The sequence below is a fragment of the Bos grunniens genome, chromosome 16, assembly GCF_055505025.1.
Source record: "Bos grunniens cultivar Pamir isolate PY7600 chromosome 16, Bosgru_T2T1.0, whole genome shotgun sequence".
Classification (NCBI taxonomy): Eukaryota; Metazoa; Chordata; class Mammalia; order Artiodactyla; family Bovidae; genus Bos; species Bos grunniens.
Window position 1 is genome coordinate 42,431,737 of NC_141180.1, and position 144,179 is coordinate 42,575,915.

General features: G+C 39.2%; 1 protein-coding gene across 1 annotated transcript; it reads right to left on the minus strand.

Moving 5' to 3' along the window:
• Positions 1-34,564: 34,564 nt before the first annotated feature.
• Positions 34,565-114,492, minus strand: MROH9 (maestro heat like repeat family member 9). Its single transcript, XM_086344754.1, has 19 exons — positions 114,455-114,492; positions 108,462-108,597; positions 107,827-107,913; positions 105,315-105,419; positions 98,892-99,027; positions 95,388-95,512; positions 92,051-92,200; positions 75,039-75,193; positions 71,238-71,403; positions 69,976-70,118; positions 68,586-68,723; positions 66,764-66,884; positions 62,918-63,055; positions 59,704-59,880; positions 56,692-56,844; positions 56,473-56,589; positions 55,788-55,890; positions 37,201-37,263; positions 34,565-35,078 (listed from the first exon to the last, which is right to left on the minus strand). The coding sequence occupies exons 1-19, from the start codon at positions 114,475-114,477 to the stop codon at positions 34,744-34,746; spliced, it is 2,571 nt and encodes an 856-aa protein (XP_086200880.1). The 5' UTR covers positions 114,478-114,492; the 3' UTR covers positions 34,565-34,743.
• Positions 114,493-144,179: the final 29,687 nt, after the last annotated feature.

Below are 144,179 nucleotides of genomic sequence, written 5' to 3' on the forward strand. Positions count from 1 at the left end.
ATGGAATTGTTTCCTTAATTTCTCTTTCTGTTTTCTTATTGTTAGTGTATAGGAATGTAAGGGATTTCTGTGTGTTAATTTTACATCTTGCAACTTTACTATATTCACTGATTAGCTCTAGTAATTTTCTGGTAGAGTCTTTAGGGTTTTCTATGTAGAAGATCATGTAATCTGCAAACAGTGAGAGTTTTACTTCTTCTTTTCCAATCTGGATTCCTTTTATTTCTTTTTCTACTCTGATTGCTGTGGCTAAAACTTCCAAAACTATGTTGAATAGTAGTGGTGAGAGTGGGCATCCTTATCTTGTTCCTGACTTTAGGGGAAATGCTTTCAATTTTTCACCATTGAGGATAATGTTTGCTGTGGTTTATCATATGTGGCTTTTACTATGTTGAGGTATGTTCCTACTCTGCCTGCTTTCTGGAGGGTTTTTATCATAAATGGATGTTGAATTTTGTCAAAGGTTTTCTCTGCATCTATTGAGGTAATCATATGGTTTTTTCTTTCAGTTTGTTAGTACAGTGTATCACATTATATGATTTGCGAATATTGAAGAATCCTGCGTCCCTGGGATAAAGTCATTTGGTCATGATGTATGATCTTTTTAATACGTTGTTGGATTCTGTTTGCTAGAATTTTGTTAAGGATTTTTGCATCTATGTTCATCAGTGATATTGGCCTGCAGTTTCCTTTTTTTGCGGCATCTTTGTGTGATTTTGGTATTAGGGTGATGGTGGCCTCATAGAATGAGTTTGGAAGTTTACCTTCCTCTGCAGTTTTCTGGAAGAGTTTGAGTAGGATAGGTGTTAGCTCTTCTCTACATTTTTGGTAGACTTCAGCTGTGAAGCCATCTGGTCCTGGGCTTTTGTTTGTTAGAAGATTTCAGATTACAGTTTTGATGTCTGTGTTTGTGATGGGTCTGTTAAGATTTTCTATTTCTTTCTGGTTCAGTTTTGGAAAGTTATACTTTTCTAAGAGTTTGTCCATTTCTTCCAAGTTGTCCAGTTTATTGGCATATATTTGATGATAGTAGTCTCTTACGATCCTTTGTATTTTTGTGTTGTCTGTTGTAATTTCTCCATTTTCGTTTCTAACTTTTTGATTTGATTCTTCTCCCTTCCCCCCGCCTTTTTTTTTTTTTTTTTTGATGAGTCTGGCTAATGGTTTGTCTATTTTATTTTATTTTATTTATCTTCTCAAAGAACCAGCTTTTAGCTTTGTTGATTTTGGCTATGGTCTCCTTTGTTTCTTTTGCATTTATTTCTGCTCTAATTCTTATGATTCCTTTCCTTCTACTAACCCTGGGGTGCTTCATTTCTTCTTTTTCTGGTTGCTTTAGGTGTAGAGTTAGGTTATTTATTTGATTTCTCTCCTGTTTCTTGAGGTAGGCTTGTATTGCTAGAACCTTCACCTTAGCACTGCTTTTATTGAATCCCATAGGTTTGGGGTTGTTGTGTTTTCATTTTCATTCATTTCTATGTATATTTTGATTTCTTTTTTGATTTCTTCTGTGATTTGTTGGTTATTCAGAAGTGTGCTGTTTAGCCTCCATATGTTTGTATTTTTAATAGTTTTTTTTTTTTTCCTGTAGATGATATGTAATCTTACTGCATTGTGATCAGAAAAGATGCTTGAGATGATTTGAATTTTTTTGAATTTGAAATCTACCAAGGCTAGATTTATGGTCCAGGATGTGATATATCCTGGAGAAGGGTCCATGGGCACTTGAGAAAAAGGTGAAATTCATTGTTTTAGGGTGAAATGTCCTATAGATATCAATTAGGTCTAACTGGTCCATTGTATCATTTAAAGTTTGTGTTTCCTTGCTAGTTTTCTGTTTAATTGATCTATCCATAGGTGTGAGTGGGGTATTAAAGTCTCCCACTATTATTGTGTTACTGTTAATCTCCTCTTTCATGCTTGTTAGCATTTGCCTTACATATTGTGGTGCTCCCATGTTGGGTGCATATATATTTATAATTGTTATATCTTATTCTTGGATTGATCCTTTGATCATTATGTAGTGTCCTTCTTTGTCTCTTTTCACAGCCTTTATTTTGAACTGTATTTTATCTGATATGAGTATTGCTACTCCTGCTTTCTTTTGGTCTCCATTTGTGTGAAATATCTTTTTCCAGCCCTTCACTTTCAGTCTGTATGTGTCCCTAGGTTTGAGGTGGGTCTCTTGTAGACTGCATATATAAGGGTCTTGTTTCTGTATCCATTCAGCCAGTCTTTGTCTTTTGATTGGCATTCAACCCATTTACATTTAAGGTAATTATTGATAAGTATGATCCCATTGCCATTTACCTTGTTGTTTTGGGTTCGAGTTTATAAACCTTTCTGTGTTTCCTGTCTAGAGGAGATTCTTTAGCATTTGTTGAAGAGATGGTTTGGTGGTGTTGAATTCTCTGAACTTTTGCTTTTCTGTAAAGCTTTTGATTTCTCCTTCATATTTGAATGAGATCCTTTCTGGGTACAGTAATCTGGGTTGTAGGTTTTCTCTTTCATCACTTTAAGTATGTCCTGCCATTCCCTTCTGGCTTGAAGAGTTTCTATCGAAAGGTCAGCTGTTATCCTTATGGGGATCCCCTTGTGAGTTTGTTGTTTTTCTCTTGCTGTGCTTAATATTTGTTCTTTGTGTTTGATCTTTGTTTATTTGATTAGTATGTGTCTTGGGGTGTTTTGCCTCGGGTTTTTCCTGTTTGGGACTCTCTGGGTTTCTTGGACTTGAGTGGCTATTTCCTTCCGATTTAGGGAAGTTTTCAACTGTTATCTCCTCAAGTATTCTCTCATGGCCTTTCTTTTTGCCTTCTTCTTCTGGGACTCCTATGATTCAAATGTTGGGGCGTTTAACATTGTCCCAGAGGTCTCTGAGGTTGTCCTCATTTCTTTCAATTTTTTTTTTCTTTTTTCCTCTCTGCTTCATTTATTTCTACCATTCTATCTTCCACCTCACTTATCCTATCTTCTGCCTCAGTTATTCTATTGTTGGTCCCTCCAGAGTGCTTTTGATCTCAGTTATTGCATTATTCATTATTGATTGACTCTTTTTTTATTTCTTCTAGGTCCTTGTTAAACTTTTCTTGTATCTTTTCAATCCTTGTCTCCAGACTATTTATCTGTAACTCCATTTTGTTTTCAAGATTTTGGATCATTTTTACTATCATTATTCTGAATTTTTTTCAGGTAGACTCCCTGTCTCCTCCTCTTTTGTTTGGTTTGGTGGGCATTTATCATGTTCCTTTACCTGCTGAATATTTCTCTGCCTTTTCATCTTGTTTAGGTTGCTGTGTTTGGGGCAGCCTTTCTGTTTGCTGGGAGTTTATGGTTCCTCTTTATTGTGGAGGTTCCTCCCTGTGGGTGCGGTTGGATGAGTAGCCTGTCAAAGTTTCCAGAACGTTAGGGAAGCTTGTGTTGGTGTTCTGGTGGGTGGAGCTGTATCTCTTCTCTCTGGAGTGCAACGAAGTGTCCAGTAATGAGTTTTGAGGTGTCTGTGGGTTTGGTGTGACTTTTGGCCGCCTGTATTTTTGTGCTTAGGGTTATGTTCCTGTGTTGTTGGAGAATTAGCTTGGTATGTCTTGCTCTGCAAATTGTGGCTCTTGGGTGGAGCTTGGTTTCAGTGTAGGTATGGAGGCTTTTGGATGAGCTCTTGTCGATTAATGTTCTCTGAAGTCAGGAGTTTTCCAGTGTTCTCAAGTTTTGGGTTTAAGCCTCCTGCCTCTGGCTTTCAGTCTTATTCTTACAGTAGCCTCAAGACTTCTCCATCCATACAGCACTGATGATAAAATATCTAGGTTAATGGTGAAAAGATTCTCCACAGTGGGGGACACTCAGAGAGGTTCACGGAGTTCCATGGAGAAGAGAAGAGGGAGGAGGGAGATAGAGGTGACCAGGAGGAGAAGAGGGGGAATCAAAACGGGCAAGAGCAATCTAGCCAGTAATCAATTCCCTATTTGGTCTCCACAGCCCAGAACACCCAAAGAAATTCACAGAGTTAAGTAGAGAAGAGAATGGGGAGGGAGGAGATAGAGGTGACCTGGGGGAGAAAAAGGAGGGTCAAAAGAGGAACGAGCAATCAAGCCAGTAATCACACTCTTAAGTAAAAATGGGTACTGAAAATTGGATTCTTAAAGGTACAGAATTGATAACAAATACCAAAAAGCAAAGATTAAAAATCTAGAGTAGAGGTTAGACTGTCAGAAATACAATATTAAAAAAACAAAATAGCTAAAGTTATTAATATATATATATATATTAATAACTTTAGCTGTTTTCATATATATACATATTGGAGAAGGCGATGGCACCCCACTCCAGTACTCTTGCCTGGAAAATCCCATGGACGGAGGAGCCTGGTAGGCTGCAGTCCATGGGGTTGTGAAGAGTCGGACACGACTGAGCGACTTCACTTTGACTTTTCACTTTCATGCATCAGAGAAGGAAATGGCAACCCACTCCAGTGTTCTTGCCTGGAGAATCCCAGGGATGGGAGACCCTGGTGGGCTGCCGTCTATGGGGTCGCATAGAGTTGGACATGACTGAAGCGACTTAGCAGCAACATATATGAAATTTGCTTTAAAAATAGGGTCTTTTTTTTTTTTTTTGCAAGGTAATAGTAGGTTTTACAGAGAAGGCAATGGCACCCCACTCCAGTATTCTTGCCTGGAAAATCCCATGGATGGAGGAGCCTGGTAGGCTACAGTCCATGGGGTCGTGAAGAGTCGGGCATGACTGAGTGACTTCACTTTCACTTTTCACTTTCATGCATTGGAGAAGGAAATGGCAACCCACTCCAGTATTCTTGCCTGGAGAATCCCAGGGACGGGAGAGCCTGGTGGGCTGCCATCTATGGGGTTGCACAGAGTTGGACACTACTGAAGCGACTTAGCAGCAGCAGCAGAAGCAGTAGGTTTTAAAAATGAAAATTAAAGGAGTAATAAAGAACTTAAATTTAAAAAAATTAAAAAATGATAATAGTAAAATATATCTAAGAATTTCTCTGGAGATGTAGAGGGCAGTGTGGGGTCAATTCAGTTTCAGATAATTCCTTGTTCCAGCTTATACTTCTTCTCAAGGGCTATAGGTCCCTTCCAATGTAGCCAGTGCTAACGACAGGGTTTTAATCTGTTGCACCTGTCACTTCCATAGTGGTTCCCTCTTCTTTGTTTCTTTTGGTTTCCTCTGTTTCCAAGTCTCTTTAGTATCTAACTTCCGCCCCGACACAACGGGGTGAAGGTGGTAATTTATTTAGGCTCACTTGTTCAGTTGTGCTGCAGGGAGGGAGGAAAACTGCAAACAAATATCACTGGCATGTGTGGGGAGTGCTCGCAGTGTTTGGGCCACAATGGGCCCAAACTCATGGGGTGTGTGCTTTTCCGGTCTACACTGCTCAGGCTCCAGGTTGCTCTGTAGGGGAACTGTCTAAGGCCGGCCCTGGGTTGCACGCACTTTCCAGATCTAAGCCACTCAGGTTCAGGTTCTCAGGTACTCCACAAAGGCACAGACTCAGTTGGGCCTGCGTTATGTGCCCTTCCCAGGTCCGAGCAGCTCAGGAGACCAGGTGCTTGGCGAGTGCACACTCCCCAGGTGGGGCGGTGTGTCTTATCACCTCCCTGGTCCCAGCCACTAGGTTTCCTGGGTGCGCAGCAGGAGTGCCGACTCAGGTGTGCCCTGTATCTCCTCTGGGGAGCTGATTTCTGACTGCAAACCTCATGGCGGATGTCAACCATCCAGGATCCCAGGAAGACTTGGTTAGCAACTGGGAGCCTGCTCACCCCTTGCCTTCTGGTTCTGGCTGTCGCCTGCCTGCCTCTTTGCCTCTGGCGGGGGATGGGCTGGTCCACAGCCGGCTAGCTCTCCTCTGGTATTTGCTCAGTCCTTAGTTCTGTGAGCGGGCCCAGCAGTGCCTTAGGTTAGAGCTTTTCATGGGAGAGTTCTCTCTCTCTGGCTATCCCACAATTTGGGTTGCTATCTCACGTTAGCTCCCTCAGATTGTCCTCAGGACATTCAGGCCTAGTCCTTACCCTAAGCAATGAAGCTCGCGCCTCCCTGTTCAGCACCCTCTTGCTGATGGCAGACGTGGGCGTCTGGGCTACTTCTTCACTGGGAGTTGCTGTTAGGCCTGTAATCTGTAGGTTTTATTTATTTATTCTTTCCTCCTGGTTATGTTGCCCTCTGAGATTCCAAAACTCCCTACAGACCTGCCGGTGAGATGGTTTCCTGGTGTTTGGAAACTTCTCCTCTTTTACAACTCCCTCCCCAGGATGAGTCTCCATCCGTAACTCTTTTGTATCTCTTTTTATCTTTTATATTTTGTTCTACCTCCTTTCAAAGACAATGGGCTGCCTTTCTGGGTGCTTGGTGTCCTCCACCAGCGTTCAGAAGTTGTTTTGTGGTATTTGCTCAGAATTCAAATGATCTGTCAATGAATTTTGGGGGAGAAAGTGGTCTCCCCATCCTATTCCTCCGTCATCTTCTGGGTAAAGATTCTAATGAAAAACCTGATGGTTTCACAAGGGTTAACAAAAGGACTGAATGAACTGGTGAATATGCTTATAACTTTTATGGTTTCTATCTGAAAAATTACTGATTTGAATCTGTGTTTTCCAGGTGTAAGAAAAAAACAAAACAAAACAAAACACCTTCCCGTCAAACTAATTATAACAGTAAATTGGTAAAATTATATTTTATAAATAAATTGAAATATTTATCTTTTCTCTCTATCTGAACCCTTCAGAGATGGAAAGCTCTTCGTTTCCAGTAACTTTATCAGATAAGGTAGGAAGGATATCTCAATAACAGGTACAGAAATATCAAGGAGTTTTGGAGACCCTGAAAAGGCAGGAATTTTCTTAGATCTTTTAGGCAAAACCTGTGATAAGCCTTTGGGATGACTTTCCTAGCCCTGAAAGGTTTTATTTTAAAAGTTCAGTCTGAGACTCTATAAAAGTCTCAGCAAAGCAAAAAGGTCTTTGATCAATTATGGTTCTATAAGTCATGAGGCCAAGTTTATTGAGACCAGACCTATATTACAAACAGGTCTTAATTTGGTTATATTAGGTAAAAATGATGGTGATTTTAGGAAGAAAGAGATGTTTCAATGAATGTTAAATCCCAGTTTGTTAAGGGAGGTCTGTATCTACTAAGACTCATTTCCTGGATAGTTCTTTGCTGTTGGGGTATATTAATGTAAAATTTAATTGAATTATTAAAGGACACTCTAGGGTAGTTTCTGAAGCTTATCTCAGTAATCTTTCTTTGGATGAAGATCAAATGCCTCACACATGACCTTCAATCAAGATTGGAAGAAAACAAAATTTAAGGAACTGTCTCCAACCTGGATGGAAGGACCTTTCTATCAGGTACTCTTAACTAGCTCATGCCCAGTGAAATTGAAGGAAAATTGACTCAGGTTAACTCCCACTTCCAAAGGCCCCTAAGCTGGACTGGTCCATAGAAAGGCCTGCTGACCTCAAACTCACCTTAAAACAATGTTCAAACAGAGGAAACTACTCTACACTAGGATGAGAAGAAGATAATATCAGAAGTAGATGGCTTGCCCAAGATGCTGATCTGACTTTTATGATCATTTATGATGTTTTCTTGATTCCTTGGACCTATGCCTATTAGTCACATGTTTTCTATCATGGACATGGTTCTATGCTAGTTTAAAACTCAATCCAATTGTTGGGTTGTAGCCAATTACCTGTGCCTAGTATTTCTGGGTTACCTGTTCTCTGGGTGGATTTCTGTTCTCTAGGGCTCTCATTGGATTCCTCCTAGGAAATTTATTTTAGATGAGTGTTCAGTCCTGTTCTATCTATTCATGATATTACTAGATGGGATCCTCTCACCTGGCCAATTAATAATACCTGCTCTGATGCTGGTCATAGATGTAAGTTTTCTCTTCAGTCAGTTCAGTTCAGTTCAGTCACTCAGTCATGTCCAACTCTTTGCAACCCCATGAATCGCAGCACGCCAGGCCTCCCTGTCCATCACCAACTCCCAGAGTTCACTCAGACTCACATCCATTGAGTCGGTAATGCCATCCAGCCATCTCATCCTCTGTCGTTCCCTTCTCCTCCTTCCCCCAATCCCTCCCAGCATCAGAGTCTTTTCCAAGGAGTCAACTCTTCGCATGAGGTGGCCAAAGTACTGGAGTTTCAACTTTAGCATCATTCCTTCCAAAGAAATCCCAGGGCTGATCTCCTAGTTGTGTCCAACTCTTTGTGACCCACCAGGCTCCTCTGTCCATGGAATTTTCCAGGTAAGAATACTGTAGTGGGTTGCCATTTCCTACTCCAAGGGACCTTCCTGATCCAGGGATGGAACCTGCATCTCTTGTGTCTCCTGCATTGGCAGGCAGATTCTTTTACCACTGTGGCACCTGGGAAGCCCACTCGACAGATGGCACTTGACAAATATTAACTCAGTGACAAATGAAAGGTTTGCAGGGAGTGTGCCTAGGCTTGGTTTGGCAGAGAAGCTGGGTGTGCTTTTGATGCATCAGGCTTACTACTCCAAATGTCTAAGGCTGGCTCAGTTTGAGGTTAACTCTTTTTTTTTTGTTTGTTTTGTTTTGTTTTCAAGTAATTCTATTTCATAGTTTGATATTTTCCATATTTAATAAAAAATAATCTGTCCAATATTTCTTTAGCATTCATGTTAGCCCATTTCTTTTCATTAGAGTCTTTTTTTTATGTCTATGTTATTTTATTTTATTTTTTTAAATTTTATTTTATTTTTAAACTTTACAATATTGTATTAGTTTTGCCAAATATCGAAATGAATCTGCCACAGGAAAAGTAATAAACCTAAAGTTTAATTTAAAAAAATGCTTAAATAGGAATATATCCTAGATGTAAAAGATTTTTGATAATCAGGATCTTTGTATGACTAGTGAAGTCACTCAGTCGTGTCTGACTCTTTGTGACCCCATGGACTGTAGCCTAACAGGCTCCTCTGTCCATGGGATTTTCCAGGCAAGAGTACTGGAGTGGGTTGCCATTTCCTTAAGTTGGTAAGGCTTCGATACGGTCAATTACATCCTCCAACCCCATTGAAGGCACACTCACACACACACACACACACACACACACACACACTGCTAAGTGGCCATACCAGTAGAATACAGATCTTTGACCCACTGGTATCATACCAATGGTATATTGATTAGGGTTACCTCTAATTTGTTAACATGTATGATCTTAAATTCATGGGAATCCCAGGCTACACCTTCATATCCATCCCTGTAGATGTGAAGGCCATAAGTTAGTGCCACAAATCCACTGAGTTCCATATCAATTATTCTCTCTAAGGGTAATGATAGGCATAGTTAATAAAACACCCAGCCTTGTCTCACAATTACCAGCTTGATCATAGAGCAGCCTTTAAATCTAAATGACCGTAGCCTGGACTTAACCATGTAGATCCTCCCCATAATTGTGGGAGTTTTCCTTTTAATAAATGAGAAGTTAAATTTTTATTGAGACTTAGCTCATCACTCTGAATGAATTTAAGTGACCCTATGTACATCATGAGAAACGCTGGGCTGGAAGAAGCACAAGCTGGAATCAAGATTGCCGGGAGAAATATCAATAACCTCAGATATGCAGATGACACCACCCTTATGGCATAAAGTGAAGAGGAACTAAAAAGCCTCTTGATGAAAGTGAAAGAGGAGAGTGAAATGGTTGGCTTAAAGTTCAACATTCAGGAAACTAAGATCATGGCATCTGGTCCCATCACTTCATGGGAAATAGATGGGGAAACAGTGTCAGAATTTATTTTGGGGGGGCTCCAAAATCACTGCAGATGGTGATTGCAGCCATGAAGTTAAAAGACGCTTACTCCTTGGAAGAAAAGTTATGACCAACCTAGATAGCATATTGAAAAGCAGAGACATTACTTTGCCAACAAAGGTCCGTCTAGTCAAGGCTATGGTTTTTCCAGTGGTCATGTATGGATGTGAGAGTTGGACTGTGAAGAAAGCTGAACACCGAAGAATTGATGCTTTTGAACTGTGGTGTTGGAGAAGACTCTTGAGAGTCCCTTGGACTCCAAGGAGATCCAACCAGTCCATTCTGAAGGAGATCAGCCCTGGGTGTTCCTTGGAAGGAATGATGCTAAAGCTAAAACTCCAGTACTTTGGCCACCGCATGCGAAGAGTTGACTCATTGGAAAAGACTCTGATGCTGGGAGGAATTGGGGGCAGGAGGAGAAGGGGACGACAGAGGATGAGATGGCTGGATGGCATCACCAACTCGATGGATGTGAGTCTGGGTGAACTCTGGGAGTTGGTGATGGACAGGGAGGCCTGGCGTGCTGCGATTCATGGGGTTGCAAAGAGTTGGACATGACTGAGTGACTGAACTGAGGCACGCCAGGCCTCCCTGTCCATCACCAACTCCCGGAGTTCACTCAGACTCACGTCCATCGAGTCAGTGATGCCATCCAGTCATCTCATCCTCTGTCGTCCCCTCTTCTCCTGCCCCCAATCCCTCCCAGCATCAGTGTCTTTTCCAATGAGTCAACTCTTCGCATGAGGTGGCCAAAGTACTGGAGTTTTAGCTTTAGCATCATTCCTTCCAAAGAAATCCCAGGGCTGATCTCCTTCAGAATGGACTGGTTGGATCTCCTTGCAGTCCAAGGGACTCTCAAGAGTCTTCTCCAACACCACAGTTCAAAAGTATCAATTCTTCGGTGTTCAGCTTTCTTCACAGTCCAACTCTCACATCCATACATGACCACTGGAAAAACCATAGCCTTGACTAGACGGACCTTTGTTGGCAAAGTAATGTCTTTGCTTTTGAATATGCTATCTAGGTGGGTCATAACTTTCCTTCCAAGGGGTAAGCGTCTTTTAATTTCATGGTTGCAGTCACCATCTGCGGTGATTTTGGAGCCCCCAAAAATAAAGTCTGATACTGTTTCCACTGTTTCCCCATCTATTTCCCATGAAGTGATGGGACTGGATGCCATGATCTTCGTTTTCTGAATGTTAATTCTTTTTAAAATATATTTTTATGTGGACCATTTTTTTTTTGATGTGGATCATTTTTTAGTCTTAATTGAATTTGCTACAATATTGCTTCTGTTTTGTACTTGAAGATTTTTTTTTTTTTTGACCATGAGGCATGTGGGATCTTACTCCTCATCAAACTCTCACTCCCTGTATTGGAAGACAAAGTCTTAACCACTGGACCACCAGGGAAGTCTCTCACAATTTAGTTCTTCTGTTTCTTGTGTTCTATTCCACCATGCCTTGCTGAGGGCACTAAGTCATAGGTGCTATTGAAGGAGGGAATAGATCATAAGGTTCAAGGGATACTGAGAACAATAGTATTTAATATATCAAAATGTGGATTATCCTATTTTAAGCTACTATCATCGTTCATATTTATGTGAATTCACTGATTTAAGGAGGGCTTGTAAAGTTGTGACTAAGCAACTTAGGCTCTAGAGCCAAATGGCTTGGGTTCAAATCTCAGTTAACTGTGACTTTGGGTATTTTTAGTGTCTCGATTTTCTTGTTTGTGTCATGGAGATGATCGTGGTACCTTCCTCACAGCATTGTTTCATGTGTTGAATGAGATAACAAAGGTACAGTGGTCAGAACTGTGCACACAGTAGATGCAGCATGTTAGTCACTCTGTCGTGTCCGACTCTTTGCAACCCCATGGACTATAGCCCACCAGGCTTCTCTGTCCATGGAATTCTTCATGTAAGTATAAGTGGAGACATGTTTTCTTATGATATTAGAAACTGAGATTTAATTGGCAAATTGAGGGATAGGTTTACAATATGCTTTGTATCTTTTATAACAAAAATGACCATGAGATAGTAAATGTGAAAGTGTCTTTTTATCTCAAATCATAAAATAAAAACTCTGAAACCTGGTATGTATGAGTATAGACCTATTAAGTATGATCTGATTTATCTGCCCTACAAATACTATCTTCCCTTGACTTTTCCTTCCCTATAAATTCAGTTTGATATAGCAACTGAGTTATATGGGTAGAGAGTTCTGTGGCTCCAATGCAAGCACAGTATTCAAAAAAACTTCAAAATGCCTCACTTTGCTTAACAGTCCTCAGACCCTACAGAGAACCCAAAACCAGCTTCTAAATCTACCTCCTGGTGAATGGGTCAGAATGGACTCTCAGAGTTTGGAGCAAAGTGATTTTTTTTCTTAGGATTTTCAGTTCACATTACTACTGAGTGTATACTGTGTGTCCAGCATTAAGGGCTGGGGATGTGAACTAAGAGGAATCCTCACACTGATGAAACTTATGCTGTAGTAGAACTTGGGAAAATACACAGTAAACAAAATAAATGAATAAAAATATAGACCATGTTGGCTGATGGGGAGTATTGCAAGAAAAAGTTATGTAGGGAAGGGGGAGAAATGTGAGTGAGAGTGAACTGTTGTATGTGGCTTCTTTTGCTCTGCACCTGCCTAGGATGTAAAACCAGAAAAGGACATCTCAATACTTGATGCACCACAGCAGGGCTCATTTGCTTTTTCCCAATGAAAGAAGATCATGGCTAAGAGAGCTACTCTTCTTGGAGTTGTTCTGATGAGTAATTTGAGTCTACCTGCTTGAGAGAAACAGTGACAAGGGAAAGACTGTGGACATTCTGGGATGGAGGTGTCGCCTACATGGGTTGGTAACTTCCTCTTATTGTTAAAGTTGTTTATCTTAGGAGTTGCTGACAACTTGGCAGTCATACCACTGGGAGGGAGAATGGGGTGGCCAGCACTCCCCTTGCAGTACCAATTCAACAAACATACCATGCTCTATTCTAGGCTCTGTGCTGTCCCTGAGAACTCTCTACCCATATAACTCAGTTGCTATATCAAACTGAATTTATAGGGAAGGAAGTCAAATGAAGATAGTATTTGTAGGGAAGATAAATCAGAGTGTACTTCTGAATAGGTTTATACTCATACATACCAGGTTTCAGAGATTTTATTTTAGGATTTGAAATTAAAAAGTCACTTTCACATTTACTATCTCTTGGCCATTTTTGTTATAAAAGATTCAAAGCATATTGTGAACTGATCCCTCAATTACCAGTTAAGTCTCAGTTTCTTATATCATAAAGTTGGTTTTAAATTATTTACCTTTACACTGTATGCTTTGCTCTCTCTGCAATCCAGTGACCTTCCCTTCCTTACCACTTTAGCCCTTACTCCCATAGCAACATTCTGGATCTTGCCATCACCAGGAATTACCCAAGGAAACCTAGGGTAATTTGGGAAGTACCTACACTAAACACTTGTAGAGTACTGTATAATATCACATATTATATTTGGTATAAACATGGGCTTCCCAGGCTCAGTGGTAAAGAATTGGCCTGCTAATGCTGGACATGCAGGAGGCAAGAGTTCAATCCCTGGGTTGGGAAGATCTTCTTCCTAGAGTAGGAAATGGTGACCCACTCCAGTATTCTTGCCTGGAAAATTCCATGGAAAGAGAAGCTTTGCAGGCTACAGTCCTTGGGGTTGCAGAGTCAGACAAGACTGAGCACACATACCTATAAACACAAGCAATCCTCCTTTGGGATCTCAACTTCTTATCTTTCCAGAACCCTGACACCTTCTGTATTAGCTTGTTAGGGCTGCCATAACAAAGTACCCCAGAACGAGTGGTGTAAGCAACAGAAACTGACTTTGTCATACTTCTAGAAGCTACAAGTCCCAGATGAAGGTATTGGTGGGTTCAGTTCAGTTCAGTCGCTCAGTCATGTCCGACTCTTTGCGACCCCATGAATCACAGCACTCCAGGCCTCCCTGTCCATCACCAACTCCCAGAGTTCACTCAGACTCACGTCCATCTAGTCAGTGATGCCATCCAGCCATCTCATCCTCTGTCATCCCCTTCTCCTCTTGCCCCCAATTCCTCCCAGCATCAGAGTCTTTTCCAATGAGTCAACTCTTCGCATGCGGTGGCCAAAGTATTGGAGTTTCAGCTTTAGCATCATTCCTTCCAAAGAAATCCCAGGGCTGATCTCCTTCAGAATGGACTGGTTGGATCTCCTTGCAGTCCAAGGGACTCTCAAGAGTCTTCTCCAACACCACAGTTCAAAAGCATCAATTCTTCGGCGCTCAGCCTTCTTCATAGTCCAACTCTGGTGGGTTAGATTTCTTCTAAAACTTCTCTCCAGTGGATTAGTCAGGGTTCTCCAGAATAAAACCAATAAGATATATGTATACTTGTGTGTGCATGGTAAGTCACTTCAGTCATGTATGACTCCTTGTGACGCTATGGACTGTAGCCCACCAGGCTCCTCTGTCCATGGGATTTCCAGGCAAGAATACTGGAGTGGGTTGCCATGCCCTCCTCTACAGAATCTTCCTGACCCAGGAATCCAACGGGTGTCTCTTATGTCTCCTCCATTGGCAGGTGGGTTCTTTAACACTAGCGCTACCTGGGAAGCATGTAGATCTGTACAACAGGAGATTTACTGTAGAAATTGATTCACATGAACATAAAGGCTTCAAAAAACTCCACTGTCTGCTGACTGCAAGCTGGAAAATCAGGACAACGTGGAATAATTCAGTTTGAGTCCGAAGGCCTGAGAACCAAGAGCTCCAGCATTGGAGGGCAGGAGGACCTGGATACCCTAGCTCAAAAAAATAGACTGAATTCACCTTTCCTTCACCTTTTTGTTCTATTCAGGCCCTAAATTTATTGAATGATGCCCACAGGCATTGGTGAAGACAAATCTATTTTACTCACTCTACTCATCCAATACTAATCTCTTCTCCAAATACTTTCACAGACACCCAGAAATCATGCTTTACCAGCTCTCTGGGCATTACTTACCCCAGACAAGCTACCACCTAAAATTAATCATCACAGCTGCTTTTCCTCTGTGTCTTCACATAAGTCTTTCTTCTGTGTGTTTGTGTGTCCTATCTCCTCTTCTTATAAGGAGACCAATCATATTGGACTAGGGTCTAGACTAATGACCTCATTAAACTCTAATTACTTTTTAAAATAACTGGTTTCCATATAAAATAACATTCTACAGTAATGGCAATTAAGACTTCAACAAAGGAACCTGGAAGGACACAATTCAGCCCATAACCTTCATTCCTACTACACCTGGTCTAACTGTTGAGCCCATCCTCTTACATCTTCATTTTCTTCCTTGCATGGCCTATGAACTCTTGTCTTTTACTCCAGCCACCCTCCTAACAAAAGCCATAATTCCACCATCTCTCTTCCATTGAATCCATGTAAGAAATACACACTGAAGGTCAACTTATCTGTTATACATTCCTTCCCTGATCTTAGATTAACATTGCTCCTGGAGAAAAATCACACAAGCACATCCCAAATGTTGCTCCTGTGCATGAACAAGTTATGTTCTGTTAGAAATGCATGCCTCTCCACCCCAACTAGAACCCGGGGCTCCAGGCAAGCCTCACAGCTATTTACTACATTTTATGCTCTCCTACAGTCTATTCTTCTAAAACTTACTCACTCACTAGTTTGTTTTTTTTTTAAATAAAATAAAAATAAACAAACAATAGAAAAAATATTAAAAATACAAACATGTGGAGGCTAAACAGCACACTTCTGAATAACCAACAATCACAGAAGAAATCAAAAAAGAAATCAAAACATGTATAGAAATGAATGAAAATGAAAACACAACAACCCCAAACCTATGGGATTCAATAAAAGCAGTGCTAAGGTGAAGGTTCTAGCAATACAAGCCTACCTCAAGAAACAGGAGAGAAATCAAATAAATAACCTAACTCAACACCTAAAGCAACTAGAAAAAGAAGAAATGAAGCACCCCAGGGTTAGTAGAAGGAAAGGAATCATAAGAATTAGAGCAGAAATAAATGCAAAAGAAGCAAAGGAGACCATAGCCAAAATCAACAAAGCTAAAAGCTGGTTCTTTGAGAAGATAAATAAAATAGACAAACCATTAGCCAGACTCATCAAAAAAAAAAAAAAAAAAAAGGCGGGGGACAGGGAGAAGAATCAAATCAAAAAGTTAGAAACGAAAATGGAGAAATTACAACAGACAACACAAAAATACAAAGGATCGTAAGAGACTACTATCAGCAACTGTATGCCAATAAAATGGACGACTTGGAAGAAATGGACAAATTCTTAGAAAAGTATAACTTTCCAAAACTGAACCAGGAAGAAATAGAAAATCTTAACAGACCCATCACAAACACAGACATCAAAACTGTAATCTGAAATCTTCTAACAAACAAAAGCCCAGGACCAGCTGGCTTCACAGCTGAATTCTACCAGAAATTTAGATAAGAGCTAACACCTATCCTACTCAAACTCTTCCAGAAAATTGCAGAGGAAGGTAAACTTCCAAACTCATTCTATGAGGCCACCATCACCCTAATACCAAAATCAGACAAAGATGCCACAAAAAAAGAAAACTGCAGGCCAATATCACTGATGAACATAGATGCAAAAATCCTTAACAAAATTCTAGCAAACAGAATCCAACAACGTATTAAAAAGATCATGCATCATGACCAAGTGACTTTATCCCAGGAATGCAGGATTCTTCAATATTCGCAAATCAATCAATGTGATACACCACATTAACAAATTGAAAGAAAAAAACTATATGATTATCTCAATAGATGCAGAGAAAGCCTTTGACAAAATTCAACATCCGTTAATGATAAAAACCCTCCAGAAAGCAGGCAGAGTAGGAACATACCTCAACATAGTAAAAGCCATATATGATAAACCACAGCAAACATTATCCTCAATGGTGAAAAATTGAAAGCATTTCCCCTAAAGTCAGGAACAAGATAAGGATGCCCACTCTAACCACTACTACTCAACATAATTTTGGAAGTTTTAGTCACAGCAATCAGAGTAGAAAAAGAAATAAAAGGAATCCAGATTGGAAAAGAAGTAAAACTCTCACTTGCAGATGACATGATCCTCTACATAGAAAACCCGAAAGACTCTACCAGAAAATTACTAGAGCTAATCAGTGAATATAGTAAAGTTGCAGCATATAAAATTAACACACAGAAATCCCTTGCATTCCTATACACTAACAGTGAGAAAACAGAAAGAGAAATTAAGGAAACAATTCCATTCACCATTGCAACGAAAAGAATAAAATACTTAGGTATAAATCTACCTAAAGAAACAAAAGACCTATATAAAGAAAACTATAAAACACTGATAAAAGAAATCAAAGAGGACACAAATAGATGGAGAAATATTCCATGTTCATGGATCAGAAGAATCAATATAGTGAAAATGAGTATACTACCCAAAGCAATCTATAGATTCAATGCAATCCCTATCAAGCTACCGATGGTATTTTTCAGAGAACTAGAACAAATAATTTCACAATTTGTATGGAAATACAAAAAAGCTCGAATAGCCAAAGCAATCTTGAGAAAGAGGAATGGAACTGGAGGAATCAACCTGCCTGACTTCAGGCTCTACTATAAAGCCACAGTCATCAAGACAGTATGGTACTGGCACAAAGACAGAAACATAGATCAATGGTACAAAGTAGAAAGCCCAGAGATAAATCCACGCACCTACAGACACCTTATCTTTGACAAAGGAGGCAAGAATATACAATGGAGAAAAGACAATCTCTTTAACAAGTGGTTCTGAGAAAACTGGTCAACCACTTGTAAAAGAATGAAACTAGAACACTTTCTAACACCATACACAAAAATAAACTCAAAATGGATCAAAGATCTAAATATAAGACCAGAAACTATAAAACTCCTAGAGGAAAACATAGGCAAAACACTCTCTGTCATAAATCATAGCAGGATCCTCTATGACCCACTTCCCAGAGTAATGGAAATAAAAGCAAAAATTAACAGATCAGACCTAATTAAACTTAAAAGCTTTTGCAAAAGCAAGGTGAAAAGACAGCCTTCAGAATGGGAGAACGTAATAGCAAATGAAGCGAGTGACAAAGAATTAATCTCAAAAATACACAAACAACTCCTGCAGCTCAATTCAAGAAAAATAAGCGACCCCCTCCCCCCCAAAAAATGGGCCAAAGAACTAAACAGCCATTTCTCCAAAGAAGACATACAGATGGCTAAGAAACTCATGAAAAGATGCTCAACATCACTCATTATCAGAGAAATGCAAATCAAAACCACAATGAGGTACCATCTCACGCCAGTCAGAATGGCTGCTATTAAAAGGACTACAAACAATAAATGCTAGAGAGTGTGCAGAGAAAAAGGAATCCTCTTATACTGTTGGTGGGAATGCAAACTAGTATAGCCACTATGGAGAACAGTGTGGAGATTTTTTTAAAAACTGGAAATAGAACTGCCATACGACCCAGCAATCCCACTACTGGGCATACACACTGAGGAAACCAGAATTGAAAGAGACACGTGTACCCCAATGTTCATCACAGCACTGTTTATAATAGCCAGGACATGGAAGCAACCTAGATGTCCATCGGCAGACGAATGGAATAGAAAGCTGTGGTCAGTTCAGTTCAGTCTCTCAGTCGTGTCCGACTCTTTGTGAACCCATGAATTGCAGCATGCCAGGCCTCCCTGTCCATCACCAACTCCCAGAGTTCACTCAGACTCACGTCCATCGAGTCAGTGATGCCATCCAGTCATCTCATCCTCTGTCATCCCCTTCTCCTCCTGCCCCCAATCCCTCCCAGCATCAGAGTCTTTTCCAATGAGTCAACTCTTTGCATGAGGTGGCCAAAGTATTAGAGTTTCAGCTTTAGCATCAGTCCTTCCAAAGAAATCCCAGGACTGATCTCCTTTAGGATGAACTGGTTGGATCTCCTTGCAGTCCAGGGACTCTCAAGAGTCTTCTCCAACACCACAGTTCAAAAGAATCAATTCTTCAGTGTTCAGCTTTCTTCACAGTCCAACTCTCACATTCATACATGACCACTGGAAAAAACATAGCCTTGGCTAGACAGACCTTTGTTGGCAAAGTAATGTCTCTGCTTTTCAATATGCTATCTAGGTTGGTCATAACTTTCCTTCCAAGGAGTAAGTGTCTTTTTAAAAAAGCTGTTGTACATATACGCAGTGTAATATTACTCAGCTATTAAAAAGAATACATGTGAATCATTTCTAACGAGGTGGATGAAACTGGAGCCTATCATACAGAGCGAAGTAAGTTAGGAAGAAAAACACCAATACAGTATATTAACGCATATATATGGAATTTAGAAAGATGGTAACGATGACCCTATATGTGAGACAGCAAAAGAGACACAGATGTAAAACACAGACTTTTGGATTTTGTGGGAGAAGGCGAGGGTGGGATGTTTTGCGAGAATAGCATTGAAACATCCATATTATCATAAGTGAAATAGATCGCCAGTCCAGGTTCGATGTATGAGACAGGGTGCTCAGGGCTGGTGCACTGGGATGACCCTAAGGGATGGGATGGGGAGGGAGGGAACACATGTACACCCATTGCTGATTCATGTGAATGTATGGCAAAAACCACCACAATCTTGTAAAGTAATTAGCCTCCAATTAAAATAAATTAAAAAAAAAAAAAAGAATCTTTACCCAGTTCAGAAACTGATATTTATCCAAAAGTCCTTTTTATACATCTTGAAGTGGAAGCATTTTTGCAAAACTTGGTTAGTGCTATGACAATATTTTGAGATAGTAGCTAGAATTATGCCTGATAACATTTTACCCAAGCATATCAAAATTTTAGGAACTCCATACAGTTTCTAGGATATCTATATTAGTAACATTTACCATGCAATATAACCTGAGACTTGTTACTCACTTGACAATACATCCCATGTAATTCTGTATACAAAATGAACCTAATTAGTGTAATATCTCTCTTTGGGGTGTTCCAGGGGCCCTCTGAGGCATCCCAAAGTTAGCTAGAAATCTTCATTAGGATGATTTAGGAAGCTTTGTCAACAAACATCAAAAAGTTTTAGAACACTCAGTCAGATAGGATTATAGGCCATTGTGAAACAATGCTATTCACTTAGCCACAGTAACAATAAGGGATTTCAGAACAGATCATTTAATAGATAAAGAAACAAATCTATTATCAAAGGCAGTTCAGTATCTGAATAAAAGGTGTCCTCTTAACAGAAAGAAAAGCTAAATTCAAGTGTTGCACCAGCTTATTTAAAAGATAAACTTAATTAACTTTATTTTAAACTTAGTCCTAACCAGATAGAAAGCTCTTTCCTCATGGTTCACTTTTCACAAACCTTATCGCTTTCTGTATTCATTATTGTTTTCTTCCATCCTAAAAAGCCACCTGTAAGTCAGGCTTACCTCCTTTTCCCTTCATAAAATGCAATTTCATTCCTCATACCTTTTTTTTTTTTTTAAACCAAAAACACACTTCCTACTTCCCTTAAGGAACCAAGAACTGACTTTTATATTAGCATTTTATAGATTGGTGAGCATAAATATCAGTGATAATTTCTAAAATCTTGGTTTTTTTAGAACATTTTAGGATGGCACCAAATATCATTTATTTTTAATCCCAAATCTCTTTAGTTTCTCTGTAAGAGGTAATCAGTGTTTGGTAGTAAATGCTTCAAATTCTAATTTTATTTGGATATGACTTATCTATTCAATAGACTTCCAACACTTAGTTTGGCACAACTCTTAGAAGTTCAAGGGCAGTGGCCAAGAGGAGCTACCCCACATCCAAGGTCAGGGGCAGTGGCCAAGAGGAGCTACCCCACATCCAAGGAAAGGAGCAGCAGCTGCACTTTGCTGGAGCAGCCGTCAAGAGATACCCAGGTCCAAGATAAGAGAAACCCAAGTAAGATGGTAGGCGCCGAGAGAGGGCATCAGAGGGCAGATAGACTGAAGCCACAATCACAGACAACTAGCCGATCTAATCACACAGACCACAGCCCTTGTCTAACTCAGTGAAATTAAGCCATGCCATGTGGGGCCATCCAAGATGGACGGGTCATGGAGGAGAGGTCTGACAGAATGTGGTCCACTGGAGAAGGGGACGAAAAACCACTTCAGTGTTCTTGCTTTGAGAACCCCATGAACAGTATGAAAGGGCAAAAAGATAGGACACTGAAAGATGAACTCCCTGAGTCGATAGGTGCCCAATAGGCTACTGGAGATCAGTGGAGAAATAACTCCAGAAGGAATGAAGGGATGGAGCCAAAGCAAAATCAACACCTAGTTGTTGATGGGACTGGTGACAGAAGCAAGGTCCAGTGCTGTAAAGAGCAATATTGCATAGGAACCTGGAATGTTAGGTCCATGAATCAAGGCAAACTGGAAGTGGTCAAACAGGAGATGACAAGAGTGAACATCGACATTCTAGGAATTAGTGAACTAAGATGGACTAGAATGTGTGAATTTAACTCTGATGGCCATTATATCTACTACTGTGGGCAGGAATCCCTGAGAAGAAATGGAGTAGCCATCTTGGTCAACAATAGAGTCCAAAATGCAGTACTTGGATGCATCTCAAAAACGACAGAATGATCTCTGTTCATTTCCAAGGCAAACCATTCAATATCACAGTAATCCAAGTCTATGCCCCAACCAGTAACACTGAAGAAGCTGAAGTTGAACGGTTGTATGAAGACCTACAAGACCTTCTAGAACTAACACCCCCAAAAGATGTCTTTCATTATAGGAGACTGGAATGCAAAAGTAGAAAGTCAAGAAACACCTGGAGTAACAGGCAAATTTGGCCTTGGAATACAGAATGAAGCAGGGCAAAGGCTAACAGAGTTTTTTCAAGAGAATGCATTGGTCATAGCAAACACCCTCTTCCAAAAACACAAGAGAATACTCTACACATGGACATCACCAGATGGTCAACATCAAAATCGGATTGGTTATATTCTTTGCAGCCAAAGATGGAGAAGCTTTATACAGTCAGCAAAAAAGACTGGGAGCTGACTGTGGCTCAGATCATGAACTCCTTATTGCCAAATTCAGACTTAAATTAAAGAATGGGGAAAACCACTAGATCATTCAGGTATGACCTAAATCAAATCCCTAACAATTATAGAGAGGAAGTGAGAAATAGATTTAAGGGACTAGATCTGATAGATCTGATAGACAGAGTGCCTGATGAATTATGGATGGAGGTTCGTGACAGTGTACAGGAGACAGGGATCAAGACCATCCCCATGGAAAAGAAATGGAAAAAACCAAAATGGCTGTCTGAAGAGGCCTTACAGATAGCTGTGAAAAGAAGAGAAGTGAAAAGCAAAGGAGAAAAGGAAAGATATACCCATTTGAATGCAGAATTCCAAAGAATAGCAAGGAGAGATAAGAAAGCCTTCCTCAGTGATCAATGCAAAGAAATAGAGGAGGAAAACAATAGAATGGGAAGACTAGAGATCTATTCAAGAAAATTAGAGATACCAAGGGAACATTTCATGCAAAGATGGCCTCAGTAAAGGACAGAAATGGTATGGATGTAACAGAAGCCGAAGATATTAAGAAGAGGTGGCAAGAATACACAGAAAAACTGTACAAAAAAGAGCTTCACAACCCAGATAATCACGATGGTGTAATCACTCACACTCACTTAAGCCAGACATCCTGGAATGTAAAGTCAAGTGGGCCTTAGAAAGCATCACTACGAACAAAGCTAGTGGAGGTGATGGAATTCCAGTTGAGCTGTTTCAAATTCTGAAAGATGACGCTGTGAACGTGCTGCACTCAATATGCCAGCAAATCAGGGAAACTCAGCAGTGGCCACAGGACTGGAAAAGGTCAGTTTTTATTCCAATCCCAAAAAAGGCAATGCCAAAGATGCTAAAACTACCACACAATTGCACTCATCTCACACACTAGTAATCAGATCAGATCAGATCAGTCGCTTAGTCATGTCTGACTCTTTGCGACCCCATGGACTGCAGCACACCAGGCCTCCCTGTCCATCACCAACTCCTGGAGTTCACTCAGACTCATGTCCATCGAGTCAGGGATGCCATCCAGCCATCTCATCCTCTGTCGTCCCCTTCTCCTTCTGCCCCCAATCCCTCCCAGCATCAGAGTCTTTTCCAAGGAGTCAACTCTTCGCATGAGGTGGCCAAAGTACTGGAGTTTCAGCTTTAGTATCATTCCTTCCAAAGAAATCCCAGGGCTGATCTCCTTCAGAATGGACTGGTTGGATCTCCTTGCAGTTCAAGGGACTCTCAAGAGTCTTCTCCAACACCACAGTTCCAAAGCATCAATTCTTCGGCCCTCAGCCTTCTTCACAGTCCAACTCTCACATCCATACATGACCACAGGAAAAACCATAGCCTTGACTAGACGAACCTTTGTTGGCAATGTAATGTCTCTGCTTTTGAATATGCTATCTAGGTTGGTCATAACTTTCCTTCCAAGGAGTAAGAGTCTTTTAATTTCATGGCTGCAGTCACCATCTGTAGTGATTTTGGAGCCCAGAAAAAATAAAGTCTGACACTGTTTCCACTGTTTTCTCATCTATTTCCCATGAAGTGATGGGACTGGATGCCATGATCTTCATTTTCTGAATGTTGAGCTTTAAGCCAACTTTTTCACTCTCCACTTTCACTTTCATCAAGAGGCTTTTGAGTGCCTCTTCACTTTCTGCCATAAGGATGGTGTCATCTGCATATCTGAGGTTATTGAGATTTCTCCTGGCAATCCTGATTCCAGCTTGTGTTTCTTCCAGTCCGCGTTTCTCATGATGTACTCTGATATAAGTTAAATAAACAGGGTGACAATATACAGCCTTGACAAACTCCTTTTCCTATTTGGAACCAGTCTGTTGTTCCATGTCCAGTTCTAACTGTTGCTTCCTGACCTGCATACAAATTTCTCAAGAGGCAGATCAGGTGTTCTGGTATTCCCATCTCTTTCAGAATTTTCCACAGTTTATTGTGATCTACACAGTCAAAGGCTTTGGCATAGTCAATAAAGCAGAAATAGATGTTTTTCTGGAACTCTCTTGCTTTTTCCATGATCCAGTGGATGTTGGCAATTTGATCTCTGGTTCCTCTTCCTTTTCTAAAACCAGCTTGAACATCTGGAAGTACACAGTCCATGTATTGTTGAAGGCTGGCTTGGAGAATTTTGAGCATTACTTTACTAACGTGTGAAATGAATGCAGTTGTGTGTAGTTTGAACATTCTTTGACATTGCCTTTCTTATGGATTGGAATGAAAACTGACCTTTTCCAGTCCTGTGGCCACTGCTGAGTTTTCCAAATTTGCTGGCATATTCAGTGCAGTACATTTGCAACATCATTTTTTAGGATTTGAAATAGCTCAACTGGAATGCCATCACCTCCACTAGCTTTGTTCGTAGTGATGCTTTCTAAGGCCCACTTTCCTTCACATTCTAGGATGTCTGGCTCTAGGTGAGTGATCACAGCATCGTGATCATCTGGATTGTGAAGATCTTTTTTGTACAGTTCGTCAGTGTATTCTTGCCACCTTTTCTTAATATCTTCTGCTTCTGTTAAGGCCATACCATTTCTATCCTTTATCGAGCCCATCTTTGCATGAAATGTTCCCTTGGTATCTCTAATTTTCTTGAAGAGATCTCTAGTCTTTCCCATTCTGTTGTTTTTCTCTATTTCTTTGCACTGATCACTGAGGGAGGCTTTCTTATCTCTCCTTGCTATTCTTTAGAACTCTGCATTCAAATGGGTATATCTTTCCTTTTCTCTTCTTTTCACCTATTTTTAAGGCCTCCTCAGATGGCCATTTTGCTTTTTTGCATTTCTTTTCCATGGGGATGGTCTTGATCCCTGTCTCCTGTACAGTGTCATGTACCTCCATACATAGTTCACCAGGCACTCTATCTATCAGATATAGTCCCTTAAATCTACTTCTCACTTCCACTGTAAAATTGTTAGGGGTTTGATTTAGATTGTACCTGAATGGTCTAGTGGTTTCCCCTACTTTCTTCAATTTAAGTCTGAATTTGGCAATAAGGAGTTCACGTTCTGAGCCACAGTCAGTTCCCAGTCTTATTTTTGCTGAGTGTATAGAGCTTCTCCATCTTTGGCTACAAAGAATATAATCAATCTGATTTTGGTGTTGACCACCTGGTGATGTCCATGTGTAGCGTCTTCTCTTGTGTTTTTGGAAGAGGGTGTTTGCTATGACCAGTGTGTTCTCTTGGCAAAACCCTGTTAGCCTGTGTCTTGCTTCATTCTGTACTCCAAGGCCAAATTTGCCTTTTACTCCAAAAATTCAATATATAAGGTTTTGATGAAGGGGGAGTTTAATACCATGAAGCACTCAATTTGCAAAAGGTTTTTCATTAGTCATGAGGGTCTGGTGTCACTATGAAGGGATCTAGTGCTTCTCTAGATATGAGGAGATGCAAGGACTGAGATAATAATAAAATCTGTTCCTAAAAACATCCAGCTATCTAAAGACCTGCCCTACTAGATTCCCAGGAGCACAGAGTGCCTCACTCCACCCTGAACTCCTTCAGGGATTGTTGAAAATCAGCAGCTATAGCAGCATGTGGTTCAATCTCCATAGTGGCAGATGGCAGATGCCTTTGTTGTTCAGCCATTAGCAGTGCTCTTGGTAAGTGCCAATTTATAGTTTACAAAATATACTTTGAGGAAGTAGTTGGAAACTTATGGAAATGCAAAGGCAAACAGATAGGTATCTGTTTCCTTGTGGCAAATTTTTAAAAAAAATTGCAGAGAAATTTTAGAAATCAATGTTAATGCTTAGAGAGAATAGTCTTAAAAATATATTTCTTCATTTAGTAAACACTTAAGTGTTTGAAATCCTGTAATAGCCTCTGATTGTATGGATTCTGCTTGTTTTAAACTTTTCTGAAGTTGTTAAAGAATATTTAACTGTTGCAGTTATTTTTTTATTTTTAGTAAACATATCTGTAAAGTGATGAGCATTTTATGAGCAAGGAATGACCGAAAATACTCTCTAATTCCAAGATGTTATATAATGATTTATGCTATTAATATTGCATGCATATGAGGCTTTATTGATTTATACCCTAAGTATTTCTTGAAGAATACTGTGAATTACCAGGCTCATTTATTGTTATATATGTCATGTATTGAGTCACACAGAGTTGAACACAATTGATGCGACTTAGCAATAGCAGGAGCCCGTTTGTTTTAGCCACTGTTGACCCAGAGAATTCCTATTACTTGGAGATTTTCCTCCATTTTTACTTCTCTTCAATTAAAAAGTCATTTTGAGGGTTACTTTGGCCTTACTTATACTCCCTAATGGAATACTTGGGGTGACGGCTGAGAGGAGCTACCCCACGCCCGAGGCCAGGGGAGGTGGCCGAGAGGAGCAACCCCACGTCCAAGAATCTGTGGCTGCACGGGCACAGGAGGGCTGAGAGGAGCTACTCCACCTTCAAGGTCAGGAGGGGCGGCCGTGAGGAGATACCCCTTGTCCAAGGTAGGGAGCAGCGGCTGTGCTTTGCTGGAGCAGCCGTGAAGAGATACCCCAAGTCCAAGGTAAGAGAAACCCAAGTAAGACAATAGGTGTTGTGAGAGGGCATCAGATGGCAGACACATTGAAACCATAATCAAAGAAAACTAGCCAATCTCGTCACACGGACCACAGCCTTGTCTAACTCAATGAAATTAAGCCATGCCATGTGGGGCCACCCAAGATGGATGGGTCATGGTGGAGAGGTCTGACAGAATGTGGTTCAGTGGATAAGGGAATGGCAAACCACTTCAGTATTCTTGCCTTGAGAACCCCATGAAGAGAATGAAAAGGCAAATGATAGGATATTGAAAGAGGAACTCCCCAGGTCAGTAGGTGCCCAGTATGGTACTGGAGATCAGTGGAGAAATAATTCCAGAAAGAATGAAGGGATGGAGCCAAAGCAAAAACAATACCCAATTGTGGATGTGACTGGTGATAGAAGCAAGGTCCGATGCTGTAAAGAGCAATATTGCCTAGTGACCTGGAATGTCAGGTCCATGAATTAAGGCAAATTGGAAGTGGTCAAACAGGAGATGGCAAAAGAAAATGTCGACATTCTAGGAATCAGCAAACCAAAATGGACTGGAATGGGTGAATTTAACTCAGATGACCATTATATCTACTACTGTGGGCAGGAATCCCTCAGAAGAAATGGAGCAGCCATCATGGTCAACAAAAGAGTCCGAAATGCAGTACTTGGATGCAATCTCAAAGATGACAGAATGATCTCTGTTTGTTTACAAGGCAAACCATTCAATATCACAGTAATCCAAGTCTATGCCCCAACTAGTAATGCTGAAGAAGCTGAAGTTGAACGGTTCTATGAAGACCTACAAGACCTTTTAGAACTAACACCCAAAAAAGAGGTCCTTTTCATTATAGGGGACTGGAATGCAAAAGTAGGAAGTCAAGAAACACCTGGAGTAACAGGGAAATTTGGCCTTGGAATATGGAATGAAGTAGGGCAAAGGCTAATAGAGTTTTGCCAAGAGAATGCACTGGTCATAGCAAACACCCTCTTCCAACAACACAAGAGAATACTCTACACATGGACATCACCAGATGGTCAACACCGAAATCAGATTGATTATATTCTTTGCAGCCAAAGATGGAGAAGCTCTATCCAGTCAGCAAAAACAAGACCAGGAGCTGACTGTGGCTCAGATCATGAACTCCTTATTGCCAAATTCAGACTTAAATTGAAGAAAATAGGGGGAACCACTAGACCATTCAGGTATGACCTAAATCAAACCCCTTAAGATTATACAGTGGAAGGGAGAAGTAGATTTAAGGGACTAGATCTGATAGATAGACTGCTTGATAAACTATGGATGGAGGTATGTGACACTGTACAGGAGACAGGGATCAAGACCATCCCCATGGAAAAGAAATGCAAAAAAGCAAAATGGCTGTCTTAGGAGGGCTTACAAATATTGTGAAAAGAAGAGAAGCCAAAAGCAAAGGAGAAAATAAGAGATATACGCATCTGAATGCACAGTTCCAAAGAATAGCAAGGAGAGATAAGAAAGCCTACCTCAGTGATCAGTGCAAAGAAATAGAGGAAAACAACAGAATGGGAAAGACTAGAGATCTCTTCAAGAAAATTAGAGATATCAAGGGAAAAATTCATGAAAAATGGGCTCGATAAAGGACAGAAATGGTATGGCCCTAACAGAAGCAGGATATATTAAGAAGTGGTGGCAAGAATACTCAGAAGAACTGTAAAAAAGATCTTCATGACCTAGATAATCACCGTGGTGTGATCACTGACTTAGAGCCAGACATCTTGGAATGTGAAGTCAAGTGGGCCTTAGAAAGCATCACTGCGAACAAAGCTAGTGGAGGTGATAGAATTCCTGTTGAGCTATTCCAAATCCTGAAAGATGATGCTGTAAAAGTGCTGCACTCAATATGCCAGCAAATTTGGAAAACTCAGCAGTGGCCACAGGACTGGAAAAGGTCACTTTTCATTCTAATCCCAAAGAAAGGCAATGCCAAAGAATGCTCAAACTACCGCACAACTGCATTCATCTCACACGCTAGTAAAGTAATGCTCAAAATTCTCCAAGCCAGGCTTCAGCAATACATGAACCATGAAGTTTCAGATGTTCACGCTGGTTTTAGAAAAGGCAGAGGAACCAGAGATCAAATTGCCAGCATCCGCTGGATCATCGAAAAAGCAAGAGAGTTCCAGAAAAACATATATTTCTGCCTATTGACTATGCCAACCGATGCCTTTGACTGTGTGGATCACAACAAACTGTGGAAAATTCTGAAAGAAATGGGAATACCAGATCATCTGACCTGCCTATTTAGAAACCTATATGCAGGTCAGGAAGAAACAGAACTGGACATGGAACAACAGACTGGTTCCAAATAGGAAAAGGAGTACATCAAGGCTGTATATTGTCACCATGCTTTTTTAACTTATATGCAGAGTACATCATGAGAAACACTGGGCTGAAAGAAGCACAAGCTGGAATCAAGATTGCCAGGAGAAATATCAATAACCTCAGATATGCAGATGATATCACCCTTATGGCAGAAAGTGAAGAACTAAAAAGCCTCTTGATGAAAATGAAAGTGGAGAGTGCAAAAGTTGGCTAACAGCTCAACATTCAGAAAACTAATATCATGGCATCTGTCCCATCACTTCATGAGAAATAATTGGGGAAACAGTGGAAACAGTGTCAGACTTTATTTTGGAGGGCTCCAAAATCACTGCAGATGGTGACTGCAGCCATGAAATTAAAAGACTCTTACTCCTTGGAAGGAAAGTTATGACCAACCTAGATAGCATATTCAAAAGCAGAGACATTACTTTGCCAACAAATGTCCATCTAGTCAAGGCTATGGTTTTTCCAGTGGTCATGTATGGATGTGAGAGTTGGACTGTGAAGAAAGCTGAACACTGAAGAATTGATGCTTTTGAATTGTGGTGTTGGAGAAGACTCTTGAGAGTCCATTGGACTGCAAGGAGGTCCAACCAGTCCATCCTAAAGGAGATCAGTCCTGGGTGTTCTTTGGACAGACTCATTTTGAAGCTGAAACTCCAATACTTTGGCCACCTCATGTGAAGAGTTGACTCAGTGGAAAAGACCCTGATGCTGGGAGGGATTAGGGGTAGGAGGAGAAGGGGATGACAGAGGATGAGATGGCTGGATGGCATCACTGACTTGATGGACATGAGTTTGAATGAACTCTGGGAGTTGGTGATGGCCTTGGAGGCCTGTCATGCTTTGATTCATGGGGTCACAAAGAGTCCGACATGGCTGAATGACTGAACTGAACTGAACTGAATGGAATACTTTCTTCTGCATCTGAGAGTTTGTGAAGAGAAATTTTATCTTTGGAATAAAATTTATTTGGGAAATATTTATATATTTATTATTTGTTGGTTGTAAAAAAGGGAGAATAAAAGGAAGAGAGAAAGGCATTAACAAATCAAGCTGTAAAGAAATAGGACACCCAAATTTCAGGAATTAAATTCTCTAAGACTGTGGGACAGGCTTATGAATATAATTCTAAGTGGTGATTCAGTTGGAATCAATGTATTATTATAGAATTCTGGTTCCTATGGCCTCTGACAAAGGACCTCCAAATAGAATATTCCCTACCATTCTCTTTTCAAACCATAGGTTTTTAGTTCCACTAGATTTTCTGTCTATGCCATAGTGAGGTGGTGAGGGAAGGGAGGTTTCCTTGAAGAGAAATCAGCAGAGTCTCATTGAAAGAGAGTGTTAGGAGCATTGGTCGTGTCGTGTGACTCAGGTCACAGAACTGATGCTGAGAGCAGTAACTGGATATGACCTTTGTCTTCCTCAGGGAAGGGGTATGTTTTGGTGGGATGGAACAGTTGTGTTATGTTCTTCATTCCCCTCCAGAAAGGATCCTTTAGACTCATTTATTTGTAGACACAAGTCAATGCTACCTCATTATGCTAATGCTTCTTTGAGATACAGGGTTTGTATCTTAACAGAGTTGTTTTTATGGCAAAGGATAAAGATTTAAACGTGTAATTTCAAGCTTTAGGGAGCTGGGGGTTTGAGAAAGGCTGTATTAATTAGAGTCAAGAGCAAATCACTGTAATAAAGAGATCTGTAAATACAAAGACTAAAATAGGTAGTTGTTTCAGTTCAGTTCAGTCACTCAGTGTAGTCCGACTCTTTGTGATCCCATGAATTGCAGCAAGCCAGGCCTCCTTGTCCTTCACCAACTCCCTGGAGTTGTTTATTTCTCTTTTAATGTAAAAATGCGTCTTGGGTAGAACTTGCTCTGAGAAGCTTTCCAGATATCCAGGCTGATAGGGGCTTAGCCATATTCCAAGGGGCATATTATTAATTGTCTGCAAGTTTGAAGCTGAGTTCCATATCCACATTCAACTATCAGGAAGGGATAGAACAGATTTCCTCTTTAAGGAAATGATTGAAAGTGAAAGTGAAGTTATGTCCGGCTCTTTGTGACCCCGTGGACTGTAGCCCACCAGGCTCCTCTATCCATGGGATTCTCCAGGCAAGAATACTGGAGTGGGTTGCGATTTCCTTCTCCAGACCTAGGGATCGAACCCACGTCTCCCATATTGCAGGCAGACGCTTTAACCTCCGAGACACCAGGGAAGCTGGTGGCTAAAGGAAGTGAGTAGGCTAAAGTCATACACTTTGCTTCTGCTCATCTTCTATTGGTGAGAACTTTGGCCACTTAGAGACCAAAGGGGATTGATTGCCCCTTGAGTAGCCATGTGCCCATGTTGGGTAATTAGCTGACTCAGTTATCTGAGTGCACTCCGCCACCACTCAACTCTGTATTCAGAAGTTATACTTTCTTTCTATTCTTTGAAAGAAAAGATAACTGATGCTGTGATGGTCACAGACATAAAAGCTGAAAAATTCCCCACTCTGGGAAAAGAAGCATACATCTAAATCCCAGGAGGTTGCAGAGAGTCCCATATAGAGTTAACCCAAAGAGTGACATATCAAGACACACTGGAATTAAAATGAGAAAAATTAGAACAGGAGAAACAGCAGAAAGGACCAGGAAATGATGGAGGACATTACTGTTGTAGCTGAAAGCAAGAAAGAAATCCCTGGTCACCAATCTACAGGACTTTAAAGAACATATAAATATCACAGATTATCTGACCTTTTACAAAACCCTCAACATTTGTATAAACAGGGCTTCCCTGGTGGCTCATATGGTAAAAAAAAAAAAAAAAAAAAAGCATCTGCCTGCATTACAGGAGACCTGAGTTCGATCTCTGGGTCAGGAAGATCCCCTGGAGAAGGAAATGGCAATCCATTCCAGTATTCTTGCCTGGGAAATTCCATGGATGGAGGAGCCTGGTGGGCTACGGTCCATGGGGTCGCAAAGAGTTGGACACGACTAAGCGACTTCACTTTCACTTTCAACATTTGTATAAGGCCCACTGTTGTTATGTCTATTTTTGTAGGGAAGAGTTGAGGGTGGCCGAGGTTGAATGGTTATGAACTGGTTTGGCTTGCTTTGTTTTGTAGAAATCTAGGTAGGTATATGGAGAAGGCAATGGGACCCCACTCCAGTACTCTTGCTTGGAAAATCCCATGGGCGGAGGAGCCTGGTAGGCTGCAGTCCACGGGGTTGCTAAGAGTCAGACACGACTGAGTGACTTCACTTTCACTTTTCACTTTCATGCATTGGAGAAGGAAATGGCAACCCACTCCAGTGTTCTTGCCTGGAGAATCCCAGGGACGGGGGAGCCTGGTGGGCTGCCGTCTATGGGGTCGCACAGAGTTGGACACTACTGAAGTGACTTAGCAGCAGCAGCAGCAGGTAGGTATATTAGCTTCCTCCTGCTGCTTTAGCAAATTACCACAAATTAGTGCCTTAAAACAGTACCAGTTTATTTTCTTATAGTTTTGGGACTCAGATGCCCAAAATGGGTTTCACTGGGCTGAAACAAAGTTGCTGGCAGTATTGTGCTCACTCTGGAGGCACTAGGGGAGGATCCATTTCCTTGCCCTTTTCAGCTTTTAGAGTTGTATTCCTTGAATTTCTTGCCTCATGGCTCCTATCTTCCTCTTCAAAGCTGGCATCACTGCATCTTCAAAAATCTTTCCTAACTTCCATCTTCCTCTTATAAAGAGCCTTGCAATTACATGGGGCCAGTCCAGATAATCCAGAAATCATTTCCCCATCTCAAGATCATGTCATTTAATCATGTCTATAAATTTTCTTTTGCTATGTAAAATATCATACTCGTAGATTCTGGGGATTAGGAATTGGTTATCTTTAAAGAGGTTATTGTTCAGCCTACCACAGTAGGTATCCTGCTGGCTTAGAAGGTGGGAAAGAAAATTTGTTGTGATTTGGAAAAGTTAGGTCTGGGACATCTGGATGATATGAAATAATATGGGTTAAAAGGTAAATTGAAATCATCTATTCTGTCATCATTTCTAATATGAAGTAGCACTCATAATTATCTGAAAATTTTTATTGAAGCATGAGAGCAATATGTCACTTTAGCATTTTATTCATTTGGCAAGTATTCATTGAGCATATATTAGGTGCCAGACTATGAGTTCCAGAATACTTAACCACGTATAACATTTCCTTTTAGGAAATTTCAGTTTTGTGGGGCAGAGAGAGAAGGACATTAGTAATTTCACTACAGTGTGATGAATTTAATAATAGGTATTCAGAGCATTAAGGCAAAACATAGGAACAACATCTAACTATCTGATCAAAGAGGATTGGAAATGCATCTCAGATGTATCAGTCAGGGTTCAATCAGAGAGGCAGAACCAGAGGTTTGACTGTAAGAAGCTGTGGAAGCAGGTGAAGAAATCTCTGCAAGGTTGTTGTGTTCACATCTGATGTTGGAGCTTGAAGTCTGCAGGACAGGCAACTGGGAAGGGAAGGTGGGTGTAAAGTAGAGAGCAGGGATAAGGTAGAACCCACAAGCTGGGGACTGTGTCAGTCTCTTGCTGCCTCCGACACTGAGGATGTTGATGATGTAGTTGTCCTGCAGGAGAAGTTGGTGTCTTTTGTAAACATTACTCAACCCACTTGGCCCAGAAGTGACAGAAGCTGGAGGAAGACCCAAGGGAAAGTAGAGTGGCTGCTGCCCCACACCAGCGAGGTGAGCTGGCAGAGAGATGAAAATGTGTGTGAACTGCAAGTTGACCCATCCCAAAGCCCACAGCACTGGAAGTGATGGAGGAAAAGGGGCTTTCCTCTAACTATAAGTAGATGTCCCTGTCGCTGGGATGGTTTATATTAGGATGTGACACAGGTGGGAGGAAGGTAAGGTGAGATGAGTGAAAGATGAACCCGAAGTCTTAAGTCAGGCAAGATCACTGCAGATCAACATCTATATATCAACCTTCTTATAAACCAGAATAAAGTGTTAAACAGGATCCTGATGGCAATGGGGACCACTAATTATGTTGATTATGCAGTTTTCATTTCAAAAAGTTTAAAGCCATTAGCAGAGCACACTCTTCCCCTCAGGTTTCAACTCTCCTTATTCTTCTCTCCTTAACCATCTGTATCCACAACAAAGTCTCCAGCTTCCCCCAACACTCTTCTTGCCTCAATATCTCTATCTGGAATAGTTTGTCTGCTCTCAATCTTCTTCCCCTGCAATGCTATTTCTTCCTTTGTAAATACTGCACAAGGAGATCAAACCAATCAATTCTGAAGGAAATCAACATTGAATATTCATTGGAAGGACTGATGCTTAAGCTCCAATACTTTGGCCACCTGATGGGAAGAGCTGACGCATCGGAAAAGACCTGATGCTGGGAAGGATTGAAGGCAAAAGGAAAAGGGGGCAGCGGAAGATGAGATGGTTAGATAGTATCACTGACTCAATGGACATGAATTTGAACAAACTCTGGGAGATAGTGAAATACAGAGGAGTCTGGCATGCTATAGTCTATGGGGTCACAGAGTCGAACTTGACTTAGGAACTGAACAACAACAGGCAGCATTCACTGCAGGATGGAAATAACAATACCATGTGTCTTCCTGAGGATGGAACCTTGTTGACATCATCCAAATACCCCCGCACAGTGTCTGGCACTTAGAAGATGTTCAGTAGGTAAGTATTGACCACATCAAGCTCCAAGAGTTTCTCATCAAACACTTTGCTTATATGTTTTTTCAGTTTTATTAGTGGTTTTGATGAAGTAAGGCTTTTTAATCACTGTCAGACAGAGAGAGGCTGGACATTTCTACATTTGAGTTAGAGGATCAAGAAGAGACTATAAAAGTTTCTTGCATCCTTCACAAAAGCATCTAAAAAGGACTCCAGTTATCAAGGGAGAAAGGAAATCACTTCTCTTACGAGGAGTGCTCCAAGGCACTGGGGAACCTTGCATTCTTTACCGATGCACCTTCATTCTTTACCAATACATCTTCATAATTATCTTTTGTGGTGGCTTCTTTATCACTCCTGATTTCTTTAATCCCCATAGGACTGCCTGTCAGGTCCTTGGGCGGGTTATAATTATAAAGAAGCTTCAGTTTTTTTAAGTAGATGAAGTTAAACAGTCTTTGGAAGCTTTGTTTAATATTTGAAGTGGTCAATTTATATGCTATTTCCATAAAAATTTTGTTTGTTTTTTCTGCCAGCTCTCTGATCACAGGATCTTCATCCCTAATCACTCGGTCAATAGCTGTAACAGTAGACAGGCCATTAATTCAAAGCATTGCTTTCATAGTCTGAGAAGATCTCAGACTCAAAACAGTCTCACCACCTTTCACAGGAGCCCCGCTGCCCTAATGTTTGTCACTTAGACAAATAGCATCCAGGAAGTTTTTGTCTTCTGTCCTCACTGGACCTCATTATGTGCTGAGGGCATATTATGTGTTGAGCATTCTGCTAGACAGCATAAACATATATTCATGAATAGGCTCAATATTGCTCAGAATAATGAAAAAAGTAGAATCAGTCTAAATGTTCATCAGCAGGAAAGGGCTTAAAGTTATTAATGGAATATCATAAAGCCAAGTAGAACATACATGTTAACATGATGATGTAGACTCATGTTTCTTAGCATGAAAAGATGTTTATGACATGAGTAAGTGAAAAAATTATAAAACAGTTATGATAGTTTAAAAATAAATACACAATAGTTTATATTTTTTTAAAATACCTGCAATTAAATATATACAAAAATGCAAATATTATATCCAGATGCTGAGCTTGTGGGAAGTTATTATTTTCTTTCTTAATAAAAAGAAATAGAGAAGGAAAAAACAGATAGATGTAGAAATGAGAGAAAAAGGAGAAGGAGCAGGAGGAGGAGGAAGAGAGCAAACAAAAATATCTGAGCAACATGGAGAGAGTGCTTTGCATTTAGCTGCTGCTGCTGCTAAGTCGCTTCAGTCGTGTCCGACTCTGTGCAACCCCGTAGACGGCAGCCCACCAGGCTTCCCCGTCCCTGGGATTCTCCAGGCAGCAGGCAGTCAATAAATATGAGTGAATGAAAAAATGAAAAAGGAAGAAAATGATGTGTCAGTGTAGGTTCATCAATTGTAACAAATATACCACTCTGCTGGGAGATGTTGGTAACAGGAGGAGGCTGTGCATGTGTGGGGGCAGGAGGTATACAGGAAATATCTAGTTTCTACTAATCTAAAATGTCTCTTCAATATAAAGTCTACTACCAAAAGAAGGAAGGAAGGCAGCCACCTTATTTTCTGCTGCAACCTGTTTGAAATTCTGATCCTGAAGGGGAAATATGCAGAGGCCGAGAGAGATCCAAACATTTTGATAGAATAAGTATTGAAAAGTGAAAGTGAAAATCACTCAGTCGTATCCGAGTCTTTGCAACGCTATAATCCATAACACAAATGTAACACAAATTACAACATATGAGTGATAGTAGCTCCGTCCTGTCCAACTCTTTGCAACCCATGAACTGTCACCTGCCAGGCTCCTTTGTCCATGGAATTCTCCAGGCCAGAATACTGGAGTGGGTAGCCTTTCCCTTCTCCAGGGGATCTTCAAATCCCAGATTGAATCCAGGTCTCCCACATTGCAGGTGGATTCTTTACCATCTGAACTTCCAGGGAAGCCCAAGAATACTGGAGTGGGTAGCCTATCCCTTCTCCAGTGGATCTTTCTGACCCAGGAATAGAACTGGGGTCTCCTGCATTGCAGGCGGATTCTTTACCAAATGAGCTATCAGGGAAGCCCAAGTCACTCAGTCATGTCTGACTCTGTGATCCCATGGACTATACAGTTAGCCTTTCCCTTCTCCAGGGGGTCTTCCCAAACCAGGGATCAAACCAGGGTCTCTTGTATTGCAGGTGGATTCTTTACCAACTGAGCTATCAGAGAAGCTCTTCTGATGCAAGTACATATTGCTATCTCCTAAAATGTAAATTCTCTAAGGGAAGGGACTTTGCTTTGTCTGCTGCTGTATGTCCTGCTCTTAGAATAGTGCTGTCATATTGTAGATGCCAGATAAATATTTGTTGAATGGATTAATGAGTGATTGAATTCTTAACTCTCTGTAGTTCCTAAGGATTCTAGGATGATAGCTAGGTCTTAGATAATGAGAGGGGTAGATGGAGAGATTGAAGCAGAGAAAGATAGAGGGAAAGAATAAAAAGTAAAAAAATATGCACCTTATCCCAGTCCTTCTACTGATTTCCCCTTAACCACCTAACTACCTCTATAGCACTTTCCCATCCCTGGCATCACTATAGAGCTCAGATATAAATGGAATCACAAATAGGGAAGTTATTTAGACCTATATATAAAGATTTCATTATAATTTCAACACTTACCCTCAAGCATGACATCAATTTCATCTCTGAGCAGTAAATGGCCACCCAATTTTGCCAAGTACCCTATGCACAAATTAAAATTAAAGTTACCCCAAAATACATTATGAAAATACATTATCTGATAGTATCTACCTTCAGTGCTTTCTTCAAAGCAAAACATCTCTAGATTATTCTTGAATAATTAGTGATTTCAAATAATTAATAAATCTTTATTGAGATATATGTGTGTATATAAATGTGCACAAATCACATTTGTACACCTTAATATATGACCAGAGTGAATACTTCTAGCTACCACCTAGGCCTTTAAATAGAATATTACCATTATCCTAGGAGCCTCCTTTATGCCCTTCCTAATTTCCTCCTTCACCTTTCAGAATACATTCTTTTGCTCAACACTACATTGTGAGATTCATCCTGTTTTTAAACATAGCAATAGTTCATTCATTTCCATTGCTTCATGACAGAGGTTAGCAGTGTTCTCTCGAAACAGAGCCATGCTTATTAGCTTATTTGCTTATGGATCATCTCCAGCTTTTCTCACCCTACAAACAGCAGAGTTGAGTGGTTGCCACAGAGCCTGGTATTCAAAGCCTGAAATATTTCCTATCTGGTTCTTCACAGAAAGAGTTTTCTGAATGCTTTTTGTATGATATGCCATCTTATTAATGCATCACTTTTTAGCCATTGTGCTTATGATGGACAGTGTGTTGTTTTTAATTTGAGGCTATTATGAATAGTGATGTTATTGTGGGCATTCTTGTACATGAACTTTGGTGTAGATTTATATGCATTACTGTTTGGTGTATAGCTAGGAGTGGACTTACTAGCTAATAAATATGCTTATGGTCACCTTTAATCATTACTGCAGAAGAGTTGCCAAGGTGATTGTTCCAATTTTCACTCCCACCAGCATTGTACGAACATTTCTACTGCTCTCCATCCTTTCTAACATTGATAATTGTTAGTCAATCTTTCAGTCAATCTCATGGATTTGGTGGTATTATTATATTGGATATACAAATTGGATATATAATTTTATATATGTTGAATATATAATTAGATATATAATTTGGTATATTGGATATACAGTTGTATATTTCTTTTGCAAAGCATCTGTTCTGTATGTCTCTTGCCTGTTTTTCTATTGAGTTGTTTTAAAATTATTTATTTTGGGGCATTTTAAATTCTGATTACTAGTCTTTTAAAAATATTACACCTATTACAAACATTTTCTCCTACCCCAGGGCAAAACTTTTCCATTTGTACTTTTCTTTTTGATAAGCAGAATTATTTATTTTTTGGCTGTGCTGGATCTTTGCTGCTGTGCAGGGGTTTTTCTCTAGTTACGGCTAGTGGGGGCAACTCGTGGTGGCTTCTCTTGTTTGGATCACAAGCTCTAGAGCACAGGGTCCACAGCTGTGGCACACTGGCTTAGTTGTCCTGAGGCATGTGGTATCTTTCCAGACCAGGGATCAAACCTGTGACCCTTGCCCTGGCAGGTGGGATTCTTAACTGCTGGTCCACCAGAGAAGTCCTCTAATTTTATTGCAGTCCAATTTACAATTAGTAAATTTTGGGCTCCTGATAGGAAATTTTTGCTGTCTCAAGGTCATAAAGATATTCTCCCATATTTACTTTTGGAAACTTTATTGTTTTACCCTTTCGCATTTATGTATTTCAAATTCAACTGCAATTATATGGCATAAAATAGGGGTTGATTAATTACTATTTAATTAATCTAGCACTATTAAGAGAGAAAAAAAAGTCCTCTCCTCATTGCTTTGTAGGATCATTTATATCAAAAATTATGTGAGGGTCAGTGTCTTAACTCCATTCTATCATTGTGCCATTTCTATATTACCTTAATATATGATGGGTCTTGATATCTGATAGTATAAATTATTCAACTTTGTGGGTTTTTTTCAAATTTTCTTGGCTATTCTCAAACCCTTAAATTTTCATGTAAAAATTAGAATCAACTTCTCATATTTCATATACATACACACCCAAAACTCCTGGTGAAATTTTTTTTGGAGTTGTGTCAAATATACCGATCAAGTTGAGGAGAGCTGACCATGTTACAATAAAAAACTTGTCAGAATTTTCTAGTTTTGTTTTGTTTTCTGTGTGTGTGTATGTATGTTTATGATTCAGAATTGTACCTCTTTCCTTAGTTTTATTTTGGGATATTTGATAAATTTTGGTGTAATGTATTAGGCATTAAAAGATTAATTTTCTAGTATTTATTGTTAAGTATGTAGAAACTCAGTTGATTTCTGTGTATTGGTATTATATATAGAAAACTTGCTAAATTTAATTCCTATAGTTTTTATGAATTCTTTCCAATGTTCTAAATACTCAATTATTTATCTGCAAATTTTGGAAGTTTTATTTTCTTTTTTTCCAAACTTACCCATTTTATTTCTTGTTTTTACCTTATTTTAGTTTTGAAAAATTCTTGGTCATTATCTCTCTAAATATTTAGTCTTATTTTTTTTCCACTATCCTTATGAAAGTGTATATTAGGCCTTTTAACCATATCTCATGTTCTTATGCTTTTTTCATATTTTCCATTTTTATCTTTTCAAGTTTTGATCTTGAGGCTGAATATTTTATTCTGACATTTCTATTTTTTCTCTTCCTAAATTTATTTATTTTAAATTGAAGGATAAGTACAATGTTGTGTTGGTTTATTCTGACATTTCTAATTCTCTTAATCTCATTTCAGTTCTTTCTAATCTGCTGCTAACTTCATTCATTGAGATCTGCATTCTATCTCATTGTGTAATCTTTTGAACATACTAATCATATTTATTTTAAAGTTCATATCTGATAAAGTTGAATAACCACATGTACTAGATTCTGTTTCTACTGTTCTTCCTTGTAATTAAAAAAATCTAAATGATTTTTTAAATTAAATATCAGTTATAGTGTATACAGATTTGTGTTGATACTGTTAGTCTCTGAGCATTTTATCTTCTCCCAGAGAGGATTTGTTTTTGCTTTTTTGGCAGGCAGTAGGGCTAGAAGTATATCTCCTTAATTAGACCATGGAGTTAGATATTCAAAGATTCGATAATTATAAGGGTTGGTATATTTTTAGTTTACTCTTACTCCTAGAGTAGAGACATCAGGGATCGAGTGGAAAACTTGGGTGTTTTTACCAGGATCCCTCCTCATTGTCAATCCACTCTAAGTTTTGTTCCACCAGTTCAGTGAAACAGCTAAAATTTCTTCATAGTTTATCAGCCTCCCACTACCCTTTTTGAATATAGAATTGGAAAATCCATAAAGGAAAATAACCCCCAAATATCAGGCCTACTTCTTTTAGTTTTTCTACTCTTCACTGCGTTATAAAAGCTCTTAAATGTTTTCAGATAGACTTAAAAAATATTTTTATTGATATTCTTATTATCTTCCTTTTACACATCATAAAAATTCATGTTATTATTGTTTAGCCACTAAGTCATGTCTGACTCTTTTGTGACCTCATGGACTGTAGCCCCACCAGGCTCCTCTGTCCATGGAATTCTCCAGGCAAGAAGACTGGAGTGGGCTGCCAATTCCTTCTCCAGGGCATCTTCCCAACCCAGGGATCAAACCTGCATCTCCTGCATTGGCAGGCAGATTCTTTACCATTGAGCCCCCAGGGAAGCCTGAAAAAAATTCATAGGGATAAAGAAATTTGGTGAAGTTCACATGGCTAGTGGGTATTCATTCTGAGATTTCAATGGAAGCTTATATATTCTCACCAATATTTCACATTGCCCCTACCTCAGTTAAAATAGGGATCACAAAAATCACAGCAATACATTATTTTGATAATATGATTTACAGATAATAAAACTTGGGATATTCTCATTGACATGTGGAACATGGGCTTGAGAATTTAACACTGATGCTTAAAGACAAAGCCCTGTGTTGTGGAGGTATCCTTAACTGGCATACTTTTGCTTAATTTTGTAATCCAGTGTAATTCCTTTTAGAATTAGATTGAGGTTACAAATAAATGAATGAAAATTTCCTATGCCAGAGAATACTAATTTTCCCTATTGTCAAATTACTTCTGTATCTTTAGTTCTCTTACTAAAACTAAAGTGAGTTTTAGCTGGACACATGGTTGTTCAGCAGATGACTAGACTTTCAAGAGTTCTCTGCAGCTAGGTATGGTGACATGTCTATGTTCTGGGCAAATGATCATTTAGTAGGTTATATTCACTCTTTACAGAGATGGCTGTGTCCTCTTGATATATTTCCCTTCCCAGTTGACTGTTACATAGAAGTGATGGCAGGAGCTAGAGCAAACATCTTAGATCTGATGTAGGAAACTGTATGATGAGAATACAAGAGCAACAAAAGAACTGGCACTAGTCTACTTACACTAGGATTGGTAAATGGGAAAGAAAGCAGCTACTATCTTGTTTAAGCCATAATTAGGTTAACCCAGCGACACCTTTTACCCTTTATGTTTTTGCTTATTTCTTGGTGTAATACTGCTAATATTGTCTGTCTGCAATGCAGGAGACCCGGATTCGATTCCTGGGTTGGGAATATCCTCTGGAGAAGGAAATCGCAACTCACTCCAGTATTCTTGCCTGGAAAATCCCTTGGACAGAGGAGCCTGGTGGGCTACAGTCCATGGGGTCATAAAGAGTCAGACATGACTGAGTGACTAACACACACACAATACTGCTAAAATGCTGAAGTTAATCAGAAAAGACAAAGAAGGATAAAAACCACATGCTAAGAATGATAGCATTATAAATCCAATGATGCAATGAATATCTATATACACATATCACTTCTCATATGTGAATATATCATAGGATAAATTCTTTTGGGGGGAGATTATTGTGTCAAAAGAATATGCATCTCACATTTGGATGGATATTGCCAAACTGTTCTTAGACATTGTAGCTATTTACACTAACCAGTAATGTGATTGTCTACTTCCTGTAACCTGGACAGAAATTTGTTGTTTTGTTCTTTGTCAGTTCGATGGATGGAAACACTTTATCAGTTCAGTTTGCATCACTTTTTGAATGAAGCTGTGAAAATTTTATGTATATGAACCAAATAAATTTTTTCCTGTATTTTGTCCATTTTTCTAGCGGGTTGTTTCTTTTCTTAGGGATTTGTAAAGATTCTTTGCTATGCCGTGTTTAGTTGCTCAGCTGTGTCCAACTCTTTGCGACCCCATGGACAGTAGCCTGCCAGGCTCCTCTGTCCATGGGGATTCTCCAGGCAAGAATACAGGAGTGGGGTGTTATGCCCTCCTTCAGGGGATCTTCTCAAACCAGGGATCGAACACAGGTCTTTCGAATTCAGGCAGATTCTTTACCATCTGAGTCACCAGGGAAGCTCAAGAATACTGGAGTGGGTAGCTTATCCCTTCTCCAGGGGATTTTCCTGACCCAGGGTCAAACCAAGGTCTCCTGCATTGCACGCAGATTCCTTACCAGCTGAGCTACCAGTAAGAACTTATTCATCTTTTATATATGATATGTGTTATAAACATGTTTTATTACAATTTGCCTTTTGGTTTTGTTTACAGTGGTTTTTACTTGCAGAAATGTTTACTTCTGAATAGTGTGTCAATTTTTTCTTTACGACTTGTACTTTTACTTAGAATAATCTTACCTACCCCATGATTATAAAGCAAATTCTTCTACATTTTGTTTACTTTTATTTATTATTATGGTTTCAGTTTTAGTATCTGAGCCTTTGACCATCTGGAATTTATCTAATGTAAAAATTAAAAGAGGGATAAAGTGATCAAAAAAATTCCAGATGGCTCACCAGATGTTCCCAAACCATTTAAGGAATATTTCATATTTTCATCACTAGTACTTAAAAACAATGATTCACTTTAAAAAGTTGTATGTTTTAGCAGTTATTTTTGGATTGTATTTTATTCCATTTTCCTATTTATTCCACATGATTATAATTACTGTTGTGTTAGTTGCTCAGTCATGCCTGACTCTTTGTGACACCATAGCCCACCAGGCTCCTCTATCCATGGAATTCTCCAGTCAAGAATACTGCAGTAGTAGTATTCTACCTTCCTCCAGGGGATCTTTCGGACTCCAGGATCGAACCCAGGTCTCCTGCATTGCAGGTGGATTCTTAAATGAGCCACCAGGAAGCCCCACTGTAGCTATAGTAATATCTGATAAGGCTAGTCCGCTTTCTTTTTTGGTTAGAACTTCCTGGATATTCCTGCATGGTAACTTTTCTACATCAATTTTAAAATTAGCATGTCAGTTTTGAAAAAAGTCCCAGTGGTATTTTAATCGGCATCTCATTCCATGTACAAACTGATTTAGGAAACAATTAAAGGACAGAAATGGTATGGATCTAACAGAAGCAGAAGATATTAAGAAGGGAGAAGGCAATGGCAACCCACTCCAGTACTCTTGTAGAAGATATTAAGAAGAGGTGGCAAGAATACACAGAAGAACTGTACAAAAAAGATTTTCATGACCCAGATAATCATGATGGTGTGATCACTCACCTAGAGCCAGACATTCTGGAATGTGAAGTCAAGTGGGCCTTCAGAAACATCACTATGAACAAAACTAGTGGAGGTGATGAAATTCCAGTCGAGCTATTTGAAATCCTAAAAGATGATGCTGTGAAAGTGCTGCACTCTATATGCCAGCAAATTGGGAAAACTCAGCAGTGGCCACAGGACTGGAAAAAATCAGTTTTCATTCCAATCCCAAAGAAAGGCAATGCCAAAGAATGCTCAAACTACTGCACAATTGCATTCATCTCACACACTAGCAAAGTAATACTCAAAATTCTCCAAGCCAGGCTTCAACAATACATAAACCGTGAACTTCCAGATGCTCAAGCTCGTTTGAGAAAAGGCAGAGGAACCAGAGATCAAATTGCCAACATCTGCTGGATCATCAAAAAAGCAAGAGAGTTCCAGAAGAACATCTATTTCTGCTTTATTTACTATGACAAAGCCTTTGACTGTGTGGACCAAAATAAACTGTGGAAAATTCTGAAAGAGATGGGAATAGCAGACATCTGACCTGCCTCTTGAGAAACCTGTATGCAGGTCAAGAAGCAACAGTTAGAGCTGGACATGGAACAACAGACTGGTTCCAAATAGGAAAAGGAGTACGTCCAGGCTGTATATTGTCACCCTGCTTATTTGACTTATATGCAGAGTGAAGTGAAGTGAAGGTCGCTCAGTCGTGTCCGACTCTTTGCGACCCCATGGACTATAGAGTCCATGGAATTCTCCAGGCCAGAATACTGGAATGGGTAGCCATTCCCTTCTCCAGGGAATCTTCCCATCCCAAGGATAGAACCCAGGTCTCCCACATTGCAGGCGAATTCTTTATCAGTTGAGCCACAAGGGAAACCCTAAATGCCGACTACATCATGGGAAACCTGGGCTGGAGGAAGCACAAGCTGGAATCAAGATTGCAGGGAGAAATATCAATAACCTCAGATATGCTCAACATTCAGAAAACTAAGATCATGCACCCAGTCCCATCACTTCATGGGAAATAGATGGGGAAACAGTGGCAGACTTTATTTTTTGGGGTTCCAAAATCACTGCAGATGGTGACTACAGCCATGAAATTAAAAGACGTTTACTCCTTGGAAGAAAAGTTATGACCAAAGTAGACAGCATATTCAAAAGCAGAGACATTACTTTGCCAAAAAAGGTCCATCTAGTCAAAGCTATGGTTTTTCCAGTAGTCATTTATGGATGTGAGAGTTGGACTATAAAGAAAGCTGAGCACTGAAGAATTGATGTTTTTGAACTGTGGTGTTGGAGAAGACTCTTGAGAATCCCTTGGATTGCCAGGAGATTCAACCAATCCATCCTAAAGTAAATGGGTCCTGAATATTCATTGAAAGGGCTGATGTTGAAGCTGAAACTCCAATACTTTGGCCACCTGAAGTGAAGAGCTGACTCATTGGAAAAGACCCTGATGCAGGGAAAGATTGAAGGTGGGAGAAGGGTTCCACAGAAGCTTAGATGCTTGGATGGCATCATCAACTCAATGGACATGAGTTTGAGTAAACTCCAGGAGTTTGTGATGGACAGGGAGGCCTCGTGTGCTGCAGTCCATGGGGTTGCAAAGAGTTGGACATGACTGAGTGACTGAACTGAACTGACACATTTAAAATTTGATTCTTTCCATAAAATGTCACTTATACTTTTCTATTTATTTATTTTTTCTTTGTGTATTTCAGTAATGCTTGCAAGTCCTTCATGGAAATACTGCATACATTTTAAAGTTTCTTTTTAGATCTTCCTTCCTTCCATTAACATGATCTGATACACTTTGAACTGATTTTTGTATGGTTGTAAGGTAGGAATTTGTGTGTGTGTGTGTGTGCGCGCATTTCCATTGTCCTAGCACTTTTTATTTGACAGCCCATCATTTCTGATCTGATATACATTGTCAGTTCTAATATTTATATTAGGTGTTTTTGTATGTGTAGATCTGTTTCTAGGCTTTCTATACTGTTTCACAGGTCTCATCTTTCCTTGAGTGAGTAACAGATCGTCTACAATTTGTTACTTATATCTCACATGTTGGTCTTGAACTTCCACATACATCCAGAATCAACTTGTCAAGATTTATGGAATTATCTATTTTTTAAATTATAATTGTACTTAATTTACTGATTAATATTTCTCAATGGGGGCTCAGAGGGAATTCTAGATGGGATAAGTTGTGACTAGTACTGTTACAATTACTACTGAATACTAAGCATACTCCTGTAACATTAAATGCATTAATGGACATTAAATGCTATATGAACCTGAAGCAAGCAGACAAGGGAGCCTGGGGGATATAAAACACAGTTTTCAGAGGCATGGAGAAATGCAAAAAATAGTGAAAAATGGATTGGGAGCTGGAAGTCCTACTGTTTAGCAGATACTGTATGTTCTTCAGTTCAGTTCAGTCACTCAGTCGTGTCCAACTCTTTGCAACCCCATGGACTGCAGCATGCCAGGCCCCCCTGTCTATCAGCAAGTCCCAGAGTTTACTCAAACTTATGTCCATTGAGTTGGTGATGCCATCCAACCATCTCATCCTCTGTCGTTCCCTTCTCCTCCCACCTTCAATTTTTCCCATAATCAGGGTCTTTTCAAATGAGTCAGCTCTTCACATCAGGTGGCCAAAGTGTTGGAGTTTCAGCTTCAGCATTAGTCCTTCCAATGAATATTCAGGACTGATTTCCTTTAGGATGGACTGGTTGGATCTCTTTGTAGGCCAAGGGACTCTCAAGAGTATTCTCCAACACCACAGTTCAAAAGCATCAATTCTTCAGTGCTCAGCTTTCTTTATAGTCCAACTCTCACATCCATACATGACTACTGGAAAAACCATAGCTTTGACTAGATGGACCTTTGTTGGCAAAGTAATGTCTCTGCCTTTTAATATGCTGTCTAGGTTGGTCATAACTTTTCTTCCAAGGAGCAAGGGTCTTTTAATTTCATGGCTGCAGTCACCATCTGCATTGATTTTGGAGCCCCCAAAAATAAAGTCTGTCACTGTTTCCATTGTTTCCTCATCTACTTGCCATGAAGTGATGGGACCGGATGCCATGATCTTAGTTTTCTGAATGTTGACATTTAAGCCAACTTTTTCCCTCTCCTCTTTCACTTTCATCAAGAGGCTTTTCAGTTCTTCTTTGCCTCCTGTTGTAAGTGTGGTATCAATTGTATATCTGACTTTATTGATATTTCTCCTGGCAATCTTGATTCCAGCTTTTTATTCATACAGCCCCACATTTCTCATGATGTACTCTGCTGCTGCTGCTGCTGCTAAGTCACTTCAGTCATATCCAACTCTGTGTGACCCCATAGACAGCAGCCCACCAGGCTCCCCTGTCCCTGGGATTCTCCAGAAAAGAACACTGGAGTGGGTTGCCATTTCCTTCTCCAATGCATGAAAGTGAAAAGTGAAAGTGAAGTCTGCTCAGTCGTGTCCAACTCCTAGCGACACCATGGACTGCAGCCCATCAGGCTTCTCTGTCCATGGGATTCTCCAGGCAAGAGTACTGGAGTGGGGTACCATTGCCTTCTCGGGATGTACTCTGCCTATAAGTTAAATAAGCAGGGTGACAATACACAGCCTTGATGTACTTCTTTGCTGATTTGAACCAGTCTGTTGTTCCATGTCCAGTTCTAACTGTTGCTTCTTGACCTGCGTACAGATTTCTCAGAAGGCAGGTCAGGTGGTCTTATATTCCCATCTCTTTAAGAAATTTCCACAGTTTGTTGTGATCCACACAGTCAAAGGCTTTGGCATAGTCACTAAAGCAGAAGCCGTTTTTCTGGAACTCTCTCGCTTTTTCGATGATCCAACCGATGTTGACAATTTGATCTTTGGTTCCTCTGCCTTTTATAAATCCAGCTTGAACATCTGGATGTTCTTATGCAATAATTTATCCATTCCTTCTTTAGTTGGCTAATTCCATCCATCACTGCTTTCTTTTTTTTTTTATTTAATTTTATTTTTAAACTTTACATAATTGTATTAGTTTTGCCAAATATCAAAATGAATCCACCACAGGTATACATGTGTTCCCCATCCTGAACCCTCCTCCCTCCTCCCTCCCCATACCATCCCTCTGGGTCGTCCCAGTGCAGTAGCCCCAAGCATCCAGTATCGTGCATCGAACCTGGACTGGCATCTCGTTTCATACATGATATTTTACATGTTTCAATGCCATTCTCCCAAATCTTCCCACCCTCTCCCTCTCCCACAGAGTCCATAAGACTGTTCTATACATCACTGTCTCTTTTGCTGTCTCGTACACAGGGTTATTGTTACCATCTTTCTAAATTCCATATATATGCGTTAGTATACTGTATTGGTGTTTTTCCTTCTGGCTTACTTCACTCTGTATAATAGGCTCCAGTTTCATCCACCTCATTAGAACTGGTTCAAATGTATTCTTTTTAACGGCTGAGTAATATTCCATTGTGTATATGTACCACAGCTTTCTTATCAATTCATCTGCTGATGGACATCTAGGTTGCTTCCATGTCCTGGCTATTATAAACATTGGGCTACGTGTCTCTTTCCCTTCTGGTTTCCTCAGTGTGTATGCCCAGCAGTGGGATTGCTGGATCATAAGGCAGTTCTCTTTCCAGTTTTTTAAGGAATCTCCATACTGTTCTCCATAGTGGCTGTACTAGTTTGCATTCCCACCAACAGTGTAAGAGGGTTCCCTTTTCTCCACACCCTCTCCAGCATTTATTATTTGTAGACTTTTGGATCGCAGCCATTCTGACTGGTGTGAAATGGTACCTCATAGTGGTTTTGATTTGCATTTCTCTGATAATGAGTGATGTTGAGCATCTTTTCATGTGTTTGTTAGCCATCTGTATGTCTTCTTTGGAGAAATGTCTATTTAGTTCTTTGGCCCATTTTTTGATTGGGTCATTTATTTTTCTGGAGTTGAGCTGTAGGAGTTGCTTGTATATTTTTGAGATTAGTTGTTTGTCAGTTGCTTCATTTGCTATTATTTTCTCCCATTCTGAAGGCTGTCTTTTCACCTTGCTAATAGTTTCCTTTGATGTGCAGAAGCTTTTAAGGTTAATTAGGTCCCATTTGTTTATTTTTGCTTTTATTTCCAATATTCTGGGAGGTGGGTCATAGAGGATCCTGCTGTGATGTATGTCAGAGAGTGTTTTGCCTATGTTCTCCTCTAGGAGTTTTATAGTTTCTGGTCTTACGTTGAGATCTTTAATCCATTTTGAGTTTATTTTTGTGTATGGTGTTAGAAAGTGGTCTAGTTTCATTCTTTTACAAGTGGTTGACCAGATTTCCCAGCACCACTTGTTAAAGAGATTGTCTTTAATCCATTGTATATTCCTGCCTCCTTTGTCAAAGATAAGGTGTCCATATGTGCGTGGATTTATCTCTGGGCTTTCTACTTTGTTCCATTGATCTATATTTCTGTCTTTGTGCCAGTACCATACTGTCTTGATAACTGTGGCTTTGTAGTAGAGCCTGAAGTCAGGTAGGTTGATTCCTCCAGTTCCATTCTTCTTCCTCAGGATCACTTTGGCTATCCGAGGTTTTTTGTATTTCCATACAAATTGTGAAATTATTTGTTCTAGCTCTGTGAAGAATACTGTTGGTAGCTTGATAGGGATTGCATTGAATCTATAAATTGCTTTGGGTAGTATACTCATTTTCACTATATTGATTCTTCCAATCCATGAACATGGTATATTTCTCCATCTATTAGTGTCCTCTTTGATTTCTTTCACCAGTATTTTATAGTTTTCTATATATAGGTCTTTAGTTTCTTTAGGTAGATATATTGCTAAGTATTTTATTCTTTCCGTTGCAATGGTGAATGGAACTGTTTCCTTAATTTCTCTTTCTGTTTTCTCATTATTAGTGTATAGGAATGCAAGGGATTTCTGTGTGTTGATTTTATATCCTGCAACTTTACTATAGTCATTGATTAGTTCTAGTAATTTTCTGGTGGAGTCTTTAGGGTTTTCTATGTAGAGGATCATGTCATCTGCAAATAGTGAGAGTTTTACTTCTTTTCCAATTTGGATTCCTTTTATTTCTTTTTCTGCTCTGATTGCTGTGGCCAAAACTTCCAAAACTATGTTGAATAGTAATGGTGAAAGTGGGCACCCTTGTCTTGTTCCTGACTTTGGAGGAAATGCTTTCAATTTTTCACCATTGAGGATAATGTTTGCTGTGGGTTTGTCATATATAGCTTTTATTATGTTGAGGTATGTTCCTTCTATTCCTGCTTTCTGGAAAGTTTTTATCATAAATGGGTGTTGAATTTCCTCAAAGGCTTTCTCTGCATCTATTGAGATAATCATATGGTTTTTATTTTTCAATTTGTTAATGTGGTGTATTACATTGATTGATTTGCGGATATTGAAGAATCCTTGCATCCCTGGGATAAAGCCCACTTGGTCATGGTGTATGATCTTTTTAATGTGTTGTTGGATTCTGATTGCTAGAATTTTGTTTAGGATTTTTACATCTATGTTCATCAGTGATATTGGCCTGTAGTTTTCTTTATTTGTGGGATCTTTGTCAGGTTTTGGTATTAGGGTGATGGTGGCCTCATAGAATGAGTTTGGAAGTTTACCTTCCTCTGCAATTTTCTGGAAGAGCTTGAGCAGGATAGGTGTTAGCTCTTCTCTAAATTTTTGGTAGAATTCAGCTGTGAAGCCGTCTGGACCTGGGCTTTTGTTTGCTGGAAGATTTTTGATTACAGTTTCAATTTCCGTGCTTGTGATGGGTCTGTTAAGATTTTCTATTTCTTCCTGGTCGAGTTTTGGAAAGTTGTACTTTTCTAAGAATTTGTCCATTTCTTCCACGTTGTCCATTTTATTGGCATATAATTGTTGATAGTAGTCCCTTACAATCCTTTGTATTTCTGTGTTGTCTGTTGTGATCTCTCCATTTTCATTTCTAATTTTATTGATTTGATTTTTCTCCCTTTGTTTCTTGATGAGTCTGGCTAATGGTTTGCCAATTTTATTTATCCTTTCAAAGAACCAGCTTTTGGTTTTGTTGATTTTTGCTATGGTCTCTTTTGTTTCTTTTGCATTTATTTATGCCCTAATTTTTAAGATTTCTTTCCTTCTACTAACCCTGGGGTTCTTCATTTCTTCCTTTTCTAGTTGCTTTAGGTGTAGAGTTAGGTTATTTATTTGACTTTTTTCTTGTTTCTTGAGGTGTGCCTGTATTGCTATGAACTTTCCCCTTAGGACTGCTTTTACTGTGTCCCACAGGTTTTGGGTTGTTGTGTTTTCATTTTCATTCGTTTCTATGCAAATTTTGATTTCTTTTTTGATTTCTTCTGTGATTTGTTGGTTATTCAGCAGCATGTTGTTCAGCCTCCATATGTTGGAATTTTTAATAGTTTTTCTCCTGTAATTGAGATCTAATCTTACTGCATTGTGGTCAGAAAAGATGCTTGGAATGATTTCTATTTTTTGGAATTTACCAAGGCTAGCTTTATGGCCCAGGATGTGATCTATCCTGGAGACGGTTCCATGTGCACTTGAGAAAAAGGTGAAATTCATTGTTTTGGGATGAAATGTCCTATAGATATCAATTAGGTCTAACTGGTCTATTGTATTATTTAAAGTTTGTGTTTCCTTGTTAATTTTCTGTTTAGTTGATCTATCCATAGATGTGAGTGGGATATTAAAGTCTCCCACTATTATTGTGTTATTGTTAATTTCTCCTTTCATACTTGTTAGCATTTGTCTTACATACTGCGGTGCTCCCATGTTGGGTGCATATATATTTATAATTGTTATATCTTCTTCTTGGATTGATCCTTTGATCATTATGTAGTGACCATCTTTGTCTCTTTTCACAGCCTTTGTTTTAAAGTCTATTTTATCTGATATGAGTATTGCTACTCCTGCTTTCTTTTGTCCCATATTTGCATGGAAAATCTTTTTCCAGCCCTTCACTTTCAGTCTGTATGTGTCCCCTGTTTTGAGGTGGGTCTCTTGTAGACAACATATGTAGGGGTCTTGTTTTTGTATCCATTCAGCCAGTCTTTGTCTTTTGGTTGGGGCATTCAACCCATTTACGTTTAAGGTAATTACTGATAAGTATGATCCCGTTGCCATTTACTTTATTGTTTTGGGTTCGAATTTATACACTGTTTTTGTGTTTCCTGTCTAGAGAATATCCTTTAGTATTTGTTGGAGAGCTGGTTTGGTGGTGCAAAATTCTCTCAGCTTTTGCTTGTCTGAAAAGCTTTTGATTTCTCCTTCATACTTGAATGAAATCCTTGCTGGGTACAATAATCTGGGCTGTAGGTTATTTTCTTTCATCATTTTAAGTATGTCTTGCCATTCCCTCCTGGCTTGAAGAGTTTCTATTGAAGGATCAGCTGTTATCCTTATGGGAATTCCCTTGTGTGTTATTTGTTGTTTTTCCCTTGCTGCTTTTAATATTTGTTCTTTGTGTTTGATCTTTGTTAATTTGATTAATATGTGTCTTGGGGTGTTTCGCCTTGGGTTTATCCTATTTGGGACTCTCTGGGTTTCTTGAACTTGGGTGATTATTTCCTTCCCCATTTTAGGGAAGTTTTCAACTATTATCTCCTCAAGTATTTTCTCATGGTCTTTCTTTTTGTCTTCTTCTTCTGGAACCCCTATGATTCGAATGTTGTAGTGTTTAATATTGTCCTGGAGGTCTCTGAGATTGTCCTCATTTCTTCTAATTCATTTTTCTTTTATCCTCTCTGATTCATTTATTTCTACCATTCTATCTTCTAATTCACTAATCCTATCTTCTGCCTCTGTTATTCTACTATTTGTTGCCTCCAGAGTGTTTTTAATTTCATTTATTGCATTATTCATTATATATTGACTCTTTTTTATTTCTTCTAGGTCCTTGTTAAACCTTTCTTGCATCTTCTCAATCCTTGTCTCCAGGCTATTTATCTGTGATTCCATTTTAATTTCAAGATTTTGGATCAATTTCACTATCATTATTCAGAATTCTTTATCAGGTAGATTCCCTATCTCTTCCTCTTTTGTTTGGTTTGGTGGGCATTTATCCTGTTCCTTTACCTGCTGGGTATTCCTCTGTCTCTTCATCTTGTTTAAATTGCTGAGTTTGGGGTGTCCTTTCTGTATTCTGGCAGTTTGTGGAGTTCTCTTTATTGTGGCTTTTCCTCGCTGTGTGTGGGTTTGTACAGGTGGCTTGTCAAGGTTTCCTGGTTAGGGAAGCTTGTGTCGGTGTTCTGGGGGGTGGAGCTGTATTTCTTCTCTCTCCTTTCGAAGAGTTGGGTTGCTTTTCTGGGTGCCTGATGTCCTCTGCCGGCATTCAGTAGTTGTTTTGTGGAGTTTACTCGACGTTTAGATGCTCTTTTGATGAATTTGTGGGGGAGAAAGTGTTCTCCCTGTCCTACTCCTCCGCCATCTTGGCTCCTCCCCCCATCACTGCTTTCTTTAAGGGTTCATGGTAATGAACTTTTGCTGAGTTTTTGTGTTTTAGAAATATTTTATTATCTTTATAGTTGGATATAATTTTGATGGAGCCTCCCTGGTAGCTCAACTGGTAAAGAATCTGCCTGCCATGTAGGAGACTCTGGTTCACTTCCTGGATCAGGAAGACCCCCTGGAGAAGGAATAGGCTACCCACTCCAGTATTCTTGGACTTCCCTGTTGGCTCAGATAGTAAAGAATCTGCTTACAAGGTGAGACACCTGGGTTTAATCCCTGGGTTGGGAAGATCCCCTGGAGGAGGGCAGGACAACCCACTGCTGTATTCTTGCCTGGAGAATCCTCATGGCAGAGAGCTTGGCAGGCTGTTGTCCATGGGTCGCAAAGAGTCGGACATGACTGAATGACTAAGAACAGCATGGCATAATTTTGATGATCTAAAAATCTTTGGTCACATATTTTTCTACTAAGGATTTGTAGGTACTGTTCCACTATATTTTAGAGTTGAATACTGAAGTGGAGAAGTCTAATGGAAGATTTATTTATTTTGTAATCTATAGGTGACTTTTTTACCCAAATGTTCAGAGAATTCTTTAACTCTAAAGTCCAATAACTTTGTTAGGAATGTTTTATTCTGTATAAAGTATGTCTTGAAAGTTTTTACCATCTTCAGCATATTTAATTAAAAATTCTTTTAGTTTTTAAATTTTACCTTTGAATACTTTTTTTCTGTTTTAATTGTCCATTATTTCTTCAGGGATATTATCTTTCTGTAATCTGTCTTCTCTATCATTACTCCCTAACTTTTCAAACTATTTCTTATTGGTTTACATCTTATTTTGCTAACATTTCTCAACCCTTTCCTTCTTGTCCCTTACTGGGTTATCAACATTATGTATTTTCTTCCATTGCCTGCAATGTAGTTTTTTTTTTTTTTTTTAAATAATGGTTATATATTTTTCTTACACTTCCTACCATACTTTGAAAGATTATTTTACATGTGCTCCCATTTTACCATTATATATTCCTGAGCACTTATATCTATAGACCTTTATTTTTAAATGTTTTGGATTCATGAATATAATTATTATCATTTTCAAGTACTCTGTAGAAACATTTTTTTTTCAACTTCAAAGAAAGATAGATCTCAATTTATTTCTGCCAAAGTATTGATAGTTATATTGGACATAGAACATTAGAGAAGCGTGTTCTGCCTCCCTAAGATAGACACTGATTCAAAAAGAGCCGTAATCCACAGTTTCTTTTTATACTTGTTTTGGTTGGTGGTACCTCTCTCCCATTCCCCAAAGGAGTGATCTGTTGACAGTGATGAGTAATGGTTTACCAGTTTGGAAACTGGAAGCAGAAACATCACTTTCTTTTAGAGTTTTGAGAGTTCTTTCTGAGTTCGGGTGTAGAAACATTTTTTAAGATTTGATTTGTTTCCTGCATTGCAAGTGGATTCTTTACAGCTGAGCTACCTGGGAAGCCCACAAGTATGATATGACTAAGTATTTTCTCATTCTTTGATGCCCTACGTACTTCCTGATGGCAAATGGGAACTCCTTCCTCTCATTCCAAATAAAGGATTATTAGTTTTGATCTTCAGAGAAGGCAATGGCACCCCACTCCAGTACTCTTGCCATGTATGGAGGAGCCTGGTAGGCTGCAGTCTATGGGGTCACTAAGAGTCGAACACGACTGAGCGACTTCACTTTCACTTTTCACTTTCATGCATTGGAGAAGGAAATGGCAACCCACTCCAGTGTTCTTGCCTGGAGAATCCCAGGGACGCGGGAGCCTGGTGGGCTGCCGTCTATGGGGTCGCACAGAGTCGGACATGACTGAAGCGACTTAGCGGCAGCAGCAGCAGCAGTTTTGATCTTCGTGGTAAGAAGCTAGTGGGAAAAAAACTGGTTGGTCAGATTTGTTCAAGGTTGAAAATTTTGGTTGTCTTCTTTTAGAATCTTACTGTACTCCCTCAACTCTACATTTTCTTTTGTTGAACTTTATTGGATTTGGTAGCTCTTCCTCATCTGTTGTGGGCTTCCCTGGTAGCTCAGATGGTAAAGAATCCGCCTGCAATGTGGGAGACCCGGGTTCAGTCCATAATTTGGGAAGATCCCCTGGAGAAGGGAATGGCAACCTACTCCAGTATTCTTGCCTGGAGAATTCCATGGACAAAGGAGCCTGGCAGGTGACGGTTGATGGGTTGCAAAGAGTTGGACAGGACGGAGCGACTCTCACTCGTATGTTGTAATTTGTGTTAGAGATGTTCATGTTTTGTTAAAGACTGGCATTTAAAAATATATATTATTCTTCAATGGGGAGAGGTGATTTTTAAGCAGCAAGGGAGAACTTTAGTGGTTTGCCACCTTCTTAAATTTTGAAATTCATCCGGTTGAATATTTTGTATGATAGTTTAATTACATACTTATACTCAGCTGTGTATTATAAAATAGAACTCTATTCTCATCATATATTTTAACTTCTGCTCATTATAGATATCATCTGAAAATTAAAGTCCATCCTAAACAAAGAAAATCTATAATTTTTCAAGGAAAACTTTTAGCTGCTATCCATTCTTTACCTGTTAAGACAAATTAAGAAATGAGAATTGAATTTTACTTACCTAGTAAAATAACTGATCCTCTTCTCAGATATGTTCTGGAACTCTCCAAGAATCCTAAGGTCTCAGATATCAAATCTGTAATGTATTTTTGATGAGAAATAAGCTGAAAATAAAAAGGAAAAAAATTCTCTCACTTCTTGAAAATACACATATGCTAAATTCAGAGAGGCTTCCAGGGAAATGAACTTGGTTGCTTATACCAAATCAGGGCCAGGTTAAAACTTGGGGGTTTCTATGTAGGAACGTTACTCTCTTGCTTGCAGGTATTATTCAGCTTGTTATATGATATCCAGTTTTTGGGTTTCCAACCTTTGGTTAACATCCTTCCATCCCTACCTGTCTATTGTTGCAGTTTATGCTGATTTTCAGAAAACCAGCTCATTCAGCCATGGAAAACTAATTCCAGTTTTTCTTTTGGTGATCTGAAATGCTGTGCCCATCTTTAGACTGCTCAAAGTAGGTGGGTTGGAGGAAGAAAAAATAGATGATCCATGTAAAGGAGAAGAAAGTGGGAAAATTTAATTTTTGTCTGGTCTCAAGCCCTAGCTGTAATTGTCCACTTATTATCTTCTCTTCAGAGTCCTTCTGGATTCACCTTGTGCCCATTATGCTTTTGATCACTTTGTATATCCTTTAACATTGTCTTGGTAACTCTTAGGGTAGTAAATCTTGAGTGGACACTTACAAGATTGTTACAGATGTTGAGCACCACCAGCTCAAAATTGTAATATTCATCCTTTAGGAAATATAATGTTGACCATTTTAATTCTGAGGCACAGATTTTTAATGTATATTTACATGCCTGTGAAGCAGAAAAAGGTCAGTAAAGATCCATTCCATCTGGTGTTATATAAAACACTGTGATTCTCTGCAAAACTAAGACAAACAAAATTTTAGGACTTACTTTAACTACTCTTTCCTCGGTGTCTTCCAAAAACAGGATCAGAGGCACCAAGCCTGCATAAACCACATCATTTAGCATCCATGTGTACTGACTCATGTCCATGAGTAACTGACCAAAGTGGCGAATGGCCATACTCCGAATACCTTCATTACCCTAAAACATGCACACAGAAAAGACCTCATTTGAGGATATATATACACACACACTAAATATATACACACACTAACATATAGTATGTGTATATATATATATATATATATATACACACACACACTATATAGTATATATATTTATATAATGTATATAACTATATATGATGTGTATATATGTGTGTGTATATATTTATCATTTGTTTTTAGAAAAGATTCACCTTGGGTAAATTCACCTTGGGTCTAAGAAATCATCTCTTCTTCTGATTTTAAAATAAGACTTACTTACCAAAATTCATATTACATGAAAGAAAATCCCCTGTGAAAAGTGAGCTTCTTAAATTTAGGAAGATAGTATTTAATAACATACTAAAGATATAATTGGGGATGGTCTTGATCACTCTCTCCTGTACAATGCCATGAACCTCCATCCATAGTTCTTGCTCCTTGGAAGAAAAGCTATGACCAACCTAGACAGTATATTAAAAAGCAGAGATATTACTTTGCCAATAACAGTGCATCTAGTCAAAGCTATAGTTTTTCCGGTAGCCATGTATGGATGTGAGAGTTGAACCATAAAGAAAGCTTAGAGCTGAAGAATTGATGCTTTTGAACTGTGGTGTTGGAGAAGACTCTTGTGAGTCCTTTGGACTGCAAGGAAATCAAACCAGTCAATCCTAAAGAAAATCAGTCCTGAATATTCATTGGAAGAACTGATGATGAAGCTGAAACTCCAATACTTTGGTCACCTGATGCGAAGAACTGACTCATTGAAAAAGACCCTGATTCTGGGAAAGATTGAAGGCTGGAGGGGAAGGGGACGACAGAGGATGAGATGGTTGCATGGCATCACCAACTTGACGGACATGCGTTTGAGCAAGCTTCGAGAGTTGGTGATGGACAGGGAAGCCTGGCATGCTGCAGTCCATGGGGTCACAAAGAGTCAGACATGACTGAGCAACTGAACTGAACTGAAAGATATAACATGTAAAAATCCATATAACTTGGAGATAATTTCTATCAAAATACTTAGGGTAATGTAACCATGATATATTCAAATGCTGGAGGCCTTTACAGAATTGCTACTGAATACCAACGTGAGTTCTTTGCATACTGGCATAATACTAGGTTTCCAAGGGTTTACTTAGTCCAAATAGGACGGTGATTGGATTATAAGGATTCTAGAAGAGAAAAATTACAAGTCAGAGGAAGAGGTTAATTTTTAAAAAATATAATATCACTTCCAGGTTTTACAAAAATATTATTCCATTTTGAAGATAATTATTTACATGGACATACTAATTATCAGCTGTATGAACTTGGTCTAATATTCACTTCAGTTTGCCTCAGTTTGCTTATATGTAAACTGGAAAATAGTAATAGAGTTGTCTTCTAGTGAAAGTGAAAGTCGCTCAGTCATGTCCGACTCTTTGGGACCCTGTGGACTATTCAGTCCGTGGAATTCTCCAGGCCAGAATACTGTAGTAAGTAGCCTTTCCCTTCTCCAGGGGACCTTCCCAACCCAGTGATTGAACTCAGGTGTCCCACATTGCAGGTGGATTCTTTACGTGCTGAGCCACAAGGGAAGCCCAAGAGAGTTGTCTAGAGAATTATATGAAATTGTCCATGTAAATCCCTTAGAATAATGCCTGGTGTACAGTAAATGCTCAATAAATTTTAGCCAGTGTTATTATTACTATTATTATGTCCTTATAAAAATCTTTTCTGCCACTAAGTTTCCTCTTTCTATAATTTAATAATATTGAGCCCCCTTTCAATGAAATCTGCAGAACTAGTAAGAAGTTACAAATTTTGGCAAGATAATTTACTATGACACAATTCTCTGGTTCACAAACAACTCATCAAAGGAGTCTTTAAAAACAAATAGATTTCTCATAGCATACCAACATGTTCTTGTTTATTAAAATACTATATTTTTAATAAACTATACATTTACCATAAATACTACACATTACCATAAAAATGAGAATTTTCAAAATGCACAACTTTCTGATCAAAGACTTTCTAATTAATGTTTTCTATGATAATAAATTCATTTGGGGTATTACACATGTCAACTCTAATACCCATAATATACCTGCTACTCACTCTGTTTTACAGATGATGTACTAACAGACTGAGCCACTTGCTCAAGATTTCACAGCTAGTCAGTGGCAGCACAGGGATTTGAACCTAGAAAGTCCAGATTCTGTGTTAACAAATATAGCCACTAAACTACAATTCCTCTTTCATCTAAAAATAAAGGCTACATTTTGACTCTCATTTCCTATGGTCAGACTTCTGTAGCTTAAAAACAAACATACAGGGCTTTCCTGGTGGCTCTGTGGTAAAGAATCTGCCTACCAATGCAGGAGACATGGGTTTGATCCCTGATCCGGGAAGATCTCTCATGCCATGGAGCAACTAAGCCTGTGAGTCACAATTAGCCTGTGCTCTAGAGCCCAGGAGCCACAGCAACTGAGCGCATGTGCAGCAACGACTGAAGCCCAAGTACCCTGAAGCCCATACTCTGAAACGAGAGAGGAAACTACAGTGAGAAGACTGTGCACTGCGACTAGAGTATAGCCCCTGCTTGCTGCAACTAGAGAAAAGCCCAAGCAGCACGGAAGACCCAGCACAGCCAAAAATAAATGAATACATAAAATTTTAAAAATGTGTAAAAACACATATACAAACTTAGAGCTTACTTGGTCAATATTATTATCTCTGGAAAACAAATGGCAGATCGGCACAAATTGACTGCCTTCTGTTCACTTATTCTGGAATGTAATATCATTGCCTTAGCTGGCGCTTCAGCTGAATGATGAAACCCAATGATCTCACATATCTGTGAGAAACTCACATGATCCATCAGAGGACAGTAGCTGGAGGCAATTCTGGTAGACAGGGAGGAGTAGGTCACCTTGTCCAGTCTGTCTAAAAGTTTTCTGAGGGTTATCAAGGCCCGGATTATAACAGTCATGTCTTTGGAAAGGAAGGCGTCCAAAATGGATGTTAACAAGCTGCAGACATTTTCTATCTATGTATAACAGAAAGAAAGCGGTGGGAATTAGGGACTAGAAGGAGACTTGAGGTAGCATTTGATACACACACCTCTGAGTGTGGGCACCATGCAGTGATGTGCTGGGGCTGGCTTATAGGAATCAATTGTCAAAAAAAGTCACTATTAAAAATTTAAATTTTGTAAATTTAGAAATAAATAAAAAACAATGGTAGTAAATATTCAAGACTCATTTCTTCCTATTTCTTTTGCTAAATTTTCTAATTTTTTCTGCCTTTCAGGTTGTTTACATGTATTGTATCTGGATGGTGGAAATATTAACTAATAATGTGCTACTGTGCATCTCTGCCCAGATCCATGTTTACTGATGTCCCTTTGATAGATTGAAATCAGCGATGGTGGGAGTATTTACATCAGGGAATAAGTGGTCTTATTTTCACAGAGTTGATTGTTTAATAAATATTTACCAACATGCCATTGGCAGTACTAACATCTAAACATGAGAGCCACTGAGCTCCTGAGCTAAGTTGTGGGCCTCAATTGCAGATCAGAGACATGCAGAGTATCAAGCCATTAAAACATGAAAAGGAGGCATCAAAAAAGAGAAAGAAACGCTGGAAAGAAAAGAAGTAAAAGAAATAAATACTATTTGCCAAAGTAATAGCCAGAAGACACTTGTGTCATGCAGGAAAACTGAGTCCTTACTAGTAGATGGTATATTAAACCTCAATCCAGATCACTTTCTACTGTGTCTCTCTTGGTCAGAGCACTAGACAAGGCAATAAATAACTTTCTATTTATAATTCATACTATTGACTCCTATGATTTATCTAAAGCAAATTAACTATGGCTCACTTCATTCTAAATTTAAAATGAGTGCCCACTGACTGTCTTTAAGCTTTCAGAGACTATGCTTAATACATATACTGCTGCTGCTACTGCTGCTAAGTCGCTTCAGTCATGTCTGACTCTGTGCGACCGCAGAGACGTCAGCCCAACCAGGCTGTGCCATCCCTGGGATTCTCCAGGCAAGAACACTGGAGTGGGTTGCCATTTCCTTCTCCAAATACATATACTAGGATTTATTAAATTTCTTATTAAATCAGTAACAATTTATGGAATATCTGCAGTCTCAGCATTGTGCAAGGTACTTTGGAATTTGCAAGTGAATTACAAAACTTAGGAATATGCTTTGATGTACTCTTCTGGGAAGGCAAGTATTCACATGACAGTGGGAAATGATATGGGACAGTAGTTCTCCAGTTTAGCCTGTACCAGAATCACCTGGCTAAAATCTTTGCCTGTGTGGATCACAACAAACTGTGGAAAATTCTTCAGGAGATGGGAATATCAGACCACCTCACCTGCCTCCTGAGAAATCTGTATGCAGGTCAATAAGCAACAGTTAGAACCAGACATGGAACAACGGACTGGTTCAAAATTGGGAAAGGAATACGTCAAGGCTGTATATTGTCACCCTGCTTATTTAACTTCTATGCAGAGTACATCATGCAAAATGCTGGGTTGGATGAAACAAAAGCTGGAATCAAGACTGCAGGGAGAAATATGAATAACCTCAGATACACAGATGACACCACCCTTATGGCAGAAAGCAAAGAGGAACTAAAGAGCCTCTTGATGAAAGTGAGAGAGGAGAGGGAAAAAGTTGGTTTAAAACTCAACATTCAGAAAACTAAGATTATGGCATCCGGTCCCATCACTTCATGGCAAATAGATGGGGAAACAAGGGAAACAGTGACAGACTTTATTTTCCTGGGCTCCAAAATCACTGCACATGGTGACTGCAGCCTTGAAATTAAAAGACGCTTACTCCTTGGAAGAAAAGCTATGACCAACCTAGACAGCATATTAAAAAGCAGAGACATTACTTTGCCAACAAAGGTCCATCTAGTCAAAGCTATGGTTTTCCCAGTAGTCATGTATGCATGTGAGAGTTGGACCATAAAGAAAGCTGAGTGCCGAAGAATTGATGCTTTTGACCTGTGATGTTGGAAAAGACTCTTAAGTGTCCCTTGGACTGCAAGGAGATGAAACCAGTCGATCCTAAAGGATATCAGTCCTGAATATTCATTAGAAGGACTGATGCTGAAGCTGAAACTCCAATACTTTGGCCACCTGATGTGAAGAACTGACTCTTTTGAAAAGACCTTGATGCTGGGAAAGATAGAAGGCAGAAGGAGAAAGGGACGACAGAGGATGAGTTGGTTGGATGGCATCACCAACTCGATAGATGTGATTTTGAGCAACTCCGGGAGTTGGTGATGGACAGAGAAGCCTGGTAATCTGCAGTCTATGGATTTGCAAAGAATCAGACACGACTGAGTGACTGAACCGAACTGAACTGAGGATCACCTGGAGGAATTTTGAAGTCATAGGTTGGTGGGCACAACCTCTAGGATTTCTGATTCCATAGGCCTGTGATAGGGCCTGACAAGGTGCATTTTTAACAAGTTTCCAAGAGACACTGATGCTGTTAGTTTCAGAGCCATAGGTAGAGAGCCATAAATATAAATATTATATAAGCAAGTGCTTATAGTTGGAGTGGCTCTGAAAGGGATCAGGGTGCTAGAAAGCAGAATATTCAGTGAAATTTGACTTGAGATAATCATTGAAAAATAAGAAAAATGTGAATGGGTGAAGGAGGAAAGTAGTATAAAGGAAGAAAAAACTTGAATGAACGCTCTGAGACAGGAATTAGTGTGTATTCATGTGTATATGTTGGAGTGAAAAATAACTTACAGACATGTGGTTTAGACTGAAACAAGAGTGTTTATGTAAGGCAATTTTGATAAGTCCTGCGTGTAGTGAATAATCTTCTGGGAAAATATAAATAAGATGATAAAGCCTATTAACAACACATCCTTTCAATTCAACTCAGTTTCCTTATTGATAAAATACTTGACTTTGTTTTAGTGATGTATAAACTAAAAATAATCAGTGTTTTGTCAGTAATGATATTGAGTTATCTCAGATCATCAAATCTCAGATCGTAACTTTGAGTGCTGGCAGACACAAATCACATACACATGCATACCTCATTGATAACTGGTGCCATACTGGCAATTTTCTGAAGGCTCAATTTGCAAACTGCAGGATCGGGATCATTGACCCAGTTTCTGAAGAGAACCAAAAATTTTTCTGGGAATGGGTCCTTGAAGAAATTATTGAGAAGCTAAAAGAAAACAGTTAAGTTTGTAGATGGAATAATGGCCAAGAAAGATTTTTTTGCTTCAGTAATAAAAATCAAGACATGTTTAGTAAAACGAATACAAATCACACTAAAACTCTAAATACATACACAAACTTTTACTTCACATATATTTCTGGGCCCATAGAGGGAAGGAGAAGTAGCAGATGTAATAAGAAATACGTGCTTTGTTATATACATATGATGAAAGAAAATTTCATACATATAGATATGATGAAAGAAATTTTTCACATAGGATAATAGAGTTTATGTTAACTTTTTATACTTTTATGCTGCCTCCTCTTTCTCTTACCTGGAGAACCTTGGTGCCTAATAGCAGTTATATGTTTACTTATTCATTTTCTACCATGTAATGCATACCATGGGCTTCCCTGGTGGCTCAGATGGTAAAGAATCTGCCTGCAGTGCAGGAGCATGTGTGTGTGCTAAGTCACTTCAGTTGTGTCTGACTCTTTGTGGCCCTATGGACTGTAGTCCGCCAGGCTCCTCGGCCCATGGGATTCTCCAGGCAAGAATACTGGAGTAGGTTGCTGTGCCCTACTCCAAGGGATCTTCCCAACTCAAAGATCAAACCCATGTCTCTTATGTCTCCTGTATTGACAGGCAGGTTCTTTACCTCTAGCATTACCTGGGAAGTCCGGGAGACCCAGGTTCAATCACTGGGTCCAGAATATCCCTTGGAGAAGGGCATAGGAACCCACTCCTGTATTCTTGCCTAGAGAATCCCATGGACAGAGGAGCCTGGTCTCCTACAGTCCATGGGGTTGCAGAGAGTTGGACATGACTAAGCGACTAACACTTTCAATGCATATCATAATCTTAAAATTATGGTCTCAATGCATATAACATCAATAAACCCTCTGAGGCGGGGAAAATATTTCTTTACAGACTTTTTTTAATCTTTGTGATTTATCTCACTAATGATGTTTAAAGTACCGTGTTCATATGTTACTTGATATCCTCCACAAATCTGTGGTGTGTGTGTGTGTGTGTGTGCATGTGTGTGAGAGAGAGAATCATACAATTCATTAAGAAAAAACTAAGGTCATAGTAGCTAAATGGATAAAGGTCAGGGTATCCATAATATGAAACTTTAATTTATAGATAATAATATTTTAAAAATGTTCAACCTCTCTGAAAGTTTTAACAGTAAGAACAAATCAAATCACCCGCAGGACATCTATTCTACCTTTCACATTGGACAGCTTGTCCACGGTAGTGAAGTGCTATGGAATGAGCTCCCCCATGAACTGTGTGGGGAGCACCGATGGCCCTGCCTTCCAGTTAACCGTCCCCAGCCTGAGAATGTTTATGTCGCTAAGTTGTGTCCGACTCTTCTGTGACCCCATGGACTGTAGCCTGCCAGGCTCCTCTGTTCATGGGATTTCCCAGGCAAGAATACCGGGCCGAGTTGCCATTTCCTTTTCCAGATGCTCTTCCTGACTCAGAGATCAAACCTGCGTCTCCTGCATTGGCAGGCAGATTGTTTACCACTGAGACACCAGGGAAGCCCAAGAATGCTTATACACTTTAGTTATTATTGCAAATTCTTGGAATCTGTTATAAGAAAATAAAATACCGAAAGAAAGAAAATTTAGGCACAAAAATGTAAACTTGATTGCTATTTACAGTAGTAGAAAACTGCTGCTGCTGCTGCTGCTAAGTCGCTTCAGTTGTGTCCGACTCTGTGCGACCCCACAGAGGGCAGCCCACCAGGCTCCCCCGTCCCTGGGATTCTCCAGGCAAGAACACTGGAGTGGGTTGCCATTTCCTTCTCCAGTGCATGAAAGTGAAAAGTGAAAGGGAAGTCACTCAGTTGTGTCTGACTCTTAGTGACCCCATGGACTACAGCCTACCAGGCTCCTCCGTCCGTGGGATTTTCCAGGCAAGAGTACTGGAGTGGGGTGCCATTGCCTACTCCAGTAGAAAACTAGAAATAACAAATATGAATATATGGCATGGGCATTGGTAATACTATCTTAGGTGTCATTGGCTTAAAAGACCAAAATTAGGTAAAATACATAGATTGTGTGCTCAGAATAACTAAAGGCCAAGAGGCTGCATAGTTGAACTGGAAAGTTGACAATTGTCCAGAAATTCTAAACAGAGAAAGCAGTGGAAGAGTGTGGTCATTGCTGATTTCCTGGAAGGACAGTCACGTGACTCTCCAATTGTATTACATCCATGATGTAATATTACATCCAGTAAGTATTACATCCATGATGAGAGAGGCAACTAGGTTTCATTCAACATTATCAGGTATATTAATGACGCTTATATAAATTTTATGTAGTCTGTATGTTTATTTTTTATTTGTTTTTTTTTTCAGGCTCAAGGATTCTTATTTTATTCAAAGGATTTTAAGCCATTACTGTCGATCCTTTTGATGATCAGATTGTCATAGGTTTTCCTGGGGATGGTCCTTCAAGCTGGCTTCTGTGTCCTTTTGACCCATTCTGTCATTTTTTTAAGTAAGTCTGGCAGAACAGGGTGTTTCAGATTCATTGCGTACATTCCCTGGAATCAACCATTCCTACAGGGAACCCTTGTTCCTTTTGTGGGAAACAGTATGTAGAAACCAAGATCTGAGGAGTAGAGGTACTCACAACTTCTAGGCCTTTCTGAGCTAAGAAATTTTTTTTCTCCCTCCCTCCATCCTTTTTTTCTCCCCCACCACTTGTCTTTCTCTTCATCCATCTATTAATGTTAAAAACCTGAATTCATTTGCTTTATTTGAGATAGAAATTAAAAACAAATAGTAAGTGTAAATCTCTTTTAACTGTGTTATTGTAGGGGAGGGATTTTGTATGTTATGTTTAGACCAGTTCAGTATTTGTACATAATTAAAGGATAGTACAATAAAAATAATGAGTCACATAATAAAATATGAGAGATTCAAATGTATTAAGCAAGTTTGAAAAACATAGGTGACTTGCTATTGCAATGTTAAGTTAAACTAATTCATGTATCCTTCTGAAAGCTTTAGAAGTACATACTATAGTGTAGGGGTATGCCTTTGTAATTTATTAACTATTTTCCTATGAAGCTTGAAATCATGTCATACTTTGGGAAATATTTAGCATCATACCTTAAATCGAAACTTGTATATTACATATTACTTTTAGGGAAGGTTAGATTTCATTTAGTTAATTTCATTTTATAGAATTTTCTACATGCCTTTTGTGAGCAAAAATCTTCAATTTGCTTAATTCTTTATGGCATTCCAATATTTGATGTAATGTTCATGTACAAAGTGATAGAGTTCTATAGCTTCATGTTACCCAGTTATTTAGTCCATTCTTTTTTTTTTCCTCCATGCAGTCTGAAATCTCATTTAGATCCAAATGTTACCTAGCACCTTTAGTAAACTCAATTATCCACATACTTTAACAAGCATGCAGAGATATATGAATTAGTTCTACAAAAATAATTAGTTTGCACAATTCAAACCCCTTCAAAGTTCAATTTCTGGAACAGTCTAAAGGGACAACCCTCTCATAGTCCAAATCTATCTTCACCTTACCCCCTCAGCTTCAGATATCTGTTATTGTCTTAACTTTTGGTAAGAATCAGTATATGGAGAGGGAGATAAAACACTGGAATGTTGATTTAAGTTTGGATGAGGAAAGGAAATGAGAACCCAGTTATTCACAGTCTCCTAGTGAAACTCACTTCAGTGAAGAATATTATTGTGATGACACTGTCTTCTGACCTTCTAGGACCTTCTACAGCGAGTTTGTAGAGATAATGCAAGGTCTCTGGAAACTGTGGAAAGTTGTATTCACTGAGAGTTCTGTAAAGAAGAATAAGGCACTGAATTAGCAAAGAAGATAAAACACTTTCTGCATCAGCAAATGCTAATGGTAGAAAAGGGAGAACCATTAGCCTTATATTTTGTATCATGCAGATAAAAAGAATATTCTCAAATATCCCTTAATCCAAGGTAAACTGCAGCCCCATTATGAATTCTGTGCAGACTCTGGGGAGTTATATGTACCTGGATCACTGATAATATCTCTGTCCTTAACATCAGTCCTCTTTCCTGTTTCTCCTATCCTGTGTCACAGTATAGACTGCCCTATGTTACTGCAAGCTCCCATCCATGCCTGACCAAAAGTAGAAAAAATAAATAATACAAAATAAGTATCTTGACAATCAAAGGTGACCACACAGATTACACTGGTAGTTTTAGACCAAATCATTCCTTTGAATGATATAATTAAGAAACTATCTTGGGAGATATCCTAGGTTATTAAGGAGAAGAGGTGGTGAGCCCTGATTCACTGAGCCATTCTCTATAAGACACTTGGGCCAGTGACCAGGCTCACAGTTATTCCAACATGCTGGCCTGGATCAGATTAGCAGGACTGGGAAGGATCATGTAACAGAGCTTCGATTTGAAGATTCCAGGAAGAGAAGCACTAAAGTGTTGTTGTTCAGTTGCTATTTTGCATCTGACTTTTGGCGACCCCGTGGACTGTAGCACATGGGCTCCTTTGTCCCCCACTGTCTCCTGGAGTTTGCTCAAACTCATGTCCATTGAGTTGGTGATACCATCCAACCATCTCATCCTCTGTCACCCCCTTCTTCTCCTGATCTCAGTCTTTCCCAGCATCAGGGTCTTTTTCTGATGCTCAAATTTGAATGGGCATACAGATCAATCAGGGATCTTGCTAAAATGCAGCTTCTGATTAGTAGGTTTGGAGAGGGCCTTGAGATTCTGCATATTTCACTCCCAGGTGATGCTATTTGTATGTGGACCATGCTTTGAGTAAGAAGATTCAAATGTACTAAGGTACTGATGATAGAATGATTCTATCTGTAGGATGGAAAGGTACCACCTTTTGTTTTTATATAAAATATGTTCTTGAAATCTATGTGCAAATAAGATGTTGGTTTAAAAGCTCCAAGAGTCCAGGAACCATATGCAGTGTACTTTCTGAGTCAGTCACAACTTCAAATGGTCTACTAAGTTGTCAAGGCCATGTATCGTGATTCTTGATCAGAAAATCTGATTCCTGTAATCAGAAGCTTGCTATTCACTGGTGGATTAACTAGAAAAAGAACTGTGGTACAAGTAAAATCCCTTTTCTATTATACTTTCCCAAATTTATCTGTCTCATTGGGCACAGGTTTATATCAGACCTCTTCTAAGTGGGAGCACATTTATAACCATCTGATGTCTATAAAGCAGAAATCAGCTAACAACAGAGGAAGGAAGAAGCAGATTCCCCTCCAGCTCTCCTTATCTGAAAGAGAAACTTGTTGGGTAGAGGAAGGATAATTTGGTATCTATATCATTAGGTAAGAGAGAAAGGCAAGGAAAAGTAAACCCCCCCTCAAAAATAAGTGAAAAAGTAGAAGTTGAATGGCAATTCAGATTATTAAGAGAGATTTGGAAGTTTGGAGTGGATACTGACTGTGTTCCCACAGTTGAAGAAAGATGAAACGGGAAGGAAAGAGACAGAACATTTCTCAAAGCCCCTGCTCTTACTTGGCCACAAGGTAGACTCCGTGATGGTGAAACAGCACTTGGGAAAACTGGTTCCAGCAGTTCTTTCTCTTTAGAGCAGTATCCACCTCTTGAAGTCCAGAACAATTCAGCAGAACTCTCAGGGCATCCCGGGCATAGCTAAGGGCCCAAAAAAGAGAGTCATCACCTGCCAGTAGCCATTACATAACTAAATACAAATGACCTGGCTTTTCTACGATGGGCAGGATGCTGATTTTGGGAAAGGGGATGCTTCAGAGGAAAACAGCACTAAATGGTCTTCATCTCTCCTGATTAACAGGGTGTGGGATGTGGAGTTAAACTGAAATTGTAGCATATAAAATCTAGGATTAATAATAGAGCAGCATATTAGTTTATTAAAAGCTTATTAGCAAAAGATGCTAAATGATATGAAAACATGCTAAAGGTGCCTGTTGATTGTCTTCTTTGGATGCTTTAAATAAATAGAATACATTCTTACCTACTTGAGATGATTTGGTGTATGTCTGCTTGGAAGAGAGTGGATTATATTAGCATACTTAATATCTTAATGGGACAGATTGTGTTTGAGAGTCCTGCCTGGCTTAGATGAGGGCAAATAGCAGACAGTTGGGTCCAGATTACCCTGCACAGTAGTAAAGCTAACTGTAATCTCTTGGGCAAAAGAGAAAAGCTGAATTTACCTTATGTGGACAGAATGACAGGCTTCCCAAGTGGCACTAGTGGTAAAGAACCCAGCTGCCAATGCAGGACACGTAAGAGATGCGGGTTCAGTCCCTGGGTTGGGAAGATCCCCTGGAGGAGAGCATGGCAACCCACTCCAGTATTCTCGCCTGGAGAATCCCATGGAGAGAATTTCCTGGTGGACTATATAGTCCATGGGGTTGCAAAGAGTCAGACATGACTGAAGTGACTTAGCATGCATGCATACATGGACAGAATGGCAGCATGCTATCATAAGCCCACTCATCACATCACCAACCACAAAGCAACTTTACATTTCACAAAACACATTTGGGCATATTATTTCACCTGACACCTAATTTACCCTGAGAGATTATTATCAGGGTAAATGGCAGAGCTAGTACATATCCAGCTTTGGACCTGCTGCTCCTCCCTACTCTTTCTCTCTGTGTGGTGGCCTCCCTTTGTGGCAGGAATAAACTGTGTTCTGCGGGAGTGATTTTTTTTTATACACTACATACACATTCAGGGAAGGTCCTAGCTTACTTTGGGGTACTTAGGGTAATTACTTTTGCAAAGGCATCCTACCCTTCTAAGGGGAGAAAACTATAATAAATGAATATACTGCACATGGGATTATGTAGTTCCAAAGGAACCCAAAGGAGTAGCACATTTCTTATTCAGTCTGAAACAAGCCCTAGTATCTCACAAAGGCCTGTCTTCTGTCATCAGTCGCAGGTTGCTGCTGTAAAAGAGTTGAAGCATGAGGGCCATCAAAAGCTGGGGGAAAAACTGGGCCACCGCTTTCTTGTAAGGACCAAGAGGCAGTAATGTGCACAGGGCCTGGGATGCCTGTAATGGAAAGGTTTGGTGTCAAGAATGTAACCATCTCCCTTTAAACCCAGTCAGCAGTGATGAGGGACGTGGAAAGGGAGGGACTCTGCAACCCTTCCCCCAACTTCCTTGAAGGAAACCTGAAGCGAGCATGTATACTCATTCATTCAATAATGGTCACTAAGTCCATTCTGAGGCAGGAACCGTGCCAAGCATTTTCTGGCCATGGGCTCCCAAAGCACTGTCAACAGTGCCTGACTGCCAAACCGGCAGGAAGCAAGCTGATTCCCAAGGAGGACACAGCTCCCCCAACTCCATGCCAACGTGGTTAATGACGCAGGTCCTCCCACTGCTTCAACAATCCAGGACAGTGAAATATTTAAGGGGGGACAGGGCGTACCAGGTCACTAACAAATTGTTTGGTGCCCTGACCACTACAATACCTACAATATCAGAGAAACATATCTCACCACCTCATGTTTACGGAACATTATCCATTTTTTCCTATTATATCTCTATAAGACTTGAATTTACTCTCAGGAGTGCCAATGTGGGTGCTTGGGAGATATATAATGATGGCATGAATGAGATTAGGCCTTCACGTGCTTATCAAGTCTATGTGACCTGACTGGTGCCTACCTCTCCGATACCATCTCCTGCACTTTCACCCTTGTTAGTTCTTTCCAGATGTTTTGACCTTGCTTCACTAACATACCAGGTAAACTCCCATCACTACATGGCTTTTGCCCTTCTCTCTGCCTAGGACTCTCATGCCCAGGTACCTGCAAGGATCACTTCCTCACCTCATTCAGGTCTTTGATTAGATTACTATAGTAGAGAGACCTACCCTGAGCAATTTACCGAAACCCTCCCAGCCACTTCTTTTTCCTACCCTGCTTTATATCTCTTCTAAGCTTTGTATCATCTGACATATGACACATTTTTTTGGTTCATTGTCTGTGTCTCTTACAAGACTGTAAGCTTTGTGATCATGGGTGTGCACTGAGTGAATGAATGAATGAATGAATGAGAGCCAAACTGTGTCAAGGAAGTATGATTGAGTCTGTGGGCAGATAGGAATTTTCATGATTAAGAAAACAATGACAACAAACAGAAATTAATCATTGTGTTATTTACCGCCACAGGCATCATATTCGTAGCGTCGAGAGAGAAATGTTTTCTTTCTGTTATTATTTTCTCCATTTCTCTAGGCTTTCCTTTCAGTATCAACAAGATTGTCTTCAGTACATGAGGGACCACACTTGACTCAGAACCGGCTGCGTACCACATCAGTATCAAAATGCTGCAAACACAACCCCCCACCCCTGATCATGAGAATCATGCACTTTTCATTTCCTGCTCGACAGTGTGACTCAAATCAGGAAAACAATCTTGGTTTTCATGTTTATAGAGCAAAGAAACTTCAGACAAGTCCAAAACAAACTGATATTCCCATTCCCAAATGATCCCATTAAGATTTTTGTCCTTGAAAACAGAGGAAGAATTTTAATAAGGTCTTATGGAAAATACAGTCTCTCAGTCTGCAAGTTCATTTCCTACTATTATTTAAATATCTGTCCAGCTCAACATCAGGAACTGATCAGCTTCTGTACCCCATACTCTTCCTTCCACCTTGTGACCTTGTTTGTCCAGGGATAATTGAATATTTTAAAACTGGTATCGATATACAAATTAACATATATGTAAATACATCAATGTGAAAAGCTAGATAAAAAGGTAATTAAATAAAAATCTACATAACTTAAAAATTAGAAAGTTAAATTTAAAAACTAAGCCATTTCCCCAAATGTCACATATCTAATCAGTTCACCAGATGTGACTAGAACCCCAGCTTCTCAGCTTCCAATTCCCAAGTTCCTTTCCCTACATACCTGCTACTCTTCAAGATTATTCTTATTGTTGCTCATTTTAAAAACAGTCCTCTGTCTTGGTATATTCTTGATAGCTTGTCAAGCCGTGCTGAGTTCTGAACTCTGTTGCTCATTCTCTCTGCATTTGGGTTCTTACTATGGGGCCCTGGCACTTCAGAACATGGACACACTCAGCTCTCTAGAACGCTAGTACCAAATGCTTTTGTCTGCAAGGCTTATTCATATAACCATGCTTAGAACCACATGGACATCAAATCTTTCAGGGCCTCTTCCTTTACCTCTTGATCATATCCTCTGGCTGACCAGATCTTCTTTCTGTTTCTCCGTTTAAGCTTACCTACAAATTCCACTCTTTTTTACGTCCATCCTCACCTACTATTGCACAAGACCTGCTGGTGACCAGTTTAATAAAGTTCATCTAATTCTAATTATGTTTCCTTTCTGTACCTTCTCAGTCATACTGTTTATGATGGACTCATTGGCAGCTTTTATCTTATACTCATGTGGGTATATTCACTCTCCTCAACAAAATGCTTGAAGGCTGGGAATACTTTACACACAGTGGATACTCAGTTCCTACCTAAACAAGAAAACACTGAGTCTTATGAATATTTTTACTTTTCAAGAATTTCCTAAGTAGTAAAATCAGATCAGATCAGATCAGATCAGTCGCTCAGTCATGTCCGACTCTTTGCGACCCCATGAATCGCAGCACACCAGGCCTCCCTGTCCAACAACAACTCCCAGAGTTCACTCAGACTCACGTCCATTGGGTCAGTGATGCCATCCAGCCATCTCATCCTCTGTTCTCCCCTTCTCCTCTTGCCCCCAATCTCTCCCAGCATCAGAGTCTTTTCCAATGAGTCAACCCTTCGCATGAGGTGGCCAAAGTACTGGAGTTTCAGCTTTAGCATCATTCCTTCCAAAGAAATCCCAGGGCTGATCTCCTTCAGAATGGACTGGTTGGATCTCCTTGCAGTCCAAGGGACTCTCAAGTGTCTTCTCCAACACCACAGTTCAAAATAATCAATTCTTTGGTGCTCAGCCTTCTTCAAAGTCCAACTCTCACATCCATACATGACCACAGGAAAAACCATAGCCTTGACTAGATGAACCTTTGTTGGCAGTAATGTTTCTGCTTTTGAATATGCTGTCTAGGTTGGTCATAACTTTCCTTCCAAGGAGTAAGCGTCTATTAATTTCATGGCTGCAGTCACCATCTGCAGTGATTTTGGAGCCCAGAAAAATAAAGTCTGACACTGTTCCCACCGTTTCCCCATCTATTTCACATGAAGTGATGGGACCGAATGCCATGATCTTCGTTTTCTGAATGTTGAGCTTTAAGCCACTTTTTCACTCTCCACTTTCACTCTCATCAAGAGGCTTTTGAGTTCCTCTTCACTTTCTGCCATAAGGGTGGTGTCATCTGCATATCTGAGGTTATTGATATTTCTCCTGGCAATCTTGATTCCAGCTTGTGTTTCTTCCAGCCCAGCGTTTCTCATGATGTACTCTGCATATAAGTTAAATCAACAGGGTGGCAATATACAGCCTTGACAAACTCCTTTTCCTATTTGGAACCAGTGTGTTGTTCCATGTCCAGTTCTAACTGTTGCTTCCTGACCTGCATACAAATTTCTTAAGAGGCAGATCAGGTGGTCTGGTATTCCCATCTCTTTCAGAATTTTCCACAGTTTATTGTGATCCACACAGTCAAAGGCTTTGGCATAGTCAATAAAGCAGAAATAGATGTTTTTCTGGAACTCTCTTGCTTTTTCCATGATCCAGCAGATGTTGGCAATTTGATCTCTGGTTCCTCTTCCTTTTCTAAAACCAGCTTGAACATCAGGAAGTTCACGGTTCACATATTGCTGAAGCCTGGCTTGGAAAATGTTGAGCATTACTTTACTAGCGTGTGAGATGAGTGCAATTGTGTGGTAGTTTGAGCATTTTTTGGCATTGCCTTTCTTATGGATTGGAATGAAAACTGACCTTTTCCAGTCCTGTGGCCACTGCTGAGTTTTCCAAAGTTGCTGGCATATTGAGTGCAGCACTTTCACAGCATCATCTTTCACAAATACTTTCACAAATACTTAGTAAAATACTTTGTGAATTTAAGCTTCCTTTAAAAATGCAATCTCTCAGTTGAAAAAAGTCAACAACAACAAGAACAACCAACAAAAAACCAATAAACTTGGTTGGCTTGTTGAAAAAAATCAACAAAATTGGTTTAGTGTTTTTTGAAATCATTGACCTCTTATAGACATTAATTTAATCCGTGTAACAGCTTCATAGATAAAAAGTTTCCTCATGTCATAGATTAGGAAATTGAGGATCATGATGTTTATGAAACTTACATGATGTCACACAGGATATAAGGGTCAATTTGTTTCCAAGGCCTGCATTCTTTCCATAATGTAACTTCCTGCCTATTACTCTCTTTTAGTAATAGAGAAGTAATACCTTCCCTTCCAATGTATGAACTATAGAAATGGAGTAATGTGATTTAATAAGCTCTTCTAATTTGGCTGTTAGATTCATAAAGTCATGTAGGCTCACATTAGCATCCTTTCTTCTTAAATATTTCTTATGATCCTGGATCATGAATTTCAAATAAACAGTTAAGGGACAGGGGACTCCCAAGTATACCTGGGAATTTTTTTGTTTTATTATCTTATTGGTGGGTGGAAATATCTTAGGTCTGTCCTTCATAAATGAAAAAAAAAAAAAAAACCACTATGAATTCTATCACATATGGGGAAAAAACCATTATTACTTTGAGGAGAGGTTTTTCAATGTGGGATGCACAACAGAACACAATTAAAGCCTCGAATAAATAATAACAACTATCATTTCTTGATTGTCTACTGTGTGTCATGTATTTTATGAAGCTACACATACTGTATATGATCTTAGTTAAGCCTTACAATCATCTCATGTGGTGTAAAAATAGACATTATCTTTCAGGAAAAAAAGAAACGAGATCTGACCTGCCCCGCTCTATCTGACTCTCAAGACTGAACAAACCCTGCATGAGGGGCCTTACTCATCTGCTGGTACTGGATAGTCCATAAGTTGAAAGATGACCTTCTTCGGTGAAGTACGTGTCAACAAGGTGATGACCCGCAACATAGCTTCCCTCAGAATGGGAGAATCATCTCCACACAATTGCTTATAAATAGTATCCACAATTTTAGACACCTGTAAAAGCAATTTCACAGGCCAATTAGAGTCTCTTGTTCCCTAGGCACTTATAAACCAAACATTTCTTAGACATTAAGAATTTAGTCTTTCTCAGAATAACCGAGGCAGCAACTAACACACAAATAAGCACCAATGGAAAATATATTTATGTGCTTTTTTACATAGTGAAATGATTATTTGCATGAGAAATTAACATGCATTTATTTTTTTCCTTGACGTTTTTAAAAAATGTAATACTATTTATTTGATTTCAAAAACATTTAAGTACTCCAAACATACAAACAAAATTAATAGGACATTGCAGATCATGTTTAGTACAGAAGGTTCTTGAACTTTCATTGGTGCAGTGGCTCTTGGCTTTGTTGACAATGCAGAGTTCTATGGTTTGTTTAAAAAAAGTTTAAAACTACTGCACTTCAGTGAAAGTGAAAGTCGCTCAGTCGAGTCCAACTCTTTGCGAACCCGTGGACTATACAGTCCATGGAATTCTCTAGGCCAGAATACTGGAGTGGATAGCCTTTCCCTTCTCCAGGGGATCTTCCCAACCCAGGGATCAAACCCAGGTCTCCTGCAATGCAGATGGATTCTTTACCAGCTGAGCCACAAGGGAAGCACTTCAGTGAAAAACTATCCAAAACAATTCTCATTCCAGCTGACCCTCTCCTTTTCCACAGCTAATAGTGGCAGCGGGATGCTGTGTCACTATATACAAAAACAAGACAAGCTTGGATGCCCACTGTAGTGTCCACAGGTCCAGTTCCACAGTGCACACCCTGAGCTACGGCCCCTCTGGAAGCCATTGCCCCGCAGCCTCCACACCAAACAAGTAACATTAAGAGTGTATCTCAGTTGCTTTGTTCTTTTACAAACTATACATATGTACAGTTGAGAACTTGGGATTTCTTGCCAATGACCATAAAGTTAACCCATAACCTTACAAATTAAAAAAAAAATGCCAGGAACATCTTAAAAAGCCTTGTCACACCAACAGCAAAGTGCAGAGTGAGGAGAATATGAGAGCCTTTTCATTTTAGAAATATGTACAACTTTGATAGTTTTCATACAGTTTTGTACAGTTTGATACACCCATGGTCACTTCATGTAAACCACTGACAATTACTAGAACACTTTGAGAGACTAAGACATGATCATGATCCAACTGGGTAATTAAACCTAATGAGGGCAACAGACACATCTCGTGCTTGCTGCCTCCATGAGAGTCGCTGCCTCCATGAGAGTCACTGCCTTCAAGTTTTATTGAGATCATAATTGACATAAAGCGTTGTATAAGTTTAAAGCATATAGCGTAATGATTTGATGTCCATACATCATGAAATGATTACCACAATAAGTTTAGCATACATCCATCATGCAAAATAAAAGGAAAAGAAAAAATATTTTCTGGTGAAGAACTCTTAGAATTTACTCTCAACAACTTGCATATATAATACACAGCAGTGTTAATTACATTTATCATGTTCTGCCGTATATCCCTAGTACTTATTTATCTTCTAACTGGAAATTACACCTCCCACCAGCCTTTGGCAAGCCACAAATCCTATCTCCTTTTCTATGAATTTAATTTGTTTTTGAAATATAATTGACCTACAACACTTCCTTAGTTCCTGGTGTACAACATAGTGATTCCATATTTCTATATGTTACAAAATGTTCACCATGTAAATTTCTCATCTGTCATTGTGTGAAGATATTACATTATTCTTGGCTATGGTTGCCACACTGTAACTTTCATCCTAATTACTCACTCTAGGAGCCTCTCCAAGATCAGTGTGTTTGACCCACGTTCTTTCTGAATTACTGCTTCTGCCCTGGGTCTTTGAGCATATGAGTTTTACCGTGTATGCTTTAAGAGTAAAGTCTTTGTTTCTTACAGCCCTCTGACTCTCCTGAAAGCAAGGCTCAGAGGCCTTCAAAATCAGATATTCTGGGAGTTCATCTGTCTGGTGCAAACAGACCCCAAGCTGGCTAGCCCAATGTGGGCTTTAGATGTCTTACTCCTTGGGAAGAACCTCTGAAATTGTATTATCCTCTGCTTCATTGGTCTCCAACCTGGGGGTATGGATATTGACTGTATAGTGTCTCTGACTTCCTACCCATCTTATTGTGCTTCCTTCTTTAGTTCTTTAGTTGTAGATTTGTTTTTCTGCTAGTCTCCTAGTCTTTCTCATCAATAGTTGCTCTGTCAGTCAGTCAGTTCACTTGCTCAGTCGTGTCCGACTCTTTGTGACCCCACGAATCGCAGCACGCCAGGCCTCTCTGTCCAATCACCAAATCCCAGAGTCCACTCAAACTCACATCCATCAAGTCGGTGATGCCATCCAGTCATCTCATCCTCTGTTGTCCCCTTCTCCTTCTGCCCCCAATCCCTCCCAGCATCAGAGTCTTTTCCATTGAGTCAGCTCTTCACATGAGGTGGCCAAAGTACTGGAGTTTCAGCTTTAGCATCATTCCTTCCAAAGAACACCCAGGACTGATCTCCTTTAGAATGGACTGGTTGGATCTCCTTGGAGTCCAAGGGACTCTCAAGAGTCTTCTCCAGCACCACAGTTCAAAAGCATCAATTCTTCGGCACTCAGCTTTCTTCACAGTCCAACTCTCACATCCATACATGACCACTGGAAAAACCATAGCCTTGACTAGATGGACCTTTGTTGGCAAAGTAATGTCTCTGCTTTTGAATATGCTATCTAGGTTGGTCATAACTTTCCTTCCAAGCAGTAAGCATCTATTAATTTCATGGCTGCGATCACCATCTGCAGTGACTTTGGAGCCCCAAAATATAAAGTCTGATGCTGTTTCCACTGTTTCCCCATATATTTGCCATGAAGTGATGGGACCAGATGCCATGATCTTAGTTTTCTGAATGTTGAGCTTTAAGCCACTTTTTCACTTTCCTCTTGCACTTTCATCAAGAAGCTCTTTAATTCTTCTACACTTTCTGCTAGAAGGGTGGTGGTGTCATCTGCATATCTGAGGTTATTGATATTTCTCCCAGCAATCTTCATTACAGCTTGTGCTTCTTCCAGCCCAGCGTTTCTCATGATGTATTCTGCATAGAAGTTAAATAAGCAGGGTGACAATATACAGCCTTGATGTAGTCCTTTTCCTATCTGGAACCAGTCTGTTGTTCCATGTCCAGTTCTAACTATTGCTTCCTGACCTGCATATAGGTTTCTCAAGAGGCAGGTCAGGTGGTCTGGTATTGCCATTTCTTTCAGAATTTTCCACAGTTTATTGTGATCCACACAGTCAAAGGCTTTGGCATAGTCAATAAAGCAGAAATAGATGTTTTTCTGGAACTTTCTTGCTTTTTCCATGATCCAGTGGATGTTGGCTATTTGATCTCTGGTTCCTCTGCATTTTCTAAATCCAGATTGAACATCTGGAAGTTCACTGTTCACGTATTGTTGAAGCCTGACTTAGAGAATTTTGAGCATTACTTTGCTAGCGTGTGAGATGAGTGCAATTGTACGGCAGTTTGAACATTCTTTGACATTGCCTTTCTTACAGATTGGAATGAAAACTGACCTTTTCCAGTCCTGTGGCCACTGCTGAGTTTTCCAAAGTTGCTGGCATATTGAGTGCAGCACTTTCACAACATCATCTTTCAGGATTTGAAATAGCCCAACTGGAATTCCATCATCTCCACTAGCTTTGTTTGTAGTGATGCTTCCTAAGGCCCGCTTGACTTCTCATTCCAGGATATCGGGCTCTAGGTGAGTGATTACATCATCATGGTTATCAGGGTCATGAAGATCTTTTTTGTACAGTTGTTCTGTGTATTCTTGCCACCTCTTCTTAATATCTTCTGCTTCTGTTACGTCCATACCATTTCTGTCCTTTATTGTCCCCATCTTTGCATGAATGTTCCCTTGGTATCTCTAATTTTCTTGAAGAGATCTCTAGTCTTTCCCATTCTGTTGTTTTCCTCTATTTCTTTGTACTGATCACTGAGGAAGGCTTTCTTATGTCTCCTTGCTATTCTTTGGAACTCTGCATTCAAATGGGTATATCTTTCCTTTTCTCCTTTGCTTTTCACTTCTCTTCTTTTCACAGCTATTTGTAAGGCCTCCCCAGACAGCCATTTTGCTTTTTTGCATTTCTTTTCCATGGGGATGGTCTTGATTCCTGTCTCCTGTACAGTGTCACGAACATTGTTAGAAATGTTATTATTTTACATGTAGCTGTTCAATTTTCTGAGCACAACTTGAAGAGATTGTCTTTTCTCCATTGTATATTACTTTCTTTGTTGTAGATTCATTGACCATAGGTGTGTGGGATTATTTCTAGGCTTTCTGTTTTGTTCTATTGATCTATGTATCTGTTTCTGTTGCCAGTACCATACTATTTTGATTACCGTAGCTTTGTAATATAATTTTACGTAAAGAAGTGTGATTCCTTCAGGTCCATTCTTCTTTCTCTAGATTGTTTTGGGTATTTGGGGGTCTTTTATGTTTCCATATAAATTTAAAAATGAGAAAAATGCCATTGGTAATTTGATAGAGATTCCATTGGATGTGTACACTCTTTTGGGTAGTCTACTCATTTTTGTAAAAAGTGTATTTATTTATTTTTGGCTATATTAGGTCTTTGTTACTGCATGTGGGGCTCTGATTCTGCTGAGCAGGGGCTACACTTCATTGCAGTGCATGGACTTCTTATTGTAGTGGTTTCGTGTGGAGCATGGGCTGTGAAGCATGGGTTCTAGAGTACAGGTTCAGAGAGTTGTGGTGCATGGGCTTAGTTGCTCCACAGCATGTGGGATCTTCCTGGGCCAGGAATTATAACTATGTCCCCTTCATTGGCAGGTGTATTTTGAACCACTGGACCACCAAAGAAGTCTCAACCTAGTCGTTTTAATAATACTCCTCCAATCCAAGAATATGGTATATCTTTGCTTCCCTTTGTGTCATCTTCAATTTTATCACCAACCTTTTAAACTTTTTCTAGTATAGGTCTTTTGCCTCCTTATTTTCAGTTCAGTTCAGTTCAGTTCAGTTACTCAGTCATGTCCAACTCTTTGCGACCTCATGGACAGCAGCACACCAGATTTTCCTGTCCATCACCAAATCCCAGAACTTACTCAAACTCATGTCCATCGAGTCAGTGATGCCATCAAACCATCTCTTCCTCTGTCATCCCCTTCTCCTCCAGCCTTCATCTTGCCCAGCATCAGGGTCTTTTCCAATGAGTCAGTGCTTCACATCCAGTGGGAAAGTATTGGAATTTCAGCTTCAGCATCAGTCCTTCCAATGAATATTCAGGACTGATTTAATTTAGGATTGACTGGTTTCATCTCCTTGCAGTCTAAGGGACTCTCAAGAGTCTTCTCCAACACCACAGTTCAAAAGCATCCATTCTTCGGCACTTAGGTTTCGTTACAGTTCAACTCTCACATCCATGCATGACTACTGGAAAAACCATAGCTTTGACTAAACAGACCTTTGTTGGCAAAGTAATGTCTTTGCTTTTTAATATGCTGTCTAGGTTGGTCATAACTTTACTTCCAAGGAGCAAGCATCTTTTAATTTCATGCCTGTAGCCACCATCTGCATTGATTTTGGAGCCTAAGAAAATAAAGTCTGTCATGGTTTCCATTGTGTCCCCATCTATTTGCCATGAAGTGAGGGACTGGATACCATGATCTTAGTTTTCTGAATGTTGAGTTTTAAGCCAACTTTTACACTTTCCTCTTTCACTTTCATCAAGAGGCTCTTTAGTTCCCCTTCACTTTCTGCCATAAGGGTGGTATCATCTGCATATCTGAGGTTATTGATATTTCACCCAGCAGTCTTGATTCCAACTTGTGCTTCATCCACCCCAGCATTTTGTATGATGTACTCTGCATATAATTTAAATAAACAGGGTGAAAATATACAGCCTTGACGTACTCCTTTCCCGATTTGAAAACAGTCTGTTGTTCCATGTCTGGTTCTAACTGTTGCTTCTTGACCTGCATACAGATTTCTCAAGAAGCAGGTCAGGTGGTCTGGTATTCCCATCTCTTTAAGAATTTTCCACAGTTTGTTGTGATCCACACAGCCAAAGGCTTTGGTGTAGTCAATAAAACAGAAGTAGATGTTTTTCTGGAACTTTCTTGCCTTTTTGATGATCAAATGGATGTTGGCAATTTGATCTCTGGTTCCTCTGCATTTTCTAAATCCAGATTGAACGTCTGGAAGTTCACTGTTCACGTATTGTTGAAGCCTGACTTAGAGAATTTTGAGCATTACTTTGCTAGCGTGTGAGATGAGTGCAATTGTACGGCAGTTTGAACATTTTTTGGCATTGCCTTTCTTATGGATTGGAATGAAAACTGACCTTTTCCAGTACTGTGGCCACTGCTGAGTTTTCCAAAGTTGCTGGCATATTGAGTGCAGCACTTTCACAGCATCATCTTTCAGGATTTGAAATAGCTCAACTGGAATTCCATCACCTCCACTAGCTTTGTTTGTAGTGATGCTTCCTAAGGCCCGCTTGACTTCTCATTCCAGGATATCGGGCTCTAGGTGAGTGATTACATCATCATGATTATCAGGGTCATGAAGATCTTTTTTGTACAGTTCTTCTGTGTATTCTTGCCACTCTTCTTAATATCTTCTGCTTCTGTTACGTCCATACCATTTCTGTCCTTTATTGTCCCCGTCTTTGCATGAAATGTTTTCTTGGTATTTCTAATTTTCTTGAAGAGATCTCTAGTCTTTCCCATTCTGTTGTTTTCCTCTATTTCTTTGTACTGATCACTGAGGAAGGCTTTCTTATGTCTCCTTGCTATTCTTTGGAACTCTGCATTCAAATGGGTATATCTTTCCTTTTCTCCTTTGCCTTTTGCTTCTCTTCTTTTCACAGCTATTTGTAAGACTTCTTCAAACAACAATTTTGCCTTTTTACATTTCTTTTTCTTGGTAATAGTCTTGATCACTGCCTCCTATACAATATCACGAACCTCTGTCCATAGTTCTTCAGGCACTCTATTGGATCTAATTCCTTGAATCTATTTCTCTCTTCCATTGTATAATCGCTAGGGATTTCATTTAGATCATACCTGAATGGTCTAGTGGTTTTCCTACTTTATTCAATTTATGTATGAATTTGGCAATGAGGAGTTCATGATCTCAGCCACAGTCAACTCCTGGTCTTGTTTTTGTGGACTGTATAGAGCTTCTCCATCTTTGGCTGCAAAGAATATAATCAGTCTGATTTTGGTGTTGACCATCTGGTGATGTCCATGTGTAGAGTGTTCTCTTGTGTTGTTGGAAGAGGGCATTTGCTATGACCAGTGCATTCCCTTGACAAAACTCTGTTAGCCTTTGACCTGCTTTGTTTTGTACTCCAAGGCCAAATTTGCCTGTTATTCCAGGTTATCTCTTAACTTCCTACTTTTGCATTCCAGTCCCCTACAATGAAAAGGACATCTTTTTTGGATGTTAGTTCTGAAAAGTCTTGTAGCCATTCAACTTTAGCTTCTTCAGCGTTACTGGTTGGGGCATAGACTTGGATTACCATGATATTGAAAGGTTTGCCTTGGAAAAGAACAGAGATCATTGTCGTTTTTGAGATTGTATTCAAGTATTGCATTTTGGACTCTTTTGTTTACTATCATTGCTACTCTATTTCTTCTAAGGGATTCTTGCCCACAGTAATAGATATAATGGCCATCTGAGTTAAATTCACGTATTCCAGTTTATTTTAGTTCACTGATTCCTAAAACATTGATGTTCACTCTTGCCATCTCCTGTTTGACCACTTCCAATTTGCCTTGATTCATGGACCTAACATTCCAGGTTCCTATACAATATTGCTCTTTATAGCATCGGACTTTGCTTCCAACACCAGTCACATCCACAACTGGGTGTTGTCTTTGCTTTGACTCCATCTCTTCATTCTTTCTGGAGTTACTGCTCCACTGATCTCCAGTAGCATATTGCGCACCTACCGACTTGAGGAGTTCATCTTTCAGTGTCCTGACTTTTGCCTTTTCATGCTGTTCATGGGGTTCCCAAGGCAAGAATACTAAAGTGGTTTGCCATTCCCTTCTCTGGTGGACCATGTTGCATAGGTTTATTTTATTCTTTTTGATGTGATGGTAAATGAGATTTTTTCCTTAATTTCACTTTCTAATCTTTTATGGTTAGTGTATAGAAATGCAACATATTTCTGCATATTTATTTTTCGTCCTGCAACTTTACTGAATTCATTGATGAGTTTTAGTAGTTTTCTGGTAGCATCTTAAGAATTTTCAATCTATAGTATCACATCATCTGCAAACAGTAACAGTTTTACTTCTTCCTTTCCAATTGGATTCCCTTTATTTCTTTTTCTTCTCTGATTACTATGAATAAGACTTCTGAAACTATGTTTAATGAAAGTGGTGTTTAACTGTCTTGTTACTGATCTTAGAGGAAATGCTTTCAGCTTTTCACATTGAGTATTATGTTAGATGTGGGTTTGTCATATATGGTCTTTATTGTGTTGAGGTATGTTCCCTCTGTGCCCACTCTCTGAAGAGTTTTTATCATAAATGGATGTTGAATTTTATCAAAAGATTTTTCTGCATCTGTTGTAATGATCACATAGATTTGTTCTTTAATTTTTTAATGTTTTATATCACATTATGATTGATTTGCAGATTTTGTAAAATCCTTTCATCTGTGGAATAAATCCCACTTGACCATGGTATATGATCCTTATAGTGTATTTTTGGATTTGGTTTGCTAACATTTTATTGAGGATCTTTACGTCTATGATCATCAGTGATATTGGTGTGTAATTTTCTTTTTTGTGTTTTTTAAATTATTTTTTAAATTATTTTATTTTATGTTTTATCTTTACAATATTGTATTGGTTTTGCCATATATCAACATGAATCTGCCACAGGTATACACGTGTTCCCGTCCTGAACCCTCCTCTCTCCTCCCTCCCTGTACCATCCCTCTGGGCCGTCCCAGTGCACCAGCCCCAAGCATCCAGTATCGTGCATCGAACCTGGACTGGTGACTCATTTCATATATGATATTATACATGTTTTAATGTCATTCTCCCAAATCATTTTTGTCTGGTTTTGGTATCAGGGTGATGATGGCATCATAGAATTAATTCTAAAGTATTCCTTCCTCTGCAATTTTTTGGGAACAGTTTTAGTAGCATAGATGTTTAGTAGATGTTAGTAGTATAGATGTTTAGTATAGTACAGATGTTTTCTCTAAATATTTGGTAGAATTTGCCTGTGAAGCTACCCATTCTGGAACTTTTGCTTGTTGAAAGTTTTTAAATCACAGTTTAAATTTCAGAACTTGCTATTAGTCTGTTCATATTTTTTATTTCTTCCTGGTTCAGTCTTGGGGGATTGTACCTTTCTGAGAGTTTGTCCATTTCTTCTATATTGTCCATTTTGGGGTGTATAGTTGCTTCTAGTAGTAGTATGATCCTTTGCATTTCTGTTGTATCCATTGTAACTTTTCCATTTTCATTTCTAGTTTTATTGATTTGGGTCCTCTCCCTTTTTTTTTTTTTTCTTTATGAGTCTGGCTAAAGGTTTATCAGTTTTTAAAATACTTTCAAAGAACCATCTTTTATTTTTATTGATCTTTTCTTTCTTTAGTCTATATTTCATTTATGTCTGCTCTGATCTTTATGATTTCTTTTTTCCTACTAACTCTGAATTTTTTTTTTATTCTTTCTCTAGTTGCTTTAGGTGTAAGTTAGGCTGTTTATCTGAGATTTTTCTTGTTTTTTGATAACCTCATATCGCTTTAAGCTTAGCTCTTAGAACTGCTTTTGCTGCATCCCATAGATTTTAGATCATTGTTTTAATTTTCATTTGTTTCCAGGTATTTATTTCCTCTTTGATTTCCTTAGTGATCCATTGGTTGTTTAGTAGCATATTGTTTAGGTTCCATGTATTTGTGCTTTTCGGAAAAGACAATGGCACCCCACTCCAGTACTCTTGCCTGGAAAATCCCATGGACTGAGGAGCCTGGTGGGCTACACAGTCCATGGGGTCGCTAAGAGTTGGACATGACTGAGCGACTTCCCTTTCACTTTTCACTTTCATGCATTGGAGAAGGAAATGGCAACCCATTCCAGTGTTCTTGCCCGGAGAATCCCAGGGACGGGGGAGCCTGGTGGGCTGCTGTCTATGGGGTCGCACAGAGTCGGACACGACTGAAGTGACAGCAGTAGTAGTAGTAGTAGTAGTAGTAGTAGTATTTGTGCTTTTTAGTTTTTCCCTTATAGTTGATTTCTAATCGCATATTGTTGTAGTTGGAAAAGATGTTTGATATGATTTCAATTTTATAAATTTAATGAGGCTTGCTTTGTTGCCCAGAACTATCCTGGAGACTGTTTCATGTGCTCTTTAAAAGAATGTATATTCTGCTGCTTTCAGATGGAATGCTCCATCTAAATATCAATTCAGTCTATCTAGTCTAATGTGTCACCTGTATCTCCTTATTGATGTTTTGTCTAGATGATCTGTCCATTGCTGTAAGTGGGATGATAAATTTTCCCACTATGATTGTGTTGCTGTTATTTTCTCCTTTGTGTTTGATAATGTTTGTCTGATATATTGAGGTGCTCTTATGATGGGGGGACATAGAAACTTACAATTGTTATTTCTATTCCTTGGATTGATCCCTCAATCATTATGTAGTGTCCTTTTTTTGTCTCAGATAACAGGCTTTATATTAAAGTCTATTTTGTCTGATAAGTATTGCTACTTCAGCTCTCTTTTGATTTCTATTTGCATGGAATATCTTTTTCTATCACCTCACTTTTGTCTGTATATGTCTCTAGATCTTAAGTAGGTCTTTTGTAGGCTGCATATATATGAGTCCTACTTTTGTATCCATTCAGCCAATCTATGTCTTTGGTTGGAGCATTTATTCCATTTATATTTAAGGTAATTATCAATATGTGGATTCTTATTGCCATTTTGTTGATAGTTTTGAATTTGTTTTTTGTAGATATTTTCCTCCCTTTCTTCTTTTGTGATTTGATGACTATCTTTAGTGTTGTGTTTGGATACCTTTTTTGTGTGTATAACCATTACAAATTTTTGATTTGTGGTTACCATGACATTTGGGATAGCAGTCTATATATATGTGCATGATTATTTTAAGTTCCTGATCTCTTAATTTCAAATGCATTTTTAATATCCTGCATTTGTACTCTTCTTCTCTCATGATTACTGATTTTGATATCATATTTGTCTGTGGATAATCTCTTACATTTACTGGTGAGCTACTACTTTCATAATTTTTTTTGTTTCTACTTGTAGTCTCTTATTTTCCACTTTGAGAAGTTTCTTTAGCATTTATTGTAAAGCTAGTTTGGTGGTGCTGAATTCTTGTAGCTTTTGCTTGTATGTAAAGCTTTTGATTTATCTATCAAATCTGAATGAGATTATTTCTCTTTTATCACTTTAAATATATTATTCCACTCCCTCTTGGTCTACAGTTTCTGCTAACAAATCAACTGATAACTATTTGGGAATTTCTTTGTTATGTTATTTGTTGCTTTTAATGTTTTCTCTGTGTTTAAGTTTTGTCAATTTGATTACAGTGTATCTCTGCATGTTCTTGCTTGGATTAGTCCTGTATGGGATTCTCTGTGCTTCTTGAATTTAGGTGATTGTTTCCTTTCCTGTGTTAGGGATATTTTCAGCTGTTATCTTTTCAAATATTTTCTCAGCTTCTTTCTCTCCCTGTTCTACTTCTGGGACATCTATAATGTGAATGTTGGTGTATTTGACCCAGTTGTCTCTTAAACTGTCCTCACTCCTTTTCGTTCTATTTTCTTTATTCTGTTCTGCAGCAGTCATTTCCAATATTTTGTTTTCCAACTCACTGATTCATTATGCCTCACATATTCCACCCTTAATTCCTTTGAGTGTATTTTTCGTTTCAGTTATTGTATTCTTGCGGAGAAAGCAATGGCACCCCACTCCAGTACTTTTGCCTGGAAAATCCCATGGATGGAGGAGCCTGGTGGGCTACAGTCCATGGGGTTGCTAAGAGTCGTACACGACTGAGCGACTTCACTTTCACTCTTCACTTTCATGCATTGGAGAAGGAAATGGCAACCCACTCCAGTGTTCTTGCCTTGAGAATCCCAGGGATGGGGAAGCCTGGTTGGGCTGCTGTCTATGGGGTCGCACGGAGTCGGACATGACTGAAGCGACTTAGCAGCAGCAGCATTGTATTCTTGAAACACAAGTTGTATACACACACACACACACACACACACGTGTGCACATGAAGTGAAGTGAAAGTCACTCAGTTGTGTCTGACTCTTTGCAACCCCATGGACTGTGGCCCACTAGGCTCCTTTGCCCATGGAATTATCCAGGCAAGAATACTGGAGTGGGTAACCTTTCCTTTTTCCAGGGGATCTTCCTAACCCAGGGATTGAACTCAGGTCTCCCACATTGCAGGTGGATTATTTACTATTTGAGCCACCAGGGAAGCCCAAAGAAATTGGGCTTCAAAGAGATTGAAAGTACTCAAGAAATTGAGCACTGAAGAATTGATGCTTTTGAACTGTGTTGTTGGAGAAGACTATTGAGAGTCCCCTGGACTGCCAGGAGACCAAACCAGTCAATCCTAAAGGAAATCAGTCCTGAATATTCATTGGAAGGACTGATGCTGAAACTGGAGCTCCAATAGTTTGGCCACCTGATGTGAAGAACTGACTCATTAGAAAAGATCCTGATGCTGGGCAAGATTGAAGGCAGGAGGAGAAGGGGATGACAGAAGATGAGTTGGTTGGATAGCATCACTAACTTGATGGACATGAGTTTGAACATGCTCCAGGAGTTGGTGATGGACAGGGAAGCCTGGCGTGCTGCAGTCCATGGGGTTGCAAAGAGTCGGACACAACTGAGTGACTGAACTGAACTAAACTGATTGTATTCTTGATAAAAACTTCTTGTGACTTCTTGTTCTGTGAATCCATTCTTTTCCCAAGTTCTTGAATCATCTTTATGTTCATTATTCTGAACTCCTTTCTTGGATAGATTGCCTTTTTCCACTTCATTTCACTTAGTTGTCCTTCTGAAGTTTTAGCTTGTTCCTTTGTCTGGAACATTTCTTTGCCATCTATTTCTCGGTCTTTTTTCTAAATTTCTCTTTGTATTTTTATGCATGTAGTAGGTTAGTTATGTTTCTTGACCTTGGAGAAGTGGCCCTCTGTAGGGGATGTCCTATGTATCACAGCAGTACATTTTCCTCTTATTACCCAATGGCCAGGAACTAACTGGCCCCAGGGTAGTTTCTGACCTGTGTTTGCACACTCAGATCTGCAGGCTGTGGAATTATGATTTTCTTAGTCTAATGTCTGACCCCTGGTGGGGGAGGCTGGATTAGAGGCTTGTGCTGGCTTCCTGGAGGGAGAAGTAGGTGCCTGCCCTCTGGTGGGTAGAAATGGGTCATGGTTCTCTTGCGGACAGGAACGTGTCAAGGGGTGTATCTGTTGGTGGCTGTGGGCTCAGGAAGTCTTTAGGCAGCCTGTCTGCTGATGGGTGTGGCTGTGTTCCCACTCTGTTGTTTGACCTGAATGGCCCCAGCACTGAAGCCTACAGGCTGTTGCATGGGGCCAGGTCTTGGTGCCAAAGACCCAAACAAGATATTTTACTCATGTAGATGAACACTCCCCAATATGTCCACCACCAGCTTTTATGACCCCAGAGAGAGCGAGAGCTTCTCCTTGCCTTCTCAGGAAACCCTCCAAGACCAGCAGGTAGTTCTGGCCCAGGCTTCTATGAAATAACTACTTTTATCCTGGATCCTCTTACACACAAGAACTTGTGTGTGCCTTCCAAGAGTGATGTCTCTGTTTCTCTTAGTCTTGCAGACCTCCTGCAGTCAAGCCTTACTGATATTCAAAGCCAAATACTCTGAAGACTCCTTCTCCTAATGCTGGTCCCCTAAGCTGGGGAGCCTGGCATGAGACTCAGAGCTCTCACTTCTGGGAGAGCTTCTGTGACATTATTATTTTCAGGTTTGTGGGTTACCCACCTGAGTGCTATGGGATTTGATTATATCACTACTGTGCCCCTCCTACTGTTTCATTGTGGTTTCTTCTTTGTGTCTTTGATGTAGAATATCTTTTTTGGTATGGTCCAGTCCTTTTTGCCAATGGTTGTTCAGAGGTTAGTTGTGATTTTGGTGCATTTGTGAGAAGAGGCAAACTCAGGTCCCTCTACTCCACTGTCTTGTCTCCAACCGCTCTTCACTTTTAAATGAGTTTTAGCTAGACCTGGAATTCTTCTCAAACCAAAGGTTGTATATTCAACATCAAGCTTAATCTACCCACCTCACCTCACTTCTTATTTCAAAAATGATTCTCAGAGGTTATAAGCTGAAAAGTTGGTTGATGTAAATTTATATTCCATTGCAGTTTCCTTATGTACAATTGAATTATCTGTGTACAACCCTTTACTCTGGGGCTTCCCTGGCAACTCAGCAGTGAAGAATCCACCTGCAATGCAGGAGTCTCAGGAGACACAGGTTCAATCCTGGGATTGGGAAGATTCCCCTGGAGGAGGGCATGGCAACCCATTCCAGTATAATTGCTTGGAGAATCCTATGGACAGAGGAGCCCAGCAGGCTACAATCCATTGGATTGCAGAGTTGGAATTGACTGAAGCAACTTAGCATACATTCAACCCTTTACTCTAAACAAGTGTTTACTGTAAAATATTCATCCTACCAAGATGAACATGAGATGGAAGACATAAACCATTGTTATTCTCCACAGATCTCTTAACTATTAGGTTTGGAGCTTTTTCTTCTCATCCTCCCCCTACTACTATAAATTCAGCATGCCTCTAAAACGAGCCAGCTATGTTACTGTATGTTCAATTGTAGAAAAGATGATTTTTTTTCAATCCTCGAGGAAGGATGTGCTGGATTAGATTATTTAGAAATTGTAAGCCCACAAACTATATTTGAAATTTAGGAGTTTTCAGGAAAATTTTAATGCAATTTTTCCTTATAACTGACTTTAGAACCTAACCCTGTTCAAGAATCCACTGTATTCAGTAATTCAGTTCTTTGTGGGAGCTGGGGAAATAAATTGCTAAACCCCGGTTTGTTCATTTTTTCTCCCTAGTTAATGATTTTTGTAGAACAGTTTAATTTTACACATCTAGTTTTCTATTTGGCTTCTCTTCCTCTCTATGACCTGATATGGCTTTACCTAGATTCCTTTCCTCACTGCATGAGAGGAGAACTTTATTTTGTTAAGGAAATGACTGTTGCCCTCAAGCTTGCTCTGCTTTGCCTTTTGGAATGCTCTGCTTGCCTTTGCTCTGCTTGCCTTTTGGAATGCTCCTGACTATATTAGCATGGGAGTTTGTAAGAAGCATTACTTCCTTTTTCCTGCTCTCTGAATTTGTGTGCAAGCACTCAGTTTATCTATAATCACGTAACACTGCTATGTCAAGAGAGGGAATTGGGAGGTCAGCCCTTATGTCTCCATCAGAGCTGGTTTAATGGGCATATGACCTATGCAACTGCATAAGGTCCCATATGCTGAAGGTCCATCAGTTTGTTTAAACCTCTGCTGTCACTATATTGAATTTTTAATAAGTTTTCCCTTTAGCTTGTGTTTTTAAATAAAGTCCCAAAGGACAGTGGAGCCTGCGTGTACATGGAGGAGATAAGTACAATATGTGAGTCAGTGAAAGCCTCTCAGTCATGTCTGACTCTGCAAACCCATGGACTATACAGTTCATGGAATTCTCCAACCCAGAATACTCGGGTGGGTAGCTGTTCTCTTCTCCAGGGAATCTTCCCAACCCAGGGATTGAACCCAGGTCTCCTGCATTGCAGGTGGATTCTTTACCAACTGAGCCGCCACCAGATGGGCCCAAGAATGTGAGTCAGTAGCCTCTTTCAGAGGTAGCATTCACAATGCCCTAAGGCCATAGAATTCCAGTGGCTACATTAGTGTGTAGGGGGAAATCAAAACTGGTATAAGATAAGCATTTATTGATGCTTCAGTCAATTAGGCTGAAAATGACAACAGAGGAAAGAGAAAGATGTGGCAATCCATAAATTGTTTTCCTTCCGATCTTTCCTTATTCATGAGTAAGATGGTGATAGAGAGTGTTAAAGAATGTGTGAATGACAAGAAGTTGAATAAAGACAATTAAGTTAGTTTTGTGTAGTGTTTATAACTCTTTTGGCAAGAATAAAATGCATATGCATGAATAAGCTATGAAATAGGAATTGTAGTATTTTGTTAAGTTGTGTGGTCTTACATTTGCATTTATAACTGGCATTGCACAATATAAAGGTGGGCTGCAGAATTCATGCTAAAACTTTAAAATTTTAGTTTTTTTTTTTTTAATTAGAAAATAACCCCATGATAAATTGAGGAGGCGGAGCTTCATACGTTTGTACATTTAATACTACTTTTTTCTATGTTTTGAATAAGAAGTCCTACATTTTAGTTTGCACTGGGACCCACAAATATGTGGCCAGCCCTACAGCAAACTGAGGGCTCTTAAAACTGTCCTTAATGGTTACACAGGGTATTTCAATTATAGTTGTACTATTTTATTGTTGTTAATGTATTTCTTTAAAATTTGAAGCAAGTATAGCAAAATGTTACAATTTCGTATGATTGGTGGTTGGATGTTCATTACACTAGTTTTGAAACTTTTCTTCATGCTTGAACTATTTCATACAAAAAGCTTCATTTGATTGAAGTGACATAATGAACAATGACAAGAAATATATATGAAAAGAAGTAGGCATATAACAAAGTCAGAAAAAGCCCATTCGAGAATGTACTCTGTACTCCTCCACTCATTGTGAAATATCTTACCATGGTGACCTTATGGGCATTGCATTCCAGAGTCAGTTTCAGTATGGTTGCTGCCTCAGATGCAATTGATTGATCAGGTACAGAGAGTTTCATCAGGAGACTCCACACAAAGTCAGTCAGCAAGGGTGGCAATAAGGTTTTTCCTACACTCTGAAACCAAAAAGAAAAATCATGATCTCACACCTTACTTATATCAACAAAGACAACTACATGATTTTTGTGGGTTTTAGGTACCTTTGCTGTTGTCAGCCTCTTCCTCCATTAAACATATTAAAAATTACACTTTACACTGTGTTAGTATTAAGATGACTGTCATTCAAACTTAATCATATCTATTTTTCATCTTATTTTAAAAGCAATTAAAACATTTTTACCTGAATAAGTCAGCTCTGGGGCAAGCCAGGGAGAAGTGGGAAACCATATCATTAAAATTTAGAGCAACTATAAAATATTGACTTAACCCCATTTCAGCTATTCAAATACTAAAAACTATTGTGAAGTTCTTAAGCTTTGGAAATAAGCTCGTTCAGATCCAAAACAAGCATGATTTGTGGAAGATGAAGGAAAGGATAGGATAAGAAAGGAAGGGCCACTGAAGGGTGTGTATTTTTCTCTTTTTCAGAGAAGCATCAAGAAGTGGGAAGAGAAAAAAGGCCAATATGTCTATGATTGAGGCACAACAACTGCAATTCAAACAATCTCTTTTTAAAATTAGAGGAACATCCATGGACCATAAAATGCGAACAAAATCACAGTACTATGGATCTCTCAGTTAAGAAAGACAAATGAACCACATTTTCTCCCTTTCTAAATGTATATGTATATATACAAAACTTCTTTTGTGTGTGTGTGTGCATGCCATTCTCTGAAATACAGAAAGTATTCAATATTGCCAATAACAGCTTTTCAGCATCCCTGTTAAAGGAATGGAGCATACATCTTTCTGGTCAGTAGGGAAGGATTGAGGTCTAATTGAAAACTGATGACCACCAGGCTCCCTCCTACTGAGCAGACAGGTGAGGTATAGTATTTTTGGAAAGCTATGAAAGAAAGATAAAGGATGGTCACTAAGGCTTAGTGAGGTGAACAGAATATCATAGTTGGCTATACTTTGAGAAAGTCAGATTTGATTGTACAAGATGTTGAGTTAAAAAAAAATCATTGAAGAGGGGATATTCTTTTGGGACATTTGTTTATTCAACAAAATAGCTTAGTGTCTATTAAGAGTTGTGGAAGGAGCAATTCCTAGTGAAACTTAGAGATAGTGTTAGAAGTTTCTGTCATGTGAAGGTAGAATGGAGAAAAACAAACCTGACTCCATATTGGATCTATTCTTTTAACTCTAGCCTTTGTGCTCCATAACCTGTGATTAGAAATGCTGGCTTTGCACTTTTATCTCAAATAGTAAAAGAGTGTTGCCTATAGCCTGAAATAAAACACTAGCCCTTTCTCAACAATGTTCTGCATCCTAGTCTTGACCTTTAAAGTATAACACATTTCCATTCATATAGAGGTTAAATGTTGAAGAAAAGAAAATAACAGTTGTCTTTCTGAAGGTTTATGGGAGCATTGTGACCAGACCATCCTGGACAGCTGCAGAAACATAAGTTTCCAACAACCAGCCACACCTCCTCCATTTTTAGTATAAAAGAAGCTTAAATTCTAAGTCCAGTAAGATGGTTCCTTGGGATACTAGTCAACCATCTTCTTGGGTTTTCTGGTTTTCCAAATATGTTGCTATTTCTTATCCCAACACCTTGTCTGTTGATTTATTGGCCTATTGTGTGCTGAGTAGTATGAACTTGGACTCAGTAACAAAGGTATAGATATGACAGTAGAGTACATCAAATGATAGACTCCCTTATAAAACGTGATCTAGCTCTCTTGGCTAAAAACCTTGATGCGTATCCTCCTATTTGCATCCTCTGGACTTTGTTGTTGTAAATGGTCCTGTTGGTTTCCTTACTACAACTTTAGATTCTCTCACCTACCTGTCCCAATCTACCTTTGAAAGTCCCTTCCTCCGGATTTTGTAGCTACTGCTCTTGCACACAGTGCTGTCCTAGGCCTGTTTTGATCTCACAGTTGGGAACTGAGTAATAGAGGTCATGAACACAAGGACCCAGGGCACCCTCCCCAAATCCAGGATTTCTAAATCTTATGGACATTGAAGTCAGGTGAGAGGACACCAAGCTGGAAGTGGAGATAGTAAGCGTCATAAAGCACTTGAAAGAGACAGACCCTGAGGAGGCTGCTAGTGCTAGGCTCACTAGCTAATTGTGGGTCTCAGGATTTCAATTCCAGGGCTCTGGAGTTAAGAATGGAAGAATGTAGATGGACTTTCTAGTAAACCTAGATGGATGCTTAGTTTCTTCATGTAAATAGAAAACTTTATAGTTAACCAGGCTTGTGACTTCTGAGGGGAGGTGGATTAAGAATAATGCTTGATTTTGGAAAGATGCATCATAATGCAGGTGCATATTTAAGGGTATCTATGTGGTCTTTTTTATTGTATTATTTGAGATGTATTGCTTCCATATCTCCACAGCCTCCCACAATTCTATCTGCCTCAGTGTGGGAGGGCAAGACAATGCTTTATGTATGTAGTTTCAGGAGAAAATCTAAGACCCTTCAATTCAAGAGATAAGCTAGCCTGAAGGGCCTCTCCAGCCGGTTTTGCTGAACTATTGATTCCTGTGTAGCTAGAAGAGCATCAGTTGGACAGCATGATTCAGGCACCTGTGCCGGATGACCTCGCAAGCATATGAATAAGCATATATACTTTGAAGAAGGTGAAAGAGTGTATAGAGATGTAGAGTCTCATGATTTTCCCTAAGGTTGGGTCAATGTAGAAATTACTTACTTAGTACTAAGGTTTATCACTTAAACTTAAGAAGTTTTTAAAATTTAATAGGTTTTTAAAAGATATGCCAAATTATTTTGATGTTTGCTGAGTAAATTATAATAGCATTGAAAAACCTCTTAATTGCTGACTTCACTAATTTTTCTAGAAAACCAGAAGTTTCCCATCTTTAGTAACTTATTAGCCAAACAAAAAGAAGCATAACAACTAGGAAACACTTACCTCATTTTGCTTTCTGTAAGAATTACCTAGTAAATAATGTAAATTGCTATGTTCTGGAGTAATAGGCATAATTCTTATTAACAGATGAAGATCAAGAAGCCAAATACTCTATCATTTACTCTTTGCTTTACTGAATTTAATTTAAATAAAAGAGAAAAAATCTATTAATATAAATTTTGTTGAAATAAGTTACCATTAAAAGTAATTTACACATGAAACAAAAGCTATAGGATAAAGTGGGAGCTAAGTTACCTGAGCAATTTTACTTTTGTCTTTTTGCAAATTCTTGGGTAGAAATTCTGTACCAGAGGAAGACGGCTGGATACAATGATTTCCAGGCTTATCATACTTTTTATTTTTACTTTTTGCAGTACCCTCTGTATTAAGGAAGAAAGTTTAAGATTTTCATTTGACCACTGGTTCCTTCTATAACATTGCTATTTCTAGTTTCCTCTTCCTGCCCAATTCTGGGAATGTAAAATTTTCTGAATGTTTAACTCTCTGCTGAAAGTTTAGTCACATAAAATATTAATATTATGACCAGAATTTATAAAGTGTTAAGAGAAGTCTCTGTGGAGGACATATATAATTTTAATAGGATGACCAAGTATCAAGTACATTTCGGCCATCAAATGCATAGTTCAGTGCAATGGAAGAGCTACTGCTAAGCTGGAAAGTCTATTGGTAAAAGAGCAGACTTGGAGGCATTTTGCAAAGAACTGAGGGAGTGGTATAGCAACAAAGAGAAAAGCTTTCAAATAAGCTTCACGTGCAGATGTCTTTAGTTCTAGAAGAGGTAGATTTTAACTGAATTTTTATTTGCTAACAGCTTTGTAGAGATATAATCAATATGAAACATATTTAAAGTGTATAATTTGGTAAGTTCTTAAAAGGAAAGGCTACCCACTCCAATATTCTGGCCTAGAGAATTCCATGGACTACAGTTCATGGGGTCGCAAAGAGTCTGAGTGTATTTCAAAAAGGACATGACTGAGCGACTTTCACAAATGACATATATATATATTCAGTTCAGTTCAGTTAAGTTGCTTAGTCGTGTCTGACTCTTTGCGATCCCATGAATCGCAGCATGCCAGGCCTCCCTGTCCATCACCAACTCCCAGAGTTCACCCAAACTCATGGGCATCGAGTCGGTGATGCCATCCAGCCATCTCATCCTCTGTCATCCCCTTCTCCTCCTGCCCCCAATCCCTCCCAGCATCAGAGTCTTTTCCAATGAGTCAACTCTTCGCATGAGGTGGCCAAAGTACTGGAGTTTCAGCTTCAGCATCAGTCCTTCCAATGAACACCCAGGACTGGTCTCCTTTAGGATGGACTGGTTATATATATGTATATGCCCATAAGAGTATTACTGCAATAAAAAAGATTTATTCCCTCCAGAAGTTTCTTCCTTTCATAATTGCTCAAACCTGCTACTGGATACACACTATAGCACTTCCTGATTCAAAGATACACACAGATCTGCATTCTTTCATTTGTATTTTATAATTTCATGTAAGTGGAGCAATTTAGTATGTGCTGCTCTTCTGTTGCTTGGCATCTTTCATTCAGCAAAATTATTTGCAATTCATTCACATTATTGTATTTGTCAGTAGCTGATTGATTTCTCTGTGATAAATACTACCCCATTGTACGTATATACCATCATCTATGTATTCATTTGCCTCTTGGTGGACATTTGGTTGTTTCCAGTTTTTGGCTATTAAAAATAAAGATCCTGTCAACATTCATGTACAAGTCTTTGAGTGGATATTTGCTTTCATTTCTTTTAGGAATGACTGGAGGAATGACTGAAGAATGACTGGATCATATGGTAGATGTGTGTTTGACTTTTTAGGATACTGCTAAATTATTTTCCAAAGTTGTATCATTTCACATTCCCTCTGACACTGTATAGCTCAGATGGTAAAGAATCTCTGGCCTGTAAGGCAGAAGACTCAGGTTCGATTCTTGGGTTGAGAAGACCCCCTGGAGAAGGGAATGGCTACCCACTCCAGTATACTTGCCTGGAGAATTTCATGGACAGAGGAGCCTGGCTTACAGTCTGTGGGATTGCAAAGAGTCAGACACAACTGAACAACTAACACAGATGGACTGAATGGCACTAAAGTAATTCAGGGATAATTTTTTCCTCCTGATGAGACAAAATCTCTTTGAGTAATCTGCTTTATTACTTGTGAATTATGAAGTTTCAAATTCTAGCTTATAGGCATGGGCACCATTCCCAGTCTTTTGGAATTCAGTGCTTTTACCTCTTTAACCATTTTGGGTATTACCCCCTAACCCTGCAAACCTCAGGAAGTTTCCTTACATAGCTAAATAGTTAAATGGACTCTCTGCAGATCTCTGGAGCACTCCTTTCTGGTACTCTGCCATGTGAACTCTAGATATCTTGATCTTTCTGGATTCCCAAATCTGTCTCTTCAACTTGGAACCCTTGGGTTGCTCATTTCTGGGCTGCAGCCTAGAAACTTACCTAGGTTGTAAACTCAATCAATTGTAGACTCTGCTTTATTTATTCATTTGTTCTCTTCTCTCAGGAATCATTGTCCTTTGTTATCTGTTGTCTTTAAACAGTTTATTATGGGAAGGCAAATCTGTTCTCTATTTAGGTACTTAGAAATAGTTTGATACCATAAGGTCTTGCGTTCATGCTTTGTTAGGTAGACCAAAACAGCATTTATTTACATCTTTTTCCCCATCACTGAAGCAAGAATTCTTTTTTTTTTTTTTTTTACCGACACCGCAGGGCAGGGAGGGCTGAGGCCAGCCTGCGGAAGGCTCGCGAAGACCCCGCACAGATCCTGAAGCAAGAATTCTATTTGATGCTCCATTAGAGACAGAAAGAATGCTTTTTAAGAGTCTCATATGGTTTTCCCAGTGGTCATGTATGGATGTGAGAGTTGGACTGTAAAGAAAGCTGAGTTCTGAAGAATTGATGCTTTTGAACCATAGTGTGGAGAAGACTCTTGAGAGTTTGACCTTGGACCGCAAGGAGATCCAACCAGTCCATCCTAAAGGAGATCAATCCTGAATATTCATTGGAAGGCCTGATGCTGAAGCTAAAGTTCCAATACTTTGGCCACCTGAGGTGAAGAACTGACTCATTGGAAGAGACCCTGATGCTGGGAAAGATTGAAGGCAGGAGGAGAAGGGGACGACAGAGAATGAGATGGCTGGATAGCATCACCAACACAATGGACATGGGTTTGGGTGAACTCAGGGAGTTGGTGATGGACAGGGAGGCCTGCGTGCTGCGGTTCATGGGTTCGCAAAGAGTTGGACATGACTGAGCAACTGAACTGAACTGATTGGTAATTTTTCTTCTCTTTCTTCCCTGCCTCCACCCAGCATTTCTGTCCCTGCCAGTAACACCCTGACACTAATCTAAGTATGAAAGTGAAAGTGTAAGTCACTCAGTCATGTCCGACTCTTTATGACCCCATGGACTATAGCCCACTAGGCTCCTCTGTCCATGGGATTTTCCAGGCAAGAATACTCGAGTGGGTTGCCATTCCCTTCTCCAGGCGATATTCCTGACCTAGGGATAAATATTGAAGAACCAACTATAACATTTTACAAATAATTCTAAAAAAGATTTAAAAATACATTTTGATAAATGGAGCTATAGATCTTGGGGCAGGATTTAGAAATCTACAGACGTAGAACCTCTTTGGAACCCACAGTAGAATAATTAGGAACAGATTCTTCGTAACCCTTAGAAAAGATGAATCTTACCGCTCTGAATCTTTGCAATGCAGAGGAGGTGATACATTCCCACAAATGCCTGTTGTGTGATTGAGGGATCAGAATGAGAACACAAAAGAGATAACTCTGCTGCCAGGACACCCAAACATGGAGCATTAACACTTGCCTAGTGAACAAACAAAGCAGAAAGACGCATTTACTAAGCGTGAAAGTGAAAGTGAAGTCCCTCAGTTGTGTCCGACTCTTTTCGACTCCATGCACTATAGCCCACCAGGCTCCTCTGAGCCACAGGGAAGCCCTTGCTAAGCATGCTGCTGCTGCTGCTGCTGCTGCTAAGTTGCTTCAGTTGTGTCTGACTCTGTGCGACCCCATAGACGGCAGCCCACCAGGCGCCCCCATCCCTGGGCTTCTCCAGGCAAGAACACTGGAGTGGGTTGCCATTTCCTTCTCCAATGCATGAAAGTGAAAAGTGAAAGTGAAGTCGCTCAGTCATGTCCAACTCTTAGTGACTCCATGGACTGCAGCCTACCAGACTCCTCCGTCCATGGGATTTTCCAGGCAAGAGTACTGGAGTGGGGTGCCATTGCCTTCTCTGCTTGCTAAGCATAGTCAATGTTAAATGTTTGTGTCTTATATGCACACACACATGCACACACACACTCACACAGACTCAAACACACAGTAAGTCCCCCACATATGAACATACTCTGTTCTGAGAGTGTGTTCATAAGTCCAATTTGTTCATAAGTCCAAAAAATTTACCTTAGGTACAATCAGCTATAGAGTACTGTACTGTAATAGGTTTATAATACTTTTCACACAAATACATTAAAAAAACCACAAAAATATCACATCTAAAATCTTACAGTACAGTATTTTGAAAAGTACAGTAGTACAGTGAAATGGCTGGCATATTTGCATTCACACCTTTGAATGATCACAACTTGAAGATTTATATGTGGGGGGCTTACTGTATCTGAATATGGTTACAGTTGAGTGTCAGAGTACACAAACTATGTATTAAAATCCTTTCTCTGTTACTGAGTCTCAATTTTCTCATCTATGAAATGCATATAACAAATGCTACCTTGTAACATTATTGTGGAAACTAAGCCGGTAACATTTATGACAAAAAGGAAAGTTCCTAGCAAAGTGCTTAGAAATACTAGAGATTCCACCTAATGTTAGTTTCTATTCCATAAAGTAGGTACCCATTTGTAGGTAGCAAATTCTTAGGATACTGGGTAAGGGAGCGAATGTCCAAAAACTTTCATGCTCCTTCTCCATGTATGAAACACTTCAGATGACTCTGTGAGTGAGTCACTGGAGAAGTGTGACTTTTCTTCCTACAATTGCTCTAATTCTTTCCAGGGAAATTAATTTTTTTTAAAAACTCAGTACATTTGCTTCGGGTATGAAAGCTACTATCAGAACATTTATGTATCTCTCCTCCCACCTTCCCCCACCCCAGACACACACAACTTCCTTGTGGCTTCTCAAATAGGCTTCTCGAATATTTAGGTTTACATCTTGACTGATTTGTTTGGTCAGATCACACGTAAATAGAGAGGGAAGCAGACATGTAGAAGAAGAGATGGAAGAGACATTTTGCTTTTCTGAAAGTGTGAGTGTTATTACCAATTTTTTAAAAACAATTAGGACTCTGCCCACATGTAGGTTTGCTCAACTAGTGGGCCTACAGAATCTTCTTGTCTCTAAGACGAATCATTACTTTTCCTAGATAGATGTTTTGATGAATGAACAATGGTTGGTGGTAAAAGAGTCAAACCAACCTTCCAGGGAGATCCCAAGACCTGTTTCTCCTTCTTTGTATTACTCTCATATACCCTTATCTCATATACCTTCTCTTGTTGCTTGACTCACTCACATCTATCTCAGTCTTACACACATTCACACACACATAGCGCACACACACACACTTATATGGAGTCATTCCTGAAAAAACATGAGGTGACCTAGGTCATGTGCCAAGCGTATAACCAAGTTAGAATGCTGGAAGTGGTGGTCTAAGTAGAAGAGAAGATAATCTCTTGCTTCTGTGGATGTCTTCCTTGGATTCTTTCTGCCTATACTTCTTTGTAAGGATACCTGGGGCTCCCCCCATCCTTAGGTGGCTCAGTGGTAGAGAATCCATCTGTCAATGCAGGAGACGCAGGTTCGATACTTGGGTTGGGAAGATCCCCTGCAGTAGGAAATGGCAATCCACTCCAGTATTCTTGCCTGGGAAATTCCATGGACAGAGAAGCCTGGTGGGCTACAGTCCATGGGGTGGCACAGAGTTGGACAAGCCTCAGCACATGATTTAGGAGAATCTACAAGCAGACAGTAGAGGTCGCTGTTCAGGCCCCAGGAAGAAACCTTTTATTTCCATTGGGTACTCTGCTCTTTTGGTTTGCATTCCAAGTTTCATTTTCCATTGAATGGCAAGATTTTCAGAACTGCAATTGTATTAAAAAAAAAGGGCAAGGTGCTCTTTTTCTCTATTGTGGGTAATGGAGGAGTATGAGTATGTGTCTAGTATTTTTGCCACAAGCTTCTCTACCATAAAAATTTTTGCCACATACATTTCTGCTGCAAACATTTTAACACATGACTAATTGGTGATAAGGCAATTTTGCTGTGAAAGATAAAATAATTAGTTGACAGTTCGGTCTGACACTTTGGTTTCAACTCGTTGAAATGAGTCAGACTTTATTTCAGTTAGCCCATTTATTGATGACTTTATTGAGCCGACAGATGACAATGATTTGCCCCGAGAGTTGGTTTCTTATTTTGAAACATGCTACATTGAAGGAAAAAGAGGTTAAGAGTCTCAAAGGCTCAGAGGTGAACCTACATTTTCCATAGAATGTTGGAATGTCTACAAATAGACATGTGGTAACATGCCAAGAACAAAAAACAGGAAAGAGGTTTTTATGACACAATATAAAGCTGTTACAAATATGCATTCTAATACTCAGAAACCAATGCCTCTCTTAATGAAGGAAGAAATTTTGGCAAAAAAAGAGAAAAATTGCTATGCTGAATAAGGAGATGAATCAACAAGCAACAAACTTATACTATGAATGAAAACCTTCAAAGACAAGTGCTTAAGTACCACCCACAAAATAAAATCCATTTTTTTTTTGCAGGGGCAGGATTGACACGAATTTACACACATTTTAAATGTATTTAAGTTGCATTTATCAAGAAAGTCTTTTAAATTTTGTTATTAAATTTTCAAGTTTCATAATGACCTTTTCAATGTCCTCCTTTTATTTTTCATGAAAAAAAAAATTGCCTCATGGCCAATTAGTTACACTACAAAGATATCTATGGTAAAGATGCTTATAGCAAAAGTATCTAGAACCAGGTGAGTATGTCTTACAGTTTATCTCACTAGAGCTGGGGAGCATTTACAGGGGATTGGCCCTAGAGTTTTTTGTATATAGTTTTTTTGCCTTGAGCATTCTCTCTGATTATCCCTTCTCATGAACTCGTGTATGTATAACTCTGAGCAGGTGTCTTTGTAAAGGAAGCTGCTAATGATGCCAGATAGGGTCTTTCTAGATGTGTGTCTCTAGCAGAGTAGGTGTGGCCATGTCTAGATTGCATAGCATGTTTGAGGTGGAGGGGAGACATGACCTAGTATGGGCAAAGAGAAGAGTACGGTTGTTTGAACCTCGGGGCACACTGATTATGCCCTGCACAGGTCCTTTCAGAAGTCTGCCAACCTCAGTCACACCTCCTCAAACACAAGACTTTGGGAATTTTTAATACAGTATAATTCTGTTTTTTTTTTTTTTTTTTAGAAAATCTATATAAAGTGTTGAAAGTAAGAAAGAGTTAAGATATGGAGACATGTAGCTTCTCTGTTTCTGTCCCTAAGTGCTCCTGCTTAGTTTTCTGGCCCTTTCTTAATGGATTCCTTCTTTTGCACATCTCTGGCCTCTCCATTCCTTATAAGAATTATGAGAGTTTCAAGTGTTAACTTCCAAAGGCAAACATTTACTAAGTCATTTAGCTGCTTCTTATCCATCTCTAAACAATGGACTTCCACTTCAGTTCTCACATCAGTTTGGGGCATTGCCTATCTATTCCTGCTTGATGAATCAGTACAGAGGCCATATTCACTTTTTGTTGTTTCCTTTTGGAATATAAATATTTCCTCTTTACTCCTTTTGAGACTAGATACTCCTCTGTACCCCAAATTATCTATTTTTGATAATCATTTTTGTACTCTTTATTTACCTGGGGCTATTGTATTTTGAGGGTTTTCTCAAATGCCTGCCAAATCTCAGTTGTCTAGTCATATTTAAGAATGGGATGCTACTAGTGGGATTTTGTATGTGAGCAAGACTTGTCAACTGGTCGACTTGGCTTTAGAGTAGCTGAATGGGGACACTGGGGTCATGCTGAAGTATGTCTACACAACAGAACCAAGATGATTTTCTCAGGGAATTTGCAATTGTTTTGAGAAATAAGTCCTCACATTTTGTCTACCAATGGACTCATTTCCCTGTGGAATAGTGTATGTGTAAAGGAGGATGGGATGCAATGTAGATCCTTCTGTATGAGGTGAGTCTTTTCAGTGAGTTAGCACATCTTCAAGTTTCCTCTGCCTCCCACCCTTCATCACTACTTGGGTTTCCATAGCTTCAGACTCTCCAGGGTCCATAGGGAAAACTACCTCCCTTTTCAGCCATCCTCCATCCTGATGTTCACGTGCCCCTGGTCTTTCAGCTTCTCCTGCCAGACTTTATCAGTTACCATCTTCTATCTCAGAGAAGGCAATGGCACCCCACTCCAGTACTCTTGCCTGGAAAATCCCATGGATGGAGGAGCCTGGTAGGCTGCAGTCCATGGGGTCGCAAAGAGTCAGACACGACTGAGCGACTTCACTTTCACTTTTCACTTTCATGCATTGGAGAAGGAAATGGCAACCCACTCCAGTGTTCTTGCCTGGAGAATCCCAGGGACGGGGGAGCCTGGTGAGCTGCCGTCTATGGGGTCGCACAGAGTCGGACACGACTGAAGCGACTTAATAGCAGCAGCAGCAGCATCTTCTATCTATTCTGTCATCCAGAAGTTTGCTGACCTCGCTAGCCCATTAGGATCCCTTTACTAATTCTCTTTGTTGCTGTAGCTGTATACATTCAATGCATTTTATTACTATCATTTTGTGGAGGGAGTGGAGATAGACATGTGGACAATTTGTTAGCTTCGACTGGAAATCTTTCACCTGTCTTTTGAATACTGATATGCCAAATCTAGGAAAAATCTCTGTTGATAAGATAAGGGGACGTGTTTAGCTCACATGTCTTCACCTGTTTGAAAAGAGTTTAATCGAAAGGACAAATATTCTTTGGGTGGAGCCATTCCTTCACCCTGATGGGCACACAGGTCATGTAAAAGGAATACCATTTTAAAATGTATTTCTGATAGAATACAAATGAAAGAATTGTTCAATAGGACAATGGCCTCTGAGAGTCTGGAAGACACAGGCCATGGTAATTTATGAAGAAAATAGTTTTATCCAGTGAATGGCCAGAATCTGAGAACAGAATGGGTAGTTATATCTAGTTAGAGAATGGCAGAACAAATCTTCATTATTTACACTGTGTCAGATATGGATATATACAGACCTACACAGACCTTGCTTATGGGAAGTTTAGCTTTTAATTTGTTAATATTTTTGCCCATTGTATGTATTGGTCCCCTCACCTTCATTAATTTCACGGACTTAATTATCTTTAAAAATTGTGATCTTCCTGTGCTTCAAAGATGGCTCTGATGGTAAAGAATCTGCCTGCAACGTGGGAGACCTGGGTTCGATTCCTGGATCGGGAAGACCCCCTGGAGAAGGGAATGGCAACCCACTCTAGTATTCTGTGGACAGAGGCTATCATCCATGGGATTGCAAAGAGCCGGATACGACTGAGCGACTAAAATAATAACGATTATCTTTAGAAGACATTATTTAAAGACAATGTTAACTTAGTAAAGGTTTGTTTCCAAGACTGAGATAAGCTGCTGCTGCTGCTAAGTTGCTTCAGTCGTGTCCGACTCTGTGCAACCCCATAGACGGCAGCCCACCAGGCTCCCCTGTCCCTGGGATTCTCCAGGCAAGAACACTGGAGTGGGTTGCCATTTCCTTCTCCAATGCATGAAAGTGAAAAGTGAAAGGGAAGTCGCTCAGTCGTGTCCGACTCTTAGCGACCCCTACCAGGCTCCTCCATCCATGGGATTTTCCAGGCAAGAGTACTGGAGTGAGGTGCCATTGCCTTCTCCAGAGATAAGCTGGATGAGGCTCTTATAGTTCCCACCATCTGGAAAATGCTGGTGTGCTTCCACCTGGTGGCGTTCAGCAAACACTGCAGAACAAAGGAAAGCAATACTGCAGAAGCGCAGTCTTTAGGAGCAGGTGGCAAAGGAGCAGTCCCTGTGACTTACACATCCCCTGACTTTCCTGGCTGCAAAGCTTAGCACTCTGCTGATCACCACCATGGCTTCCTCCTGCATGTACGAATTATCTTCATTCATCCATACAGCCATTTCCTGTTGAAAACACAAGAACCATCCTAGAACCGTGGTGTTTCTATTTCCACAATTTCCTTTCTTCTGCTCAGATCATCACCTTCACGAAGCCAAGATTCCCCATGATCTCCCAATAATTTCAAACCTATTCTCTATGTATTTAAAAAGTATGACAATGAGCTTGTATACCACTGTCTATAATAGTATAGTACTTCATCTGCCATAGTTGCTACACTATGGGTTTTGTTTTATTTAATTCTATCCAACACGTATTTACTAATATCCACTATTAACAATCACTTTGCCAGACATCATGAAAACTTCAGCATGGATTATTAGGATTACCATGATTATCATGGAAAACAGGATTATCATCAACTGCTTCTCTTCTTTTTATTTTAAAGTGCATGCTAATTCTCTCTGTTAAATCATTGGATCTGATTTTCAGTTTTAAAAAAGAATCAAAATGTTATCTGATCCTGAAATGTCATTTTATTCCAGAATTTCCTCTGCAAATTCACGATACAGATATTTTCTGTCTCACGGTATAGAATATATTCCTGGAGGCAGCTCAGTGAGAAAGTTCTTGTTAATTTTGATTCATTGCTAAATTTGGTCTGTCTTGCTGTGGCTTCTGCCTCTTTGTTCTAAATCCTCAGGTGCAAGGACATAGGTATAACCTTGGGAAAGGAATAAGACTGCATGTGCCTCACATGTTAACCACCATTAGTAAGTAGACTTCTTAAGACTGATTGTTGGAGTCCTTAGTATTTATGCCAATGGTTGGATAAATCTCGTCCCTTTCACTTGCTCCCATTGTATAAAACTGTTCTGAAGTTTATTTCCTAAGAATGAAGAGTCTTTAAATCTCAGCCTCTTCCTTTTCCAGGAGTGAGGTTCAGCTCTTTCTGAGGATCAGGAGAGTTTCTAGATGTGGTACGTTTAAGAATAAGGTGGTTAAGTAATGGACTCCCAAGTTATAGTAGCGCCTCCACTCATTAGAGGCCCACATATTGCTTCTCTCTCAGCTTCCATTTCCTTATCTGCAAAATGGGAGAAATAATTTTAACTTTCTCATAGGGTTATTTTAAGGATTAAGTTAAATAACCCATTTATTAAGTATTCAGTTTAGTGCCTGATATAGAGTAAATGATCAATAAGCAGCATAGGGTGGTTGAAAGAGTATACATGGGAGTGTTAGTGAAAGTGTTAGTCACTCAGTTGTGTCCAACTCTTTGCAACCCCATGAACTGTAGCCCACTAGGCTCCTCTGTCCATAGAATTCTCCAGGCAAGAATACTAGAATGGATAGCCATTCCCTTCTCCAGGGGATCTTCCTGACCCAGGGATTGAACCCACATCTCCTGCATTGCAGGCAGACTCTTCAGCATCTGAGCTTCCAAGGAAACCCTTGGCTTTACCTTTCACTTTCAATAACCACCTTAAAGTGCATGGAAAATAAATGGCTAAAATCAGGCACAAATTACTAAAATCAGGCACTGTATATTTTATTATCTTTCACATTTCTATTTATCTTCATATATATCAATTCTACTTCTTTCCTTGAATGTATTTTATGATTTGCAAAACCCATCAATCTAGTTTCTCAGTATTTCCAGACAGCTGCCTCCGGATGCTATCATATTAAAAATGCAAAACTGAAAATCATAATATGTCCAGATAAGTCTCTGTCTCTGGCTGGCACATTAAAAATATACTGAAGTCTTGGATATGAATATTGGGATTATGGATGTTATTAGACCTTCCTTGATACCATGATATCCATGAAGATAGGATGACCATGGAATTCTCTAGTCCCAGAGTTGTGAGGGAAGAACGTGCATATTAACATTATCAAAATATGGCTAACTGTTACATGGACCTGAAGATGGTTTTGACCAATCATTGTATGTTCTGCTACCCTATATTGTGTTCACACTTATGTTGCCACATAAAACCTGGCTTCTTAAGTGTCTGTTGTTGCCATACTCCCAAAACTGAATTCTTAAAATTCTGTCTCTGTGGTTCAAATAAAAGGAAGGGATTTCACTTGGGAGATAATGACACATTCTGGAAGGTAAAGAAAATCTTTCAGCTGCCAGATACTTGAAGGAGATGTAAGTATGGCAAATGGTAAAAAGTAAAATATAGTATGGGCTTCCTTGGTGGCTTAGTGGTAAAGAACCTGCCTGTCAATGCAGGAGACACAAGTTCAATCCTTGGGTTGAGAAGATCCCCTGGAGGAGGAAATGGCAACTGATTCCAGTATTCTTGCCTGGAAAAATCCCAAGGACAGAGGAGGCTAGAAGATTACAACCCATCGGTTTGAAAAAGAGTTGGACATGACTTAGGGACTAAACAACAATAACAATATAGTATGCTCTTTAGCTTTATAACAAGAAAACAAAGCCATTTATTTTCCCTTTACCTTTAAGAACTGCAGTTTGTAGACATCTTTAGACACTAAGATCAGAAGAGTGTCCTCAAATATGTTTAAAATAGTTCGGTATAAATTCTGAAAAACAAGTAAGTTAGACAACCAGCCAGCCAGTAGTTATGTAATCCTGGATCCTCAGTTCTCCCCATATATTGAAGGTAAAAAAAATAAAGCAAGATGTAGCTATGGAGGTGAGACCTCATTCAATACAACATGCCATGAATTGCTTTAATACCTTGTAGGACAAGAGAACTGTGTAGCAAGACTGAGAAATAAAAAACCATGGATGTTACTGATCTTACTACAGAAGTCTGCCTACCTGCACTTTTCTTGGCTCCTATTTACTTTGAAGCACTTGCCAGTAAACTTGCTGGACTTGCTAAACAAATTAACCAAAATCTCTTCACCCATTTGTTCCTATAAGTTCTATACAATTCCTTACACCCCAGGGATTGTAGAGTTCACCAGGAATCCAGGAAAAGAGATTAGTGCTGGAATATGCTATTTATCTATTATATCCAAAAAGAGTGAAGAAGAAAACATAGATTACAACTTGTGGGCAGACATTCTGTGGGATTGCTGTGCATAAAGACGTCTCATCATGATTAAAGGAAGCAAAGTCTTACTTCTAGGTCATTTTCGTCTTCTTTATGCATTCCAATTTCCCTCACTTCATCAAGATTTGTGACAGCAAATGCCATTTTAAAGGATGACTTTATTATCTTCACTTGAGTTTCAAACTGCAATGCAGGATCCACGAAGCTGACCAAAAAAAAAAAAAAAAGATATAATTATTAAACTAAGGAAAGAACAGATGTAAGCTAAATTTAGTGGCCTTTTCTTAGTTTAAGAGTTAGTATACTAGAACATGAGGCCCAACTTTTGGCTTTATATAACGTGTGAATTTTAAGTATTACTCTAAAATTATTATGGTGATTTAAATATAAAGGAATCATTTTTTTGGTAAAAAATAATTTGTAATCAGTTATTTAGAATTCAAAATATATTTCTCCATATACATAATACTTTACAGGGTGGTTATTTCCCAGCTAAGCTCTTCAAGCCATGCTGAAATTTAGGTAGTTGAAATATATCACTGCCACATTTTATCTAATCCATGAGACTGTGTTTTTCACATGTAACACTTCTGATATTGAGATATATCTTTCAGTAGATGGCAAAATAAACCTTCCCATCAACCGTTAAAAGATAAGTTGTGACACAGCTATTTTTCCTTTGATAAGTGTGATCTGGATAACTGTGCCTCCTGATTTTTTAAAGTACAAATAAATTTTTTTTTTTTACAAGATGGTAATATAGTTGGTAAAGGTAGGAAATCTTGTGCTGAACTCAGAATCATTTCCCTCTACTGGACAAGAAGATCTAAATATCTGCTATCCATTGTTTGAAATGGAATTTCCTGGAACATAGTAGATAATTTTTTAAATCTTAGGAAGATTGATTTGACTTATTCATGGACTCCAGTAGATTTTCAGACTCTGAACAAATAAAAGTATGTTACCTATCAATAAGTTCCAGTGGTTTTTTTTTCAGTGGTAGGATTCTAGGGATGTATGATTTGGTTTAGGAAAATGAAAAATTAATATTTTGATAAAATAGAAAATCGTCTTGTAATGTACTTTGAAATCATATTACCAGTTCTAAAAATGCTAAAATGGTCCACATAATGAACAAGGATTAGGAAAGTAGCATGATGCTCCCCTGGTAGCTCAGCTGGTAAAGAATCCGCCTGCAATGCAGGAGACCCCGCTTTGATTCCTGGGTTGGGAAGATTCCCTGGAGAAGGGATAGGCTACCCACTCCAATATTCTTGGTCTTCCCTGGTGGTTCAGATGGTAAAGAATCCGCCTATAATGTGAGAGACCAGGGTTCAGACCGTGGGTTGGGAAGATCCCCTGGAGGAGGGCATAGCAACCCACTCTAGTATTCTTGGCTGGAGAATCCCCATGGACAGAGGAGCCTGGTGGGCTAGAGACCATGCGGTTGTAAAGAATGAGACACAGCTGAGTGACTAAGCACGCTAAGCACACACGTGATGCTCTGATGCATTCACAACTGCTGATGGAGTAAGAATCTTCCCATTTAAATGTGAAGAAGGTTGAGGGTCAGATATTGGTGATAATAAAGAAGAAAGCCCAACAAAAATATATGGGTCAACATAGACAATTATCAGCAAGTACACTTTTGAGAATTTCAGTGTAAAACTTTTCTTATATTCTAAGATATATAACAATATGGTATAGAAATAAATGTGAGAAGAAACAATAAATATCTCTCACAAATTACTGTGTGCTTTAAAAAAATTTTTGAGCTAAATACTTGTTTCAGATATTGGAGTGAAGTGAGAATTAGCGGTAAACCAAATATACTAAAAATTTTTTTTGAAAATGTTTTATTTCTTCTCATTATAGAGCAATAGTATTATATAATATTAGTAAGTGAAATTTTTGCAAGATTAATTTCAAGAATCACAATTGAATAAAGGAAAGTAGATGTCTCTTGATAAAAGCATGGGAATATTATATAATACATCAGAAATAAATCAGGAGGGCTATGTCAATATGCTGTATGATTAATTCAAATAAAAAAGTATTAAGAGATATGTACAATTAATATAAATTGATAAAAGTCATAGTTATTAACATAAAATCTCAAGCACATAGAAACAAAATTGAAAATTGTTGAACATATTTATTAAAATATAATATAAAAACTATTAAATTATTAAGAATATAAGGAGAAATAGAAGTACATGGGAGAAAATTAAGCATTCAGTTATTAGTATGTGGCAGGTAAAAATTTAAAATCTGAAAATGATAAGGCTATGCTTTAATATAATTAATAAAGAGATATAAATAAATTATACTAATCAGATAACAAGGGTTATCTCTTTAAATAATCAGGGAATGCTGAAAAATATTTTGCATATAGTTAGCCATAGAAAGTTTCAAACTATAAAAGCATATATATTTCATTCTCTCATCACCATGAGAAATCTATTTTAAAAATTAGAAAATTAGAAGTATTTAAATATTATCAACATTTTTTTTCTTATTTAAAATGAGACAAAAATAATAAACTATGCATATAACTTAAGATTCTGAAAGGGCTAAAAATACAACCAAAGAAGTGAAGGGCATAAACAAAATAAATGCAGTATTTAAAAAAAATTATAAGGGGAAATAAGTATAATGGCAATTTTAAAGATTTAAAAGAGAAGTAAAAAGGGAGTAGAAACTAAATAATTAGGAAGACTAAATTAGTCAAAAAAAGAAGGGAGATATTATATGGGTTTAATTTTGTTATTGTTTAGTTGCTAAGTCGTGTCTGACTATTTTGCGACCCCATGGACTATAGCCCACCAGGTTCCTCTGTCCATGGGATTTCTCAGGCAAGAATACTGGGGTGGGTTGCCGTTTCCTTCTCGAAGGGATCTTCTCAATCCAGGGATTGAACCCACATCTCCTGCTTGGCAGGCAGATTCTTTACCACTGAACAACCAGGGAAGTCCATGGGTTTAATAGTAACAAAATTCATTTATATTGTTAAATTGTACAGGTATATATGAAGATATAACATGTGTAAATCTTTATATATCAAATAATACTTGATCAAAATATGAAAAGCAAAATTTATAATAAATTTTTTAAAATAAAGGAAAACCATTATGTATGTGGGAGATTTTTAACACATTTAAGTAGACCAAAAAATTAAAATATGGAGAAGGGGATTCTAATCTACAGTCTGCCTTTCCATGAACCTTGTAAAATAATATAATATTCCAAATCTTGTCTATATGTATCTTTGTATATATGCATGCATATCTTCCAGGTGACTAGGCTTTGATGAAACACTTATAGGTGCAGTTCTTCTGGAGAACAAATTGACGCTATCAAAAGCTCTAAGACAATTCATATAATTTGCATTACTTCGGGTTTAGGGGAAACAGATGCTAAAAGAGGATTTTAAGAAGTCTAAGAGAAGTAAAAGAGATTTCCAAAAGAAGCAGAGAAGGAAGGAAAAAAGATTAGGGTAGGAAGAGTCTTGGATTACAGCAAGTTCCAAGGAGGTTTCAGCCTGGCTGATGAGGATCTCTCGAGCTGAAGTCACCCACTGGCACCCACTGGAGTTATTTGTCCTACCATACTGGGTCACTGATGCGAGCAGCCCACAGGAAGTGAGGCCTCGCAGACCATGTTGGCAAATCTACACAGGCAGCAGCTGTAGCTGTTGGCCAGTGAAGATCTTCCAGAGTAGGGCATTTTTATGGTTGCCTATCATTTAAATCAGGGCTTCCCTGGTGGCTCTGTGGTAAAGAAATACACCTGCAATGTATGAGACTTGGGTTCCGTCTCTATGTTGGGAAGATCCCTTGGAGAAGGAAATGGTTACCTGCTGGGGTCCAGCCCCAGCAGGATCCAGGGGTACCCTCAGGATGACGGCTTAGGTGATAAGGATAGCAAAGCAGAGAGCAGGGCTTGATCTTCCTTGATTAACACAGAAAGCCAGTAAAGCTCCTGTGTTCCAAGGAGTCATCCTGAAAGAACAGAGAGAGAAAAGGAGGGAAAAGGAAAAAAAAAAAAAAAACGACATGGGGAGACCGAGCTCCGGTGAGCAAGGCCCATAACTTTATTTTCAAAAGGAACTTTTATACCTTGACTTGTACATAGAGGGAAATGAAAGAGGCAAAGTCATACAGAGTCAGCCCAAACATTATATCTGTTTATCAAAACCAGGATTTTTTCTGCATACCTTTCCCATAAACAATGTTGTGTACAATATGTTCTGGCCTTGGAGGCCTGTGGACATTTTATGACCCTTTTTTGGTAAAGGCTGATCAGTCAGAAAACTTATTTTCCCTTAAAGTGTTTTTTCTCTATTTTTCCCAGCCTCAGAAAATAATAAACAGAGTTACATTCTCACAGAGCAAAGGTGCAGCAAGTTACAACAAAGAAAGAACCAATTAGCTCAAAGGTCTGATGTGGTTAATTCCAAGGCTGCTGCTTGTTTTTCTTACATTCCAACTATGTTAACCAATGCACTCCCAGGTGCACAATGGATAAGGGATATGGGTACTTGGCAGCAAGCATTGGCTCAAAAAGGAAGCCCTTTACCAGTACTATCTAGTCTAATAATTTTTCATCCCTTAAAGGACTCGATGCTCATTAGGACTTTTAGAATGTTTTGGCTTCCTGTTCCTTTCAAGATTGGGGAGTTGTGAACAATCATGTGTGTTAATTGCAAGAGTATGGATAAACCTGTCAGGCAAGCTAGAATGTCAACAGAGGGGTTAAAATAGAAATATTCCTTTTATGTCCAAGAGACTTATTAACTAAAGCCCTAAGTTGACTTTTTCCAGAGAAAGGTGGTCGGGGATAGCCCCCTGTTAATGTCATAAGAGTTGGTGAAAGGCACAAAATAGTAAGACAGACAGATTTTGGTTTTGGGGTAGATGCTTGAGCAGATTCAGGGGGTCCCTCGAGGCCTGATCTGCCTTTGCCTGTCAGGTCTCTTCCGCATGACCTTTGTCATGGATGGGATCTCCGTGGTGGCTCCCGGCAGTAACCCATCCCAGTGTTCTTCCCTGGGAAATACTATGGACAGAAGAGCCTGGCGGGCTACAGTCCATGGGGTAGTAACAGAGTCAGACATGACTTAGCAATTAACACATACATACACACACACACACATCACTTAAACCAGAAACCTCACTCTCAGAAGGGTATTTCAAAGAAGTTTTTCAGAGCAGATACAATCTTTTATGTACAAGGATGATCATCATAGTATTGATAAAATTTAGTTTCAGTTCAGTTCAGTCGCTCAGTCGTGTCTGACTCTTTGTGACCCCATGAATCGCAGCACACCAGGCCTCCCTGTCCATCACCATATCCCGGAGTTCACTCAAACCCATGTCCATCAAGTCGGTGATGCCATCCAGCCATGTCATCCTCTGTTGTCCCCTTCTCCTCCTGCCCCCAATCCCTCCCAGCATCAGAGTCTTTTCCAATGAGTCAACTTTTCGCGTGAGGTGGCCAAACTACTGGAGTTTCAGCTTTAGCATCAGTCCTTCCAATGAACACCCAGGGCTGATCTCCTTCAGAATGGACTGGTTGGATCTCCTTGCAGTCCAAGGGACTCTCAAGAGTCTTCTCCAATGCCACAGTTCAAAAGCATCAAGTCTTCGGCGCTCAGCTTTCTTCACAGTCCAACTATCACATCCATACATGACCACTGGAAAAACCATAGCCTGGACTAGACGAACCTTTGTTGGCAAAGTAATGTCTTTGCTTTTGAATATGCTATCTAGGTTGGTCATAACTTTTCTTCCAATAAGAAAATGTCAAAATTTGGAAGTATTCTGTTGCCATTGAAATGAAAATATGATCTTACAGAAAAGTTAAGACAAAGTAAAAATAAAAAGTAGTATAGTAGTTTATCTGCCTATTTATGCAATACAGAAAGGTTTATAAACATCAGAAGGAATAGGTGCTGAATTAGGGTGGAGGAGCCTGGAGTAACTTCACATTGTTGATATGTATCTATTACATTTTAAAGGTATTCAGCTAGTCCAATAAGAGAGCATGAAAGCTTATTATACCTGGAGTTCAAGGCCAGGATCATGGCTTGATTACTTATCAGACCTGAGTATGCGTCCCAAAGGCTGGTAGCTGATTGCTCCTGCAAGTACCAGGAAAAAGAAAAGAGTCAATGATGATATATCTGTGGGGCTCATAACACCATGTGTAATTCTGCCTTCTACAGAGACCAAAGAGGCCAAACTGGACTTGAAACATAAGCCCAAACTTTTATAGAAGTGTTGAGACCAGACAAATTGTAATTTAAAACCTATGCATGATACTAAATGCTGGCCTTTTGTAGCCAACCATGGTTGTCTACGTAATTGGATTTCCAGACAAAATTTTGTTAGGAATGCTCTTTACCAGGTGCTCTTGTATACACCACTGTTAAGTGCAATATACTCCTTGTGGAGTCTGTCTATGAAGATACCAGCAAGATGATTTATGTTAGGCCTTACTGAAGAATGTCCAAACTCACACTACTACAGAATGAGAACCAGGTGCAGGTAAATATATAGCTGTCTAATATAACAATTTAAACTTATATATGATATTCAGTGGGATCCCAATAAGAATTTCCAGTTTTTTATACAAGAAGTTGGAGAACTAGAGAAGGACTAATAGAACAGGATCTCTTTTCTTCTCTGCATCTCACCCTTGTTTATGTAAGCCTCTGTTGCAATGTCACTTTCTTGTATCAGGCCCATTAGTGCTGTCTATAAAAATTCTCAGTATTTCTGAAATAGCTCAGAGTTCTTTCAGGTGCATGTATGTGTGCATAGCCGCTCAGTCATGTCTAACTCTTTGAGACCCCATGGACTGTAGCCCACCAGGCTGCTCTCTCCATGGAATTTTCCAGGCAAGAACATTGGAGTGGGTTGCCAATTCATACTTCAGGGGATCTTGCCAAACCCAGGGATCAAACACATGTCTCTTTACCACTGTGCCACCTGGGAAGACCCTTTCTTTTAGATACTGCTTTATGATAATGATTTTTCAAAGAGGGTTTTTTCTCTCTAGCACATAAGCAAATGACTGCCCCTGATTGCTTCTCACCCTAAAAGAGCCCTTCTCCATTTGCTCAGTGCTGCTCCATTGACTCCAGCAATGAGTGCCCTGTGGGATCTATGTTCTGCCTCTGTGGAGTGTAAGAACAATCTTGAAGGATAGAACTATATTCCTATCTATTAAGTCCATGTTGTGGGGTGCATGTTTGAATTTTCATAAATTTCTATATTGAAATGCTAACCCCAATGTAATGATATTAGGAGGCAGGATCTTTTGGAGGTGATTAGGTTTAGATGAGGTCATGAGGGATAAGCAATCCTCTAGCAACTAGAGCCTTTCTAAGAGAGAGCTTGCTTTCAATTTATCTCTCTATCAAGTAAGGATACAAGGAAAGGATGGCTGTCTGAAAACCAGGAAGAGGAATCCCAGCAGATACTGAATCTGCCATTTTTTGGTCTTGGACTTCACAGCATCCAGAATTGTGAGAAATACATTTCTGTTGTTTAAACCATTCATTCTCCTGTTGTTGTTTAGTGCTTAGTCATGTCCAATTCTTTTGCAATCCCATGGACTGTAGCCCTCCAGGCTGCTCTGTCCATGGGATTTTCCTAGAACACTGAAGTGGGTGTAGAATACTGGAGTGGTTGCCATTTCCCCCTCCAGGGGATCTTCCCGACCCAGGGATCAAACCCACATCTACTGCTTGGCAGGCAGATTCTTTACCACTGAGCCCCCTGGGAAGCCCATCCATTTTCTGGTCTCGTATTAAACCAGCCCAAACTAACTGAAATAGTCATAGAAACTTCCTGATTGGGGATCTTAACTAGAAAATAGCATCTTCCCACTAGAGATAAGCATCCTGGGAATCATATTGATTGTTGTCTAACACCTCTTCTTTGTGCTGTGCTCAGACTGAGTGGTGCAGAGGACTTATTTTCTTTTCTCTAAAATATTTATATTCATATTTAGTATTGATTCCTAACAACATCAAATATGATTTTACTTAATCTTGAGAGAATAGGTCTTTGCTATGCTACACATTAACATTTTGCACATTCTTACTTAGAGAGCATGGAACCTTCTGTATGGCAGACAGCTCTCATTGTAACATGGAAGTATAATGGTAATTCGTTTATTTTGGAAAGACATTTTTGTCCTCGTCACCACTTTCATTTGATTTGCCCAGAGATCCACAAGTTGTATTTCTCGACAATGACTAACTGAACATTTTGTCTGATATGAGTAATGATCCTCCGGCGGTATTGTCTCAGTGGCAGATTTTCTTATAAAATACATTCTAACTGAGCTTGAGTCCTTGGAAATTAATATATGACACTTTAAATCTCAGTCACTGGATCTCAACATTGGCAGTACATTCAGTTCAGTCACTCAGTTGTGTCCGACTCTTTGCGACCCCATGAATTGCAGCACGCCAGGCCTCCCTGTCCATCACCAACTCCCAGAGTCCACCCAAACTCACGTCCATCGAGTCGGTGATGCCATCCAACCATCTCATCCTCTGTCGTCCCTTTCTCCTCCTGCCCCCAATCCCTCCGGGCATCAGGGTCTTTTCCAACGAATCAACTCTTCGCATCAGGTGGCCAAAGTATTGGAGTTTCAGCTTCAGCATCAGTCCTTCCAATGAACGCCCAGCACTGATCTCCTTTAGGATGGACTGGTTGGATCTCCTTGAAGTCCAAGGGACTCTCAAGAGTCTTCTCCAACACCACAGTTCAAAAGCATCAATTCTTCAGTGCTCAGCTTTCTTCACAGGCCAACTCTCACAGTACATTAAGGGGTTAAAAAATACTGATTTGAATACTGGACCACACCTTCAGAAATTTGGATATAATTAGTCTGTATTCAAAACCTGGCATCAACATTTAAAAAAAAAAAAAAAAGCTTCAAGGAAGTTTTGATGTACAGCCAGAATTGAGAAGCCCTTTTTAATCCTCCTGCTTGCTTGTGCAGTAATAATCATTGTTAAGTTGATCTATAATAATGTGGACCTCTGCTTCTCCTGTTAACTAGCATCTCTCTTTTTCATGGAGCCAGATTTGTTACCACAACTCTAGCACCATCTTATTGTTCTGCCCATATTATTTTAGTATATCATTTGTGGATTCACTGATTCACAATACTCCTTCCTTGTTATCAGCGTGCTTTCATCTGGGCTATATATACTGATAATGCTTACCTAATTCCAAAAGCCAGTGTACACACTGATAAGCAATAAGGATTGTCTAACATATACCTATCCAACCAGTCCATTCTGAAGGAGATCAGCCCTGGGATTTCTTTGGAAGGAATGATGCTAAAGCTGAAACTCCAGTACTTTGGCCACCTCATGCGAAGAGTTGACTCATTGGAAAAGACTCTGATGCTGGGAGGGATTGGGGGCAGGAGGAGAAGGGGACGACAGAGGATGAGATAGCTGGATGGCATCACTGACTCAATGGATGTGAGTTTGAGTGAACTCTGGGAGTTGGTGATGAACAGGGAGGCCTGGCATGCTGGGATTCATGGGGTCACAAAGAGTCGGACACGACTGAGCGACTGAACTGAACTGAACTGAACATAAACAAACTGATTCTCCAGTGGTGTCAGTATAGGAAGTTATAGAATTTAGCTAGGAATTTCTACTTTTCCCAATTAGGCTTTTTGTTTTTCAGAATATATAACATGTTCACCAGTGTTCGCAGAAATTCTTCAGTGCTTCCTCTGGGGAGATACATTTATCATTATAGCTTTAACTTCTATTATATGGATAAGTTCTCTTTTATATCATTTTCAATTACTCCTTAATCACTATGACTCTTCATTGGAAACCCATAAAAATTGACAAAATGGTCACAATCCTGGAAATGTATACTTCGTAATATATTTCATAACACTGGATTTTAGGGCTAGTCTTATGGGCCTTAAGCTTCCATATTTATTATTTTGGTTTTCTTCTCTAAGCTAGCCATCTGCTTTTTATATATATCTTATATCATTGACATCTTTGTTCAGTATCACTTGTCATTCTTGGCCAGAAAAATTGGAGTTGTGCCAACTTGGCTAGTTTCTTGAATCTCAGATGTTTCAAATCACATACATATCACGTGTGTCTTATGCCACCTTAGCCAGGGTATTATCATAATAATCATTATCCTGAGGGAATTTGAACTCCCCTCTGGTAATTCACAAACTCTCCTGGGAATGTTCAAAGGGAGCCATGGACTGGTCTTCTAGAATAGTATGTGAGTCTATTCCTTTTCCTTCATCTCTACCTCACTAGAACATCTCCTTTCTCTGACAACAGCAAAATGTGAAAAGTTCAGGGAAATGGGGCATGTGAATTGAGGTATGAGTATTCAATGTCCTTACCTCTTCGTTTTGTGCTGGTGCCACACGGAAGGTAGTGATACTGTTGCTGATGCTCTTGTGTCCCTACCAACCCTGCCAAGACCAGATACTAAGAGAGCCGAAGGCTACACCCAGAATAAATTCACCCCCTACCCAGGTGGCTCAGAGGTAAAGAATCCACCTGCAAAGCAGAGAGAAGGAAATGCAACCCACTCCATTGTTCTTGCCTGGGAAATCCCTTGGACAGAGGAGCCTGGTGGGCTACAGTCCATGGGGTCACAAAGAGTCAGATACGACTTAGTGACTAAAACAACAACTCCCCAATCCAGTTAAATTATTTTTCACTACTGCAAAAAGCACCAGAACCAGTGTAACTACACTGTGCACTCTCAGTATTGTAGTTTTTTCAGTTTTCACTTGTTCTTACATTCATTTCAGACTTTAACTCTGGGGGAGATTGGTGGGACAAATTCCTGAGAGAAATTTACTATGCTGTTATATTACATAGAACTGCCCCCCTCCTTTTAAAAACTCATTCTATTTAAACTAGTTTTGTGCCTCCACTGTCTTTCCTTAGAAAGCTATTTTCCAGAGAGGTGTGGGACTCTCATCTCTGCACCCTACTAGAAGTCATACTTCACCGATTCTCCAGACATTTTAGGGTTTTAGTGTCAACATATTAATAGCTTGACTTGTGATAGGACCCCAAATACACACTCCCCTCATTAAAAAGCCTTTGCCATTCTTACAAATCTTCCCTTTCGACCAAGCATCTTGCTATGGAAAAATAGAGAACTGAATAGTTCTTTAATATTACTGTAAGACTGCATTCCCAGGATGCAGATATTTTCAGTTGACCATCAGACAGTTATTTAGTATCTACCATGTACTAGGCACTGTGTTAAGCGGTGGGACTAGAGCAGGGGGCAAGACAGATAGTATTTGCCTATAATCTCGTGGGTAAGTAAACTTGAAACAAAGGAAATTGGTACATGATCAAAAGAGGAATTACAGGGACTTCTATGGGAAGCTAATCTAGCAGAGGATATCAAGGAAAATTTGTTTTCTAAAGAAGTTTTAGACTTAAGTTTAGAGACTTATAGGGGTCAGGAGAGCAGAGGAAGAGTTTTTCAAACAGAGAAACACTAGGGCCTAAAGATGACTTGAGAAAGTATTTGTTGCATTACAGATGTGGTTCTCAGCCCTGGCTGAACCTTAAAATCACGTGGATCCCTTCTGAAAATACTAATGCCGAGACTTCACCTCACAAAAGTGATTCAAAATCTCCGAAGGTGTGGCTCTAACAACAGTATTTAAAAAGCTCCACACACAATTCCATTGGGTTGGCCAAAAAGTTCGTTTGAGTTTTTCCATAAGATGGCACAAAAACCCAAATGAACTTTTTGGCCAACCCAATAATATGAAGCTGGAATTGAGAACCATTGTATTGAGGTCATAAAATGAAACCATATGGATGGAGCAAAGAAAGTAAGGAGAATGGTAAGTCATGGGGCCAGAAAGGGATCGCAGCTGGTCCTATTGTGAGCCCTTTTGTGAGTAAAAGGATTTAGTACTCATCTCTCAGTTCAGTTCAGTTCAGTCTCTCAGTCGTGTCCGACTCTTTGCGACCCCATGAACTGCAGCATGCCAGACCTCCCTGTCCATCACCAACACTCGGAGAACTCATGTCCATCGAGTTGGTGATGCCTTCCAGCCATCTCATCCTCTGTCGTCCTCTTCCCCTCCTGCCCTCAATCCCTGCCAGCATCAGGGCCTTTTCCAAGGAGTCAACTCTTCATAAGAGGTGGCCAAAGTACTGGAGTTTCAGCTTTAGCATCAGTCCTTCCAAAGAACACCCAGGACTGATCTCCTTTAGAATGGACTGGTTGGATCTCCTTGCAGTCCAAGGGACTCTCAAGAGTCTTCTCCAACACCACAGTTCAAAAGCATCAATTCTTTGGTACTCAACTTTCTTTATAGTCCAACTCTCACATCCATACATGACCACAGGAAAAACCATAGCCTTGACTAGATGGACCTTTGTTGGCAAAGTAATGTCTCTGCTTTTGAATATGCTATCTAGGTTGGTCACAACTTTCCTTCCAAGGAGTAAGCGTCTTTTAATTTCATGGCTGCAGTGACCATCTGCAGTGATTTTGAAGCCCCCAAAAATAAGTCTGACACTGTTTCCACTGTTTCCCCATCTATTTCCCATGAAGTGATGGGACTAGATGCCATGATCTCCGTTTTCTGAATGTTCAGCTTTAAGCCAACTTTTTCACCCTGCACTTTCACTTTCATCAAGAGGCTTTTTAGTTCCTCTTCACTTTCTGCCATAAGGGTGGTGTCATCTGCATATCTGAGGTTATTGATATTTCTCCCGGCAATCTTGATTCCAGCTTGTGCTTCTTCTAGCCCAGCGTTTCTCATGATGTACACTGCATATAAGTTAAATAAACAGGGTGACAATATACAGCCTTGATGTACTCCTTTTCCTATTTGGACCCAGTCTGTTGTTCCATGTCCAGTTCTAACTGTTGCTTCCTGACCTGCATATAGGTTTCTCAAGAGGCAAGTCAGGTGGTCTGGTATTCCCATCTCTTTCAGAATTTTCCACAGTTTGCTGTGATCCACACAGTCAAAGGCTTTGGCATAGTCAATAAAGCAGAAATAGATGTTTTTCTGGAACTCTCTTCCTTTTTCATGATCCAGTGGATGTTGGCAATTTGATATTTGGTTCCTCTGCCTTTTCTAAAACCAGCTTGAACATCTGGAACTTCACAGTTCACATACTATTGAGGCCTGGCTTGGAGAATTTTGAGCATTACTTTACTAGCGTGTGAGATGAGTGCAATTGTGTGGTAGTTTGAGCGTTCTTTGGCATTACCTTTCTTATGGATTGAAATGAAAACTGACCTTTTCCAGTCCTGTGGCCACTGCTGAGTTTTCCAAAGTTGCTGGCATATTGAGTGCAGCACTTTCACAGCATCATCTTTCAGGATTTGAAATAGCTCCACTGGAATTCCATCACCTCCACTAGCTTTGTTCGTAGTGATGCTTCCTAAGGCCCACTTGACTTCACATTCCAGGATGTCTGGCTCTAGGTGAGTGATCACACCATCATGATTATCTGGGTCGTGAAGATCTTTTTTTACAGTTCATCTCTGTATTCTTGCCACTTCTTGTTAATATCTTCTGGTTCTGTTGCTACTGATGCTGCTAAGTCGCTTCAGTCGTGTCTGACTCTGTGCGACCCCATAGACGGCAGCCCACCAGGCTCCCCCGTCCCTGGGATTCTCCAGGCAAGAACACTAGAGTGGGTTGCCATTTCCTTTTCCAATGCATGAAAGTGAAAAGTGAAAATGAAGTCACTCAGTCGTGTCTGACCCTCAGCGACCCCATGGACTGCAGCCTACCAGGCTCCTTTGCCCATGGGATTTTCCAGGCAAGAGAACTGGAGTGGGTGCCATCGCCTTCTCCATCTGCTTCTGTTAGGTCCATACAATTTCTGTCCTTTATTGAGCCCATCTTTGCATGAAATGTCCCCTTTGTATCTCTAATTTTCTTGAAGAGATCTCTAGTCTTTCCCATTCTGTTGTTTTCCTCTATTTCTTTGCACTGATCACTGAGGAAGGCTTTCTTATCTCTCCTTGATATTCTTTGGAACTCTGCATTCAGATACTTATATCTTTCCTTTTCTCCTTTGACTTTCACTTCTCTTCTTTTCACAGCTATTTGTAAGGCCTCCCCAGACAGCCATTTTGCTTTTTTGCATTTCTTTTCTATGGGGATGGTCTTGATCCCTGTCTCCTGTACAATGTCATGAACCTCCATCCATAGTTCATCAAGCACTCTATCTATCAGATCTAGTCCCTTAAATCTATTTCTCACTTCCACAGTATAATCATAAGGGATTTGATTTAGGTCATACCTGAATGGACTGGAAGAAACACAAGCTGGAATCAAGATTGCCGGGAGAAATATCAATAACCTCAGATATGCAGATGACACCACCCTTATGGCAGAAAGTGAAGAGGAACTAAAAAGCCTCTTGATGAAAGTGGAAGTGCAGGGTGAAAAAGTTGGCTTAAAGCTGAACATTCAGAAAAGGAAGATCATGGCATCCGGTCCCACCACTTCATGGGAAATAGATGGGGAAACAGTGGAAACAGTGTCAGACTTTATTTTTCTGGGCTTCAAAATCACTGCAGATGGTGACTGCAGCCATGAAATTAAAAGACGCTTACTCCTTGGAAGGAAAGTTGTGACCAACCTAGATGGCATATTCAAAAGCAGAGACATTACTTTGCCAACAAAGGTCCATCTGGTCAGGGCTATGGTTTTTCCTGTGGTCATGTATGGATGTAAGAGTTGGACTGTGAAGAAGGCTGAGCACCGAAGAATTGATGCTTTTGAACTGCGGTGCTGGAGAAGACTCTTGAGAGTCCCTTGGACTGCAAGGAGATCCAACCAGTCCATTCTGAAGGAGATCAGCCCTGGGATTTCTTTGGAAGGAATGATACTAAAGCTGAAACTCCAGTACTTTGGCCACCTCATGTGAAGAGTTGACTCATTGGAAAAGACTCTGATGCTGGGAGGGATTGGGGGCAGGAGGAGAAGGGGACGACAGAGGATGAGATAGCTGGATGGCATCACTGACTCAATGGACGTGAGTCTCAGTGAACTCCGGGAGTTGGTGATGGACAGGGAGGCCTGGTGTGCTGCGATTCATGGGGTTGCAAAGAGTCAAACACGACTGAGCAACTGATCTGATCTGATCTGATCTGAATGGTTTAGTGGTTTTCCCTACTTTCTTCAATTTAAGTCTGAATTTGGTAATAAGGAGTTCATGATCTGAGCCACAGTCAGCTCCCGGTCTTGTTTTTGCTGACTGTATAGAGCTTATCCATCTTTGGCTGCAAAGAATATAATCAGTATGATTTTGGTGTTGACCATCTGGTGATGTCCATGTGTAGAGTCTTCTCTTGTGTTTTTGGAAGAGGGTGTTTGCTATGACCAGTGTGTTCTCTTGGCAAAGCTCTATTAACCTTTGCCCTGCTTCATTACGTATTCCAAGGCCAAATTTGCCAGTTACCCCAGGTGTTCCTTGACTTCCTACTTTTGCATTCCAGTCCCCTATAATGAAAAGGACATCTTTTGGGGTGTTAGTTCTAAAAGGTCTTGTACTCATCTCTAAGGCCAATAAAAGTGAAAGTCGCTCAGTTGTGTCTGACTGTTTGCAACCCCATGGACTATACAGTCCATGGAATTCTCCAGGCCAGAATACTGGAGTGGGTAGCCTTTCCCTTCTCCAGGCCATCTTCCCAACCCAGGGATCGAACCCAGGTATCCCACATTGCAGATGGATTCTTTACAGCTGAGCCACAAGGGAAGCCCACAAGGCCAATGGGAGCCATTTAATAGAAGGAGGGACAAGACCACAGGGCTGCTTTGTAGAGACTTGATTGAATGAGATAAAGTTGTTGCCAAGAGAATGTTATAAAAGAGAGATTGTAATATACTAGGATTAGAATGTTGGCAGTAGAAAAAGAGAGATGCATAGTGACTGGTAGTAATATCAAATGCTGCATAAAGGTCATACAAGAAAATTATCCTTTAGATTTGAGACATGAAAACTACTGGAGACCTGGAGGGTTTCTGTAGATGCCCAGACTGGCAGGTCATCATGCTGAGTATTCAGCTCAAGTGTTATATTTGGATCTGAGGTTCTCAGCTATCTTCAGACACAAATGAAGCTATACACAAATAAACAAAGAAAAAAATTCTACTAGTCAAAGATTGCTTTTCCTTTCTACAAGAAAGACCAAAGTCAACAAGTGAGACACTCAAAACAAAACAAAAACAAGCTGTGATATTGTAACAAAACCATTTTGTTTGTTCCCATTTCAGAACCATGTATAATGGGGACAATACTTGTCACTTATTGATTCTGGTGTGACATAGTAATACTCATTGAAACTTGATATTCTATGCCTGCTGCTGCTGCTGCTAAGTCACTTCAGTCGTGTCCAACTCTGTGTGACCCCACAGACGGCAGCCCACCAGGCTCCCCCATCCCTGGGATTCTCCAGGCAAGAACACTGGAGTGGGTTGCCATTTCCTTCTCCAATGCAGGAAAGTGAAAAGTGAAAGTGAAGTCGCTCAGTCGTGTCCGACCCTCAGTGACTCCATGGACTCCAGCCTTCCCGGCTCCTCCATCCATGGGATTTTCCAGGCAAGAGTACTAGAGTGGGGTGCCATTGCCTGAGACCTTAAATAGTACCTTTTCCTATCTCATTGTTCTCAGCTGGATTTCTGTCCCTTGTGCTTTCTTTTATTTCTCTACTCCAAACAGAGCAGTGAACATTTCTGTTGAACTCATTATTGACGGCCACTATAGTATACTTTCTTGAGGCATCTCAGAAGTTATAGCATGACTTTAAAAGTAGACAACCTTTTCAGAGACCCAAATATCCCTCACTTCCTTCACTTCCAAAGGGGAAGATTTCCATTTTCTTTGATTGAGGCCAGCAAAAAGAGGAACTTTCTCAAGCTCAAGTGTACCTGGACATCGTAACCAGTTAATATATCCAGTATCACTGCCTAGTATCAATAGTAACAGTACTTAAGTCCAAGTCTTAATACGACTTCATTCCAAACCTTTTTGGTGATTGTCCACTTTGGAGCCCTATATATTCATATATCCACTTCAATATTTGAGAGAATTCTGCTGATAAAACTTAATCGTTTCTTCCTCCTTCATTTTTCAAAAATATAATTGTATAAACCATCAGAACTAGTAATACAGTATTATCAGTACATAAATACAAAAAAGCATGAGCAGAACAGTTGATGAAGCCGTCATATTCACATCAACTTCAGTGGTTCAAGAGGATGAGGATTACTAGTTACTTATTTTCCCACGGCTCCTTATAACCCATTCCCCTAATAAATCCCCATTTTAGACCTAGATTAGACCTCTGAGTTAGGTCAATAGGGATTATTGTAATAATATAAACATTCTTTACATCTCTTCTATGGTATCTGTGTAAGCAGAACACATTTTTTTTCCAAATGATTAATAAGGTTTAGCCAGTTGGTGATACAGACATTGTTTCCTAATCCCCACATTTTAGAAAGGCCTCTAGAACAGATCAGGAAGATCTCCTGGAGAAGGAAATGGCAACCCACTCCAGTATTCTTGCATGCAAAATCTCATGAATGGAAGAGCCTGTTGGGCTACAGTCCATGGGGTCCCAAAGAGTCGGACACAACTGAGCGACTTCTCTAGAACAGGCACTTATTTTGGAACAATTTCAATTTAGATTTACCTAGTCAATCTAGTATTTCAATTTGCCATCTGTTATGCCTTTTATTTTCCACTTTGACAAAAATCACGTCATCTGTGAACACTAGTAGTTCTAGGTAACTCATACTACCTAACTGCTTATCTATTTAGTGTTGAAAAGTTCCTCTTTAAATGAATAAATCTTCAATGGGCAGAAAAATCCTTTATTATTATCCTCATCAGTGAATGTTATATGATAATTGGAAGTAGTAACACTGACTTAGCCAGTGTAACCCATGGAAAACCGTAACATTCCAGCAAGTAGTCTGATGACTCTTGAAGGCAAGATAGAGGGCATTTGCTCAGTGATTATGTTAATACACGGAATTTTAAAAACTTCTGTATTTCTTTTTACTGTTACTCTTGGACAGACATTTAGCAATAGCAGTTAGAATGGAAAAGCTACATTCTAACTATATGAATACCTAAAGCATTAATCTCTCCTCACATAGTCCTTCTAGAGCATTGTTGAAATTGTCTTGTCAGTGAACATTCGATGTGCCAAATCACTAACACACACACCTCAGTCTCTCCACAAGGAGAACCTCTTTGGTTGTGTCCTGAGTTGATTCTTCAGTATGTTTTCACACATCTCAGATCAAAGCCAGGAGATCTTGGGATTTCTTAAAATGTTACAGTATAATATCTAATAGGAGTCTCAGGGGAAAGAATGAAGAAAACCTGAGGAAGAAAATTGTTCAAACAATAATACAAGATAGGGGCTTCCCTGATGGCTCAGTGGTGAAGGATCTGCCTGCCAGCGTAGGAGACACGAGTTCGATCCCTGGTCTGGGAAGATCCTACATGCCAGAGAGCAAATAAGCACATGCTCCACAACTACTGAGCTTGTATTTTAGAGCCCAGGAGCTGCAACCTCTAATGCCCATGTGCCCTGCACTCTGTGCTCCGCAACAAGAGAAGCCCGCAATGAGAAGCCTGCACACCAACGTCTAGAGAGTAGCCCCTGCTTGCCGCAACTAGAGAAAAGCCTGTGCAGCAATGAAAACCCAGCAGAGTCAAGAAATAAATAAATAAATTCTTAAAAAAATAATACAAGATAGTTTCTCAAAGATAAATGGGCTGGAATCTGGAGATTGACATATGAGTAAGTGCCTAACATACTTGAATAAAAAATGCACCTAAAACTATTGTTATGAAATTTCAGTTTAGCCAAGATGAAGAAAAATCTTAAAGGCTTCCAGAGAAATAAAACAGATGACTAAGGCTGCAAAATCAGATCATGATCAGATTTTTCATTGATTATACTGTATACCAGAAAAATGTAAGTTATGCCTTCAATTTTATTGTTTAAAGAAAATTATTTGCAACCTAGGGAAATGGCTAGAATCATCATTGATGATAGCTGTTTTTATTATTATATTTTAAAATTTTCATCTATATTGCATTATTTAAAAGATGGAAGCATACTACTTTTACAAAACTAAAAAAAGCCATTTAAAATTGATCATATATCTACTTCACACACACACACAAATCTCTAAGTTCCCAGAACAGAAATTGTGCAGGTCACATTTTGCTGCAACAATGCTATGAGATTATACGTTAAAAATAAAAGAAGGAAACAATGGATATGGATATGTAAAAAGATGAATTTATATTCCTACCTCACACCTAAACAAAAATAACTCAAAATAGAGACTAGATCTAAGTGTAAGAGCTACAACTGTAAAATCTTTAGAAGAAAATGTAAGAGAAAATCTTTGTCACTTTTCGTTTCAGCAGCATTTTCTTAGATACAGCCCCCAAAACACAGTCAACAAAAGAAAAGAAAAATTAGATTTGATCAATACTAAACATTTTTGCTTTTCATAAAGACACAATTAAGGAAAAGAAAAAAAAGTCAATGTGCTGGGAGAAAATATTTACAAATCATATATTGTATACTCAATAACTATAAGTATATAAAATACACCTAGATAAATTATTAAGAAATATTTAAGGTATACATGAAAAAAACTTTACTGAAGATTCAAGTAAATGAGAGAATAAAGCATGTTCCTGATGATAAGAATTTAAATGATGTCTCCATAAACTAGTCTATAAATTTAGTATTTATTGTTGTTGTTCAGTTGCTAAGTCGTGTGTGACTGTTTGTGACCCTGTGGACTGCAGCACACCAGTCTTCCCCGTCCTTCACTATTTCCCAGAGTTTGCTCAAACTCATGTCCATTGAGCTGGTGAAGCCATCCAATCATCTCATCCTCTGTCACCCTCTTCTCCTCCTGCCCTCCATCTTTCCCAGCATCAGGGTCTTTGCCAGTGAGTCACTTCTTTGCATCAAGTGTCCAAAGTATTGGAACTTCAGTTTCAGCATCAGTCCTTGCAATGTATATTCAGGGTTGATTTCCTTTAGAATTAACTGCTTTGATCTCCTTGCTGTCTAAGGAACTCTTAAGAGTCTTCTCCAGCACTGTAGTTTGAAATCATCAATACTTCAGTGCTCAGCCTTCTTTATGGTCCAGCTCTCACATCCATACATGACTACGGGAAAAACCATAGCTTTGACTATATGGACCTTTGTTGGCAAAGTGATGTTTCTGCTTTTTAATATGCTGTCTAGGTTTGTCATAGCTTTTCTTCCAAAGAGCAAGTGTCTTTTAATTTCATGGCTGCAGTCACTGTCCTGAGTGATTTGGAGCACAAGAAAAGAAAGCCTGTCACTGTTTTCATCTTTCCCCCCATCTATTTGCCATGAAGTGATGGAACTGGATGCCATGATCTTAGTTTTCTGAATGTTGAGTTTTAAGCCAACTTTTTCACTCTCCTCTTTCACTTTCATCAAGAGGCTCTTGAGTTCCTCTTCATTTTCTGCCATTAGGGTGGTATGCAATTTAGTTTAATTCTAATCAAATGCCAAAAGAAATTCTAGGAGAAATTTAACAAGTACAATTAAAAATTTTTCTGAAAGTGGGGACTTCCCTGGTGGTCCAGGGGTTGACTCCACACTTCCACTGCAGAGGACACGATACTAGGTATGGAAACTAAGATCTCACATGCAGCACAGTGTGACCAAAAACAAAAAAGTTGATCTGTAATGGCCTATATAGAAAAAATACATATAAAAAAGAGTGGATAAATGTGTATGTGTAAGTAATTACTTTCCTGTACATCTGAAACTAATGCAACATTGTAAATCAACTATACTCCAATAAAATAAATAAAAAATCAAAGTTGTTTTGAAAAGTAAATAAGTAAATAAGAGGAACCACTGGATAGATTCACTTAATTAGATATAGAAAATCTCTATGCTATTAATATATAGCTGAGCCATCTGTAATAGATTAAAAGTGTGATAGCTCCTTTACTGCTGTGATTTGCTAAGATAATATTGACTATTTTTGCTGATTGTAAAGGATCCGCTTGCCAATGCAAGAGATGCGAGTTTGATCCCTGGGTTGGAAAGATCCCCTGGAGCAGGAAATGGCAACCCACTCTAGTATTTTTGCCTCCATGGACAGAGGAGCCTGGCAGGGTACAGTCCATGGGGTTGCAAAGAGTTGGACGTGACTGAGAAAGCACGCAGGTTTGCTGGAGCCAAATGATGCTGCTGAAGCGGCCATCTGTCAAAGGCATTGATACTGCTGCTAGTGCTTGCTGGTAGAGTTCCATGACGGATGATACCCACAATCAAGAGAACTCGTAACTTATTTTACTTAGCATAATATCCTCTGTCTATTAATGTTGATGCAAATGGCAAGATTTCATTCTTTTTAAGGCCGAGTAATATTCCATTGTATATATGTACTACATATTTTTTATCCATTTATTTGTTGATGGAAATTTATGTTGCTTCCATATCTTGGCTGCTGTAAATAATGCTGCAGTGAACATAGGGGTCATATATATTTTCAAATTAGTGTTTTTGTTTTCTTCAAATAAACACAAAGGAGTTGAGTTACTGGTTTGAAGTAATATAATTTGAAAGTCAACTATACTTCATTTTAAAAGAGAGAGAAAGAAAACTGGCCTTGCACAAAAGATTCTCTCACTTTCTAGCAAGAGCCACAGGTGACTGCATTCACTCTCACCATTTTATCTACTCATTGTTTCTCTCTCTTTTACAGCAGCCTCATCTTTCTAGGACTTGGCAGCTAGGACTGCTATAGTAAGACTGCCCACTCTTCTACCAGCCCATTGTCCTTGAATCACACTTATGCACCTTGATAATATTTTCACACAAGAGGTGTTCTTCTCTTGCAGTCTCTTCCATCCTGATAGTCCTGTCTCATCTGGAGTGGTCCATCTGAAGTGGGCCTGAATTCTAGCAAGAACTTAGTTTAGTTTAGGCTCAAACCATGACCTTTACATTAAACAAGTTTAATTTTTGTCCCATGAATCATTTGACCATCTCCTGTCTCAGTTCAGTTCAGTTGCTAACCGCAGCACGCCAAGCCTCCCTGTCCATCACCAACTCCCGGAGTCCACCCAGAACCATGTCCATTGAGTTGGTGATGCCACCCAACCATCTCATCCTCTGTTGTCCCCTTCTCCTCCTGCCCTCAATCTTTCCCAGCATCAGGGGCTTTTCAAATGAGTCAGCTCTTTGCATGAGGTGGCCAAAGTATTGGAGTTTCAGCTTCAAAATCAGTCCTACCAATGAACACCCAGGACTGATCTCCTTTAGGATGGACTGGTTGGATCTCCTTGAAGTCCAAGAGACTCTCAAGAGTCGTCTCTAGCACCACAGTTCAGAAGCATCAATTCTTCGGCACTCAGCTTTCTTTATAGTCCAACTCTCACATCCATACATGACCACTGGAAAAACCATAGCCTTGACTAGACAGACCTTTGTTGCCAAAGTAATATCTCTGCTTTTGAATATGCTAACTAGGTTGGTCATAATCCTTACAAGGAGTAAGTGTCTTTTAATTTTATGGCTGCAATCACCATCTGCAGTGATTTTGGAGCCCCCCAAAATAAAGTCTGACACTGTTTCCACTGTTTCCCCATCTATTTTCCATGAAGTGATAGGACTGGATGCCATGAACTTAGTGTCTTGAATGTTGAGCTTTAAGCCAACTTTTTCACTCTCCTTTTTCACTTTCAAAAAGAGGCTCTTCAGTTCCTCTTCACTTTCTGCCATAAGGGTGGTGTCATAAGGGTGCATATCTGAGGTTGTTGATATTTCTCCTGGTAATCTTCATTCCAGCTTGTGCTTCTTCCAGTCCAACATTTCTCATGATGTACTCTGCATATAAGTTAAATAAGCAGGGTGACAATATACAGCTTTGACATACTCCTTTTCCTATTTGGAACCAGTCTGTTGTTCCATGTCCAGTTCTAACTGTTGCTTCCTGACCTGCATGCAGGTTTCTCAAGAGGCAGGTCAGGTGGTCTGGTATTCCCATCTCTTTCAGAATTTTCCACAGTTTATTGTGATCCACACAGTCAAAGGCTTTGGCATAGTCAATAAAGCAGAAATAGATGTTTTTCTGGAACTCTCTGTCTATATACATCTATTTCCAACATAAGTCTATGTCATTCTCTTAAATATAATTTGGTTTTTGGACCTAAGTGAAATATGGACACTGCTTCTGAAAAACATTAAGAACTGAAATTACAGTGCAATTTTAACCTTCTTAGGACCATATTCTTACTTTACGAGTTTAGCAACTGTCTTACTAGATCACCAGTTTATCTCTGGAGACATAGCAGGAATCAGTAAAACAGCTGACTGAACAACAACAGCTAACAACAAAACAGTTTCAAATTCTCACAGTAAGATTGCTCTATACTAATTTATTTTATTAAGATACCCCTTCACCAGAGAAATAAAAGGGATTAAGGGTGACTTAGAGACAAAGAAAAGAAACCCAATGACATAAAAGTAAAATAAAGATTAAAAGTAGGATAAAATTGATGATCTGTGAGGCACATTTACGGACATACATAGGAAACAGCATTTTACAAGAGCAGGAGATAGATTTCAAATTTAGATACAAATGTGTAGGTTGAGCCAGTGATGAAACTTAATTATCTATAGAAGCATCTTTTTGAGTAAAGTTTTAAAGCACTATATTGATTTAAACATTTTAAAAAGTAATGCACACACATAGAGCACAGCACGATAGGGTAAATAGCGACAAAATTTCCATGTCTTCCTTCTATCTATCCAGAGATAGAATACACCGATATGGAAGTGCTAATAACACTGTTTTAGCTGAGAAGACCAGGAAATGCTTTTATTTTTTCTTGTAATTCTTCTACTGTACTCTATCCCTCTCTACTCACTGATTCGATCCTCTCCTAGTTCGTTGTCTCCCTTATTGACTTCTAAGTCTGATTTCATGAATTTTCCATCTCTTTTGGTTACTAAAATGAATTCACCATTATTTTTAATACTGAATCCTGTTTATTTAAAAACTTCAACCTTATTATTTTTCCCTTGATCCCAAGGGCAGGCAAGATTCTTGGTTTTAGGGCCAACACATTATAACTTGGTGGTGATACCAGTGATTCTGGGACCAGATTCCATGAATTTGTATCCTGTTCCGCCACTTGAAAATTATGGGCCCACTGGCAGGTCACACCTCTTGCCTCAGTCCTCATTTTCTGAGCAGGGATAATAGAAGTACTTACTGTGTAGGACTGCTGTGAGGATTAAATGAGCTTTTCATGTGAAGCACTCGGAGCATAACTAAGATGTTATTAAAGCTATCTAAGTGTTAGCCATTTTTACCATTATTGGAGTGAATAATGGGGTTTCTCTCTCTCACAGCTCTCCTTGTCTCCTCTGTCTTTATTTTTATATTTAAAATAGTATTTATTTTATTTTTGGCTGCCCTGCGTCTTCATCGCTGTGTGAGCTTTCTCTAGTTGTGGCAAGTAGAGGCGACTCTCTAGTTGTGGAGTGCAGGCTTCCACTGCAGCGGCTCCATTGTTGTGGAGAACAGGCTCTGGGGCGCGTGGGCTCAGTAGTTAACGCTCTTGGCTCTAGAGCACCGGCCCAATAGTTGCGGCACAAGGGCTTAGTCTTCCGCTGCATGTGGGATCTTCCCAGACCAGGGATCGAACCCGTGTCTCCTGCATTGGCAGGCAGACTCTACCACTAAGCCACCAGGGAGGCTTCTCTGAGGTTGTGGTGGTGAACTGGGAAAATAGTTTTCTCTTTTGTCTGCCCACAGCATGACCTCTTGTCCTCTTTCTGGTGGTCACTCACTTCCGACCTAGTTTGCTGGGAAGTATTTCCACAGTAATGAAGAAGAATAATGGGCTATTGTAGCGGGCCAGTCAGGAGGTGAAGGTGGATGGGAAAAATAGTGTGATAAGTCAAAACTTTCATCCTTTTGAACTAGTGTTGAAGGTCATTTTGTGGGGCACACAAGGGTAAGCAGGAATAGGACTCTGCCAAGAAATGCTAAAAACAGTTTTCAACCAAACTGCCCTTTTCTCTTCCATCTACCCACACAATTGTATTGTTTGTTTCCCCTTCAAGAGATTTCAGTTACATGAATATACTCATGAAATATCACTTACCACACGGTGCCACTTGACACTGGACTGTAGAACATGGAGATTACTTACTAGTCAAAGAGAAGAGAGAGACTCATTAAAATGTATTTGTCAATGTATGGTAAAAACCACTACAATAATGTAAAGTAATTAGCCTCCAATTAAAATAAACAAATTAATTTTAAAGAGAGAGAGAATGAACTCTTACCACCTGTTGGAACATATCCCCAAATCTAAAGCTTTGTATAACCTTAATGGCAAAGCCCAATAAAGATAATGCATGAAGACACACACACACACACACACAGGAAAACTTCAGACAAATTCATCACAAATTTTACTGAACGCTTAACTAAAGATAAGCCAAAGAGCCATATTAAAAGTATAATCAAGTGGTATTTATTTCAAACATACAAGAATGGTGATATTAAAGAGAACATAAAATATAATTCTCGACTTTAATTATTAAAAAATTACATGATAATTTTTATTAAGGCAAAATTCTGATAAAATTTTAAATCAATTCTTGATAACAATTCCTTAATGAAATAGATGTGTGTCATTCTCTTAAAGTGACATATAAACACAAAAGCCAGAGCCAGGTGTAATAGAGAGATAATTAGAAGCATTCTCAATTAAAGAACAAGACAAAGATGACCATTATTACTACTATCATTTGCCATTTCTGGACATTCCATCCAGTATTATTGAAAAATAGAAAGAAATAAGTATATTAAAATTGGAAAGAAAAAGACTGTATTATCTTTTAATTCTTTATCTCATGGGAAAGTACACGAGTGCCTTTTAAATGTGTCTATATCAGAATGATTTAACTAGCATTGAAGTTATGGATGACTGAAGTGTTTGGTAAATACTCTAATAAAACTTTTAGAACATGGTATGTTTTGTTTGCTTGTTTAAGGGGGTAGCCCTTTGATCATTATTTTCATTTCTTCTAATTGTTCTATTTAAATGTTCTAGGTCTTCTGTGCTTCTTTTTAAAAAATAATGTCTTTATTTTAGAATAATTTTAGATTTACAGAAAAGTTGAAAAAATAGCATAAAAATAAACTCAAAATGGATTAAAGATCTAAATGTAAGACCAGAAACTATAAAACTCCTAGAGGAGAACATAGGCAAAACACTCTCTGACATACATCACAGCAGGATCCTCTATGACCCACCTCCCAGAATATTGGAAATAAAAACAAAAATAAACAAATGGGACCTAATTAACCTTAAAAGCTTCTGCACATCAAAGGAAACTATTAGCAAGGTGAAAAGACAGCCTTCAGAATGGGAGAAAATAATAGCAAATGAAGCAACTGACAAACAACTAATCTCAAAAATATACAAGCAACTCCTACAGCTCAACTCCAGAAAAATAAATGACCCAATCAAAAAATGGGCCAAAGAACTAAATAGACATTTCTCCAAAGAAGACATACAGATGGCTAACAAACACATGAAAAGATGCTCAACATCACTCATTATCAGAGAAATGCAAATCAAAACCACTATGAGGTACCATTTCACACCAGTCAGAATGGCTGCGATCCAAAAGTCTACAAATAATAAATGCTGGAGAGGGTGTGGAGAAAAGGGAACCCTCTTACACTGTTGGTGGGAATGCAAACTAGTACAGCCACTATGGAGAACAGTGTGGAGATTCCTTAAAAAACTGGAAATAGAACTGCCTTATGATCCAGCAATCCCACTGCTGGGCATACACACTGAGGAAACCAGAAGGGAAAGAGACACATGTACCCCAATGTTCATCGCAGCACTGTTTATAATAGCCAGGACATGGAAGCAACCTAGATGTCCATCAGCAGATGAATGGATAAGAAAGCTGTGGTACATATACACAATGGAGTATTACTCAGCCATTAAAAAGAATACATTTGAATCAGTTCTAATGAGGTGGATGAAACTGGAGCCTATTATACAGAGTGAAGTAAGCCAGAAGGAAAAACACCAATACAGTATACTAACGCATATATATGGAATTTAGAAAGAGGGTAACAATAACCCTGTGTACGAGACAGCAAAAGAGACAGTGATGTATAGAACAGTCTTATGGACTCTGTGGGAGAGGGAGAGGGTGGGAAGATCTGGGAGAATGGCATTGAAACATGTAAAATATCATGTATGAAACGAGATGCCAGTCCAGGTTCTAGGCACGATACTGGATGCTTGGGGCTAGTGCACTGGGACGACCCAGAGGGATGGTATGGGGAGGGAGGAGGGAGGAGGGTTTAGGATGGGGAACACATGTATACCTGTGGTGGATTCATTTTGATATTTGGCAAAACTAATACAATTATGTAAAGTTTAAAAATAAAATAAAATTCTAAAAAATGAAAAAAAAAGAAGAAGATAGGAAAAGAACTAATTAAATTTAAACTTTATACTTAAAAAGCTGAATATATATATTTTTAAGGTCAATAAAATCAAGATGTCTGCCCTTTCTATTTCTATGCAATATTAACCTAAGAGCCCTAGCGAGTGTATGAAGACAATAAATAATAAATATTGGAAAGAAAAAAAAATAGCATAGAGTTTTCATGTACCCCTCACCTTATTTCCCCTAATGTTATCATCTTACATAACCATGGCACATCTGTAAAAACTGAAAAGTTAATAAAAGTACAACTTTATTAACTAAACTGTAGACTTTGTCTACTAAAGTCCTTTTCCTGTTCCAGGATTCAATTCAGGATCCCACATTGCATTTAATAGTTATTTCTCCTTTATTTCCTCTATTTTGTGATTATTTTGTAATCTTTCCTTGTTCATGAATTTGACTATTTTGGAAGGTACCTGGTCAGATGTTTTGGAATGCCCCTCAAGTTTGCATTTATCTGATATTTTATCAACATTTCATTGGAGATATAGGTTTTTTTTCTTTTTTGGAAAATATCACAGAAGTGAAGTGTTCTTCTCATCAGAAAGTATCAGATTTTGAGTTTATTCACTAGTTGTACTGTTTTTCCTTTATCAAATTCAAGGATGCAGCTTCATCTTTATGTATGCCTTCTTTCCTCCATCTTCCTTGGATTTACTGTGAGGTTCTTTTTCTAACTTCTTGTGGATTCTTGATTCAATTATTTCCATCCTTCCTAGTTTATAATTCTAAGTATGTAAAGCTTTGGGTTTTTCTCTGCATGCTCTTTCAGCTGTATGTTATAGATTCTAATATGTAGGGCTATCAAGATTCTGTAACTTCTATATTAATTTCTCTTTAACCTAAGAGTTGTTTAAACAGAATATCTTATATGGCAAATGATAGGAACTTTTTGTTTCCTAAATTTATTACTAACTTATTTTTTTTTTTTTTTTGCATTGTGATCAGAGAATATTTCTGCTGTTTCTACATTTTGGAATTTATACAGAAATTTCTAGCTTAACATATGGTTATCTTTCATGAGTAATCCTTTTTGTGGGCACTAGGGAAAAAAAGATACATTCTTTGCATTCAGGGCTAGAGACTGAAGTTTCTCACTCTCGTCCACACACGTATATACACACTTACCTTTGTCTTCAACATAGCCTAAATTCTTACTTGCTTTAATAATCCTTGAGGACATGCCGACAGAGGTGACTTAAAGCCTTCTGCTACTAATGCTGTAAAAGAGTATTTTGTATTAGTACATAAACCAGTATGTGTTCCTAGAGCTTTGTTTTGCTTTATAAATTTTGATACTACTATGTTATATGGTATTTCAGTTCAGTTCAGTTGCTCAGTTGTGTCCGACTCTTTGTGACCCCATGAACTGCAGCACGCCAAGCTTCCCTGTCCATCACCAACTCCCAGAGTCCACCCAAACCCATGTCCATTGAGTCAGTGATGCGATGCAACCATCTCATCCTCTGTCGTCCCTTTCTCTTCTTGCCCTCAATCTTTCCCAGCATCATGGTCTTCTCAAATGAGTCAGCTCTTTGCATCAGGTGGCCACAGTATTGGAGTTTCAGCTTCAACATCAGTCCTACCAATGAACACCCAGGACTGATCTCCTTTAGGATGGACTGGTTGGATCTCCTTGCAGTCCAAGAGACTCTCAAGACTCTTCTCCAACACCACAGTCCAAAAGCATCAGTTCTTCAGTGCTCAGCTTTCTTTATAGTCCAACTCTCACATCCATACGTGACCACTGGAAAAACCATAGCCTTGACTAGATGGACTTTTGTTGACAAAGTAATGTCTCTGCTTTTGAATATGCTGTCTAGATTGGTCATAACTTTCCAAGGAGTAAGCATCTTTTAATTTCATGGCTGCAATCACCATCTGCAGTGATTTTGGAGCCCAGAAAAATAGTCAGCCACTGTTTCCACTGTTTCCCCATCTATTTGCCATGAAGTCATGGGACCGGATGCCATGATCTTAGTCTTCTGAATGTTGAGCTTTAAGCCAACTTTTTCCCTCTCCTCTTTGACTTTCATCAAGAAGCTCTTTAGTTCTTCTTCACTTTCTGCCATAAAGGTGGTGTCATAAGGGTGCTTATCTGAGGTTATTGATATTTCTCCCATCAATTTAGATCATTTTAATTTTCAATTGCTGTGTAACAAGTTACCACAAACGTAATAATAATAATAAACACCCATTTATTATTTCACATTTTCTGCTGGTCAAGGTCAGGCAGTGCTTAGGGTCTCACATGGCTAGAATCAAGGTGTCAGTATGAACTTCCATCTCACTTGAGATTCAGGATCTTCTTCCAAGGTCATTAAGTTGTTGGCAGAGTTCAATTCCTTGAGGCTGAAAGACTGAAGATCCTTCCCTCTTGCTGGCTGTGTCTGAGGGCATTTTTCAGCTTCTAGAAACTGTCTGCAGTTTGTGTACTTTGTGTACTTTGCCCCATTTTTGAGTTATTTTGCTTTTTAAATGTTTCTAGTAGGTAGAATATTGCTGGGTTTCATGTAACTTTAACCAGATTCCTTTCTCTGTGATGCAAAAGTAGGAAGTCAAGAGATCCCTGGAATAACAGGCAAATTTGGTCTTGGAGTACAGAATGAAGCATGGCAAAGGCTAATAGAGTTTTGCCAAGAGAATGCACTGGTCATAGCAAACACCCTCTTCCAACAACACGAGAGAAGATTCTACACACAGACATCACCAGATAGTCAACACTGAAATCAGATTGACTATATTATTTGCAGCCAAAGATGGAGAAGCTTTATACAGTCAGCAAAAACAAGACCAGGAGCTGACTGTGGCTCAGATCATGAACTCCTTATTGCCAAATTCAGACTTAAATTGAAGAAAGTAGGAAAACCACTAGACCATTCAGGTATGACCTAAATCAAATCCCTTATGACTATATAGTGGAAGTGACAAATAGATTCAAGAGATTGGATCTGATAGACAGAGTACCTGAAGAACTATGGACGGAGGTTTGTGACACTGTACAGGAGGCAATGATCAAGACCATTCTGAAGAAAAAGACATGCAAAAAGGTAAAATGTTTGTCTGAGGAGGCCTTACAAATAGCTGTGAAAACAAGAGAAGTGAAAGTCAAAGGAGAAAAGGAAAGATATACCCATTTGAATGCAGAGTTCGAAAGAATAATAAGGAGAGATAAGAAAGCCTGCCTCAGTGATCAATGCAAAGAAATAGAGGAAAACAATAGAATGGGAAAGACTAGAGATCTCGTCAAGAAAATTAGAGATACCAAGGGAACATTTCATGCAAAGATGGGCACAATAAAGGACAGAAATTGTATGGATCTAACAGAAGCAGAAGATATTAAGAAGAAGTGGCAAGAATACACAGAACTGTACAAAAAAGATCTTCATGACCCAGATAATCATGATGGTGTGATCACTCACCTAGAGCCAGACATCTTGGAATGTGGAGTCAAGTGGGCCTTAGAAAGCATCGCTACAAACAAAACTAGTAGAGGTGATGGAATTCCAGTTGAGCTATTTCAAATCCTGAACGATGATGCTGTGAAAGTGCTGCACTCAATATGCCAGCAAATCTGGAAAACTCAGCAGTGGCCACAGGACTGGAAAAGGTCAATTTTCATTCCAGTCCCAAAGAAAGGCAATGTCAAAGAGTGCTCAAACTACCGCACATTCCACTCATTTCACACGCTAGTAAAGTAATGCTCAAAATTCTCTAAGCCAGGCCTCAATAGTATGTTAACTGTGAACTTCCAGATGTCCAAGCTGGTTTTAGAAAAGGCAAAGGAACCAGATATCAAATTGTCAACATCTGTTAGATCATTGAAATAGCAAGAGAGTTGCAGAAAAACATCTACTTCTGCTTTATTGACTATGCCATAGCCTTTTGACTGTTGGATCACAACAAACTGTGGAAAATTCTTAAAGAGAAGTGAATACCAGGCCACCTCACCTGCCTCCTGAGAAATATGTATGCAGGTCAGGAAGCAACAGTTAGAACTGGACATGGAACAACAGACTACCTCCAGATCAAGAAAAGAGTATATCAAGGCTGTACATTGTCACCCTGCTTATTTATGCAGAGTATATCATGAGAAATGCTAGAATGGATGAAATACAAGCTGGAATCAAGATTGCAGGGAGAAATATCAATAACCTCAGATATGCAGATGACACCACCCTCATGGTAGAAGGTGAAGAAGAACTAAAGAGCGTCTTGATGAAAGTGAAAGAGGAGAATGAAAAAGTTGGCTTAAAGCTCAACATTCAGAAAAGTAAGATCATGACATCTGGTCCCATCACTTCATGGCAAATAGATGGGGAAACAGTGGAAACAGTGACAGGCTTTATTTTGGTGGTGATGGGGGGGTGTTCCAAAATCATTGCAGATGGTGACTACAGCCATGAAATAAAAGATGCTTACTCCTTGGAAGGAAATTTATGACCAACCTAGACAGCATATTAAAAAGCAAAGACATTACTTTGCCAACAAAAGTCCATCTAGTCAAAGCTATGGTTTTTACAGTAGTCATGTATAGATGTGAGAGTTGGACTATAAATAAAGCTGACTGCTGAAGAATTGATGCTTTTGAACTGTGGCATTAGAGAAGACTCTTGAGAGTCCCTTGGACTGCAAGGAGATGCAACCAGTCCATCCTAAAGGAGATTAGTCCTGAATACTCATTGGAAGGAATGATGTTGAAGCTGAAACCCCAATACTTTGGCCACCTGATGGAAAGAACTGACTAACTGGAAAAGACCCTGATGCTGCGAAAGACAGAAGGCAGAAGTAGAAGGGGACGACAGAGGATGAGATGTTTGGATGGCATCACTGGCTCAGTGGATATGAGTCTTAGTAAACTCCGGGAGTTGGTGATGAACAGGAGGCGTGGTGCACTGCAGTTCATGGGCTTGCAAAGAGTTGAACACCACTGAGCAACTGAACTGAACTGAACAGAGTAGATTTTGGTCTTAATTTTGTTAAAATTTTATGCTGTTTTTCAGTTGCTTTTGCTACTTTTAAGTCCTTTAATGCTTGGTATTTTTTCCCTTTCTTTGTGTGTGTGTGTGTGTGTGTGTGTGTGTGATATGGTGTGTTTTGGGGTATTTCTTTAAATATGAAAGGTTATATTCCTGTTTTGATTATCATTAAGATGACTATAATTTTTTTGTAATGTATTTATTTCTCAAAACTTTATAGACTGAATCTGTCTATTCCAGCTGTGAACAAAGATGAAGTTTCTTTATTTATATTTCCTCCCTTCCCTCATTCTCTATATGATTTTAGTTGATTAAATCACTTAGTGAAAAATATATGCCTTTTTGTATATATTACTTGATGACCTATTAATTCTCAAATATAAATAACAAAGAAATCAAGGTACTTACATTTTCTTCTTCCTTATTTCCTAATTTTCATGGGTGATTAGTTATATAATTTTTATGCTTACAAGGTTTAAATATTTACATTCAGTTCTGTAAAAACAATCCCCATTTTCTTTTAAATAGATTCAGTGCACACTGCTTCTCTAGCATCTCTTTGAGCTGAAGTTTATTTTCTATTAGTCTCTTGAAGAAGGGAATCACATTCCTTGAGTTCTTTCTTGTTAAAAGCCATTTCTCACACTCACTCTGATTGTTTTTTTCAAACATTCCATATTTACTAAATGTGTATTACCAGTTTACTGTATCAAAGTCTTAGCTTTAGCAAAAGTTTCCCCTTTAAAATTCTCACAGGATTGAATACAAATGTGAAGAAATTTTAGAACAGATCTAGAATTTTTCCTGCGATACAAGTTTTGCTATTCTGGGTTTTTACATGTGCAAGGTTTATTTTAATAAATAAACTGTGACTGACATTTAAAAAATTGATCTTTAAACTACTTAGTCTTGAGCGTTTCACCACCTGATGAATTTTTCTGTTTCCTGACTCCTTGAAATCCAGCTTCATTGAGAAAAGTAAATGTTTTATGGAAAGGAGCTCAATTTTAGAGCTTGAGTGCTTGAGGTGAGTCTAAATTTTGATGGTGTAAACTGCCATAAGTTAGTATAAGTACTCGAGATGCCTGTGAGGCAAGAGAGATGTGGTCAAGATGGTGGGAAAGAAGATAGATATGGAGTCAGGAGATTAACAAAAATAAACTCTTCCAAATGGCAAATTTGTTAAGAACTTTAGAAGAGGGCTCATTGTGAGGTAAATTATAATATATTCATAATTTTTTCAAGAGAACAAAAACTAAGAAAAGTAATCAAGGTTAGAAAGAAGACAGGCTTTTGACTGAAGGATCAATAGAAGAAAAAACACTTAACTTATGTGTAACTTCTTTGCAATTGATAGCAGGCAGGTAGTGAAGAGAAAGTCCAGTGTTTTACCTCTTAGACAAAGGAATCCTTTGAGATGTTGTTGCTCGTCATGACAACAATATATTTCAAAGATTCCATTTTGGAATGGACATGGTTCTTGCCTAGAAAGTACTGATATGCCCAAATGGCTGGTAATGCTCGCTGTCACTCCTGGGGAGGGAAGCCTCTGGTTCCTATGTTATCAGCACTTAAGGTAGCTCTGCAAACCAACAGCTTGTTAGCCAGTGGACAAAGGATATGAGTAGAAAATTCACAGAAGAGGAAAAGTGAATGGTCAATATAGATTACAAGATGCTTAATCTTCCTCAAAGTCACAGAAATGCAAACCAGTAAAGTACCATTTCACAACAAATAAGTAAAAATAAAAACTAAAAGCAAGTAAAATTTAAAAACTGATTATTTAAATATTGGCAAAGATCAAAGAAACTGGAACTTTCTCACACCACTGGAGGAAGTACAAATGACATAGCTACTTTGTAGAGTGATTTTCACATTTTAGAAAAATTGAAAAACTGCATGCCAGAATTTTCATTTGTTGGTCCATAGACAGAAATGTTCGTGGAATTTGCAAACTTGGAGGCACGCGGAGGGATATTCACTGCAGCATTATTTTTATGACAAATTTAAGATATATTTTACATTCCATAAAATTTACCATTTAAAAGTGTACAACTCAGTAGTTTTAATTATAATTACAGATCTGTACAACCATCAGCACTACCTATGCAACTATAACTATGAGAGATATAAATCTGGTCTGAAGTTGTCTTTAGATGTCTTCATCTGGTTTTGATATCAGGGCCTCATTGCATTAGTCAGACATGTTCAATCCTCTTCTACTTTTTTTAAAAGAGTTTATAAAATTGGTGTAAAATTATCTTTAAACATTTGGTAGAACTTGAGGTCAGCCCTGGGTGTTCTTTGGAAGGAATGATGCTAAAGCTGAAACTCCAGTACTTTGGCCACTTCATGCGAAGAGTTGACTCATTGGAAAAGACTCTGATGCTGGGAGGGATTGGGGGCAGGAGGAGAAGGGGACGACAGAGGATGAGATGGCTGGATGGCATCACTGACTCGATGGACATGAGTCTGAGTGAACTCCAGGAGTTGGTGATGGACAGGGAGGCCTGGCGTGCTGCAATTCATGGGGTCGCAAAGAGTCGGACACGACTGAGCAACTGAACTGAACTGAACTGAACCATTAAAGCAATTTGGTTCTGACATTCTTTTATAGGAAGGTTTTTGACTATTAATTTAATCTTTTGTTATAGTTCTGTTCCATTTTTTTCCTACTTTTTGAGTCAGTTTTGACGCTGTGTGTCTCTATAAATCTCTCCATTTCATATGTTATATAATCTGATGGAAATTATTCAGAGCATTCCCTTATGATTTTTTCAATTTTGGAAAGGTTTTTCTTCATTTTTAAAGCATAATTTTGCCAGATATAAAAACCTTAGTTGACAATTTTTTTCCCCCCAGCCCTTTCCACATATCACCCTACTACATTCTGCCATCTGTGTTTCTGATGACAAACCAGCTGTTAATCTTATGACAGTATCTTATAAAATAAGTGAACTGCTTTTCATTTATTGCTTTTAAGATTTTCTCTTTGATTTTGGCTTTAGACATGTTGTTTCACATTCTCTGAACTTCCGTGTGTGGAGGTTAATGGCTTTTTGGGTCAAATTTGGGAAGCTTTTGGCCATTATTTCTACAAATATTCTGGCTCTCCTTTCCTTCTGTTACTCATATTAGGCATATTTTAGTATACTTGATGATATACCATGAGTCTCTGAAAC

What these genes read in the sequence shown, in the direction of transcription:
- MROH9 (XM_086344754.1), bottom strand. Translation starts at nt 114,477, where the DNA reads ATGATCCTGGCCTTGAACTCCAG. An exon ending in AAGACGAAAATGACCTAGAA is followed by an intron (nt 107,914 to 108,461) that starts GTAAGACTTTGC and finishes CTTGTTTTTCAG; the next exon opens with AATTTATACCGAACTATTTT. An exon ending in TCAACATCTGTAACAATCTT is followed by an intron (nt 55,891 to 56,472) that starts GTAAGTGTCCAC and finishes TTTTATTTTCAG; the next exon opens with CTTATTTCTCATCAAAAATA.